Source organism: Telmatherina bonti (genome assembly GCF_933228915.1).
Source record: "Telmatherina bonti genome assembly, chromosome: 21".
Classification (NCBI taxonomy): domain Eukaryota; kingdom Metazoa; phylum Chordata; class Actinopteri; order Atheriniformes; family Telmatherinidae; genus Telmatherina; species Telmatherina bonti.
Genome location: NC_136630.1, coordinates 11,519,395 through 11,626,643, shown reverse-complemented (window position 1 = coordinate 11,626,643; position 107,249 = coordinate 11,519,395). Strand labels below are relative to the sequence as shown.

The following is a 107,249-nucleotide window of genomic DNA, read 5'->3' as shown; positions in this document are numbered from 1 at the left end:
CGCGGTGAGTGTCTGAGAGATTTGTGAATATACTTCCTAACATGCAGGCAGTAGCAGTATGCCACCTAAAATTCTCCTGCGGCATTATGGGAGCTCTACTGAGGAGGTGCTGTTCGTGTAGCCGTTTGCGTGCGCGCGTGCCTGTACTGAGTGTGTTTTGGCTTTAGTCATCACTGCTGTGTGGGATGTGTGGAAGTTAAAAATCTCCTTTTTATTACGCACGAGCCGTTTATGCTTGACGAGAGATTATGTTGGTTTAGTAATTGTGCGTTGTGTCAATGTAGGATGTGTGTGTGTGTATGTGTGTGTGTGTGTGTGTGTGCGCGCGCACAAAATGCTTGAAAAAGAGTAATTTGAGAACAACAGCAGGTTCGGTTTGTGTGTGTGTGCGTGTGTTTATGTGTGATGTGTGTTGACCCTGGTTGATGGTGCCGTCTCTGTTCTCTCTGTAGGTCGCAGGAGAGAGTGATGACGCGGCAGTGAGAGACGCACATACCTCACCCCTGTGCACACACATATTTGCCCACACACACTTTAAGTTCTGCCCTACTAAGACAGGGAGGAGGGGGAGAAAAAACTGCTATGACGGTGTCATTTCTCTCCATTAGCTGTGTGTGAGCCACACGCACACACACACACACTCACACAAAAAAACAAAAAAAACACATGCACATATATTCAAGCTCCATGGGGAGTTGCCTTCATGGGGGATAAGGCCCTATCTAGGGCACAAAGATGGAGTTCATATCCTATTTGTTCCATATCTAACACAGACTCACACACACACACATACACACACACACACACACACACATCTGGAAGCTCATGTCTTAAGTGAAGAATGAAAGACTGAATGGAGAGGAGTCCCTGACCACTGTAGAGACGACACGAACACCAATCCAAGGCGAAAGAAGATGTCCAAACTGTGGTGAGAGGACAGAGGGAGCTGCTAACTGACCCCCCTCCCTCACAGGAGCTTGAACATATCCGAGGCCCCTCCCCTTTTTAAAAAGCGCTACCAAGACAGGAGGGTGCACTTGAGACACCTACAAAGTGTTCCACTAAGTGCCCTACAGTTGTCACCATGAGCTGTAGGCTGGAGGAAATACCCCAGCTCTAGCCTCTATCGCTTCTCGTGTGTGTATGTGTGTGTGTGTGTGTGTGTGTGAGCAGGAGTGTGCATGAGTGTAATGGCGGTTTGTGTTTGGGCAGCAGCCCCTCTGCTCTTCCTGGGGCTGTGCCTTTGCAGTGCAGGGGGCCAAGCCCAGGGGGAGGTCCTGGAGTTTGGGGGCGTATCCAGTCAGTGGGGACGGTTTCCAGTATGGAACGCCTGCTGTGAAAGTGTGCTGAGTTTCAGCCTGCGGACTCACAGCCAGGAGGGCCTGCTGCTCTACCTGGATGATGAGGGGTTTTGCGACTTCCTGGAGCTGCTGCTTCTCCACGGCCACCTTCGCCTGCGCTTCTCCATCTTCTGCGCTGAGCCCGCTGAGTTACAGTCAGGCGTGGCGGTGAGTGATGGACGATGGCACGCGGTGCGTGTCAAGCGGAACTGGAGGAACACCTCGTTGGAAGTGGATGGGCGACTTGAGGGATGGGCGGAAGTGAAGAGTAAGAGAAGAGACATGACAGTGTTTAGTCACACGTACATGGGAGGGGTGACACCAGACCTCCACTCCTCGCCCCTGCGCCTCACCTCTCCTACGGTGCGGGAACACTCTGCCTTCCGTGGCTGGATCACGGCGGTGAGCATCAATGGCTCACTGGTCACGCTGGATGGCTCGGAGGGCGTCACAGTAACAGCTGGCTGCGGGCCGGATCACCAGTGCCAGAATGGAGGGGTGTGCAGTTTAGTCAACGACCAGGCCGTCTGCGACTGCTCCGACACCGGTTACCAAGGCAATGACTGCAGCGAAGGTAAGGCCCTGAAACCACTGCTGACCTGTCATATGCATCCCATCCTTTACATATACATACACCATTTATACTGACAGGCAAAGACATTTATTTATCACTTTGAGTCTAAACACCAACTTCTTTAACAGAAGCATTCTCATTCACACCTCCACAACTCTTTAGTTGGCGAGTATGGACCTGCAGCCTTCACAAACAGTGCAAGACATGCATACTGATTATGTCTGATATTGATTTTTTTATTTTTTATTTTTTTGCCTGCAAATGACTACCACTCCACTATGTTCTCCCAGAATCCAGAAACAAGCCCCGACGTAAGAAGTGCAGTCAGTTTAGTAAAGCTGAAGCTGAGATCTAGAGAACGGCTAATCAGTGTTGCATTCAGTGTGTAAGGCTAGAGATTTTGCAGATCTGGAACAAATACCTGGAAGTCACTGAAAGGCCTAAACTGGTTGGCAAACAGTGAAGGTCTTATTTGGTGTATTTGGCAAAAGACAGCAAACATATAGATCTCATTAAGGTTGTGGTTGCTGACTTGTGTTGAGAAACTAATTGGAAGTGGGCTAAAAGGCTGGAAATCAGAGGTTGTTACATGGCTGACACCTGGCTGTCTGTGTTAATGGATTTGCATTGATTCTAGATGGCCTTCAGAGCTACCATACATAAGGTGCTGAAATGAATGTGTGTTTAGAATCTATCACTTGCCATTAATTTCAATGGCTTTCAAGCTTATTAAGATGCTCTGTTTATGTCTGTGTGATTATTATGTGTTATTGTTTCAGTGCTTTTATGCATTATGAAAAAAAAAGTGTCCTTTCAGAAGCACTTCATAAATATGACAGTGTGACTGCAAACAGTTTTCAATATGTTGATGAAAAACAAAAAAAAATAAATATATATATATATGTTTTTATATTAAAACACCGCAAGAACATCATGCATTGATACTGCCAAACAAGCCTTTTGGTTAGTACGAGTGCCAATACACAGGGCAGTGTAATGACAGCCATTACAAAAGCAAAGCAGCTGCTTAATGAACTGAGCTACCTTGTTATGGCTAACACTGCAAATACTTTCATTTCCCCAGCTAGCTTGTGTGTCGTCAGATTTGCTTGAGTACATTCAGAGCAAATCTGCATTCTTAATCAATAGCTCTCTAAACTACAGCACACCGAAGACGCTTTTCAGCTTTGCCTTAGGGATTGATTTTTTTTTTTTTTTTTAAAGACACAAATGCATCTTCCAAAACAGCAGAGTGTCCTTGCTGTGGCCACTGTTCGGTATCGACCTGACCTTATCACCCCACCAACTTCCCACAGCACCCCTGTCAGCATTGCACATACCTCTAGCCACCCACCGCATCACTCCCTAGCATTTAGTGGACAGTAGGATGGCCTGGGTTGCCATGGAGACAGGACTAATAGGAAGACCTCATGCTAGGAGTGTCTCTTCATCCTCATTCTCCAATCCAACCCCCACCTTAGCACCAACCTCTTCCTTTGCTTGCTACCTGCAGCTCGTCCTCAGCCGTGCAGATCCACTGCTTTGCACATCTGCGGTGGTGGGTGTGATTGTAGCGTGCATGTTTGATGTAAAACGTGTCACATTTTACCAAGCAGTTTGGGAGGTGTGCTTTCTGGTGCATTCACGTGTGACGAAATAATTAATCCAGTGAGAGAGAATTAATAAGTCAAACTGCAACAATGAGTCAATTAGTTGTTTTTATAGGAAATTAGTCTGCAGCCGATTGATTATTACCAGTGCTTTCTTTCCATGGAAGAGAAAAGCTAATTAAATACTACTAACAGCATTTTTAAATGTAACGATCTGATGCATTTTGACCACATACAACAGCAAAATGAATATATTTTTTGGGTGGGTGATAATGGAAAATATGACAAGCTATTCAATGTTCCCACCAGGGGTAATTTTTTCACTCATTAAAATATTAGATTTGTGTCTTTTAATTACAAACACAGATTATTGTTGTTTAAGCAAGTTGTAAAGCCAAAGTGCCAGACATTTGCTTCTGCCAGCTTCTGAAATTTGAGGGTTTGTTGCACTTTCGTAAACATTTTTTTTTAATTGTTTTTTTTTTCATTATTTGGGACATTTCATTTGTGGTAAAATATATGACAGACAGATCCATATTAAGCTTATTGTCACTGTTTGCAGTCACAGCAGTTTCCGTGGCATGTTAGTTATTCCATAAATTACTAGTTAAGCTCTTTGCGGAGCCTTAGCGCTGCTCTGAGAATCACTGTAGTGTGATTCAAGCCTGACCAATGCAGTGTGCTGTTTTGCGGCTGTTAAGAGCCCAGTAGGAGACACGAACCACAGTGACACACACATAGTTGGCTAAACATATGCAACACAAACGCTGACACATATGGAGGAGCACTTTCATGAGGTGTATGGGTTCTAGCACCACCACTAGTCACCATCACTGAGGTACCTGACAGCAGTGCAGCTCTATAGGCTAAATGGGTGATGCAGTAATTTTACATAAAGGCTCTCGCCAGTTGCAGTGTCGACTTTGCGCTGGCACTTGTCACTCAGCAAAAGGCTGCTCATACCTTTGAAGTGGAATTTTATATTCCAAGAGATGGACTCACATTTGAGACGGGAGTTTTGTGCAAAATGTGCTTCAGTCATATTCATCTCTTGGCAATAGTGTCTCATAAAATGGATACTGCTAGGAGGACTTCCTGGAGGGCAGTGCACAGGATGAGCGAAACTGTATTTGGAAGTGTGGAAAATCATATAGCTTTTCTAGGATAATATGATGTTTGATGTGATATTTTCATCTTTAACATGACAGTTTGGTGTAAAAGGGTGCTTTTTTTTGGTTTGAATGATAGTGTTAAGCTATAGACTGTCTTTTTGAGTGTTGGTTTGGTATTTCAGACTAGTATTCCACTGCAAAAAATGAAATCTAAGTAAGATTAAAAATCTTAAATTGAGTACAAATATGCTTATTCTTTTAAAGGTAAGGTAATTCTTAGTTTTTATGCCAAAGAATTCCTCTTGTTTTAAGAGGTTTTTTTTTACTTGTTTTAGGAAGTCTTGACAAGCCAAATTTTCTTGTTCTGTTGGCAGATAATTTATCTTATTTTAAGCAACGTTTACCTAATTTTTGTTTTTTTCTTGTTTTTTAAGGCTGAGTTTTAGCAGTGTCCTTCATGTCTTTGAAATATCTCATATTTGAATTTCTGGGTTCAGTAACAAAAGGAAATAGATATTTGCTTTCTGGAAGCAAAAATTGCATCAACTCTGGAGCATTAGCTCAGGAAACAGAATTTATGTGCTCTTCCACTGAACCAGCAGCTTTTTACAGCCATTTAACAAAAAGATAAACCATGCACAAAAGAGTGCAACATCTTCAGAGTATTTCCAGTTCTTCCCTCAGACCTCTCTAATTCATATAACACATTTTCTTTCAACAGAAACACAGAGAGCTCAAAGGAGAACACTAAGCAGATTATGTGTTTTTTCCTGGATGGCTTTTAATTGTTTGGACAGTTGTTCTGTGGTTAGATTTTTTTTTTTTTTACTATTTTATTCTTTTTTTTGTTGTTGTTTATTTGGATCTGGTATTATGCACTGTTGTTCATTAAGATGTGAGATATCTTTAACAACAGGACCCCAGGCTGATTTAATATCCATAGCTTGACCAGCATGACAACAGTATGCTAAAAGTAAACCTCAAAGGTGCCAATTGATTAAGATAAAGTGGCAAGCAAGGAGAGGAAAGATTAAACAGTTTGAGTAAAGTAAATATGTTAACAGTATTTACTGTACACTAATGTAAAGTCTTAATTTTGCTGCATTGGAAGGCCATGATTGGCTGCTTGGAAATCTGTACATTTATCATTTGCAAGTGTATGAATCCAGGCTGTCAGTCAGATTTGAGAGTTTATTTTTCTCTTCCTACCTTGAGATTACTGTGTTATTTTGAGCTTAGTAACCTTACTGAAGCTGCACAATAAAGCTGTGAGATAAAATTATAACCCTCTGCAAATCAGAGGGGGAGCCGTTATGAATCTTTAATACTGAATGAATATGCTCTGCTAGATGAAAAAAAAAGGAAGAATGGCTTCTTAAGTTCGCATTTGAGGCAAGAAAAAAGCAATTTGGCTGTAGCAGTGCTTGTTACCGTTCACGTTTACACTTGCACAATATCTTCAAGGCTCTCTAGTGATCCAGTTTTATTTGTGGTCCCATTTTTGCTGATTTGTGGCAAGCTTAGGAACCTTTATGAAGCTATATAATGCTGTTATTTACCATTTTTATCCCTGAAAGGATGCAGTATATCACAAAATTCTCCCCTGTGTGCAAGAAGAGCTATTTATGAGGTCGTTGTTCCATAGTACATCAATATGTCAGTTTTGGATATATTTAATAATTTGAGACATTTAGAATTCAGTTCTAGAAAGTGTAGATAGTCCAAGCAGACTTGTGCGTAAATATAATGACTGTTTGAGGCATTTTGGCCCTGCAGTGAGGGCAGAGTGAACCTAGCTTGTTAGGCCTGGCCTGGCTTGCATTGTCCTTGAGGGCAAATCACTGTTAGCATGCTAATGACTCCACCTGTTTCTGCCACGCCACTAGCACAAGGGCAGAGGCAAGGAAACACTCAGATGTGCACACAGATCAAAATACATCCACCACCACACACACTTCCCTAACTACACGAACATACACAAACACACTCAGAACCAGCACTGAATCATGCATGCCCCATTGTCCTCCTGCACTGCTAATCCATCCCTACATGTTTACCCTGCTATTTCACATCATTACTACTGCCATAGTCAATGTTAGTGTGTGTGTGGAAAGCAGAAAGTGTGTGAGAGATTGTGAGAGGGAATGTGTATTTTTGTGTGCGTGTATGTGTATGTGTGTGTGTGTGTGTGTGTTTGTTGCATGCTATCTGTCGGGGTGCTCTGGGGAGAAGAAGCAGCTACGAGGTAAGTTCTGGGGTAAACGGCTCTTGAATCCAAATCTACAGGTAGGAATGTATATCAACGCCAACCAACCCACCCCTCCCCACCCCCACCTCTCCTTCCCTCCACCTTCTGTACCTAAGAGCGTGGGTGTTTGCGAGCTTAACATGTGTATTTGTAATCACGTGGAGTAGAGAACCTCTTAAATGCGGCTGTGTGCATATATGTCTAGACAAACCTCAGTTTTGGCTACCAGAGCAGCATGGTATCCATTGTGACGTTTGTATTGACTTGCATGTACGCTACCACGGTAACCCGGATGGGTGTGCATGTACAGTAAGTAGCCATGGTGACCCTTTAGGGCTGAGCATGCATGTTAATGAATGTCTGTCTCTCTCTCTCTTCGCCTGGCTGCAACACCTTTCCAGAGCACAGCTACACCCCAGGTAGGTTGTACTATCTATCTATCTATCTATCTATCTATCTATCTATCTATCTATCTATCTATCTATCTATCTATCTATCTATCTATCTATCTATCTATCTATCTATCTATCTATCTATCTATCTATCTATCTATCTAACAATCTAGCTATGTCCTTTGAGTTTCTCATAATTGTTTTTTGGTGAAACAAGACTTTTTTTCATCTTGCTTCCCTTCTTCCTCTCATTCTGGAACACATTCAGATACGAAACACTTTCTTGATTTTCCTTTTCCATCTTTTCCATGTCAGTCGTGTTCTGCATTCTCTTCTCTCTGGCCTTTAACATACATGTTCTTCTATGAAAATACAGTAGGACTAAATGACCAGGGTGCAAGTTAGCCAGGTTAAGTATATGTTGGTCTGTGTGGGTATATAAAGGTTGTTTGCTGACACCTGGTAAGTACTACATCCTTTGTGCAATCATCTGAAGTGGCTCTTGCCTCAAGGTTACATAGACATAGACACGTAAATACTGTAAGATATGACCTACTTCATGACTGTGGGCAAAGGTCTGTGTGCGTACCTGTTTGTGCGTAGGATCGATGCCTAGGATAAGTAAGTGCCTTTAAAGAGAGTTTTTGTACAATTTAGATGACTCATGAGCACACACAGAATCCCTCACCAACATAAAGGACTTTAGCCTTCACCAGCATGTCACTAACAAAGTCCCGCATCACAAAAACTGCATTGATGCACACAGACACGCACACACACTTCACGCCCCATGATCCTTTGCTGTGCTGACTGTGCTCTTGTCTTCCTTTAAGGTCTGGCACACCTGATGATTGGCGACCAAGGTATGGCCTCTTCTTACCTCACTTCCTGTTGTCCTCTGCTATACCATCATCCCTTACCTCTTCTTCACACCCTCACACTTAAAACTCCTTGTATCCCTACCCCCACCTCATCAACACCTGGTGCGGAAGGAAGTTGTCTCTCTAGGCACAGAACTAAGGTCAGTTTTTTTTTTATTTCTGAAAATTTCTCTTTGGTCAAATTAAAATTGAAATGAAGACGAAAATTTCCGAATTTGAGATGAAACTTTAAAAATCTTCTAAAAATTTGATTTAAGAAGGCAGAGATAAACCTGAGAGCAACTTCTGCTGGGGTAAATGTCATGGCTGCTGATATGGGAGGGTTTAATGGGGCAGGTGTTGATGGCTGCTGCTTGACGCCTGCTTGGCTGGAATCGACTCGGTGGGGTTCCAGGTCATGGTAATGGAGCTAAAGGGGCCATGTGAACAGCTGACTATTGAATGGTTTGTTGTTTTTTTTTTATTCTTTCACTTCATTCCATTGTTCTCTCATCTGTATGTTGGAGTTGATTATGGAAATGTGAGTATTGAGCGCGAGTGTGTATCTGAGTGTATTTGCATGTTTGCTTTTAAATCAGGGTTGAATCAGTGGCTGTAGCAGTCTTTACTGCGACACTCATCCCCACACCTCCACAGGCTGCTCATCAGCTTCAAGCATGTTTACAGTCACCGGTGCTCACATAGGCTGCTGATTATACGTTGTTGAGTGCATGTGACTCGGAAAAAGTGTTCCTGCAGCATATAAAAGGAATGCTGATATCCAAGTATTTTTTTGTTTTGTTTTGTTTTTTTATCAAAGAGCCCAAAAGCAAGTGGTGCCACTGGTCTGCTTGTGGAAAAAAGTTGTTTGATAATGAAACCTCACAGTGCTACCTGTCTCCTCTTGCCCTCTCCCCCACCCTTTCCCTTCTCTGCCCCTTGCTCCTCTTTCTTTATGTTTTGGACACCACCCTCTGTGATTTTAGGAAAGCTCAGAGGTACCCACCTTGATTTACTTATGTGTTCGGCTATTGGGCTGTTTTGGTATTAAGATGAATGAGGTGACAGGCGAGTGTTTTTATAGTCGTGTTGACATGTAGCGCTGGTCAACAACAAATTTTTATTTGCAATACATTTGGAAAAAAAGAGGGGAAAAAAAATGGAAATTTTTGGGAAGGTAAGGTGTTGCTGCATGTGTGTGCGAGCGTGTGAGTGTGTGTGTGCCTGCATGCATGCAAGTGAAATGAAGCTCAAGCCTGCCGTGCTTTTGAAAAAGTCTGAAGGTAGGTGCTGCCCAACTGGTCGGCTCTGCATGACGGTGATGAATACACTGATTGGGGCGCAGGAATGCGGGCAAGACGGCGACGGGCTATTGTGCTCTTTGATTTGGTGATAGAAGACATGATGACGGCCGTCTCCTATTGAGACCAAGCCGCCGTGTATTCGGTAAAATGTGCTGTAAAATAATATATAACAGCTGATGGATGGACATATCTTGCAGTGACCAGAGCTGAATTCTCCAGCTTTCTATCACGCGAGATGCTTTGAATACAAGTAAATGCCTATTGGGGTATTTTATTAAGTGAAATAAGGTCCTATCACTCGTTTCTGCTTTGAAAATGTTTGCTATGATGGCGTGTGAATCCTTTACTTCAAAACTGCAGATGTTTTCCGCATTATTAAACACAGTATTCAGTGTATTTGTGTAGAGAGGATGACCCTACTAAAGAATATTTGGATGGCAAAAGGCTAAAAGAATAACTGCTTTGTTTTTGTTTGGGTTTTTTTTTTTTTTTTATCTTTGAAGTTGCTTTCAGTAACCGTACACATGAAAAAGCCTTGTGTGTATTCTGTGAGTGTGTTTTTGCTCTGCATACTGAGATGTAAAGACTGTCAAATGGTGCAGATGAAGCCTAGCTTAGGTTAGCTCAGCGTAAAGAGGCTTTTTTGAGGAGCCCGCAAAGCTGAAATGAGTTTCTTTGAGGGGGCGGATTGGGTGTGGGGAAGGGTGTCTTGGAAAGATATATAGTGCACGCATGTGTATGTGTACGTCTGTGCATGTGTGTGTGTGTGTGTGTGTGTGTGTGTGTGTGTGTGTGTGTGTGTGGGCTGGAGAAATTGAGAAAAAAAGGCAGTGCCTGTGAGAGAAAAGCTAAAGAAATGAATGATACAGGGTGGAGTGAGGGAAAGAGGAAGCGAGGGAGAGATAAAGAGAGTCGTCTTCTTGTCCTGTGATGTAGAGTAACCGCCTGTATCTGCAAAGCGACAGCAGTGCTCCTGTCTGCCCTCCTAGTCCAGCCGTTCTCCAAGGGACATCAGCCCTGATGGGGTGCAGTGGACCTTTCCCCTCCTCCATAAAACACAGTTATCATTCTTTCTGGAAATGATACCCACAGATCACTAATCACTTTGAGTGGGTGAAAATACATGAATTGTGGAAGGAAGAAAGAAAAGAGGGAGCCAAATTGGATTTTCATAAGTATCGAGCAGCAAAAGGAAGAGGGGGAAATGGATTTTTTTTTTTTTTTTTTCCTTTTTGAAAAAGTATTGAGCTGCAATAATCTGGATGGAAAATGTGCTTAAAGCCAAGTAGCAGATTTTGCCCTTTTCTTTTCTCTCTGCTTGGCCGAGAAAATGCCGTGAAGGGTTCTGAGTGAATGAGAGTTTGCAGACTCTGAATGGGTATGAGCAACGGTTCTTGGGTGTAATTGGTAGCCACGCTTGTTTATGATATTTATAGGATCTTTTAGCTTTGAGGCAAGATTTCCACTCGCCCCAAGGCTAAAAGGGTCCACAGTAATTGTTTGTCTGCGTGTCGAAGTGTTCGAGATATCACTCCAACAATCTATGCACAACTTAGACAAGTGGTCAGTCTCGCTTGAAGTGACCTTTAAAGATGTGTGTACGTGAAAGGACGGACAAACAGACAAACACACTCATGCACAATAACCTTTAGAGAGTGCCCGCTGAGTAGGTGAGTTAGAATGTGTTCCGTGTAAATATGCATGAGTAAGGCTGCCTGCACGTATTCTTCACGGTCAGTGGATGAAGGCAGGAGAGGGAGCGAGGTGCCTGCATGTTGGTGTGTGTACGTCGTGTGCAAGTGCACGAGTGCGTGTTCAGGGGAGGTGGATTGCGAGGCATCGTTTGTGACTCATAAAGAGTCGGCAATCAAAAGCAGCTCTTTTTAACACACTGTCTTATGGAAAAACACACAAATGGTTGTGCACTACATGGACACGTTACAAACACACACAGATGATCAGGGTCACAGTCTTTGTAATTCTCTTGGTATTCTATCTTTAAGTTTTTTGTCCCACTACCTCCCATTGCTCTCTGCTGGACATATGTATGATAGCAGTTTTTCTCCCAAAGACACAAAATAGCACACACAAACACAGCAGACGAGCTCCATGCTGACTCCACCATATGTGGAGTTGGGAGTGGTAGCAGATGCCAAGACAAGAGGAACCAGTCAGTACTAGCAAAGTACAGCATGTCTTCTACCTCTTTTTTTTACCACTGTGCAACAGTCCAAATAATAAATCAAACAGGGACTAATTGCAAAAGTGATAAACTGATTGTTGATAGTTTAATTATACTTTTATCAACAAGCTTCCACATTAATCTGTTGTTTAATCTTCACTGAAATGATGCCCTCACTTTTGGAAAGTCGATGCACTTCTGATGCTGCATCATGGAAAGATTATAATGTTAAATATACGTTTTTCTGTGCTTTAATAGTGTGAGGGGAAAAAATGTCAGAGTGATGTTTTCATCTCACTTTGCCACTTATATTCAGTCAGTAAACTATACATTCTGTTTTACCACACAGCCATCACATTTATGAATGCCATTTTCACACTTCATAGCCACTAAGGGTCAGGAAAAGGTAAAAGAAGCGAGAAGTTCCACATGTTAAGTTTTGGTTTTACAAATTAAACAAAATGTATGTTGTTAATCTCAGAGGGAAATTGCAAATGCTGTGATTTTTGCAAGTGAAATTGAAGGTACTTATCCTGTGTACTGGACCTTGACTCCCTACATGTAAAGTAAAATTAATAAATTACCTCTAATAAAAGAAGTTAAGAATACCACTCATCTTACCCCTTTAATAAATAAATAAATTCTCCTGCTTTGGTTGGTTAGCTCCAATGGCCTGATCAGGTTATGCCCAGTATTTATTTCAGCACTGATTAAAAAAAAGAAGAAAAAAGAAGCATTTAATTGGATAGAAACAAGATATATTCCTGTAGAAAAGAAAAAAAAACTTTTGTTTTTCTTCAAATAATAACTACAACACTACTTTTCCTTCTTTGTTGCAGCAAATTGAGTTTTAGGTAAATGTTAAGGTACCATATTATGCAAGTTTAATGATCTAAAAACAAAATATCATTCGTATTATTTGACTAATCATTTGACTTCAGTGGCAAGTTGCTTTCCTTGTTCTTAAAATGAATAAATAAGCAAAGAATAAGCAAGAAAGTGAGAAAAAAGTTCAAATAAATAACTATAGATGCAAAGCTAAAGAAAAATTGTTGTTGTATATTATACATATGTTACTCTAATTTTGTGCTTGAATGTAAATCCAGATGGTCTCTGGGCCTTTCCCAGGACAATTTAAACCTTTATTTCAATTACAGAAACATTATCTATATATAATACACTTGCATATTGCCCAAATTTCTGTGTCTGGCAGTAAAGTCTGCTCAATGAGATTAAAGTTTACTATATTGCCTAATTGTTAGTGGAAGATATCTGTCAAATCTTAGCAGCTGTTATTGTAATGGTTACATAATTTCACAATACGGGCAAATGAGCAATGTCCAACTAGAGAAAAGAGAGACACTTGGTGTGAAGAGGCAAGTGTCCAGTGATTGGCTGCCTGCCTTACTGACTGGCATGAACTTTGGTTCCCGATGGCCACATCTTGAGTTGCTGAAAAAAAAAAGTGCCCTCTCTGGCCATCAGCAGTTAAAAAGCAATTGCAGCAAAGTTTTTACTGCAAAATGTACAATTTTCCTGCATATACTTTCAGATCTAATGGGACTAATTCTGCCTCCTCTCTTCTCTACTAACACCCATTACAATACAACGCTCATTAATGCTTAACACCCATGCAGTTTTTGTAATGAAAGTCACAACGCCACATACAGAGCTCTACACCCACATTATCAGGGAGATGCACAGTTATTGAATTCAGTATGGGAGATGTGTTGCATTCCCACTGGTAAATGTATACTTTTACTGGTAATTGTATGCAATTACCATCCTGTTAGCAAGCGTACACTTTAATTCTTTTAACCTTCACTGCAGTGCTAATAGGGAACACGGAAAGCTGATGCACCCGGTAATCGCCTAAAAATAAAGACATCAAACAGACTCCCCATTTTCAGAGGATGAAGGAAAAAGATAGAGCGGAGACTGGCTGTGAGTATGCGAGAAAGGGAAGGTGGGAAGAGGATAGGGTACATAAGTGTAGGAAAGTGATGGTGAGGAAAGATAGGAGCGCATTCAGGAAGTGGGAAAAGAGAGGTGGAAAGAGAAGGTCGGAGATGCAGAGGGAGACAGGGAGGAAGATAAGACTGCAGCGTTTCTCAGCAGGACCACTGCATATCTCCTTGGGCTCCTCTACTCATCACAGTCTCTCATCAGCCAGGACGGTTTTCATCTGTGTTGCAAACACAGCATCCAACACAAGCACGTGCACACATGTACACACAAAACACAAGTGCACTGCTTCTTTTTTTGGAATGAAAAAAAGAAGTCTGCTTGGTGCTCCAATTGTCTCTTACCTGCTCTAGCAGTTTCCATTGTGTCTGGGCGGGTGCTGAGTGGAGCGGCCCAATTGGCGATTCACTTCAGTACCCCATCTGGCATTTGAGATTCATTTCTTTGCTGTTTGCCAAAACAAGAACAAACACATGAGCAAGGAGACACACACTCACAGGAATTACACACACTCATTTACTTGGGATACTTGTCTGGCATTTCTAACTGAAATAGCCACTGCACTCATTATAGACCCATTACGCTACCTTTATGAAAAGAGATGTTTATGCCCTTGTTATTTGTTAACAAGCTGCCGTTAGAGGGTTTTATTAGTTGTGTGCATCTTTGTGTGTATGTGATGTCATTGTATGCGTGCAGATCTGTGTGCATTTGTCATCTGTTGGCATAAATAACTTGCCTAAATGTATTTATTTCCAGTGTGCACATTTTTTCTTCCTCGCCGATCTTTGCTGTGCATTTGTGACATTATATATGCACATTTATTTGTGTGTTCATCTGTGTGTGTCTAAAAGGGATGAAACTGACTCTGATCTTATCCAGCTTAAGACAAATACACTGTTCCGCCTGAAGACATTGTCATGGAAACAAGCTGGTTTCCCTGGGTACCAGAGAGGAGGCCAAATTCAAGCTATGCAGACAGAGACGAGAGGGAAAGAGAGAGATGAACACAGATAAAAGAGACAAGAAATAAAAGATTCAACATAACAGAAGGAAGTGTGTTTCTCGCTGTTTTTATTTGTTTTTTCCTGAAAATGAATGTAAAGGCAATTATACAGTATGTGGTTTAAAACAGTTCTACTCTGCTTGTGTCTCTCGCTTGTGAGATCATGTTTTCTGAATAATCTAAACTTGATTTATCCAACATAAGTCAGGCTTTGGTTTTCAGTGCTGTTAGTTATATATAGTGATATTGGTGTTTCAGAAACAGATGTTAGGACTGGAAATAGCCATATTTTTTACTATTTGTGTAGTGGCAACATAACTTCAACATAATAGAACCATTCCGCACTCCGATCGCACTTACTCTTCATGGTCCTTAAGCAGGACGTTATAAGAAGCTTAAAATAGTCCATTTAACTATAGCATATAAAGACAAAAATATTATTAAAACTATACAAAACCTAGCTAAATTTTCCATAGCAGGTCAAATAATACATTACTTATGTATTTGTATTAATACAAAATATGGTTCCATTATAATGTTATGTACAAAAACATACAAAATAAACATGACACTAACAATTTGTATCAAAGCTAAATAATTTTGTGACTAAAGACAATCATTCTTTTCCACACTGACATATAAATTGATTATTTTTCAGATAGTTGATAAGAGCTGACTGTCACAGTAGCTCATAAAAAAAACAAAAAAACAAATCAGGCATTAAATGGTAACATCTTGTTTTTATAGAAAATCAATCATGAAAATTATTGTTAGTTCCATCACATCAGTCAATAAATCATGTAATCTATTTTATAAAATAGTGTCAAGTCTTACAAGAGTCCGGTCCTGATTATCTATGTACACCTTCGAAAAGCAAAACAGCATTGACGGGTCAGTATCGCTGAACTGGTATTTCTAAACCTTCTATCTCACATTAGGATATGAGTTTCTTCATTTTAACATCAACAACGACAGAAAAAGAAATAAGAGATCAACATTTCAGGCAGCCAATCTGTCACTAGTGTCCTGACAGTAATATCCTCCTCCACAGTATTGCTCCCTTGGCTGTGATGTGATTACCCCATCGGTTTGAAAAGCCAGACGCTGTATATCTCCGAATAGAGATGGAAACGTCAGTCGTTTAGTAAACTTGACTTTTAGTGAATGAATTTTCTCCCTTGAACATAATATAGGAGCTCTGCATATGTTGGAATACATTTACATACATTTCCAACTCCAGTCATCTACATCTGTATACTGTACGAGTGTTTAGTTAATCCACCTGTCTGTTATTAAGAAAGGATGCCTTCATGCTGGATATTTGCTGTGTGTGTGTATTTGGATGTGGCCTGAGAGGAGCTGATAGCAGAACTGCATGGTGGGCTAAAAACGAGGTGCAGGGGAATTGCTGTGTGCTATCACCAGAATGACAGGGCTGCTATGATTGAGCCTTGCTACACTAGGATTTAGATACACCAGCATTTTTCCTCTTCTTCATTCTCTCCAGCCATCCATCCCAGCTCCTCTGCCACTCCCTTTCCTTGTTTCGTCTTTCTGTTCCACTATTTTGCTTCTCCCCTCTTCCATTTTGTGCTCCACATCGCCATCTTTTCTTTTTTTTTTTATTTCTTCTCCTTTCAGATTCCCTGGGTGTCTCTCCCTTCCCTTCTATCCTGCTTCTTTCTACCATGCTCCCTCTATCAGGTGCTGTATAATGAAGGCTCCCCTGATGTGCTCCCAGCCTCCATCCGCCATTTTGATTCAGTACAGCTGTCCATGATAATGTACTGTTCACTCAATCACTCTTTCTCTCTCTTGCCCTCCTTCTCCATCTCTCTTCCTGTCTCTCTCCCTGAAAGACACATGCACACTTTCGCAATTGCTGGAGCCCCCCCTGTAACAGAGGGTTACCATGGAAATGACAAATTAGCATGTGAAATGTTGAGGAGGAGACCCATGAGACGAGAGAAAGCCATAAATGAAACGCACACAATGGCCACATGTGTACAGACACACAAAACATCTGTGTGATATGTATTTGCTCATTGGAGATGTGTTAGAGTTGTAGCTGGTCCCTGGCAGCAACCATCAGACCAGCTATTCCCCCGACAGATGGCTTTATTCATTAAAGATCTAATGCCAGTCATCTTCATCTCTGATTATTTCTACTCCTCTTTAGAGAACATTAAAGCTCATGTCTTCTTACCTTTCTCTCATCCCCATCTTGTTTTGTATTTCTCTTCTTGTCTCGCTTTGAGACTTTTCCACTTTATAATTTACACCGTGGCTGTTTTGTGCAAGCTGTTATCATGTCCTCAAGTTAAAATTCAGAGACTGCCTCAAAGAAAACAGCAGCTGGACTCATCATTCAGCTAACCAAAATCGCCATGCTTTTCAAATTCTGTCAAAATTGTCTGACAAGAACCGTAATCTTCTAACTAAATATTAGTGACCCTTTACCAAAGCAACATTAGGGTCTTTGTTATGCCACCACTCTTTGTTTTTGTTTGGTCATTCCAAACAAAGTGGTCGGTGCTTTCAAATATCACTTAGCTGCAAAATTAGACATTAAAATCAGTAGGCAGCATGCAGCTATTCCCTACACCCAAGGTGAAGACCGTGATGCTGGGTCAGAAATGCATCAACCTCCTATCCTACTGCATTAGTTTAGAAACAGAAGAGCAGGATGCATAAAGGGGTTTCTGGTGCATAAACCTAAACAAGAGCCAGATTAAAATAAAACACCTGAAATAAAAAAAAAAAAACAAAAAAAAAACAAAGTGACCAAAGAAAGTTTCCACAGGTGTATTGAACTGAAATCTTTATCATTTCCACCTTATTATGGTAACCAGAAACCTTTGTGGCCATTTCAGTTGGACATCTTGTTATTGTCTTTATTAATATAGCAAACATACAATATTCATCCAGCCTCATTAATATTCATTATGCAGAAAACAGATCAACAAGTGCACCAGAGGCAGCAAACACCAAGAAAGCAGTTACTCCTGCAAGCTGTCTTACTTGCTTCTGAAATCTTGAGTGTCCTCCCTGGTGTTATGAGAAACCAATGAAAAGAGAAAGAATACATTTTGATTAAGCACAACTGCAATGAAATACATTGTTAGCTGGTGATTTAATTATTCTTTCTAGTAGTTATTTAATCATTTAGTCTGTAAAGTGTCAAATTAAATATTAACAATATCCTAGGTTAAATTAGGAAGAAGCTGAAAACATCTTCAGAGTGCTTGTTTTGTTCAGTTCTTGCTGGCATGAAAAAGAAAAAGAGTCCAAACTAATCATTTTGGAAGCTTAAACCAACTACATGTTTTAGGATGAATTATTCAGACAGAGGGATTATTTGAGTGGGTGTCAGTAAAATCAATTGATTAAGCACTGACTAATCAAATAACTATAACTGCTTTACTGTAAGACCTCCTAGAGATACAATAACCCAGTTTGAGGGACTGCTTTCTCCTTTCCTTTATTCGTTTAGCTAAATCTAATCAAGTGGTATTGTCTGCTTTCTAATTGGCAGCACAAAGGCAAGCTACTGCAGTCAGGCCTTAAATCTAACCACAAACACGAGAAGAACTTACCTCTCATTCTGTTTCCATTTGATTCAATAGTTTCTCTCTTTTCCGCCGTATTTCTTCGTTCGCCGACTCTCTCGCTTTGATCGACAGCGTTTTCCACAGGATGAAGTGTGACATGTGGTGTGTATGTCAGTGTCTGCCTCAGTGTTTACTCTGAGCTAATACTGACTCACTCCATTAATCTGAGCTACAACAGATCCACTCCAACCTGCCCACTCCAGAGCCAACATCTTCCTGTGTGTTTCAAGTGCATCTGTGTGGACCACGCGAGCTCCATACTTGGCCTTCTTTGTGTTTCGTGTCATCCCATATGCATTTTTCTGCCCGGATTCGTGTGTGTAGTCGTGCGAGAGTGTGTGTGATGTAATAGAATGAGCAGTGAGTGTTTGCAGTCCAGAGCTTCCAGATCGATGCGGAGATGCTTTATGTGCTCCTGTCTGCTCTAATGACGTGTCTGTAAATTAGCAACAGAATGGTGGAGCACCACACTGAAACCTAATGGCACCTCTGTAAATTACCGCTTGAATACTGCCGGACGGCTGTGTGTGTTCTCATTGTGAACAGCTTTCCTCCCCACCCCACCCCCACCCCTTTCTCCCCAGCCTCCCCTCTCCTCTCCGGCATCTCATCTACATTTGTCTGCGCGTGTGTCAGTAAATATGTGTGATTGTGTTAACATTTGCGACTGCTCTTTATGTCCATGCACGTTTGTGTGTGCGCGCCGTCGCATGCCCCTCCCTCTTCCTTTGCTCTCTCGCTACTTTCAGTAAAGACTAGCCCGAGGCCGTGAGTTGGTAATAGCGTTTCTGACAGCAATACACCAATATTTACAGAGACCAGCACCCACACACAATCTCATGCACACATAAAGAAGCATGCAGTTGCCTGTGCACGCATGCACTTGCAAATGCTTGAATGCAGAGTTGCACACGCTGTTTTCCTTTTGACGCACACACACACACACACACACACACACACTTAATTAACATGCTGGGAGGGAAGGAATCATACACTAGGGGGAACTCGCACATGCTGGCAAACAACGTGTTGTTTCTCACTCGTATATTGGCATTCACACTTTTTTTAATGCAACAGAAGCAAAGAAAGGCAATTTGCCACAATTGGCCTTTGAATTCTGATATATTCTCACTTTTTCCTTCTCATTATTCTCTGTGTGTTATATTCACTCAAGTGCGGCCGATTCCATTTGAACACTCCTCTCCCTGCCTCTCACTACCTTAATAACCTTCAGTTATTAACTTACACTTCAGTCTATTCATTACGTGGCAATCTTTTCTCCCCTCTGCTCTCCAGCAGTTCCTCACCAAGTGTCTTTCTGCAACTTCACCTGTGTGTTAAACGCTCCTGTGTTCTTTTCGTTAATGCAAGCTGCAAGATGGTGGGTTGTGCCGGAGGCTCCAAGGAGCAGGAAAAAAAAGAGGCCAGCAAGATGCATGGAGAGAAATGGTGGCATGAGGCCAGGAGGGAGGTGTGAGAGATGTAGGGATCACTGTGAGGAGAACGCAAGAGCGGATGTAGAGGAAGGGTGATGCTTCGGTGGGGAGGGGGTGGGTGTGAAGGAGACAGATGATGTCGCCCCTGCTTGTTTACGCCAGTGCAATAGTATGATGGTTTTTTTCATGCAGATGTGTGTAGGTGTGCTTTCTTCTGCCTGTTTGCATATACGAACAGGCACTGATGTGTGAGTAGGTGTTAGAGAGCAGATAAGTATATGTGAGCTTAAAGATGATGGATTGCTAAACCTTGGTCTAGTATCCTTGGGGGTCAAAAAGGGTGTGCAAGGTAAGTTTCTATTGGCCGACTGCCTGTTACTCTGAATTCTAATTGGCTACTCCTGCCCGCTTTGGCTGGTGTGACGCTTACGGGCTGCTGTTCTCCATCTTCATTGTCAGTCTTTGCCATCCTTTTCAGATTCCTCCACCTAACCCCCGCCCCCTTCATCCACTGCTACTGCACATACTTACACTGACACACACATTCTGGCTTTAAATGAACATTGTGAAATAAGCCATGTTGTCAAACAAGACCACATCACTTTAGACTGCCAGCACAGCTGTTCTCTCAAAAGAGAGGATGGCAGGTTTCATAACAAGTTTGGAATGCAACACATTCGCGGCTGTCTCTCTCTCATCCACACTGTTTAATCTCTAACCCACATGACTGATCAAAGCTTGTTTACCCACCACTCTATGGTACGATTAGAGGTATAGAAGGAAGTGTGTCTTCCAAGTGCTGGCATCAGTGAGGCTTTGCTTGACAAGAACATTTTCAGCATCTTTAAAAAAAAAAAAAGAAAGTGTTTTTGTACCACATATCTGAATCAAGTTTAACCAGGACTGGCTGAGATTTGTTTTTACTCTGCCGGCTCTGATGAACACCCACCATTTTCATCTTTCAGCATTTTGTGACGAGCAGTGTGGGAAGAAGTATTTAAGCTTGGATTTGGTGTTAATCATTAAATGGTGTTTAACAGCGTTGTAACATTTCCGCAATTTTCCTCTCCCTGCTTCCTCCCCTTCTTCCCGTCCCTTTCCTTCTCAGCTCGCGAGGAGTACGTTGCCACCTTCAAGGGCTCTGAGTTCTTCTGCTATGACTTATCGCCCAACCCCATCCAATCTAGCAGCGACGAAATCACGCTCTCCTTCAAGACACTGCAGCGCAACGGTCTGATGCTACACACTGGCAAGTCAGCTGACTACGTGAATCTGGCACTAAAGAACGGTGCCGTGTCGCTTGTCATTAACCTCGGCTCCGGGGCTTTCGAGGCCTTGGTGGAGCCTGTCAACGGCAAGTTCAACGACAACGCCTGGCACGACGTCAAGGTCACCCGCAACCTGAGACAGGTAACCAGACAACAGAACGTAGAGGAACGAGCGGCCGAGTAGAGAGAAGGAAAAAAAGGAGAAGGTTTAAAATGACTGAGGGAGGGGCAAAAAGACCGCAAATAGTTGATGCATGAATGGATGGAAATTTAAACGCAAACATTAATTTATTGATTGTTTCAAATCATTTTAAGTGCTGGAAAGTTAAGAAAGAAATGCCAAACACTTGCTTGGTTTAGTTTTTGAAGCTTTGATACTTTTCCCTTTACTTTACCAATTAAAATGAAATGTTTTGACTTTTTAATAACTAAAATTGACATTTTAAATCATCCCTTCTGGCTAGCGTAAATTCTAGCTTTGTTTTTTCCCCCCACTGATGTCCATATCTGCTTGACTTTAATGCTGCCGGCTCTCTAGTTTAGAAACGGAGGCAAGAGTAAACATAATCCAAATGAAATGAGAAACAGTGTCAGCAAATGAATATGTCTGTTAGGTGAAGCTTTGACTTTGTCTAATAGTTTAAGTGTGTTTTTTGACTTTGGTGAACCGCAGTCTGCTGCAGATGTTCCAGAGGCAATGGGCAGCTGCAAAGACTGTAGTCTGCTGCAGGAAACTAATCAATGTAGAAGCTACCGTCAGTGGTCTGTCGTTCAACTGCACTGATGCTGTGGTAGTAAGAAAATTCCTGAGGTTTTGGTCTTAGTTTACAGTTGGTTAACCACCAGACCAGCTCTGCTTTCAGCTCTAGGTGAGTGCTTTTTCAGTCGGGAGTGTGCGTATGACTGAGTGTGTGAATGACTCTGAGAGAGAGAGAGAGAGAGAGAGTGAAATAGAGAACACTGAGGATCACCAGCACTCAGGTGCTTGTAACCTACCTGCGCCCTGCCTCTACCGTTTGCCTGTCTGTACTACTAACTTGACTACTAACTTTACTAACCTGCTAGTGAAACTAACCACCATCCATGGAATGATTCATTCTACTAACCTAACCTGTGCCCTTCTCCTAGAGAAACCACTCCAACCAACCTACTAACCTCACCAGAGGCCTTCTAGCTTTCCTTTTTTTGTTCCCGAAGTTGTTCTGTTCACAGTTTTTTTTTTTGCTTTCCTTTCTCCCCCTCTCCTACAAAGCACTCAGGCATTGGACACGCTATGGTAAACAAACTCCATTGTTCGGTAGATATCATTCTAATTGTTTCTTAGTTTGGGTTTTCCCCGTGTCTATTTCCTTTTGAACCATAGACATGAAAACTAAACCAATAAAAGGATAAATGCGGTTGGTAATCTTTTACGCTTAAAGAGCCCCCGCCCCCCTCTTTGCCAACCACTTTTTTTTCCTGTAAATCCTTCCCCCACTCCTTATCTCTACCGTTTTGGTTTTTTTTGTTTTGTTTTTTTTTTCACCCCATCACTCTGTGACTGACATGTAGGCGTGCACAGATTGGCTCATCCCTCACCTGCACGCAGATGACGAGCCCCACCCTCCCTGCATGGCGTGACTCAGAAACCCTTCCCCTCTCTGATTGGTCCGTAAAGTGGATAGAGAGGTTCCTCCTCCCCCTTCTTTTTTTTTAATCTTCTTTTGATTTTTTTTCGTCCTACACTCTGCCACTGCATGTTCTTCATGGTGCCTCTGAGTCATCCTATCCTTTTTGTCGTGTTTTTCTTTCCTTTTTCTCCACTGCACCCTCTTTGCCAGTGGTTGCATGCAGAGAGATGAACAGGCTGCATGTTTGTATATTTATGTGTGTGGAATGAGCTGTAGACCATCTAACACCTGTGCGTGTGTGTTTGTGTGCGCATCAAATTCTGTATGCCCCTCTATGCAACATCTCATTCAGACTCGCTGATCCAACAAACCCCCCCCAGACCACAAACTTACTAACACCATCATCACAACTCACCCTAACAACACAACATAACATCATCAAAACTACTAACAGCATTGAAGTCATTAACCCTAACCTCAGTAACCCAACACTGCTTGGCCTGACACAAGTGGCACCATGTTGTTTGCCAGTAGTGCAACAACTAACAACTACTAATAACTTAACAGTACTAACACTATATAGCATGAAGATGCCTGCGGAATTTTACTAACACCTGGCTGGGCAGGAATGCCTGGTGATACTAAGCACTGTCAGTGAGAGGGAAATGTATTGTTAGTGGGGAAGTAATCGGCTCACAACCTTTATGGGCAGTTGAACACGGTCAGCAATGTACTGGAGAATATTGTAGTGATAATGTAGTATTAATTGCAACATACATGTGATGTCACGGCGTCTCAGTGACAGCTAAAAGCCCCTGCACAGACCATTACACGGCAGAACGGGCTGATTAAATTATAAGAGCACCAGTGTCACTGAGGTGAAGCATTTAGGAATGCTGTTGTTTGTATTCTAGGAAGTTAATCAAATTGCATTTTCTACTTCAGCTTACAGTATGAGACAGAGGAATAATGTGAAGAACCTAGAATGGTAAGGGGCTTAATCAGGTAACAGACTAGTTTTTTGATTGTTTTTTTTTTTTTTTTTTAACTTCAGGGCTGCACAGACCAGGATGCTTAATGGAGTTAGACTTTGCTGTCATGGCAAACTCAGTCTGAAGGCACACAAGCATATTTTTATTGGTGGCCCTGAAGCTTCATGTTTGGGCTAATCCAAATTAATATCACACAGAATCAAATTTCCATTCTGTACTGTAGAATTACACTTATTTATAGGCTAAAGATAGCAGACTACATAGACTGGACTACTGAGTGTCTTACGAAATGCTGGGAGAATGAGTGATATTGAGTGGCATTCATCAGTGTGCAGCAACCTAGTTTTAATGACATTAATACCAGATACGTCACAAATGCAGCTTCACTTCATAGTCAGCACTGATCCAACTTCACCAAATCTAATTCCCAACAGCAGCACAACTATCCAATTCCCAAAACTAATCAGGCCTTTTCCCAAACAGATTGCAAATACATTGGTAATCCAGACTTTACGGGGGCTAATTTGGCTGGTCAGCGCCTAGCTAGCGCTTAGCGCTGCCTTTGGTGTGAGTATATAGCGTGTCCTTTCCCTGTGCTTTGTTGTGTAGGTGACGATCTCTGTGGATGGCATCCTGACCACAACGGGCTATACACAGGAGGACTACACCATGCTGGGCTCTGATGACTTTTTCTACGTTGGAGGAAGTCCCAGTACGGCCGACCTGCCTGGTTCTCCTGTCAGCAATAACTTCATGGGCTGTCTAAAAGAGGTATGAGGCGTGCTTAGTAATGTGAATGTGCCTGCACATGGAAACCTGACTGTGTTGGACATTGTGAAAGAAAGAACACAATAATCCTGATTGATTGTACAAATATGAGATAACAAACAACTGATTTAGATTTTTGAGAAGATAAAGGATAATATTCTATTAATGCCAAGTGCTGTTCTGACTAATGCTGCACATATTTCTCTTTTCACAAATGCCAACTATCTTTTCCCTGACCCTTTCTCTCTATCGCTTCCCTCCCTTCCATTTCTGTGAGGCATCACACATTGCGTTTTACACACATTTTCTTTTAATGTGCTCCCATACACAGAAATGTTTCCATTTGGCAGACTCACACAAACAGGCCCAGACACACACATCCTCCCCAGCATCAGACAGAATCAGTGATGAGTGTCGTTGAGGGAGTAGATACAGCACTAAGCACTAACATGCTAATTAGCTATGCCACAGAGATGCTCCATCCATCCGCTCTGCTTGAAATGGGCCACAACACTGCAGACGCAAAAAAACTCACATAGCACACTGGCGAGAACACACTAATACACATGCTAGCACTCTATCTTAGCGTGTATGCACGCCATGTGTGCATGTGCGTACCAAAAGCAAATTTGCACAATATTTCTGCTGAAACACAAATAAGCATCCATATAAATACGCGGCTCTTGAATTCACAAACTCCACATCCTTATATCCATTAAATACACACTCTGCCTGAGTTGTTCTTTAACTTGCAGAAATTCACTCAAAGGCATAAACAAACAACCAAACGACCTGACAGATGATGTGCCAAACAGAGAGCTGTCTGTATCAGTGGTGAATGCACTCTGTGTTGCTTCATTAAGAGTGATGGTGTTTAAACAAGGCAGCCACAGTCAAAGTGAACCCTCCATTTACATATTTAATACGGTGATATGATAATCCATGTGAGCAAATTAAGATGTATGCGCTGCATCACACACATGAGCAATCACAGCTAGAACAATTTTCTACATTTGATGTGGCATAGGCACACTCCTCCACGCGTTTGTACTCACAGGCATACACCACCTCGCAGGATTTGTCATCTCCAAGAGTCACCTTCCTTGCTGTACAAACAGACATTAAGCTTCTGACTTTAATAAAAAGTGAAAACAGAGGTGAAAAGCAAAATGTAAAGAACCATTTCTGCTGCTCACAGGTCATATGAGGAGGTCTGGATTCATAAAGCCGAGACTGTGTGAGCTTGTCTGTTTCAGCATCAAAATGCTCGGCACAGGGATGCTCTTTACACTCAAGCTGCTCAGTTTTAAGGCAGACTGTGTCAGGGAAAAGAGGAGCGAAGAAGATAAAGAGAGTAAAAATGATCATAGACGAGGCAGGGTCAACCAGGATGTTTCAAAAGATGTTTGAGTGCCTCGCTCTTAAGGTTGCTGCTTTAGCATAAAAATGAAATGTTAAGTAAAAAAAAAAGGACATTTCCTTTTCAAGAAAAAATAGTCTTGTATAAAAAATCTTTCATTTTTCTTTGTGTTATATTGTTTATGAAATTGAAGAAGAGACAATATCTCTAAGGAAAGAAATAAAAAAGTGGGATATGAGAGATTTTTTTTTTATTCAAAATTGAATTCAGGTTTCTTTTGTCTTTTATCTCCCCTAAAGGTGGTGTACAAGAACAATGATGTACGGTTGGAGCTATCTAGGTTGGCAAAACAGGGAGACCCAAAAATGAAGGTATTCACTTTCAACAGCATGTACAACTTTATTAAACAATGCATTTTACTCTCACACATAGAACACAGACATCCCTTTTTGTATCGCTACTTCCTGTCGGGTCTCAGGAGACTTAAATTGTCAGGATTTTAACCAAATGGGATGATATATTTGCGAGGTAGACACATGGTTCTGCCTTTTACTCAGTTCTCAGCTGGAATCTGGCTTTACAAAGGAATCATTTTGGCTTTGACATTACCTGCAGTGATTAAACAACCAAAAAATTTCAGCGACAGATTCTCCTAACATTTCCTTTTCCTTCGTCTGCCTCAGGTGAGTGGTGTGGTGTCCTTTAAGTGTGAGAGTGTGGAAACGCTGGACCCAGTGACCTTTGACACCCCAGAGTCCTATGTGGCACTAAGCAAGTGGACAGCAAAGAGGGCAGGATCCATCTCATTTGACTTCAGGACCACAGAGCCGAATGGGTTAATACTTTTCAGCCACGGCAAACCCCGACAACAGCAACGCAAGGACCCACGCACCCCTCCAACCATCAAGGTGAAAAATCTGTTTTTATAAAAGCAAATGCAAAATTTAGGGTTTCATCTACAGCTGCATATTAACTACAATTCCACCTGGACTTGTTCATGGGAGGTTTACCAGCGAATCACTCTAATGTGCTGTAGTTAGTACAGTAATACGATTTAATGCACCATACCAGATTATAGCTGGAAGCTAATTCACATCTCTGGTCCCTTGGCAGGTCAGGGCACACACTGCAAACATACATACAAACAAACAAATGCATCTCATGAAAAATAAATAAATTAAAAAATGGTGGAGAGGAAATACAACAGAGGGAAAGAAAACAGAGCAGTGTTGTGTAAATTAACATATCCGAAAGGCATACTTGTCAAATGAAGCAATCCATGAAAATAATAAGTCAGTGAGTGTAAAGCAGTTCATCCTCCAGCAATCTTTTCAACTTGGTTTAGAAAATGCTAATTGAGCTACAAGCCCCCGCATCAACAGGTAAGCCATCCCGTTGATTTGCAACTGTTACGAAGATCACTGATCATCCAAACACAGTCTGGTGAAAAGGTAAAATCTCATAAAGAGGATGTTCCCCTGAATCTGACGGGGAAGTGAATATATACAGAACAATGCAGTAGTGGAGGAGAAAGTTATTTTTAATCATGTTAAGCAAACATATAGATCCATAAATAGTCTGAAATATGAGATAGAGTTAAGAAATGTCTGCAACACAATGTGTCATATATAAAATGATTATAGTGCCGATGAAGATTATGGGTGCATCCAAAGAAAGACGTATCTGATAGACAGAGTCAAGTATCAGGCATACAGTATATTTATGTATGTGTCTGACATATATATGATTTTTTTGTTTGTTTGTTTGTTTGTTAACCCTTTCTGGGGAAAGTGACTATTTTTTATCATATTTCTTTCATGTTAAGCATGAAACTTTTTTTTTTCCTTTTTGTTAATGTAACAACCAAATAAAAGTCTTGGTACATACCAGAAGGACAATTTTAGGTCAAAATTTCTAATTTCAAGGTATTTCATTAACATGTTGCATGAAATTAGGATTTTGACCCTGTATTACATATACAAATTAAAAGATATTTTAAAAGATTTTAATTTAAGCAGTTTTAAGTCCAAAATAGTTATTTTCAAAAGTTCTTTTATATTCCCGAGAGTTCATCTAGAAACAGCCTTCTTATAAGGTTTTACATATATTGTTTCACAATACATTTCTTATAATAGTTTTTTTCCTTAAATAATAATAAAAACAGCAGTACTGTTATTGCCCCTTTAGAAATTAAAAAAAAAAAAAAACATATTTTCATCATTTTACTTGTAACGTTTGCTAAAACAACAATGCAGTAAATGATGCTACATAGTTTGAAGGAATGTTTCTGTTTCCATGGAAAACAAGGAAAATTGCTTAATCATTCAGGACTGAATAACTTATCAATTACTGCAGTGTTTACATATATAAAATGAGCTTCTTATCTGTTTCTTGTTGTAGGCAGTTACATTTCTATCGCCAAGGTTTTTTTTATGTTAATAAACCTCCATTTAAACCCAACTATACTCCACAGAGTTTCATACCACCAACCAGTCTCATACTTCTAAAAAAGTATTAGTATTGTCCCTGTGATGCTCAGAATACTAACACTGTGTCCATTAAACATGCAGGTGGATTTTTTTGCCATTGAGATGCTGGACGGGCACCTGTACCTGCTGCTGGACATGGGCTCAGGAACCACCAAGACAAAAGCCATCGACAGAAAAGTCAATGATGGAGAATGGTATCACGTCGACTTCCAGAGAGACGGGCGGTCAGGTATGCTTACTGCTCTGTCAACCAAAATGGAGGGTGATAAATATTTTGAAACAGTATAGCAAGTTCATCTATAACTATATTGTTTTTACTGAATCTGATTTTAGGGATTTAGTATTGATTATCTTGATGCAATTTATCTACCGGGAAAAAAAAGCCAAATTTGAAGTTTTATTGCCTGATGATGATTTGTGACATGGTATTCAACACCATGACCTGATTTGCTATGAACTCATGCTTTGTGTCAAATATACTCCGGAACATACTTATATAATACTCCTTGTTGCAAACTCCAAAAGTATTTTCATCCGCTTGATACAGGCTGGTGTAATTATTGTTCTAAGGCTGTGTTAATTATAGACTAAACGCCTTTAGTGGAGGCTGCCAGTGCTCTCAGTGGGGGTCTTGTTTGTTTACTGTAACTGCACTAATGCCTAAAAATAAATGTATTAATGATTTATTGGTGACGGAGCATTAGATGTAGCACTTAAACCAGCTGGAGTCGGCAGAAATCTAGAAAAGTAGAAAAAAGAGGGAAAAGGAAAGAAAGTAGCAAACCAACAAACAAACAGGAGAATTTAAGCATAAGACTTTCCACCTGCAGTCGCCCCTTTCTTCTTCCTCACATACCAGCTTAGCTTTGGTTTTTGCATTAATAACACCATCAGCAGGAACCAGAGTGTATGTTCTTGGTTTAGGAGCTTACTCTTTTCCCCATTTATTCTATGTTTAAATCTTGTCTTGGTCCTTCTGCCACTACCTCAGCTGTGGTCTATGAATTCCCCTGGTTGGCCAGAGTATCCCATCATGGGCAACATTTTCCAGTTTCCTTCTCAGACTCCTTGAATTGCAAAATGCTGAACTGCTACATTTTTTTGCCCAATAACTCCAAAGAAAAAATGACTGCCCACCATGCTACCTGATGACCGTGGCCTGTGGAGTTTTAGATTTGAATTGCGTCTGATTATGACAATGATTTGTGGTGGCGATGATGAGGAGTACAGAAAAGGGGAGAAAGGATGATGATGATGACAGTTATTATGATGGCAGTGGTGACATTGACGATTGTTGATGAGAGTGTTCATAATGAAGGTCAAATGATTACGGAGGTTGTTTCGATATGTTCAGGAACAATCTCAGTGAATAGTGTACGAACAGCGTATACAGCTCCGGGAGACAGCGAGATCCTGGACCTGGATGACACTTTGTACCTTGGAGGTCTACCTGAAGATCGCGCTGGACTCATCTTCCCTACAGAAGTAAGTGTGTTAACAAAGGGTGTCTGTAATATTTCATACTATCAATGACATTGGAGCAACAAAAAATAAACAATTATAGTAAATAGTAAATAATAGTGAATGATTAGGGATATCTATTGTTATTAGTAGGATAGTTTTTTAAATAAAACCCTTGAATATTGAAAAATGTTCTGCTTTTGCTGCAATATAATAAAGTCAGCAGAGCATTTACATTTCAAATGAATCAATACTGAAAATGATTTTTAATTTAATTCTTATAAAGTCTTTTTGTCTGCATAACTGTTTCTGGAGTCATTTGATTATAATAAGTTCTTTATTCACATTACTAAGTACGCCTCATACCTCTTCTATTAAATTCTTACTCAATTAAGCGTTTTAGTTACATGAATGTAAAATGTGTGAATATGAAGGAATATCAAAATAAAGTAAATATCTTTAGGTCCGAGAAAATTTCCCTCAGATTTAACCTTTACTTTGGATGGTGTCATTTCTCAAAGATAATGCCCTATCATGTATTTACTTTTCATTATGTCATATTGGCTAGTTTTGAAATATCTGACATGGAAGTTGATGATAAACTAAAATAAACATTTAGTTGTAGCACAAATCAGGAATAATGCATCTATTATAAACAGGTGTATTCCAGAAAAGATCAAATTGAATAAATTGGCAATAGACACATGAGAAAATATGTATATAAGGTTTAGGAATATGAACAGATTTTCATATAAAGATTTTCTCAATACTTAATAAGATTAATACAGAATCAGAATTAGGAACTTCTATTGTCATTGAAATGGCTTATCGAAATTATTCCATTATTATTCCATTATTCCAGTAAAACCCGTCCAAACGGGATCAGGCAGACTCAGGCAGCAGCAAGATGAGCGACGCACCACCACTTCTATTTTTCACACACGACACTGAAACTACGATGTTTCTGTCTTTTATTATTTACATCTGCACAATCCTTCTACCCTCTCTGCTCCAGTTTAACTTACAGCAAACTGCACAATACACAAACTAACTATCTAGCTGGTTAGCATGCTGACTTCAGTACAGATTCCAGCGACTCTACTTTACAATATGATTCAACATCTTTTCTATAACTAATGTTGTTCTTAATTGTGACTTTAAAGAATTATAATGACAAATAAAACAGATTAGTCACCTACTGATCCCAGATTAAACAAACAGGTTTCGTGTGCAATCTAGAAAGTCACCATTTGCAACTCTCAGTATTTCTTTTCATTAATTCAAGCAATAATTCTGTGCTAGCTAATAAAACATGTAAAACTAAATTAACGTAACAACATTTAGCTAATAGCTAAGAATCACGGTACAACACTGCTGCCTTCTTCCTCAGGTTTGGACGGCTCTGCTGAACTATGGTTATGTGGGCTGCATCAGAGACCTGTTCCTGGATGGGCAAAGCAAAGACATTCGGCGGCTAGCTGAGGCCCAGAGAGCGGTGGGGGTGAAGCCCTCATGCTCTAGAGAGTCACCCAAACAGTGCTTATCCAACCCCTGCCAACACAATGGCATCTGCAGAGAGGGCTGGAACCGTTATGTCTGCGACTGCTCTGGGACGGGCTACTTGGGACGGTCCTGTGAGAGAGGTGAGGATGACACTGCAGGAGAGCTGACAGGAAGGGGACTGAAATAAATCTCTTACTGAACTTGTGGCAGATGTAATTTTAATATGCAGGGGTGATAATTACTCATTCTCACAATAGAGATAAGTAAGCTGACTCAAAACAGTCACAAAACGGCAACAATTTGTGAAAATTCACAGAACGTCATGATGTAAAATGCCATCATAATGACAGCCTTGTCCTTTGCTTTTCTTCTTCTTGAGAACAGTGATTAATACCAAAGGAATGAGTGACAGGAGACAGATGATGTGGAAGTCTTAAAGTAAAAAATAACCCCATCAACTATTGAAAATATATTATGATCATCAGTTATATTAGGTCGTAAAAGTTTTATTCATTATACCTCAGAGTTATGCTCTTCCTCCCTAAAAAAAACAAAAAAAGAAACATCCTAACAGATTACATCAGCATGGCAGTGCTTGTTCTGGTCTCTGATGCACTAAAAAGGCTCCCTCATAAAAATTTATGGTAGATAAAAATGTAACTAGAGTCTTACTCAGACAGAAAAAAAAAGAAAAATCTGAAATTGAGTTTGGGTGGGTTTACCCTGCACTGTATCTCTAGCTATAAGGCTGAAAATGACAGACGGCCGGCAGGTGGGCAACAGCTTTGGATAGTTGTAGATGGAAAATGAGGTTAAGAAAAAAAAAATGCTCAGCAACAAAAATAATAATAGTGCTGGGTTTCTATCTTTGGGTGCATCTTCTTTTTTTTTTTTTTTTTTCATTCCAAATTACACATTTTCTGTGTCAGAGGCAGAGCAGTAAAATGCAGACAGGGAAAAGAGAAAAAGAACAAAGGTGAAAAAGAAGAGGTGGGAGGAAGCAGAGCTGCAGACAGGACTATTGGACTGCTATAGATGTAGTGACTGGGAATCGATGAGAGAGGAAATGTGCAGAAAGCAGGGAGCAGAAGCTGTGACTGAGGAGGGTGGATTCACCGAGCTGGAACCGCCATATGACAGCAGGTGAGGAGAAGAGGAGGAATGTGAGATGGGAATAGAAAATCTGACAGAGAGAGAGAGAGAGAGAGAGAGTTACAAGAAAAAGTATGAATTCAGATAGAAAGAGAAATGGCAAGCAGAAAAAAGATTGGCAGAGGGACCGATACAGGCCTGTTGAAAAAGGAGCGAGATGGAGTCAGACAAGAAGAAGAGTAGAAATGTTGTTTGTGTCACAACTGCTGATGCGTCTCAAGTGATGATTGTACTATCATCTAACAGCAGATATATGGCGCGCGCACAGACGCTCGCTACTTTTCTGAACGGTGTTGATATGAAAATGTTTTATTTAAGGGGACAAACATCCGCAGTGCACCCTCTATTTCTTTTTCTTCACTCCGTCTTCCTGTCTACATCTTTCTTCGTCCCTCTCTGTGTGCATTGAGGGGTCACTAACTGGTGGTTCGGTGGATTAAAGGAAGCACAGATGGAGAAGCAGATGGAGAGAGTGATTGGCCATGTTTATGCCTTCTACCTGCGGTTTCTCCATCCCTTTTTCCCTCCTTGTCTTCTCACTCTCTCCTTTGTTCCCCCTCTCTTCTCTTTAATGAACCAATGTGGTCGTCATGCTTTGGCACTGAGATGACTTCTTATTTTCTTGCAGCACGTTTTAAGTTCCATCCTGCTTTCTTTGATGTAAACACTAAGAACTGATATAGACAATAAATTATGTCTAGGCATAACATAACGGCTTATGGTGTTGGTGTACTAACTAATGATGTCAATCAGAAATACCATAATTAGACAGCAGAAGAAGAAAGAAATTGAAGCTTGAAACATGAATGAACAGGTTTACTTTCTTCTTAAAAGGCACCACCAGAACACTTTGGAAAAAAAGGACTTCAGTCTCAGAAAACATGACAACTTGTGGAAAAGATTGTTTACATTAACAGAAGTTCACATTTAATAAAGCAGACATATTTACATGTTCTGATATTTTCATATCTTCAGAAAAGTGTTTTGGACCAACCAGCCAAATATGAAATAGTAAAGTAATTGTTAAGAGTAAAACAAAAATCTGCTCTCAGACACTTTGGGATGCCTCCATCTGGCATATTGATTGACAGATCTCAGATCAGCTCAAATGAAACACACGGAGCAAACAGAGAGAAGTTTGTTTTAAGTGAAGCAAAGTGCTTAGATGTGGAATCTCAAACACAAACTGCAAATATTAAAAATTTCTGCCACCATCCAAACTAAGTACCTAATTTAGTAAATTATAAAACGTACATTTTGATAGAAGATATGTCCTAGCTGCAACGGATTTAACAGATATACATTAGAACAGCAGGAGCACACTAGTGAGGGGAGCAACAGACTCAGACTAGTGGTTGCATTGTTCTATCTGTTAATTCCTGTTGTAAAAAGACTGTAAAAGCACCAAGTGAATAAATAATAGGACAGATGCTGGTGGTAATCCTGAACTCGTTATCACTGCAGCTCTGCACAAAACGAATCCACACAGCAGCCACCGACCAGTTACTCATAAAACTTCATTGTCTCAGTCGGCGTGCTGCCTTTGGGCCCCTGCGACGCACTACTGGGTCTGCTGGTGTGTTGCCAGGTCTGCAGCAGTGCTGCATTTCAGCATTGATGTTTACAAAATGTACTCAATTTTTCCATTTTGTTGTTGGGATTATTTGTGCAACTTCTGGCATCCAGAGAAACTAAACCAGTGTGAAAGGAAGCTGCTAGCCAAAGGCTATTGGTTCTGAGGCCTATTTACAGCAGTTTAGTCTTTTATATATGCAATCCATCCATGTCCTGGATCTGTTATTATAGACCAGTCCTCAAAATCCAAAGCAGAAATCTTAGGATTAAAGAATTAACCCTGGTAAAACACAGCTGAATCATGCAATTGTGACTGGAGTTTCCAAAGGTGTCAACCCACCAAACTCTACTAATGTCTACATATCTGCATGGACTTCACATTACCTTGGAATAATTCTTATAGTTTTGGTGATTTTTGAGAATTTTGCATCAGTAGTAACAAAACTTGCATTCACGTTACTGCACAGAAATGTATTCATTGGAAACAGGCGTCACAGTGATAGTTAAGAATAGCCAGTTTAATTAAGTTCACCTCATATCTATATTTTGGATTTTGGGAGGAAGCCAGAGTGCCTTTGACATATGGTTGTTAAATTTATTGCTATGTGTCCTTAGTTGCCAGGAACTGTTTTAGACATTCGCTGTAAGAGGAAGAAAGGGGCCTTTTCTGTGCCTCAGGGTGCTTTTCTGTATACCCTTGTTCAGTTTCTACTGTAAGGACAAAAAGTGAAAAGTATACTTCCTACAATTGCACTCTGAAAGCATCATGTGTGAGTTTAACTCTGGTTTCGAAGTTAAAAAAACAAGATCATTATCCTAACCGCTTAATCCAATGAAGGGTCGCAGGAAACCTGGAGCCGATCCCAGCAGTCTTTGTGCGAAAAAGCCGACAAGTTGTCAGAGTAAATATTGATTGGCTTCATTTTTCTATTCATCATACCTGTGCGATGTAACTTCATAGAAAAACTCTATTCCTATGTTATTCTTGAAAGCATCTTCAGGCTACTTTAGAGTCAAAATTAGAAGCCTTATAAAGGTCTCAAAGAAAGATGGGATTGGATCTGAGTACCAGAAGTGGGGGGGGGGAAGCATTCAGAGGAAAAGGGTTAGTTGGTTTCTGGGTTTTGATGTTTTTATTTTCTCTTGCACAAAAGAAAAAAAAAAAAGAAAGAAAAATCGCTGGCTTCTTTCTTAACTTGTTCTGTTGCTATGATCCATCTGGCGCATGCTACAGACATCTAACAGTCTGTGGCACCGTCAGTGTATACTCTGCTGTCGTTTTCGTTTTCATTTCCTGACATAAATAGGCCTGCACACTTCCTTCTCACCAACTCGCCATCCTCTGCTTGCCTGGTAGTGAGTCAGGTGCTGTGGTGGAGAAAATCTCGTCAGCTGTCTCCCCTATCAAAAATGCGTGCACGTGTGCGCCCAGGCAGGTGTGTGTGTGTGGCTGTTAGTTATGTTATCTGTGATATAACAGGCCAACCACCTCCTTTTTTTTCCTCAAGTTAATGAGGGTTCATTTGCATTTTAGCCAAGAGCTTTGCTGCCTCTCCCTCCTCCCTTCTCTTTTTTTCTGCTGTCCTTATTTTCTCTCCCCCAGCTCTCACTTTACTAAACCCTCCTCTGTTCACACTTAAATTCACTCGCTTATTCTGAAATGCACACACATACACACACACGCACACATACAAAACACTATCTCTCTTTTCTCTCCTTCTCTGCTCATCAGTATTCATGACGCCTTCTTCCCTTCCTGTTCTCTTGTTTTTTTTTTCTTTTTCCCTCAGCTTCAACAGTCTCACACAGAAACAGGGTGAGGGAGAACGAAAGAAGAATTGTGTGGAAAGATATAGGAAGAAGGGAAGGAGAAACAGCAGATAGACAGCAACACAGTGGCATAGAGAGTGTGTTTAGCTGCGTATGTAATTGGCCAATAAAAGCAGGGTTCTCGGAGGTAAACAGTTTAGTGTACGGGGATCGGCCCCAGCAGGTAGCAGGAGGAAAGATTATGAATATGCAAATGAGTATTCAAAAGACATTAAAGTGGGATCACCTGAGCTTGTTACATTATGACTCCAGGGTCTGGGATGTCAGCGACAGTGGCTAACACACTCACCACCACGCATTCTGATTTAACTGGATAATAGGGCCAGCCAACCAGCTGTGGCTATTTTTGCACCCTCTTCTCTGAGGCGAGAGAGTGATGATGAATTGGGTGGGGGGGGGGGATATTTTGTAGAAGCTGGTTTTGAGTCTCAACATGTCACAGTGGGGGAACAAAGGCGTGTATAACATACTTTGTCATGTTTGAATCCGATTTACTCATTGTCAGAAGCTTTTGTCTTCTCCCACCCCATGAGTTTTTTTTCCCCCTGTCGCTCTTCTTTCGCGTTCATCTTTTCCGCTATTTCTCCCCACTTTTCTTCCAACATCTTACTCCACTCACCTGCCACATCCTCTATCATCCCTTCCTCATCTGTCCTTCTCTGTTTTTCTTGCTCAGATGCAACCATCCTTTCTTACGACGGCAGTAAGTTTATGAAAGTGCAGCTACCTGTGGTGATGCACACCGAGGCGGAGGACGTCTCGCTACGCTTTCGCTCCCAGCGGGCCTACGGTGTTCTCATGGCAACCACATCCCGTAACTCCGCAGATACCCTTCGTCTGGAGCTGGATGGGGGCCGTGTCCGACTCACTGTCAACTTAGGTACACCACAAACACGAGATTGCAGCATCTTAAACGTATTTTAATTACCCGTCAGGGGAATGCAGCTGATTCTGGCCTCTTGGCTATATCTTGCCAAGAAATGTCATTAATTGTTGATTATTGTTTTTCCTTTTCTTCGTAAAATAAACTTGCATTTGCCTTGTAGATTATTTTTCTCTATTTAAAGTATATTGTTCAGGACTGGGGTTTCACTGGCTTTGACTGATACATTTTAGCATTTGTGTGGTTTAGATAGAGCTTATCTGTGAATGTGCAAACACACAAACATACATAGCTGAAGGTTTTTGTGTTGAACAGAGGGTAAAGCCCTAAGCTGCATTCTCTGCTCACTCCCAGCAGACCTGTGCATCCCTAACATCTTCCAAAAAATAAAAAATAAATGCAAAACCTCAAGCACACACACATTATCAGCTCTCTCACTTTTTTTTTTTTTTTTTTTTTTTTTTCATTTTTCAGCCTCACTCGCTCATAGTCCCACATGAATTTCAATACATCTACAAGCTAACACACACATCTTTACAGAGGGGTGCATGTGTTGGTCTCTGGTTGTCTGCAGCCACGTCTTCTCCGTGGTTGACGCCGCATGACACACCCAAAGCATCGTGGTTAAAAGAGGGGCCACATATTGGATGTTTGTGGATCTTCGTGCTCTGGATGGGTGACTCGTCTATTGGGCTGTGTTCGGTGTCATCAGACAAACTGACTCACATGACCCATCTCAGTCTCCCGCTGCGACTGATCGGTGACTGAAAGTGTCACTCAGGCCAGAGCTTACAGTGAGCACACAGATGGCCATCTAATTTTTTTTTTCCAAATTTACTTCAAATTTAAACACTGTTGCAAGAAAGCACATGGTCCTATGAGAGAGGAAAGTGTGTGTTTTCTCATCAGTGTGTGTGTGCACATCTTTGAATAAATACGTGCGGGGTGTGTCGATGTGCGCGTCCCCAGGGCGTGGGAAGTATATCTATGTGTGCAGCATTAACCCTCTGCTCTGCTCTCCCTCCAGACTGTATCAGGATAAACTGTACAGCCAGTAAGTGATCCTCCATCTCACCTAACTCCTCCCCCCCTCCCTCTTCCTTCTCAGTATGTGTGTGCGCTTTAAACATGTCTGACTGTGTTTCCCTGCCTTTACCATATTTGTCCATTTCATCTTAATCTGTGTGACATGTGTCTGTGTGTAGCTATCTATCTGTGTGTGTGTGTGTGTGTGTGTGTGTGTGTTGGACAGGAGAGGTGCACATATGCCCGTTGAGAGTCTGCATGTTCAGGCACACTGCAGGAGAGGCGCGATTTTTTGCTGAGGGCCAGGGTTTTCCAGGTCGGCCATTTTAGCGAAGTAAGATAGACGGAAGAGCGGACGGTGGGGGGGGAATTAAAGAAAGAGAAGCAGAGGATGAGGAGAGAATGTGAGTAGGAGGTGTGCAAGTGAAATTCGGTGTGCAGAGAGGGAAGAGCTGAGGAGGCAAAGCGAGGTTGCAGGTGGAAGAATGCAAATCAGAGCTGCAGGCTAATTACTTCTTCATGCCGGAGACAAAAGCGGCGTTATCCCTCACGATGTCTCTCATTGTCTCACCTTCATCCCAGCGTCTACTGAGTTGCTTTCCTTGCTTCTTCTTAGTTGTTCTTCTTTTAGCTGTACAGAAGAGATTTTTTTTGGGGGGGGGGGGGATAGCGTTTCATTTTGCGCATATGAACGAATGTCTGCGCATTCTGCATTCTTTTCATCGCCCCGTCTGTGTCTGTGTGTTTTCTGGGTACGCTTTGCCGTGTGATGTGTGTGTGTGTGTGTTTTCTGCTCATCCCGCTGTGAGCGGAACTGAATCCCTGATGAAGTTTAATTCCCTCACGTGGAGATCCTCTCTGTCACGACCGCAGAGAGCGCAGGAGAGCGAGTTAGAGGGAGACGAATATTCTGTGACGGCAAAGAGGTGGTGAAATGGACGACTGCAGTTGCCATAGAAACCTTACTAGCCACACAGCGCTGTTGCTATTCTGCATGTCTGCTGGCCAATTTTAGACCGGTTGTCTCAATGAACATTTCAGTAGGCAGCCACTTTTCTGGCACACTGTGCATACAATAAATTATACATATCATATTCAAAGAGGAAGAAAAAAAAATGTATTTAACAGCCAGGCGCCAGTGAAATAGTCCACTCAGCAGCCAAATAAAAGCCTTGGCATTGCAGAAATTTGAGGCTTATCCTTCAAAGACGCCATTTGTTTCTCAGAGCTAATGAAATATGAATCACTTTTAGTAAAGTTAGTTTTTATTAGCCTCCAGAAGAATCCTCAGCAGTTTGTTACTTGGTTTGATGTGTATTTCCACTGCAGCAAACAGCCTTTTTTGTCTTTCTATTTAAGTTTGTCTCCTCCCTGCCTTTTGGTTCAAGCTAACAGAGTGCAGACAGTATGGTTGTTCACCATTAGCCACAACTTCCTGTGCTAGATGCTCTTTTTTAACGCCGACCCGAAATAGGTCCTCGTTTGCCTGTGTTTGTGCCTCTGCCTGCTCCCAGGTTGAGACAGATCACTGCTTCAGTCTCACATCAGTCTGCTCATTCTTTGAGTATTCAGTTACATGTGCAACAACACAGACACACACACACACATGAACTCGCACAAGCATGCACATATTCTCTAGCTTACTCAGTGCTAGGCAGTGATCCATGGTAACAGGATGAGACGCTCATGCCCAAAGCACAGCTGAGTCTCCTCGGGGGAATTCTGTGTCCTCTCTTAATGCACTTTTAGCTTTGCAAACTCGTTGCCCACTCGTGCATTTCACGCTGCCAGATCCATTTTGATTGACCCCTCATATTTGTTTAATTAAGCTTGTGCATCAGCATCTTTCTTCTTCACCTGTGTGTTTGAGTGTATGCGTGTGTGTGTGTGTGTGTGTGTGTGTGTGTGTGTGTGTGTGTGTGTGTGTATGTGCTGGCTCGTGTGCCTCCATGATTGATGTAGACATGCTTGACATTTTCTGCAGCAGAATCTGTTCGGGTCAGTTTACTTCTCACCTCCTTTCTTCCCCAACCTCTCCCCCCACACCCCCATCATTACCTCCTATAGGTCACTGAAAGCAGGCTCGGTCACACTCCTCCAGCCGAAAGCGCTTTGGAGAAGGAAGAGGAATGCGCATGTGTGTGTGTGTTGGGAGGTGGTGGGTGTCGTGTTCAAGGTTGGAGGGGTGCTTGTAAAGAGTAAGAGCAAGGGGACACTGTCAGTCTGTCAAATGTGTGCAGTCAAGTATGGGAAGATATGAGGTGGTAGATGGGCAAGCGAGAGAAAGACATCATGCGAGGACATCACAGCTTCTTTCATTCTGCCGCACATCAGCACCTTGGAGAGCTCTCCATGCGCGCTCCTCTGTGTGTTTAGTGCCACCGTGAGGCTCGTTTCGGCACTGCACTCTGGTGGAAAATGTCAAAGCTTTCACGTTGAAGCACACAAACTTCGATGTGTGTGGAGGTTGGAGGGTTTTTGGGGGGTGCGATCAAGAGAGTGTGAATATTGGAGAATGCGCGTGTGTGGGTTGTAGGTGGTCATCACGGCGGCATGATACGTCCACAGATGGATTGTCTCCGCGTGGGCCCGCTGTGACTCACCGTCTCCATCTTAGGCACCCAAAGCATTCATTTCTGATAATCTTTCTTTGTGTCTTGTGTCACGTCATCTGTCTTTGGGTGTCTCTGCAGAGAGACTTGTCTGTCTGTCTGTGTGTGCGAGTTGACACAAAGGTGTTTGTCTCCCCAGGATATGTATGATTCCTCTCTGGTCCCTTACTGGCATCCATTTTCTCACTTTCTGTCTATACATTTTTTATTCAACCTGCCTGGCTTTCTGTTTCTCCTTTCTTCTGCTGGTTCTGTTGTCCTGTCTCTCTCTACAAATCTATCTCTGTCCACCTCTTTCTGCCGTTATGTTAATGGTACTCTGGGCTATGTGTAGGTAAAGGCCCAGAGACCATCTTTGCTGGGTCAAGCCTGAATGATAATGAGTGGCACACAGTGAGGGTAGTCCGGCGTGGAAAGAGCCTTAAACTCACCGTGGATGACCTGCAGCCTGTTGAAGGTAACTGCAGCAGCCTAGCTTGTAAAATTTTGCCCCCAAATAATGAAATAACAAGGTCTTAATTTTGCATGTTGTGTGACATGTGCTTGTATTTTGTGCAAACACGATTGATGTTTGATTTATTTTACATAAACTGATCAAAAATAAGGTTTTTATTCCTTTTTTTAGACAACAACTGTACCTGTGGAAGTGAGAATAATAATTATTTTATCATAAGGAGCCACTGTGTATGAAATGACATTCATAGTTTTAATGTGAAATTAGCATTAGTGTTTATTTTAGTATGTACCAGTTTCACATGAAACCCATGTGTCCATGGCCCTCACATCTGAAGTTTATCCCCGCCTCCAGGTCAGATGGCGGGCGACCACACCCAGCTGGAATTCCACAACGTGGAGACGGGCATTGTGACGGAGAAGCGGTTCATGCCTGCTGTGCCCTCCAATTTCATCGGCCACCTTCAGGGCCTGACTCTAAACGGCATGCCCTACATTGACCTGTGCAAGAATGGTGACATCGACTACTGCGAGCTTAATGCCGTGATTGGTTACAAGACCATTGTGGCCGACCCCATCACCTTCCGCTCCCGCTCCAGTTTCGTCACGCTGCCCACCCTGCAGGCCTACTACTCCATGCATCTCTTCATGCAGTTCAAGACAACATCCCCTGATGGCCTCATTCTCTTCAACAGAGGAGACGGCACTGACTTCATTGTCATAGAGTTGGTGAAGGGGTGAGTTGGATAGTAAATTCATTCATTCATGTGTCTGTGCTGCAGCATCAAACGATGCAATTACATGAAAAAATATGATCAGTTAAAACAGGAATTTGGACTTTTTTTTTCAGCAGAAATGAATATACATGTTAAATTTTTCCCTTTATTGGGCTTTCTCTTGAGTTTGTCCTTGATAAGCAACAAAAAAAGAAGGGAAAAAGTGTTGACAGGAAGGTGAAAATGGGCTGATAAATGCATAATAAGTAAAATGCACAAGCCAAGCAGCTCTCTTTAATTAAGCTTGTACAAGACAGATAATAATGCCCTGAAGAGTGTGACCCTGTGTTCTTCATCACAAGTACGGTTAATTTGCCTTCTCCCTTCTCACTTGTTTAACCCCGTTTGCTGTTTTCTTCTTCTACCCCCCTCAGCTACCTTCATTACATTTCTGACTTGGGCAACGGAGCACACCTGATCAAGGGCAACTCAAACAGTCCTCTTAATGACAACCACTGGCATAATGTGCACATTTCCCGGGACACTAACAATCTCCACACAGTCAAGATTGACACCAAAGTTACCACACAGACAACGATGGGCGCCAAGAACCTTGACTTAAAGGGTATGAAATAACACCAAAAGAATATGTTAATCTGAAGGTATACAGTAATATGTTCTATCCATAAAATTCTGATAACACACTTGTGCTTCATAAGACCCTTTTACGGACTATAAACGAACAAACGCTCATTAGTCCTGAAATGATTATTAGGTTAAATTTAAAAAAAAAAAGAAGTCTTGCCTTTGGGAATAGACAGAATAAGAACAAACCAGCCACTCTACAACTCGCTAATTAATATCTTTTTCTTTTTTCAATTAGTACAAAAACAAAGTCTCAAACAAATTAACTCTTTCATGAGGGGTGTATGTGCCAGACTATTTCCTGGCCATTAAGCTCGGAGGTGTTTTTTGCTGCCTGTTGAAAGAGCCGGGCTTCCTGCCTCTCCCTTTGTACTAAAATAAGTAACCGTCTTCAGGCAGTAACTGTATATGGCCGTACAGACACTAGTGTGCTGTCTAGTTTATATTGTAACTCTCATTCAAAAAGCAACTGAACATATTTCATGCTGGGAAAAATAATGGGAAACAGCATGAATAATCAATAAATAGCTTCTAATTTTTTAAGCTATCTGCTCCCAAAGAGTCACTGGTACCATATCACTACGAACTGAATAGATTTAGGCTTCATGTTGATTGTGAGATAAACACTTTGAAAGCCATGAGCTCAGATGTGAAAATGTAAAATGTTAATGATTATTTAATAATGCATCAATCATCGGTTCACAAACTGCCTTTCGCTGTGCTGCTGCTCGACAGGTGATCTGTATATTGGGGGTGTTTCCAAAGAGATGTACAGAGAACTGCCTAAGCTTGTCCACTCCCGTGAGGGATTTCAGGGTTGCTTGGCAACAGTCGATCTAAATGGCCGGCTTCCGGACCTTTTGGCAGATTCCTTGGCAACCACGGGACAAGTGGATAGAGGTTGCGAAGGTGAGGCCCAAACAAACCAGTAGCTCTCCTCCGGCCCCCATTTCCTTACTGCTTTTTCTTTCCGTTTTCATTCAAGTCACGCTATCTGTTGTTAGGATAACCCACTAACCCAGCTCTCGGCCTGTCAGATGTAATTTTTTACTCTCCTTCTTTTCATCTTGTCCTCGCTCTTTCTACACATTGTGTTATCTCTCTCTGTTCCACTCTTTCAACAGTTCACAGGCATCTGTGTGCATTAACTAACCATCTAACTTAATTTGCTTGTTTGCTTTTTTGTTGCGCTGACAAAAGTTACATTGATGAAAGCTGACTTGCAAGGTATATCACTTTGTGTGGGCATGTGAGACACGTGTGCGAGAGTGTGGACATGTATGTGTGTGAGTGTTGAAACTACCCAGTGGTGTCCAGTGTTGTGTGGATCCCAGTGATCCAGATTCAAAGGTCAGAGTTGATTTATCCTCTCCGAGCCACCACAGTTATTCCATCACATTGGAGAGATTCCCACCGCTTGACATGAGTTGACCACCGCTCCACTGCCCAGGTTGCCTAGCTGCATGACCTCTAATCCTTCCAAGTGACTCCCAACCTAAACTTCAATACTCCATTGGTGATTCATTTGACACTTTTTCCTCCATGCTTTATGTTAGAACTGCAACAAAGGAGAACTAAGTTTAGAGCTTTGACATTTTCCTCTTGTGCAGTTTTAGCATGAGGCAGAGAGAGAGAGAGGTGGCAGACTGCTGATGACAGAGTATTGAGAAGATGGCCTTTAAACATAACTCTACTTCTTATGTTTGGCTCCTCCTACTGTCCTTTCCCCCCACTCATCTAGCCGCACCACCTGCATGCTCTTCACATTTGGCTCTTTTCACCGAGCATCATTCAGTTTAGGTTTACATTGATGGATAACTTAGCATTTGTTTTAGTGTAAAACTTAAAAATGGGGGCCTATCCACAACATCTTAGTCTCACTAACACTACTAACTATAACATCACAGCACTTCTTTTTCCAATGTTTGAGCTGCAATTGTTTGAAGGAAATGTGGTCTAAGAATAACCGCACTTTCCTGCCAGAATGTTCTAAACTCTCTGGGCTGAAGATAAAAAAAAAACAAAAAAAACTCCAAAATGTGTGTTTTTGCTGTCTTTTCCTAACTCCTGCATCCCTCCACCCCATTATGTCTCTCACTGCAGGTCCTAGCACAACATGTCAAGAAGACTCCTGCTCAAATCAGGGCGTTTGCTTGCAGCAGTGGGAGGGCTTCACCTGTGACTGCAGCATGACATCTTATGCAGGGCCTCTGTGCAATGATGGTGAGTTTCTTCTTTTATTCTCTGACACATGATGAATCCCACTTTTTTTGTCATTTTATTTGGATATATTTTAAGGGGATGTGTATTTACAGGATATGTCCCTTTTTTATTTAATTTAATCTTTGGTGTTTTAGAACTGAAGCAACATTTAAGTGCCTGATCTTTTTCAGAAACTCCATGTCTTGATGTGTTCATTTAAGATTAACATTTATTTTATGCTTGTCCCTAAAAGTCACTAAACCTCAGAAAACATCTAATCACATATCAATGCTTTCATGAAACTCTAGATATAAGACTATTGCTATCAAAGATTTTAATTTAAAATTCTAAAATCACAAAACATCTTTGTGCATTTGTCAGAGCCGCCATGAGAGGGCACTGTTAGCTGTTTCTACAATAGTAGTAAAAAAGAAAAAAAAGAAAAACTCAGCTGGGTTTTAAAATTGGCTCTGTCCCTAGCATTAAATAAAATAATCTCTGTATTTTCTTCTTAAAAACTACCTTACTCTCTGCAGGTTTAGTTAGAACTGAGATGCATAATGGATGTTTTTATCTCTGTGAGTCAAACATTTGTATGAGTTATTTGTATGAGTCACTTCTGCCTGCTGCAGTAGTGTTAACTAATTTGAGATTCAGTTCTTTTATCAGGCTTGTAGGAGGAACAGTCAGAAACATGGAAGGCTCGTCAGAAGTCACATTTTAAAGTTTATTTGCCTTTATGCTCATACTTTAAGAAATATTTTCCAAAAGACAGACAGAGATTGAGCCACACTGACATATTTACAAAATGTCTTTATTTGTATGGCAACAGCTGGGACCACTTACATCTTTGGTCGTGATGGAGGCCGAGTGATTTATACGTGGCCCCCCAATGAACGTCCCAGCACCAGGGCAGATCGACTTGCCCTCGGCTTCAGCACACAGCAGAAACATGCAATCCTACTCCGAGTGGACAGTGCGTCTGGCCTGGGAGACTACCTTCAGCTGCAGATAGTAAGTCTTCACAGCCACTGTTACACAGTAATAAAAAACACACAGGTTTCTTTGTTGTGTGTTTATACACGCTCTCCCTTAAACAAACACACATCAACACATCATCTGTATTAGATCTCTTTACGTTCACACTAGTTCCGCTTCAAAGTCAGCAATGTCTCGTGATTCAATGCAATCAGTCCAACCGAGTTTTATTATTCATGTGTAAACCTGCACAGATGGTTGTTACGCAACCATTTATCCTAGTCATGGTGGGACTTAAATCTATGTTACATTATTGTAATTTAATGAAAGTTAAATATGTCATTTAGCCAAAGCATCACACAAATACATTCCTTCATTCCAAAAAAAAACCAAAAAAAACAACAAAAGCCGAAACATTAAAAATCATCTCATTATGTCTGATTTGTGTACAGTTGCCCTACATACTTATATTTGTGGATTTAATTGGTTCGTTAATTGCATTACTCCTTTCAGCCCCTGATTGTAACAGTAATGGTTTATCCTTCTTATTTGCTCATTATGTGGAAACGGGAACAAACAAAGCAACGGAGCCTCATTCAGTCACGTATTCGTTTGAGTGATTTGATGGCCTCATTAATCAAACATTTCCCAACGAGCACTGATAAACCATCACGTGCTTGCAGTCACTACAGGCACATGGGCAATATTGGTAATTTACAGAAATGTTATACAACGATCAACCAGTTGAGTGTCACATTTGTATGTGTAACAATTGATAGATTATGTTTTCTTTTTCAGTTCTATTTTTTTTATTACTGTATAAAAAAAAATTATGCAAATGGTTGAGTAAGTCACTTGCAGGACTTGATTTTTTTGGCAGTTTATTCCCCATACATACATATGTATATATATATACATATATATGTGTGTGTGTGTGTGTGTGTGTGTGTATATATATGTATACATATAGGGAGCAGTTGTGGCTTAAAAAACAAAACGATTATTGTCTTGGTGGAGTTGAGTGGTCCAACTCCCTTTTCCTGCTCCTCACTTTGTCTCTTTAAAAGAAGCCTAAATCTGATAAAGATGTTCATATCCCTCTTCCTCAGGACAAGGGCAACATTAGGGTGGTGTTTAATGTTGGCACTGATGATATCAACATCGAGGAAAGCTCCAAGTTTGTCAACGATGGGAAGTACCACATAATTCGGTTCACCCGCAGTGGTGGCAATGCAACCCTCCAGCTGGACGACCTGCCGGTCATAGAGCGTTACCCCTCAGGTAGGCCCTGCCCCGCCCACTTAAGCCCAGCCTACTGACTCATCACAGCAATACCTTTTCCTGAGGTAGAGCTAACTACACCTCAGTCCAAATCAACCCACCTCCTCCTGATTGATGAACCACGTCAGTGTTCCTTTCTATGTTTATTTTCAAACACTGAGGTTGAGAAATATAACTACAGCTTTGTTTTATGTTATTGTGTTTGAAATATGTGTGATCTGACATGAAACTTGACTTTTTAAACCATAAAAAGAGATAGTTATTACAATAGCATGTATACTAGTCAGTTATGTTATGGTAGGCCTGTTAAATAGTGTTAAAGGTCATTTCTGAAAATAGTCAATTCAGGTGTCAATGGTTTTTCTCACCATAAAAGAAAATAATAACAGTTGGTGCATTTTTTTGATAAATAGTAATTTAAAACTTGTCATATTTTGAGATAAATGTTTAACTAGAGAGAAAAAATAAGAAAAAGAAAAAAGTGTATTTGTTGAATATAGTCTTTGGTTTCATATTTGTTTGTTTTTTATATATTTAAAGTGGTAATCTTAACACAATGAGACTTTAGGTGGCTAAAATGCTAAATGTCAGTTGTTGTAAGGTGTGTGTGAGGGTTCTTCCTGTATGTAACTCTAAACCCAGTCAGTCATATACGGTATGTGACAGCTGTAACATTATTTCCCTGTGCTCTTGCAGATGTTAACCCCTGAAATGTTTCTTTAAATTAAACCCAATGAACAGAGAGTAAGAGTCCGCTCACTGGAAACGTAGTGAATGCAGCTCCTCTAATGAAGCTTACCTTAACACACTGACATGCTAACAATGAGCAGACCATTACTTTCTTTTCATTGCTGTTCTGTTTGTATCCAGCTCCTGTATCACGTATGGATGTGCGTAATTACTACTGTGTTTTCATCTCTAAATTAAAGGCAACAATGATAACGAGCGCCTGGCCATCGCCAGACAGCGAATCCCCTATCGGCTCGGTCGAGTAGTTGACGAATGGCTACTCGACAAAGGTAAAAACCCTGATTAAAATTCCTTAAAACTTTGAGCTTAAAAATACAATTTGAAGGCAGTTGACTATACTATATTGTGCACCATCAACTAACATCTAAAAATCTAAATCCATAACTAAGTATTTAAAAGTTGGGCAGCTGTAGTGTGTAATACTGTGTAAACTGTAGTGCCTGTGAACGTATCTTGTTAGTGTGTATCTGATAATATCAGGTTAAAGGGACGATGGAGAGATTTAAATGTGAATAAATCAGAAAATAGAAAAAGAAGTATTGATAAAAGATGCTTTATTAAGACTGGTAAATAATTTCTTTTATCATCAAATTGTAAACAATAAAGCATTTACTAAAGATTATATGTTGAAAAAAAATTTGTAATCAAATTAAAGTACATGTAAAGTATGGTGACATGTAAGAATTATGTAAATTTGAAATGACTAATAGAGTTATGCTTTGTGAAAAAAAACAAAAAAACATGTAAAAGTTTTCCTCCTAAACTTCAGCAGAGCTACTTAAATTAGCCTCTAGTCCCTTTAACAGTGAGCAGTGCTAGAGCTTATAAACTGTGCATGCTTTGTAGGGCTGTGACAACAGTTCTCTAGATCTCTGTCTCTCTGTCTGCCTGTCTGTTGCTCCTTCAAATACAATGTTGTGCTGCACAGCCATCACCATAGCAACCATCTGTCAGCCCTGTCTTCTCAGGGCCCTCTGACTCCTCTTATCTACTGCCTTTTTCTCTTCCTTCTGTTCTTTGCCTCTTCATCCTCCTCCTCAACTTCTCAGTCTCTTCACCCCCTCCTCTTCTCTGTTTTCTGTCTTCACTCTTTATCTCCCTCAGTCTGCTCCACGGTTTTCCACGGCTTCGATTTGCTCTGCCATGCTTAATCTATCCCATCCTCTCACCATGCCTTGGGGGTGGTGGATTGTGTAACACTCAAACACTCTTGTGTGTGTATGTATGCCTGTATGTGACCACCGGTATGTGTGTGTGTGTGTGTCTGTGTGTGTGCGACTGTATTCGGGTGTGCTTGTCCACTTTTTTTTTTGGTGCGCATATACTTGCGTAGGTCGCCAGCTGACCATCTTCAACAGCCAGACGACGGTGAGCGTCGGCGGAGGGAAGCAAGCCACGGCCATGTTTCAGGGACAGCTCTCCGGCCTGTATTACAATGGCCTCCGCATCCTCAATATGGCCGCAGAGGGACACCCACACATCAGAGTGGAGGGCAGCGCACGGCTGGTCGGCGACATGCCGTCTTCCTCCATCACCCCGCAGTCAAGTGCTGCAGCTGGAGGCAACCGATCTGACTCTGCTCCCTCCATTAGTGACATCACAACCACCACAGCTACTAACAGGAAGCAGGGTGCAACGCCTCAGGTCAGAACAAAGTCCCAGTCTCAAGCTTTACTTCTGTATGGACAAACCACTAAATGCATACCGTGCGAGGTCATATCTGCTACTTGGATGTAATTCTTCAAATATCTTGAAAACGAAACTCTTATCGCTGCATTGCAACCATCCTTTGGCGTGACAATAGGTAATTAAGAAATAGTAATTTGCTCTGATAAGTTTCTTTTCGAACTCAGTAAGAGGATTAAGATGCTCAGAGCCAACTAATCAAGAGCTGGAGAATAGGAAGATATGTCAGGAGGAGTGGGATTGTTTTATATTCCGCTCAAGGCAAGGCGAGCTGATTCATGTGTCTCACATTTCATATGCTGGAGCAAATTAAAATACATTACTCATGTTAAGTAAGATTGCACCAAACGTAACACAGTGTGGAGACAAAATAACAATGAAAAAGGAGTAAAAAATGGATGAAAATCTGAGTCAAAAGCAGAGGATCACTGCAGAGTTGTTCATATTTTTTTAAAGATTTATAGTCACAAGTATATTAAACAGGCTTTATGAAATTACACCGTCTGCCTCTTAGACTTATAGGACACTCATTCATTCCAACATCATCATTTTTTACCCCAAACTAATTTATCGTCTTAAAGTATTATGTTCATACAGGTTTACTTCTTAACTTATTGGTTGCTAGTTATCATTATAGGAGACGCCCCATACTGCCAGCACTTTGGAGCATTTTGGTCATCTTTCAAGACCTCAGCATATTGAGTTCTATCAATACAGACTACAGATATGGAGGGGCAATTTGGCCCAGTGTGTTTAGAGCACACATCTTAGAAACGTTTTGACAAATACACCCGGCAAAGATTTCTTTTGACTGCTTTTGCCGTCTTTGGCAGTGATCGTTCAGATCCATAAAAATGTCAAAGCAGTGCTTTAAGTGGAATAAAAATAAGTGGTGGTTCTCCCTTCATGACTTGTTGTCAGTTTGTCGTGCAAATATGGGACAAAAACATAGCTGATACTTACATGTAGATCTATAAATTGATCTATAGATTAATAGTTTTATTGCACGGAAATGACAAATAACAAACAGCAAGTTCTAAATCAAACCCACATTTGCCAAATTCAAAGTGCCAGGGAGACACTTTTATGACATTCAAGCGTCATTGCATGGACATTAAAAATAACACTGAAAAGTAAATACATAAACTAAAAGTTCATTCACCCTTTCATGCATGAATAAAAAAAAAAAAAGCAATATTTTTCTATTTTTCTATAGTTTTTTTACCTACAAATATGCAATGATACTTTTTTGTTAATTAGTTATATTTAGTATTTTTTTATTATTTGTTTTAATGTACTCTACAAAGTAGTTATAGAATAACATATAATCATAGTTATATTAGGTAAATCTTCTATAAAATATAGCTGTATCCTTTTCTTTTCCTATTTATTGCAAAGGCAAAGTTGCGTAATTACATTACGTTCAGTTGTAAGTACATGTGGCAATGAGTCAAACAACTTTTATTCAGCTAGATCTAAAACATCATTAGTTCGAGATTAAAGTAAATGAAAATTTCAGGCCACTAGTCTGATACCTTTGGTACATTTTAGTGCTAAAAACACCATAAAAAGCCAACTGAACTTACAGCAAAGGTTCATTTTTTAGCTTTAATGGGTCAGTAATGCTTAAAGTGAAATTTGCTTCCATTTTCTTTCTTTTCCAAAACCACTTATTCAATGTACTGACAAAGACATAATATAATAACTGTAACAACCAAATACCTTGCAGACTACTGTGGAATGGATTCTGTGATTTTGTGATTATAGTGGTTGCAGTATTATTCTGAGAACCTAATAATGGATTTATTTTTTGTGCTCTATAGCAACCCTGTGTTAGACTTGTGTCATTTATTTGTTACAACAAATTCACCCAAATGGATTAGCATATCCCCAACTAAGTGGTCTCTCCAGACTAGATTACAGTGGGATGGATGTTAGTGCTAATGGAGGATGTATTAGCTTTTAGTAAACTGATACAAACAGGACAAAAAGGAAAAGAAAAAAAACCATCATAGCTACTGGGACCTATTTATAGAGGCTCCAACTGCAGAGACGACGCTAATATCAGAGGATACTTTGCAGCAGGATATTTTGCTCTAATGTTCAGATCAGGAAATGATATCAAGCTCTTCTGTGGGCATCTCTGTGTGTGCTGCAGTCCTTCATCTGTTACAAAACCAAGCGCCTGCCGCACTGAAAAAGATTTTTTTTTCTTCCGTGATACAAGTTGCCATGGAAATAGTGAACCCCACTATCTGCAGCTTACTTTCTCTCTCCCATCCAGGTTCCCACAGAGACTTATTCCTCTGTGTATAAACCACCAGCTGTTTCAGACATAAATAATAGAACACTGAGAGCTGTGAGCTAAGCCTCAGGCATCAATAATGGATATGTGAGCTGGATGGATAGAGCTGCAGCATGACACCTGTGTCACAAGGCTTCTTTTCAGACTTCACCACTCAGTCTCTCCCTGCTTATGGGTATGTGAGCTAAATGAACTGATAAGGATCTGGTGGTGAACTAATGCCAGGGCTAAATCTGACATGCAGAGCTGTGCAGGGGAGTCGGCACCACTACATGAGAATTAGGTCAGACACACCATATACTCGATATACTGCAGTGTGTGTGTGTGTATAAGTCAAGTTTTCTCCTAATGACTCCCAAACTGTGATTGTATGTGTGTGTGTGTCTGGTTTAAAAAGAATCTACAGCTTCACTGTTGAGATTGCCTTGTGTTGCCTGGCAACCAACCTGGCCTTAACCAGCACACACAAAGTGCAGAGACAAACGCAGATTTCACACACACACACGCACTCTCACAAACACTCAGGTGGATCAAGAACAATAGGCTTGGATTGCAGCATGTTGCATCACAGGAGGGGCAGGAGGTGATGTCTTACTCAGGTGCTGAAAATAATCGACCAATTTAACGCACACACCTTAAGTTCGGTGTGAAAGTGGATCTGCCTAAGTCGCCCTGCGGGGTTTATTCCTATCATGAGTGCTTTGTGCCGAATGTTTTCAGTGCCACCTCCTGAAGTCCACAGTGAGTTGATGTTTTTTTTTTTTGTGTGTGTGTATGTGTGTTGAAAAGTGGAAGGGATTAATAATGCATGACAGCTGAGCACCAGCTAGGAGAAGAGAGGGAGAGATTGTGTGAGTGTTAATGCTAGAGGCGCGCTCTGAGTCAGAAAAGCTTGAGTTTGGGTTTGATGTTCAGTGTCTATGTTTGTGTGCACATCCATTTATGTGCATGCGTGTACTTGGGTTTGATGCGAAGACTGATAGAAGAAGCCTGATGTGCGATTGGCTATTAGGAATCAGCTGACCCAGACACTTCCACTAGCTCTTTGAATAATTTTTTTTTGCTCTCCTCTTCTATTGTTTTTGCTTTTTTTTCACCTTCCCTCTTTGTCTCTTGCTTGCTTCACATCTTTGTCTCCATCTTCTCTTCCTGAGCCACTCTCCTACCCTCTTCCCTGCTCACTTTCTTCTTTCCTTTCTTCTCACTTTCCCTTCTCTCTCTCTGCCTCCATATCTTTCCATATTTACTCGTTACCCCCCCCCCCCTCTTCTCTTCTGCTGTCCTCCCTCCCTCCCTCCCTCCCTGTCTGTGGTTGAGCTCCAGTGATAGGCTGTTAATGCAGGCGTTGTATGAGTCTATCTCACCATCTGCAGTAGTGGAGCTAGCTCCTCTCCTCCTGTCAGGATCTCTTCATCAGCCTTCCAACTTCAACCTGATATGGTGCATGCCCGTGTGTGTGTGTGTGCAGATGTGTTTCCACCAGAAAGAGCCCAATGGAGCATGCTAGGTTACTTTAGAGTTTGTGTGTGCACGTATGTGTGATTTCCAGTTGTGAAAGTGGAAGAGAAGCTGTTGAATCTTCTGCAGGAGTGTTTGAGGACATAGAGCAGCCACCATGTGTGAACTAGGCAGTCAGGGAGGCATGGACGGTCGTTGGCATTGTTCGGCTGCTCAGGTAGAGATTTTGCTCTTTCAGCATGCAGTTGTTCTTGATCGTTGTCTTGTGTCCGTTTCAGACGAAATGTTGTCCATCTTCGTCTATTATTGTGTCAGCATGTTCTGTTGCTAGACTACGAAAAGATGGGGGACCAAGGGGGGGAGGTGCAGGAGGGGGGTAAGATGGAGAGGCGGAAGTTCTTTGGGTTTACATTTGTCGGGCATATCTTTAAACTTCTGTGGATTATTGATTTGGTTTTTATTGAATTCTGCATGTCTCTAGTTGTCTTTGTGTTCATTGTGTCCTATTTGGTAGCCGGATCAATACATTAATTTACACCATCCCTTTTGAGCGGGGCGGTCAGCTGATGAAGTGATGTCACAAACAGAGGAGGGACCAGGTAAAATTTACTCGCCTGTTTTTGTTTAAGTCCAAATCTGGATTCAAAACAGGCACTTTTGGAGGTGGACATAGGTGTCTTTGGATCAATAATCAAGCACGGTGGCTTGACATTGATCGGTGACAGATGTCACGGGTGATGTGTTTCCCTTTGGCTGATTGGTATGTGTGCTATTTGGATCCTGGCAGAAGCACAGAGGTTTATTGACTGGCTGCATTCCAGAGGCTAAGCTCACTCTAGCGGCATTTGACAGCCCAGTGGGCAGAACTGATTGGAAAGGCAGTGGAGGGAGGAGACAGAGTCAAGCACTGATGACCTAATGTATGTTTCAGGCCGACCTAAACCAGTCTAAGGACTTGTAAGGACCAGCACCACACCTTACAAGGCCAGTGCAGGCTTTTACAGATGAATAAACTAATGGGCCACTCTTCCATTGCTCGTGCTACCTGTGCTTCTACAAAGGAGACACAGTGAGGAAGCAGAGAAAGCTGTTTTTACTGGATTTCTACTTCTGGAAATTTCCTCTAAAACATCTTTGACCACTTAGCACTTTGACTGGGCTGCAATTCTCCTTCATTTTGGGTGTAATCTGCTTCTCGAGTGCTTCTCTTTTGCCGCTCTCTCTCCTCTTCTTCGTTCCGTGGGTTACTAACATCCACTGCAATGCATCACAATCCAATTTTAATTTAGTGCTGGTACTGAGAGCCCAGTGTGGTTAAAACGCACACATGCACACACTAAAATTTCCCATGCCAAAGCATTGAGACGGCTTTAACAGGAGTTCATGAATATGCAGCGCACATTAGCACAGTGTTAAGTAAAGACTGCAGCACTTTCTTGTTCTCCTCCTATCCAGTGTTCTTTTCTTTTTCTTTTCTCCCCAACCACTTCCTTGCAAAATTCCTTTTATCCATCCATCCATCTTTCAGCTGCTCCCTTTTTTTCAATCCTTTCCTCACACTCTGGCTGGAGCGGCAAATCAATGCACAGGTCCCCGTTGAGGGTGCACACTCCCTGTTTTTTATTCCCCATCATTTTTAACAGCCTGAACTTAGCGTTGCCATGGCAACAGGAGGAGCAGGAATGAATAGGGAAAAAGGGCGCCTTTTCCACTGAGATAGAGCAATGCACAGACACCGGGCTTTGTTAAGATATTAGTTGGCTGATGTTTTTTTGTTGTCTCGTTTCTCATTTTTTTCAGGATGCGGTGATTTAATCTAAACATGAATGCTCAATTGGACTCTTTATAAAAAAGTGGACAGGGAGATAGAAAGGTTGGAGGAGAAAAAATAGGGAGGGATGACAGAATGGAGGGTAACTGGTTGCCCTCTGTGGATAAACAGTCATTGTTTTTTTCCCTTCCTGTTTCTTTCTTCTACTCTTATTAATATTGGCCGCCTGCCATTGCTGGGGGCTGCAAAAGTGTTTATGGCAAACTAGATAACGGGTGGGCGATGGATTGATGCTGTGTGCTCACACATGTAGAAAATAAATAGAATTTACACGGAGCCCAGGCTTCTTCTTTGTCACCGTGCTTATTTGCATTGCTTGTTTATTTCTATTCTGTCTCTGTGCAGTCAGCAGACGACCTGCTGGTGGCGTCAGCTGAGTGTCCAAGTGATGACGAAGATATTGACCCCTGTGACCCCAGCTCAGGTGAGTACCATCCACAAATACATGTCACCTTGCCTTTCTGAGCTTGTTTTTCATGTTTTCTTCATGTGCAGCAATACTCAGTTTTCCCCTTGGTCGCTTACTGCTATTAATTTTTCATTTCACTTCAAGCACATCTTCTTCATCTTTTCCTTTGTTTTTGTATCTTCTCCCATCCTTTATCTTTGTCTCTTGTCAGCTTTCATCATTTCTTTCCCTTCTGAGCCTTTCATACAATTCACTGCCAGATTTGTCTTCATTTGATCTAAAAAAAAGAGAAAAAAAAAGACCTAAAGAATTCATGTGTAAATTGCACATTGCAGCCTTAACATACAATTGTTTATGCCATAAAATGTCAGAAATGTGGTATATGTACCTATGCCCTGGCCCTCCTCTTAACACTTTGCCACACCATTTGTTTGCATATTATGAGATAATATGAAAACAACTTTGGCTCTAAGCTGCAGCTTGCCAGGATGTGCCATTATGCAAAAACATGTCAAATAATTCATCATGATGATGCATTTTGTCTTCTTGCTTTTCCACCCACCACCCTCACGTGTAATTCAAATTAATAATGTATGAAATGATCTGTACTTGGGGCATCACATTCCCCCCATCTCTCCCCCTTCCACAGCCCGCCCTCCTCTGCCAGATCCTAAAGGGTTCCCAGGTCCATCTGAGGTGGTGCGAGAGAGCAGCAGTACCACAGGCATGGTGGTAGGCATCGTGGCAGCTGCCGCCCTCTGCATCCTCATTCTCCTCTATGCCATGTATAAGTATCGCAACCGCGACGAAGGCTCCTACCATGTGGATGAGAGCCGCAATTACATCAGCAACTCTGCCACACAGCCCAACGGCAGCGCCAAGGACAAGCCTCTGGGGATCGCCAAGATCTCTAAGAACAAGAAGAACAAAGACAAGGAGTACTATGTCTGAAACAGAAGACTTCTGAGACACAGACATATACGCATACACCTTTATATATAATGGTATATGTACATAAATAGATATATTCTCCAAAAAAGAAAAAAAATACACTCATACACAGACAAAGACATCCTGATGTTAATGTTTACTCTCAAATAATCACACCTGCACACACGCTAGCAAGCACAAACATACAAACAAAAAAAGCCCACATGCATACATTTAAGCACAAACATACACAGACTGGCCTGAGGGCATTAGCCCTTACTGTACAGTATTTACCAATGAACAGAGCCTCTAAGAGAGGCTTGTTTTATGAGCATAAATACCATTGCAAATGATTTAGAAAGCACCAGTTCAGCTCTAACACTTCTCTGCCACAGTAGGACCTCGATATTTGGACAGACAGAGGTCAAGAAAGACTTAAAGTGAAGCCCATGGCAGACTGAGTGTGTTGAGTAGGAAGCAGCACACCAGAACAAAGATGATGTAAAAGCACTAAGACAAGCACTAAGTGTCTCTTCCAAGCTTTTTGGCCTTCCTCCCTGTTAGCAGATGGGACTTGATGAAGCACAGAGGATGCTGAGGAAACAAGCACACCGATGGTTCAAGTCTGTCCCCTGAGCAACAGGACAGGAATTCATTGTGTAGCCATAGAGACAGTGAGTTATGAGTGAACAGGCAGAGGCAGAGCTATTGCCCATTAATATGGGCTGTGGTTGTTATGCTGCAGAGCTGATGTTTTTTACGGCACCCTGTAAATCACAAAGGTGGAATCAGTGGAAACTGAAAGATATTTTCCTGGACAGGATACTTGAGACTTCAGATGCTACCTATGGACACCATGCTTGACTGCAGTGTGACAGATGCATACATCCAGTACACATGCACACAAAAAGATAAAACAGTCTATACTTGCAGGCAAACATTTCCCTGCAATGCTGAAGACACACAATATCTTCATTACTGACTCTGAAGACTAAATGAGAAGACAAAGGTGAATATGATCATTATGATAATTGTTATGGCAATGATAATGATGAATATGAAGAACTTTTGGGCAGTATAGACTCTTGGGAAGGGAGGGGGGTGGGATCTTATTGCACGTGAATTATCTTACTCCGTGTGATTTATACCGCGTTAAAACTCAAGAGGTTACACCGTGATACAACACCATCATAAAACTTACCACCTTGGCTTGAAGTATTCCTAAAACCGCACTTCAAATGGTTTCCAGCGATGGTTTTCAACAATTATTTCAATCTCTGAATCACCTCTCAGTTCAAATCTTTATTGACAAAAATTGTGACCATCTCGAGTGTGCTGCATGCCTGAGTCTCTGAGCTGTCCCGTGGAGTGCTGGTGTGTCCTACTGAGTCCAGAGGTGGTGAGTTTTCTTTCTGTTGGGGAAGGAGGAGGGTGCTGCAGGTTGCGACGAAACACCCGGAAGTGTGCGCCTAGCAACAGGCAAATGTCCTGTTTTCACGCCTGATGTCTTGTAGGCCACACCCACTTATACCTGCTCCAACCTACAACCTTTTTCTTTTTTTTAATTTGCAAAAACCAGCAGAAGAAAATGATCAAAAACAGAACATAGTAAATGTTACCATGTGTTGCTAATAGATAGAAAAGACCACTTCTTGATGCCATTGGCTAAAAGACAACTTCAGTTGCTTTAATTACATTGACTCGCCCCGTTCTCTTTCTCTTTGCATCCATGCTATCCATGCTGTTGGTTAACTGATTTATAAATTAATCAATACTCCTGACATGACCAATACAGGGCAGTGAGATTGGTTTCCTGTGGAATGATGTGTAATTATTTCTTCATGGACTTTTTGCAGTGTGTGAATTCTCTGCAGCTCATGAATTGTAGCCCCATAAAATAACACTACGAATAGTGCCATGACATGAGCAAGCCCCTCGAGTTCTTCCAACGATGTAACTAATCAGGTGGATGCATGCAACATGGACCAGGGCGAGGAGCGTCAGGAAAACGGACATTGAGATGTGTGAGATTTCAGTATATTGTCAAAATTAACATTTTCCCTTGTTCCATCCGTCCTTAACCGGCCTTTTTGATCTCCCTCCCCTTGTTTTCTTGTTCTCCCGTCTCTGTTCCTCCATGTCTACCACTTTCTTTTCCCTCTATCTCTGTTGTGTTGCCATCTGAAACAAAAGGACGTGTCTCAACCAATGGGATTCTACATCTTGGTGTTCATTAACCATGTTTATTTTCTATATGTACAATTTTTCTACAGTATTTACTTTTATTTTTATTGTTACGGTTCTTTGATGAACATAAAGTGGAAATTTATTATGAAAAATAGTTTTGAAGATTAATGAGTAAATAAAACATTACCCAAGTGAGCCTGGAGTGCATTTGTGTTGCTCCCTCCCAGTCCCACCTATTTTCTTCCCACCAGTTATCTGTCATCTGTTGCCACATTACCCTCTGCCATAAGAATACATAAAGTTACTGTCCAGGTTGGACTGCAGCCATCTCTGGATAAATCTTAGATCAGCATAAAGACCGGACCCATATTCACAACTTTAAGCGTTAGATAATTAATGAATAAGAACTGTTTTACCTTCTATGATAACTAGCAGTGGACCATTATTTGAAAGGTGCAATATCTGGGTAATTATCCCTTTGAGCCCTATGCCCATTTTAATCCTCCGCTTCAAAATTGACTGCACATAATGAAATGAGTATATCTCTGTTACAACAATGTCTACTTGAATACTTTTAATTATAGTAAAGGGGGATTTATTCAAATGAGCAATTGTCACATCTCTTACTGATGACAAATTAATTAAGATGGCAGATAGCAAAAGTAAGAATAAAAGATTTACAGCTCGCTGACAAAATTAAAACACTTTAGGATTAATATGAATATTTCTTTGGAATGATGCACTTGTAACCATGAATCTCCATTCAAATCATAGTAGAATGCATTCATATTATCTATGCAAAAACCACCTCTGATCATCAAAGAACTAGTTAAAATGGTTTTTAAAGACAGTTTAAGTGAGGTCCCCAAATTTACCATTTTAGCACAGTTTGGCCATCTGTTCTGCAAAGGTTCTCATAATGTACTTTAAAAAACAACAAAGTTGACCAAGTGCTACAACTTGCAACATAACATTTTAATAAAAAATATATAAATAGAACATTAAGTACATAAAAATGTGAAAACAAAAAAAAACAAAAAACAATTAAAAAAACAAAACAATTAAAATGAACTAAAATGGGATCAAACTGTCGACATATCATGTTGTGCCAAAGGCAAAAGTGAAAAAGTGATTCTTAAGATGAGATTTAAAAGCAGATATAGGAGGCATGCTTAATATGAAAAGCCAGATCTGTAACAAGGGTCAGTAGGGAACCTCTGAGCTTCTGACTAGCCTTGGGCGCACTAAGGGGGAGTCGGTCTGCCAACCAGTAAGACCAGGAAAGGTGGCGGCGCTTAGAAAGTTACAGTGGGGCTACACCATTCAAAGATTTACATGCAAATAAAAGCTACAAAAAAAGAAGATAAAACCAGGGTGATGTGTTCATACTTCATCAGTCAAGAAAGCAAAGACCAGCTCATGTAAAATTAATGTCCGCTGCAGTTATCCGGCTGAGTTGTCACAAAGGCATAGATTAATGTTTGAAAATGCCTTCATGATAGAAAGGGCTTGACTTTGGCTTGAATTAAGGAATGAAACTGAACCAGAAATCAGTCAAAAGCTGGTGAGATGTGTTAGTAAATGAAAACATTGCTGTAAGATGCAGCCATACAGAGCAAGTTGTCATGATGTGTGTTTTGTATTTTTAGTTTTGGTTTTTGTTTTGTAGTTTAGCCAATAAGTTCATTCACCACACCTGTGTCTTGTTTGGTTTTCCTGCATTTATACCCCTTGGTTTCTGTTCTCATTGCTGGTCCATTGTGTTTGCTTGTGTTTCCATTAGGTTCATGTGTTCTCTTTAGTGTTCTGCAATTAAAACTCCCTGATTTTGAATCTCTGGCTCACAGCTCCACATTTGGGTCCTTACCACCTCCACCACCTATCCTGGCACAAGTTCACAACTTTTTGTCAGAGATATTTATGCAGCAAACAAAAATGTTTTTAAACTAAATAAGAAAGGACATTTTGTTTGGATTTTTCCTCCCCTTTATGAGCACCTGCTGGAATAGGCTCCAGCTTCCCTGCGACCCTTAATTGAAACAATTGGCTAAGAAAATGGATGGATGGAAAAACAGTAAAACAAAGACACAAACTATACTCCAATGTGCTGCAGCTCATCAGGCACTTAGTTTTCCTCCCCTTTATGAACACCTGCTGGTGTAACAGTGGAAAGTCTGATCAGTCACTTTGACAATGAGGTATAATTTGTAAGGATTATACTTCTGAAGAAAGAGGAATACAGCTTACTGTGTGGATAGTGCTCCCTAAAACGTTTTAAAATCCTCTGTTAGGGGAGAGTTCCCTGTTTTCCTGTTGGTATCCACTGTACTTTGAAGTTTCCTGGTGGACTGAATTATTCCATTCTCACACAGTACTACAGAAAAAAACACCACATATTGTCCATTTTTACACTTTATTTGTGTTACACAGTCAGGGACCTCAGTAGCATCCCATTCCTCAACCAGATGTTGTTTATGGTCAACCATTGTGATTGTGTTGGTCTCTCTAGCACCACCCATGCATTCAGCTTTGCTGGTCATTCCATAGAAGTGTAATCCTTATAAATCATGCCTTGTTGTGTAGGTGACCAATGAACCTTTCAGCAATAAATAATGCAACACCATTTGGTGTTATTAAATGGGCTAAATAACTGACGTAACACACATGTTCCTACTTTTGGTGTAAGTTTATTTACACCTACAAGAGGCTGCATAATCCCCCACATCCCATCCTTCGCTTTTCACCTTTTGTCTCATCAAAATATGAAACCTTTTTCTTGCAACTTGTGCTCTGTGTAACTGGGACTATAGTCATATAAATACTCCCTTGCACACACCAAACAAGGCTTTGAAGTATGAGTCAGTGCAATAAATGGTGTGGGTCTCTGCAGAGTTACTGTTTGCCGGATGAAAGATCCCTGAGACTGCAGAACTGAGCCTGCGTCCTCAGGTGAGAACAGCTACAAGAGCTTGCTATTCCAACAAACACCCCCTAAGTTTCTCTGTCTGGTTCTGTTGGCTTTTGTTTCTCTTGAACTTTTTCTTTTTCGCCCTCATTGAACAGTCTGTGCTCAACAAAAGGTTTGTGTTAAGCTGTAGCCATCTGTTGCTTTGCTGTCCTTGACCACTGCTAGACAGCCGGGAGATAAAAAGATAAACCTGCAGAGTTTCTGGAGAGAAAATACTAAACAAATTCAGAGCTCATCTGAGCTCATTTCACAATAACAAAAGCCTGCAGAATTTACATGAAAAAGACTATATATCTGTGACACATTGTTGTATTTGAACTTCTTTAACGCCTCTCATTTAGACTGAGAAGCTAGCATCCAGACCAGATCAGAACAGAGCCAGTTTCTTTACACTCCTTTGACATCAGCTGTGTCACAGAATGCAAATTTCAGATTTATTTAATAGTATGATCACAATGCTCCAGTCAGAGCCGGTCTGAACCTTTATGGGGGCTTAAGCAGAATTTAATTTGGGGGATCCCTCACCACCTCAGCAGTGCTGAGACTCAACCATTATTCGTGCCTGACCATTTCATACACTCTAAATGCAATACACCATAGACTGTATATGAAGAGACGGACGGAGCCTCTGTGACGTCACCCATAGGTTTCTAAAGAGCTGAATTGAAGCTCGGTGGGCAGTTCCTGCCGTCACCATGTTGGCAGCGTCATGCGCCTCGTCTCGCCCGGAAAATACAAATATGGGCAAAGAGGTGGAGCTGAGAGGGGGCTGTGAGCGTCATGGTGGATGAATCACATCGAGCGAAATCTGAGCTTCCTGTAGCTGAAAACTAACCGAGCTAACCCCAAGATAACGGGAGCTAACCAGATAACGGATGTAAGCGGGCTAAAGCTAAGTTACGTTGTTAACCAGCTAAAAACCACGGTTGTTCTACGTTCTTCTTACTTGAAGCCAGAGATTGGTACCTGTCAATCAAAAGGACACGCCCCTAAATTTGCAGAACTTCGAGATTAAATTACTTTAAAACGGGCGAGTTCGAAAAAAATTCACTCCCCCCACAGTTGTCATGAAGGTAAACCTGATCTATAAACCGAAAATGGATTTTTGAACCAGGCTGTAAACATGTTTATTTCTGCCGTGAAGTTGGTCTTTTTAACATGGGAGTCTATGGGGATTTGCTCTGTTTGGATGAAGGATGAAGGGGAACTGCAGTTTTATGCACTTCTGCATAGGCTTCACTTTTAACCGCCGGAGGTTGCCACTTGCAATACACTTATTCTTTTGCATTATTTGTAGTTGGCTTTTATCATACCAGTAAGGTTTTCAACCTGGGGTAACAAATTCAGAATAATAATTTGGTATTAATTTACACTTCAAATCAATTCAAATCAAACTTTATTTGTGTAGCACTTTTCATACAAAAGCATATCAAAGTGCTTAACATTAGAAAATTAAAAACAGTTTCACATTACACATGAATACATGAATGTGGCATGCTGAACTTGTATTTTAAAGTAACAGGAAACATCAAGAGACATTTAGAATGAAAAAGTTAATTAGCTTCATTAGTATAAAACATGCAGTCCTTTACCACAAAATAGCTTAAAGACATACTGTCTAACTTTTGGCCACTATAGGGGCTCCAAACTTGTAACTTCCAACAGGCCACACAAAGCACAAACTTTCCATAAAAAATTTATTTAAATGATAGTTTTCCACATTGAATCAAGCAGTAACTTTGGCACAATTAATTGCAATAACTTATTGTTATGAAAACACATTACTCCTTAGTATTAGAAAGTAGAAGCCCTGTCCAGCAGCTCCTTTCAGCCAGTCAATAAACCACGTGAATTTAATTAGCTCTGCTCCACTGCAAGGTGGATGGCCATATTAGTACAAATACTTGTTCTAAATGCATCAGTAGATCCAAAAACTTGGCAGGACTTCTACTTTATTTTTACTTCTACTTCTATTTTATACACCTCTGCTCCTCTGCTAATGGGACAGTAGCCCTGCCTCCTACTGAAAAGTATATGAAAATCATAAAACTAAACTAGGTCAGCTACTGATCGTTTTGTTATTTCTTTGATATTTATGCAAACCAGCACAACTTGCACAAAATGTTCAGGAAGTAATGTTAGCTTTTGTCTGCAGGTGATTAGTTTTGACTAGCCGCATTTAGCTTCTACTAAACAGCAAAATAACTGTGATGGACTGGCGACCTGTCCAGGGTGTACCCCGCCCTCACTCGATGATTGCTGGGATAGGCTCCAGCTTCCCTGCGACCCTTAATTGAAACAATCAGCTAAGAAAATGGATGGATGGAAAAACAGTAAAACAAAGACACACACTATACTACAATGTGCTGCAGCTCATCAGGCACTTAGTTGCCATTGTTTTGAATGAACGTTGGCTGACAGATGTGAAAAAGTTCATCACATTCTGATACGTTTGCACAACTGGCAAAATAGCTTCCAATGTAATAATACTGAGACAAACAAAGAGTGGGTTTTGCATACATAATTTTCTTCCATCAGACACCAACGGGTGAGCTTTTTGCCAAGGTCGACTCGACTTTTCCTCTGGAGCGATCCCTTTCCTGCGTTCTCTTTCTAGCAGACACCGTTTTCCCCTTTTGACTTCCTTCAGTCATGACAGCCCTCTGTGTTTATAGAGAGGGAGCCATAAAGCAAAGATGCTCCATGTCATATGATTCCCTGCAAAGTGGATCTGCTCCTGCAAAGTTGCAATGTCTGGTTTCTGAAGAGGGCAGCCTCATTGGTGCGCCAACACACGTCAAGCACTGTATGTTGAACCCAGAAATCATCCATTATTACTCAGATAAGGCTATTGTTTGAGTCAAAGGTTATGCGGTATCCCTTTAAAAACAACTGATAATTTGTGTTTTATTTGTTACGTGAGTGAACTTTAAAGATTTCAGAACACCCTGCTGTCTAAACTAATATGAATGCACTGTATGATCGAGGCAGTCGGACAGGAATGGATGAAATTGGTATTATTTGCCACTTTGTTAAAATAAAGACAAATTAACCACATAGCAATAACCATAATCTGCCACTTAGTTTGTTGATGATTCAGCTCTGGTTATGAATATATCAGTATACAAAATTAGTTTAGTTAAATCAGAAATGAGCAAATAACCTGAAGCAGGATTTTGGTTGATGTAACCACTTTGCACAAAGAAAATGAAACCATAATATTTTTCAGCAAAGGATCTGACAAAATGTTTGAATGAACCAAATAATATTTTAGTTTTATAGTTTCTTTTATGTCATTATTCATTTTATGTCATTACAAGCCAGACAGGTTTCTGAATTTTAAAATGTATTCAAGGTTGCGAAAGTAAGGAAGGACTGAAAGGTTATTTCAACAAATTCATGCAGGGAGTTAGTTGGATGTCAGCCTGCTCACCTGTCAAATCGCACAGAGTGCCCGGGGAAAGCTCATTAATATTCACAAGGAAAGTGCTACCGGACTGGTTGGTGAATTAGGCATGAGGAGTCAGATTAGTTTGGATAAGAATATCAGGGCAAGTCAGTAAGGGGAAGATTGGGCTTGTCATGACTTTACCATCCAGCATAGCAAACAAAGAAAAGAAGAGAAACCTGCCAGTAGGAGTTTTGGTCCCTTTAATCATCCTTTTACTTTATTAACTTATAATGACTTGCTCAGCGTGACTTTGGGACATCCGATTTAGCTTATTCTGGTTTTTAATGCCAGTAGTTCTGGGCTTAGCCACAGTTCAGCTATTGTTTGGTGCCTTTAGAGAAAGACTGTCTCTTCTTTTCTTCAGGCAATCTCATAAGTCTAAGTAGTCATCTTATGTGGATTTGACCAACCAGTTTGGTTATTGTACAGATTTCAACAATAAAAGCTTATTTCTAACATGAACGTTGTTTCCCCCGTGAAAATCAAATGTCAGATGACTCTAAAGCGCAATCATAATGTCATTGACATCATATTACGGTGTGTGTGAACCAAAGGAAAACAAACTTGAAAGGCGTGTTACCTCCTAATTCAAAGTATCTTAACTTTTAGCATCTGCAGGGATATCTGCTCAGTTTTATCATGAGCCCGAGGTTTACCTGGAAAAGTTGCAAGTGGAATTTAGAGCTGGTGTTAACTGTGGTGGAAACAGCTCTGCCAGAGAGCTGCTGGTTCTGGGGGTTAAGAACTGAATTGGGAAGGAGAAACAAAACCAGTCTTTGCTGGAAAGAAGCCTCATTAATAGTGAAGTCTTATGAAACCATCGTGACTATGGATTTGGCATAGTTCACATTACTAGCCTGAAGTGATTCAAATGTGAGTGTTATCCTGCTGATGTGACTCACACACTGTTGACATTTCAGTGAGGTTTTTAAATGTTAAACAGACAATAGTTATATAGCACTTTTCCAATCTTACTTCACCACTCAAAGCTCTCCATTGCCACATTTATCTAAGCACATTCAGTCACCACTCCTATACATTTATACTAAGTGCTATATCTATGATGCTCTCTTTATACCCTGATGGGCTCTTCATCCTGAGCTACAGCCATCCTTTACTCTGGTTTACACACTGGCCAAACAATGGACAAGTGGCAGGACAGTTAGTTTGATGCTGTGACTGAGGTCCTTGTTAGAAACGTGGAGACTGAAACTGGGAAACTGCTGCCTGGTAAGAGCTGGGAGAGGAATAAAGGAACGTCAACTGGCTTATATGATACTATACTATTTGTATAGAATCATTATTCATTATATTATATAAGACTGAGTCATACGTTTGGAATTTTCTAAAGTGGCAGATCATCAGTACAACTTATTTTTAGACATTTGTGGAGTCATTCAAAGATTCAGAAGGTGTTTCGATATTCTGAATAATAAAGCTCGACCATCTGTTTCACAGTCAAAATATTTTTGCGGAGAGTCTATTTTTGTGCCTTCCCTGGTTTTGATAAAAGAAGGGGGGAGTTGAGGCAAAACCGGACAATGTTTTCCCGTCCTCCTTTCCCAGGTGAACAGTCACCGATACATTTAATCTGCAAATTCACGTAAACACACCCATATACATACATTCCATGAGTGTTCCTCAGTTCTTCTTCATTTTCACTCCTTTAGCATTTGTTACATTGTCTGTTCTAGCTTGCTCGTTCTTTCCTTCTGCTTCCTTTTAGCTTTGCGTATAATCAAGCATCTGTGGGAGAAAGACACAGTGTGCGGTTGTGCGTGTATGCGTCTGTGTGTGCACATCGTGTCAAGAGCTCAAGGCTACATTTTATTCCCTGCTTTGGAATAAATCACAGTTTCTTTCCACCAAATGAAATATACTGTGCAATACAACACACATATATCTAAACATATTCTTACAACAGACAACATATGTGGATGGGAAAGGCAGGATGATTGAAAAGGAGTCAGTTTCAATTTAAAAATAAAATAAAAGACTTTTGTGCGAGTCCCTGTTGTTGGTAAGGTGAATGCTGAGTGTCCTTGCAAGCAGGCTGCAAACGTCATATGTATTGGAAGAGAATATTATGTCCACTGCTATCAAACTGTGCTCATCATTCAATACAAATATGAGACAAGAGACAAAACAGTTACACCTGGACTCAATGAAAGAGACAGAAAGGGATTACACTCCTCACAAAAAAAATGTGCAAGGTTATTAGACAAGTTAGCTGAATTAAACATGTTTTTCTAACCAGCACAGCTTATACAGCCATTAACATCCATCTTTATCTCCATCAATCAGCTTTTCCGTCAACTTCCAAACTGGTGCATACTATTTTATTTCTCCAGTGAGGATGCAATGTTAGCAAATTGTATAGTTCAACCTATACGTCTTGGCAGTGTATTAAAGTAATTTAGGGGTTAAAAAAAAAAAAAAAAAAAAGAGTATGGAGGAAAATACAGGAGGTCATAACTTTAAAATTAAACTCTTATTTCTCTGAGATTAAAGCAATAAATTTATGAGACAACCCTGACAGATATGAGAGGAAAAAAAAGTTTTATTTTCTCCAGAGTATAAATCAACCTCATAATATGATGCTACGGTAAAACGGGAATGCTAGAGTACTGTTCAGCATAGTACACATGTGCACAAGCCTCTTTCCAGCTCCTGTCTTTAGCAGTGACAGACCCAAGACAGTTCCTGAATTCACCACCGCTATTTGTGAGTTACACGACACTGCAATGAAAGAAGCAGTAAAGAAATGCAGTTTCACTGAACTGTAAATTCAGATGCACACTGGAGTCGTGGAGAAAAGGAAATATGTTTTACTCCAGTGGTCTCAGTTCTAGAGTCATGAACAGAATTAATAAATAGAAAAAAAAAACTGTTAACTGCACGCAGAGCAGAGAATTTATGCATCACATGCATCTGCTACATCCTCCGACTAGAAAACCCAACCTGTGCAAACATTAGAATTGATACGTTTTTTTATAGCACCACAAGCTGCCTGACTAGCTCAAAGAGTCTTGATTATGAGAAATAAAGCTTGCATGCAGTCATTTCTTTATGAGCTTGTGCTCTGGCTGCTAGAGGTACACTGGACCATTTTGGAGCTAATAAAACATTGATGAATACCTGCTGCTACAAGCTCTGTGAAAAGTACTGATTGGCTTGAATTAGCAGGTCTTTCCTAATTTTAAAATGAATAATCAGACATGTGCACAGTCTAGATTTGAGTAATGGTCAGTAAAATTTCTTTACTTTTCGTTTCTAAAATAATGTGGTAAGCTGTACATCTATTTTGTTCACCCATAAATATTCTAAATTATCCTTTTTTCAAATCTTTAGACATAAAACTACTGCATTAATACAAACTGGGTGTGGTTATTGAATTTTTTTTTATAAGAATTCAAACATCTCTTGATCATCTGTGACGTTTTTTTTTTTTTGTTTGTTTGTTTGTTTGTTTTTTTGGACATAACACCTCCAAGTTTTTGCTTATTTGTTAGTTTTTGTTAAGCTACAGTTGTGCTCATATGTATTCATCCCTTTCATTAAAGAAAAGGCTGAATTTACAACAGTCACTCAAATAATTGGAGACTGAAACAAAAGGAAAAATAACTAAAAATTTGCAAAAATATAATTTAGTAATATAAGACACTGTTTTTTCATTTAATTGAATTGAAGAAAGAAAAAAAAACAAACAAACAAATTGGTCCTGGACAAATTAGAGCCCTTTTCTATTGAACAGTGGGACAAAATACCTGTCAACATGAGCAGAAGTCTGACTGAGAGGAATAGAAAACACCTGACTGTAGCAGAAACATTAAAGGATAGTTCAACAAAATATTAGTTTATGAGTTATGTAATAAATTATCTTATTTGTTAGCTTTAAAAAAATATATTTATGTTGAACCAGAATTAGAAAATAATGTAATGATTTTCATAAAATTTTTATTTATTATTGCTTCAGTCAATTTTAGCTTATTTTACAGTCAGCTGTTTTTTTCCTTCTTTAATGAAAGGACTTGAATAAATATGAGCACAACTGTGACTTAACCCAAATACACTGCAGCATATTTCTATTGTCAATGAGCTAAAAATCCCGCACATGCTAATGCTAACAGACATTCACAGGCACCAAAATACGCCTCAGTGAAAATATTCAGACTTTGTACTTTATTTACCTTTTTCTATTTGGTATGTCTGTGGTAGCTATGATTTAGTTTTTATTAATAAAAAAATTTAATTATTACAACAAAGATTTAAAGAAAAAGTAGGCGATGATAACCTTGATCTACTGGCATTGGTTTAATGAATATTGCTATTATTTTTTATTATTCCCTTCATTTTCCTTCTTACCTTCTTTCTTTGAAGATTCATTAATTCGTTCATTCATTCCTTCATTTATTCATTCTTTCTTTCTCTCTTTCTTTCTTTCTTTCTTTCTTTCTTTCATTCATTCATTCATCTGAAAAAAATGTAACTCCAGCACTAATAATAAGTCACCAGTGTGATGATTTTTAAAGCTTGTTTTGATAAGAATTTCTTTGAACTGTACTATTTTTTTGCAGGTAAGGTACCAGTTTTTCAGTGGTTGCTTCTTGGTGTGATTTGATTTTCAAAAGCTACGAGCAGCCGTGTGGAAACTGGTTTTTGGGCGAACTGGAGTGCCAAGGCAATTTGCAGAAAGATTTCAGTTCAATGCTCTACTGTGATGACTTTTAGACTGTAAAAACACACATGCACGCAATCCAGAAGACGCCTCCCACATCCTCATACACCCTTGAAGCCTTTCACACGCCCCCAACATTCATGAATGCATAAAAACACCAAAACACCTCACATTCCCTTTTTTATCTTGTCTGGTAAAGAATCCTGGCTGGATAAACGGACGAAGTAGCAAAACTATCACAGCAATTTTAGGGCTTCAGTGGAGGAGCTGCATAATCGCACAAGTGGGTAAAACACACCAAAGAAGAAGAAAAACTGGGACTTTTAAAAAAGAAGTCAAACTTTCGGACCAAGGCATAGTGAAAAGATAATGATGGTGATGATGATGATACACATAATGCTGATATCTCTGGTTGTAAATGTGGGAACAGCTTCCTTACTTGGCTCCAAAATGGACCTTAAACGTGGATTTGACAGACTGCTGGGTTCATGCTATAAGGTTGGATTTGGAGTCACAACAATTCCCTCCAACATCTCCAACAACACCCAGTGCCTGTAAGTACAAACACACGGGCTCTCACAGAAACATGGGGATGTAAACACAGTTACTTTCTAGAGGAAAGGCAGTGTTGCAGCTGTTGTCGTTTTTACATTTCAGGTGCTTGTTCCCCCTCCCAAATCCTCCCAAATTCCTCAAATTTTTATGCAATTTAAGACATTCTGGGGTTTAACTTTGGATATATATGGAAAATGGGAAAAAGAAAACAAAAAACAGGGGGGTTGAAAGAGCTGTTGCCTCACATTAATCTATTTGAAAGCATTTATATCTGACTCTTCCTTTAATGGAATAAGAAGAAGAAGAAGAATCCTTTAATGGACTAAACAGTTAGGATAATGAATGAATGGTCATTTAAAATGCATCTAATTTGACAATAATGATACTAAAATTGCTATATTTCTTGCTGTGGACATCCAATAAAATCAGTTCTCGGGCTTAACCTGGATTTACTAAAGAGCTATCAAACCTGAATTATTTGAACCTACGACATTGACACTTTTAGACTCTAGAGAAAGCTTACATACTAGTTTCCCAATACAGAACATGAACAATCCAAACCCCATTTTAAATAGTTCTCTTAGTTTGATAATCTAGTTTGAGTTGTTTATCTCAAACTGAGTTAGCAAAGGTAAAGAGTAAAGAGTAAAATCCTAAATAGATCTAATTATGAAGACATTTAGGTCTGTACTTCAAAAACACATCTCAAACTGCTGAGCATTTATGTTCTTACACTCTTTCACATTCAAAGGGTATGCAATGTTTACAAAATCCCATCCTGTGAGCATGCATATTCACTGAGATTTTCCTCTCTACTCCTCACTCATCTGCTCTTGGCTAAAATGTGCACTGAGCTTCCTATTGCTGGTTTTATTAAACATTTATTAACTCGGGGAGTGTATGCAAAGCATGCCTGCTCTTTCTCACTGTTTTGGAGCAGCCACAGGTCAAAGACATCCTCTAGAGTTGCTTGGTTTTTTTTTTGTTTGTTTATTTGTTTAAATTCAGTACTTAAGTATTTGCTGTGTGGGTTTCCTGCATTCACATTCATGCCACAGTTTCCAATGCATTTATGAGCATGTTTTATCTGTCAGTATAGAATATGGTGTGAAACTGGTGTGAGGAGACAGAACTTTGCATGTTTAGTTTGTGTCCTCACAATATACTGGTGTCTTCCAGTGGTTTTTGTGGAATTAATGCCCAAATGTCAACAATATTTAGCTTTAGAACCAGCTGCAGAACAGAAGCTAAAAAATTAGATTTCTAATAAGTCTTAACTTCACTTCTCAAAAAGTTGGAACTCTGTATGAAATGTAAACAAAAACAGAATGCAGCGGAGCTTATCTTGAATTTAACAGCAGCTGGTTTAAAGAATGTTGACTAACATGTATCGTCCAGTCTGCCTTGAAAACAGTCCCAGAACATCTGGGAACTGAGGGGACTAGGGGTTGGAACTTCAAGAGAGGAATGCCATTCCTGCTTGATAAACAGTACATACTGAATTGCCTCTCTTGTTCAGATCCCTGCCCTTGGCATGCATGGGCTACCGAGTGGTAGTAGAAACGGAAAATGACCTTTAAATAGGAAGATACTCCCTGCAGAATCAGAACCAGGAAGGTTTCATTAAGCACCATCACACGAGGCCTTGGGTACACGCTGAGAAAGAGAAGGCACAAGTTAATAACAGTACGAACATACATTTATATGGGATCATTTATTGTATGTTGAGAAAATGAAGTTTGTTTTCTTGAGATAATAAGATGATGTAGGGGGAGACTAAACAGGAAGTGGTTACTGTCTTACACCTGATTCACTGATCACAAAAGACCCCAAGACAGCTAGGGAGGGGCTACAGTCATGGTGTTATGTGTAAGTCTGTATATGAGTAGTTGCTTAATCATAATACTGTAACATGTCACAATTTCAGCCTTTGTCAGACTTGATGAAGTCTGATAAAGTAAAGTAAAGTAAAGTCGGATGTACTGATCAGCAATGTCCTGACAGTAGCTTGTCTGTTGCCTGTTTGACTGTGCAGTGCGGTACTGAAGCATCCCAGCAGAGAACAACACTGTACTGGAATGCCCCTTGGACCCACCTGTTTAGTTATGGGGAAACAAAAAGATAATGGCTGAGCTCTCTTTTAATTTGAAGGACAGTCTCCCCCTCCCCATCACCCCACACCCTTCTGAGAACTGATATCCCACAAGCTCCTACAGCAACAGACTTCTGCATCCAAAGCGTGAAGAAGTTGTTGTGGGACTTTGACTCCTGCAGCATTTAGAATAGAAACCAAACCTGCTTCCAGCAGACAATAAACACACTCAATAAAATCCAGTTTATTAATGTACATACTTCATTTTCTTGTGTTTTATATTTCTTATATATATAACAAGTAGGTTTCCAGGAGGAACCTAGGTGTAGTCCCCCCCATACTTTTTCCAGGCTTCCTCTAAGTTGCAAGGAGTATGTCTGACTCAATTCTCTAAATTGTTGCTAGAAGTGAGTGTGAGCCTGAATGAATGTTTGTTTTTCTGTGTTGGTTCTGTGATGGACTAAGAACTGATCGAACCCCTCCCAATCCTGCATTTGAATGATTCGTTTTCTCAAGATAACAAATTCTGTTTTCTCAAGATAACAAAATAAATTGTCTCATTATCATGAGAAAACTGTTTATAAAAGTCATGTGGTCACTCTTGATTTCCATATCTGAATAAAATGCAGTGAAACAGAGTAGAATTCTATACCTACCTGTTTGTTGTTTTTTTTGTTGTTGTTGTTTTTTTTTATTATTATTAGCTGGAGAATAACAGCATGCTAACTTCAGGCACACAGATACAACAATAAAAAGAAAAATAATTATATAAACATTAATGTTTGCATTATATTACACTTAAGGTCTACTTTTGTGAACATGAAGGTCTCCAGGTGTGTGTGTGTGTGTGTTACCAGCTCCACTGGTACTATCGTAACCTTCACATCATCAGAGGTACTAGTTATTTAACAAAGCACTGGAAATAAGCTGTAAATTATCTTACCTGTGTGGTCTGGAAGATGTAGTATCTGTGATTTTTTAAAGAGGAAAATAAAATTGAATTTTGAATTATCATAACACAAAAGGGCATTCCTCTGTTTCTGAATCCATGCAGTGATTTTCAGAATCAGAATATCGCATGTGTTCATGCAATGCTGCCTCAGAGCCTTTAAATTACAGCGATTTGATCAGATTTTTGGTGGTATCTCATGTAGAAAAGTCTTCAGATTCTGTCAAACTTGTGTATTGAACGTCTTTGCAGGTTTAAGCTATAAAACTTGATTCTGTGTTGCGTCTCAGCTTAAAGACAGAAATTTTTGCAAAAAGGCTGCACATCTTTACTTCTGGAAACTTTTTTATTAAACTCCATCGTATTGTTAACTTGACGCCAATTATTTTAGAAGCTGCGATGTGGATCACTTTCTTTCCCAACGTTTTATTTCCCTCATCACTTCTTCATTGCTGCCATTAAATTCAAGATGAGCTTATAATTGTCATGAAATAGTAAAATGTTTCACTCTCAACATTGGATACAATTTCACATTTCTGCTGGGGATGAATGATAGCTTTATGAGATTTGCACATAAGCATTTTCTAATTTTTTTTTTTTTTTTTTTTTTTTTTTTTACATTTTATACTTCATCCCACCAACCAAGATAATTTCACACAACAGAATCTTTACTTTCATGTCTCACTGAACAACGAGCCGAAGGATGGAGAGCTACAGTTGGACACCTTCCAAATAACGCCAAGCTAAATCTATTGTGTGTCTTATTGATTCAAAAGTTTCAAGGTGTCACTCTGACCAATTACAAGTGTTTCACAAATTGGCACAGAGCAGAAAAGGACAAAACACATTGTCAAGGAACCTCAAGACAGAGAAAAGAAGGAACTGTAATCAGAAAAAAAAAAGTTAAAATCACCACTTTACACCTGGAGACACATGAAAAGTTAAGATGTTCATAATCATACTAGTAGAAGCAACACATAGAAATACTGCAGCTCACACAGTTACAAACCAAGGACAGGCTTTATGCCAAAAGTAGCAATTATTCTCAGGAGATGCGCATCAAGCTCCCAGGCATAAATGTGTGTGTTCCCATCCCTTCAGCTCTGCTCAAAGGTCAAGGCTCAGGAGCAGCTGGGATATTTGCAAGTATGTGGCAGTAGATCGCCATGTCAGATGATCTACAACCATCAGTTGCTAAATGTTTGAGATGCTCCACGCACATTATTTGCACAATTTATATCTAGCTCGGAAAGAAAATTTCCGTCAGTGACTAGCTCTTTAATTATTGTCACGCAAACATGAAAAGCCTAAAGTATCCCACCTATATCCCTGACATACAGAAAAATGGCTTTGCTAATTATCCTCCACAATGTAAATCCCTGTGATCAGTGTGTTACTAAGAGCTGATGTGAGTGGCTGTATCTGTACCAACAGGCAAGTTAAGCAAACACAGATGAGAGAGATTCAGCAGCATGCCTTCATCCACCTCCAACATCTCAGGAAAATGTAAGTGTGTCTGTTTCTCATCTGCATTGTTTGATCATGAGGAACTGCAAAAGTCAAAACACTCCGATCTTTTACACAAAGAAAAAGATTATTCACAATATTATTACATGTCTACATGCTTATGTGAAAATTTAACATTTCTATTTAAATGTTTTCACTTGCAGAAAATGAAAAAAGTGGGCATGTTTTTTAAGTGATTAAATTATGATGTATAATCTAAATCCACATTTTGCTTCAGAAAGCAGTATATTTGGCTTGCAAGCCATTTTTTGCACCTATATAATAATAAAAAGGGTATTTATTAATTATTAGTATGAATCACTGACATTTTAAGTCCATGATTTAAATTTAGAGATCAAATTCGGTGTTATAAAGCACAAACTTCCACAAAAAAGGACTGTGTAAAAATAAAAAAGGGTAATGCAGTGATTTGCCTTGTTAAAGGGAAGAAAAACTCAACTTCCTTCTATGGACCAATAATCTTCATAATCTCTCTCCTTGTGCCCTGCATATATAGGTTGCACCATGTTCTCCAAATCTTCTTTTGACATTACAGATAAAAAGTGCTAAAAATTTTTGTAGTATCGTGTCGAGCTGTGTTGAATCTCCTCTTCTCATCTACAGGATCTGTTTGTTTGCATGTCCAAGCTTTTATTAATTGTTTGGTTTTAGTGTTTAACATTTCCAACTTTACCTGATTATTCCAGGAAATTGAGTTGCAATCAGGTTTTGGAGATTACTAATCTGAATTGCATTTTCTTTTCCTACTTTCACACAAAAAAAATTTTTTTTAAAAAAGTCCAGTTTTACCATGCTGGATCTCACTGTGCAAGGCCCTTGTTTTGTTTTTTCTTTTGTCTTGTTAGCCTCCCTGCTCCTTGTGCAGTAAATGCTGTTTTATGATGACAAACAAGTCACAATTTATTTGTGACTAATGCTTCCACTTTATTTTGATACCAACATTTAATCTTTTCTTCCATCTCTGCCTCTTTTCCAACCTCAGTACTATAGTGAGGAATGACATGCTGCAGAGCATTGGTACATCTACCTTTGCCAATCTTGCTCATCTTACTGACATGTGAGTATACAGATTTCTAAAAACCCACTGCACAAGCTGTGTTTTCTCCTACACGCCTGTGTGTTTAGTCTTTCATATGAAGCAAGAGGAGCTGCAAACTCTGAGAAGGCTGATTATGCAGATAGCTGAGGAGAAAGCTTGGGAGACATGCACGCACCTATTAAGCATAAATGAAACCCTGACAGCTTCAATTCTAAACTTATGTCATCATGTGTTTCTCTTAGCTTCATATCTGAAAATGTTGCTTTGGAGAGTATAAAAGCTTTTGCTTTCTCTGATCTACCACAGCTTATTGAAATGTAAGTATGCCTTTCAGGATGGTTGCAGTGATGAATCAATGTAAACGTAATATTATACATGAGTGTGTCATTGAATGTGTTTCTTTCAGAGAGATAACCAAGTCGAAACACCTGAGCTTCATCCACCCAGACGCTTTCAGGAACATCTTGAGCCTACGACGTTTGTGAGTACTCACTGAGAGTGTAGCAGAGATAGACACCGTCTGCTTCAGTTTATGTTTTCAAGTTAATTGTGAGTGCAAAATAGGTTATGGATGACAGGCCTACTTATCATGCCCCACACAACCAGATGCATGATTTTTTTAACTAGGACTAATTCCCTTGATTCAAAATCAAGCTTCAGTCTTCATCCAAAAAGAAATGTTTTAATACGTTTCTTTTTCCTCCAAAGTTTGTTACACTAACATCCCCCGCCGTGTTACCTTTATGCTTCGCAATTGTTTCTATCTGTAAAAACAATCTCAGCGTAACCATTTATAAGTAACAGTGCATTGCCGAAATCCCTCAGGAACCGTACCAGCAGTGCCGCTGTAGGACTTGCCCCAATTGTAAGAACTGGGGCACAAAAACTCAGCAATATAAAAAGTAGAAATAAAAAAGCATGTTTTTGAGCAATTACAGTTCAAACAAGAACACCTGATAAGTGAACAAAACACGTGTGAAAAGTCTTTGTTTCAGTCTGTATTAGAAAGCAAGGCCAAGTTAGTTCCGCTGTTTATTACTTAAAGTATTAAATGAATAAACTTTCACTAAGATTAAATTCCTTTTCCATCTATTATCCATCATTAACTCATCTAAAATATTAATAAAGGGACTGATAGACTATGTTGGCAGGGATTTCCTAGGAAGCTGAACTTATTCTTTTCAGGTGTTTTTTTTTTTATTGTAATGCTTGAGAAACCTGAACTTTTTGCCCCTGCAGTGTGACAAAATACATGGCTTGTCACCTCTTTACCTCTTTTTTTCAGCTTTTATGACTCAACAATCCCATGTTTATAGGAGGTTTGTGAGTGACCACCTGATCCGTCTGAAATGTTTGTCATGATTTACCTTAAAAACAGGCACCTTCATAGTATCCAACACACATGGCTTAGTAGGATATGAGTTCCAACAAAGTTTTCAGCAAGAAAATGCTGAGTGATTAAATAAAAAAATAGTTTATAGGAATACCGCTTCAATGTGTTGCACAAAATTCTCCCAGAAGAAATGTTTCAATAGTTTTTTTAGGCAAAAGAAAGTCAGACCAGTAAGTCAAAATAAAGCAGTAACCTGGTAACCGGATAACCAGAAGATATATACAAGAAGACAAGAACCTTGGAGTTCAGCTGGACAACAAACTGGACTGGAAATGCAACACTGAATACATCTACAAGAAAGGTCAGAGCAAACTCTACTTCTTAAGGAAGCTGAGATCTTTGATTGTCTGCACCAAGATGTCGCATATCTTCTATAAGTCTGTTGTGGAGAGTGCAGTCAGCTTTGCAGCCATCTGCTGGGGTAGTATCATCAGAACCAGAGACTTGAAGAGAATCAACAAACTGATCAAGAAAGCTGGTTCTGTGCTTGGAGTAACTCTGGAGCCGCTGAAGCTGATTGTCTAAAGAAGAATGCTGCACAAGCTGATGAAGATGATGGAGGATTCTTCACACCCTCTCCACAACACAGTGAAGAAACAACAAAGTGTGTTTCTTCTTCAGGGCTGCTGCCTGCAGCCATCAGCCTCTAGAACAAGACCTCCTGTAATTAACAATTATCTACGACAATATTGAATTTCCCTTTGGGGATCAAGTTAGGAAAGTATTTTCATTCACTTCATTCACATATTTATATATATAAATATATATATATATATATATATATATATATATATATATATATATATAGTTCTCCCTTGAGGCCTTGGTTCTTCTCCAGTTTCCCATGCTCCTTTTTCATGATACTTCCATCATTGGGGATGGATTCATCTATCACTACGGCTTTCCTCTGCTGTTTATCCATGATCACTATGTCCGGTTGGTTGGCCACCACCATTTTATCCGTCTGGATCTTGAAGTCCCAGAGGATCTTAGCCCTCTCTTTCTCCACCACCTTGTGGGGAGTTTCACACTGGGACTTAGGGGTCTCCAGTCCATATTCTGCACAGATATTCCTGTACACTATGCCAGTTATTTGGTTATGGCGCTCCATGTATTCTTTGCCTGCCAGTATCTTACACCCTGCTGTGAGGTGCTGGATTGTTTCCTTTGCATAGTCTGCACCTGGGATCCTGCCTGTTATAGTAGATCTGGGCCTCGATCGCTCTGGTGCTCAGGGCCTGTGCTGCTATGATCAGTGCTCTGTGCTGTCCTTTAGTCCAGCCACTTCAGTGATCTGCCGGTGGCACATCCCATGCAGGGGCTTCCCCTCCCATGATGGTTCTTCCATCTCGTGTGGTTATATATAAATATATACATTAATGAAATAAATAAAAAAAACTTTAATCCCCAAAGGGAAATTCAATATTTGAAGTAGATAACTGTTAATTACAGGACGCCTTGTTCTAGAGGCTGATGGCTGCAGGCAGGAATGATCTTCTGCATCTTTCAGTCTTACAGCAGACCTAAAGAAGCCTCTCACTGAACACAGTTTGTTGTTTCTCCACTATGTTGTGATCTATTTATACTCTAAAGTTTAAAGTCTGCTAATGTGTCAGCAAAGCACCTAAAAATGATAACAAACATTGTTAAAAGTTTGATTTGAAGTATTATGTAAGCCACAAATATAGATCGTTTTCCTTTTAGAGTAAAGTTCCTTTTTGACTGATTGCTCTGAGCATCTCAGGCACCTTTATGAGACTGACATTTAATATTTTCTATTTAATCTCCCAACTGAAACACTCGCATAGATTGTTAAAGTCAGTTATTACCTTTCCTTTTATAGACAGCAGGAAGGAAATATGACTTGTTTAAACATTTTCCACATCAGAGTATAAAATAATCCTCAACTTTTTCCTTTGACAAGCTCCAATAAGCACATCAATGTGTCCCTGGCATGAGTTCAAGACCTACATATGACAGCTGTTTGTTTTTTGTTGTTTGTTTTTTTTATTTCTGAGTTATTTCCAGTTAATAACCCAAGTAAAACCATTTTACCATTTCCTTGTGGGACAAAAATAAAAAGCTATCAGCTTTATGAAGGCCATATGGTTGCATGTTTTGGTTACATTTATATACAAAACATTACAGTAGACGTGTGTCACTTCCTGGTTGGGTTCAGCCAAAACCATTAAGCTTTGGAGAAAGATGATGGTTAGGGCTAAAACTGCATTCTTAACCAGTTCTGAGCTTTGCAAACTTTGGTTTTTATAATAAATGTTTGAAATCTTAGTTCAAAATTCCCAAATAAAATAAATAAAAATAATCATTTTTAACAATGCAGTCTTCATGATTACTTTCAGGACCACAAACAGTTTCTGAGCCAATTCTTGTTTCTCATTGTGTTAATATGATGCTAAATGTCTCATTTTCTCCCTCTGATATTCAAGCTTCGTGAGAATTTGTTGAGGAATTTCTGCAGTGAATGCTACGTTGTGTGTGATTTTATGACTGCAGTCATTCTTTCAGAAGTTCCAGTATAAATGTAGTAACATTTGTTGGCTGAATCTTTACATCACAGGACCATCTCCAACACTGGCCTGAGAATATTTCCAAACCTCGCCAAGATCCGCTCTTTGGCCCAACGCTTTCTGCTGTAGGTGTCAGCACACAATGAAAGTAAACCAAAAGCATGCACAGAAACACTCCCACACACCATGACTCCTACATGAACCTAGATTTGTTGGCACACTGGATTAAGTTTGCTCAAAAGAAATCACATATCAAACACAAACACATATGCAGTTAAAACCTACACATAGAGGAATCCGTTGAGATTTGTCTGTTTAAAGCAAACCGTCTTTACCGCTGTTTATATTCAAACTGTCATCTGACATCTGTGTTTTCTTTTTCTTTACATGAAAGTGGTTTTGACAGAGATTCTCAGTTACATATAATTTGTATTTGCACTTGTCCCTGCTAGAGTTTTTCTGTAAAACATGATTTCTCTTTTTTCATATCCTGTTTCTTCATTAATTATGTTTTTCTTTTGTTTAATATTTGTTCCGATTAGAGACCTACATGACAACATCTACTTAGAGGCTGTCCCTGCCAATGCCTTCAGAGGCCTCTGTACTCACACTATTGAAGAGATGTGAGTGATTCATCCTTTGTTTTTGTTTTTTTTTGTTGTTGTTTGTTTGTTTGTTTTTCAAAAATATACCTCCATTATCCAAATCCGAACATTATGCACAATAATACATTTGTTTATTTATCTTCTTTATCTGCCTTTACCTCTTTTGGACTGTCTAATGCTCACATCATCTTACATTTTCCCTTTGTCTCCATCTCAGCAGCAGTTCACAAATCCAGTTAAAATTCATGAATTGAGTCAAGTTCAAATAGAAAAATCTATTTTATGCTCTATGCACACGCCATTACTTGTTAGTCTTGTGTAGATTATGTGAAATTAAATCAGTGTTGGCTCATGTCTTCAGCTTGGTGGTAGCTGTTCTTTGGTAAAAGAAAAAAAAACATCTTCTCCTGTTAAAGGTTTTAGGATGATAAAAGAAAAAAAGTCCCAAGGATGACAATGAAGTCATGGAGCAAAACCCTTTTATATCAGGCATAAATCCTCCCATTAACATTTCACTTTGCATCCTTGAAGGCCCTCAGACTTATTACTTTGAGGAGGATGAGTCTTGATGTTTTTTCAACAGAGAAGAGAAGAAATGACTAAAATATACTTTTGATATGTTGGCAATTCCATGCTTTTATATCGGATATTTGTGGACCTTTTTATTTTTGTAACTTTTATATTAATATTTAAATTTTATAGTAATATAGAACATGATAAAACTGGATTTAAAAAAAGAAACACTATAATAACACCAAGCTTACTTCACCTTTTTGCTTTGTTTTCACACAATGCACAGATGACTGTGGGATCATGATAATGTTATCATGCCTCACACTCCCAGTACATCAGTCAACATGTACACCACACACCAGTGCAGGGTTAAAGACACCAATGTTGCCTTAAATCCAACTGCTCCCCCAAGGGCTTCTCTAGACAATCAAATTATAACAAATATTCAATGTAAAATGGCCTCAACCTGGAGATGCCCAAGTCCAAGTGAATGCAACATATTATATACTTCTATATGTTCTACAACAACCACGTTTTTAACTATAATTTAGCATTTATGCAACGTTATCTTATAAACGGCCTATGTGGGTGACATTATCAGTCTGTTCAGATTGTTCATATCTTATGAAAAGGATATAAAAGGCATAAAACACCAACAGCGACTACAGTCATGAAATGTAGGATCATCCTAAATAAACAATTGTTGAATAAAATAATATAATTAGCTGTTTGTTTTTACAAATGTTGCTTCACTTGCTAGATGACCACTTAACCTGTTTTAATCAGTCCAATAATTTCTGAAATCTAGACTCTTTGTGAATGTTTACATGGGTTTACTATATAACAATAATCCAATGACAGATATATAAACAAACACAAAAAAGATGTGTTCAGTGCATGTGATATTCATGATATGATTTTACAGGGTTTGTTTTTATTTTTGGTATTTACTTAAAGCAATAGTTCAATATGTCTGGATTAGGTTTTTCAAATGGAAAAATTGAATTTTCCTGTTTGCACAATGAAGATGAGGCTTTGCTTAACTTAGCAACTGCACTGGAAACTTCTTACAGGGTAACAAAATCCTCCTATTGGCACCTTCAGAGCTCACTAATTACTGTACCACTCATTCAGTCTGGACAAAAATCAAAAGTGTAAAAACGACACCTTGTGGTTTCACACGAATAAAGTATCTGACTTCTCTTAATTGTTGCTGGGCAACCAGTGAGAACCCAGGAAGTTACTGCAACTGGCCGATAAATAGTCTGGCACATAAACCTCAGAAAAACTCATTTCTGAAAGCCTTACAAAAACAATATAATGCTTTAATTAAACCACAAAGGTTTTAACAATTCAGACGGAGCCAGACCAGCTGGTTCTTTTTGCTTCCAGCTTTTGCTCCTTGTTAAGCTTTTGGGCTGCTGGATACAACCTCAAGCATGCAGGAGAAGGGCAGCAATATCGTCGCAAAAAAGTAAATAAGCCCATTGTAATGTCAAATTGTAAAGTAATATCTCATATACAGGGCTTTACTGACTAAGCACCCCCAGTCTTATGTCCCTAACCCTAACAAAATCACTGCAAACTGATGATATATTAAAAAAGGAAAAAGACATATGTTGACAACAAAATTATCTCCATAGTTTGTGTTTGCATTGTGTTTTTGCTTTTTTGTTATTTTTCTTTCACCCTTTGCTGCTTAGTGGGATTAGTGTGGCACATGTTATTGCTTTACATAGAGCTCTGACGCTGACTACAGTACGTCATCCATACTACCAAATATAAGAATATCAATGAGGAAACATAAACAGATGACTAATACTGTGAAAATAATTGTTTAACAAAAGGCCTGTGTATTTGCTCAGCTTTAGTTAGTGGGAACAAAAGAAGTGCAAACACACAGTTTGGCGTCAGCAGCTCTGACGAGTTTACTTTTGGGAATGATGAGTGCTGGAGCCACGTGACTGTCATTTGGCTTCATTTTCTGATGACAGACGGCTCACCAGAAATGGCATCAAGGAGGTGGCAAGTGGCGCCTTCAACGGAACAAAGATGTACAGATTGTGAGTCACAGACAGACGCAGAAGATTTGCAAAAATTATAATCATCCTACATATTTTATTTCTCTCTTGCTGCTTCTCTTATAGGCTCCTCGGAGGCAACAAACAGCTTACTCACATCAGTCCCAGTGCCTTCGTGGGTTCCAGTGAGTTGGTGGTACTGTAAGCATGACATCCAACATTATCTCGTGCCTACATGATTCACCCTCATCATCTTTAATTGAACTCAGAATGCAGGAAAACACAAAAAAAATCTGCAATGTGTGGGAAAAAGTCTCAAAAACTTTGTAGACTTAAGTTAAATATTAATGCTCGATTAAATAAGAAACAGCTCAGTCTTTGAAGCGAGAATCAAACGAAAGTGTTTATTTTTACTATTTCAGTTGTAATTGCTTGTTTATTATCAATTTTTTCATTTACATATTAATTTTCTAAAGCTTCCCAACAGAAACTAGACATTACTGTGCAAATTTCCTGAGCCAGAACTGGTTTTTACAAATCAAGTTTGAAAACCTTTTAGGGAAACTTAATGCAACACTCCAGGATACACCAGATTGTGGACTTGTAACACTAGTCTTATGAGATATGCAAAGTTTCCAGCTAATGTTTCTTTAGGAATCACCTCACTGCAGCATAAATACTATATTAAAAGTCTTTCAAACAATTATCTTTGGATTATTCCCTAAAAGCAACAAAACAAATATGAAAGGCTAGTTGTTTTTATATTAAAATTCTCTTTATTGTTTAGTTATCTGTTGTAACACAACACTGATTCATCCTCTGAGTTTGTTTCCTTTACCATAATTGATTTTTCATGGTTCAATGTTGGTTTAACATAAAATAACATATTCCATTGAAAATGGTGAGATACAAGGACTGAATTCAAAATTAAAAAAGTAGCCAAAGTTTTAAAAAGTAAAAAAGATTTTAGAAAGAAAGTCATAAAACCCAATAACCTGATGTTCAGGACCTCTTAAAAAGATTACATTTAAATCTGATCACTCTGAAACAAAATATGAGGAAAGCTGTCAAACATTTACGTAGCATTATATTTTTACGAGTCACCTTTAAATATAAAATAATCTTACAAAGAGCAATCATCATTTTTAAAAAAAACTTGTTTCCAAAAAAAAAGCTGGGATACTTTATGTTATGCTAATAAAAATTGGATTCAGTTGCTTTCTAAGGCTGTAAATCAGATATTCTTTATGGAAAAAAGAGCAAAAAGATCAAATGAATATTGTGTTAGATGAAAAACTGGTGAACGTTATTGTTGTTTTCTCTAATGCACGCTCATTTTTTTTTATTCAAAGTCAGAAATATGATGATGAAAAAGCTGAAACAAGGGAAGATTTACACTGTCTTTTCTTTTTGTAACAGTGCTCAGAAGATACACTGCTGTATCTCTGAAACTGAGATGCTCTTCTATTGTGATTCGTATGCTCAACAGTTTCAGGCCTCTTATGTCATATTGTTTTTTGTTTTTTCTTTGTATTCTGTATTTGTTTACTTGCTACGCACCATCCCAACTATTCTGGAAACAAGGCCATAAGTCAAATTAGTGCAAAATGAAAAAAGGAGTGTTGGAAATTAAAATGACTCCTGCTAAATCCTCTTGCCTCTATTTCCTCTGCAGGGACATCTCTCATACAGCTATCAGTTCTCTGCCAGCCTCCATCCTTGGTGGTCTCAGAAAGCTGCTTGCAGAGTCTGCCTATCAGCTGAAAGAACTTCCTCCATTGCAGCACTTTCCCAAGCTGCGCTCTGCCAATCTGACATACCCATCACACTGCTGCCCCTTTAAAGATGTGCCCAGAAACGTGTATGCATGTCTTGCAAAACACAGCATGTTGCAGTTACAATAATACATTCAAGCCAGTTGAATCACTAGCCCTGTGTTAATACTGTAATGTATGTTCACCTGTGTGATGCTGTGTGATAGATCATATCGGCACCCACTCTGTGACCACCCAAAGGCAAAGGATATGACTCTGTTTTTCAAGGAGCACTGTTCCAACTTCACCTGCAGCCCAGAAACTGACGAATTCAACCCCTGTGAGGATATCATGTCCCCTGTCCCCTTGAGGGTCCTCATCTGGATCATCTCTGTTCTCGCTCTTCTGGGCAACGCAGTGGTTCTCCTTGTACTCTTAGGTAGGAAAAACCCTATGTCAAGTTTTTTTTTTGCCAATTGTGGATGACGTTTTGCTACATGTGCTGCATGTGATTGTTCAGTTTGTGCATCTCACATGTGCTGCTTTCAAGCATGCAAAAAAAACCTACATATCTCAGTGTTTTGATCCGTTTGTTTTTTTTTCTTTGCATTTTTTACCCTTTAATCTGTTTCACAGAAGATGCTGCTTTTAAAGCATATTACTAGTTACTGCAGTCATTTTACATTTCCACCACTGTGAGGCAGGCAGCCGCTCCAAGCTGACAGTGCCCCGTTTCCTCATGTGCCACCTGGCCTTTGCTGACCTCTGCATGGGCATCTACTTGGTTGTCATAGCAACTGTAGACATGCTCACACATGGCCGGTACTACAACTATGCCATTGACTGGCAGACGAGCCTCGGCTGTAACGCGGCAGGCTTTTTCACGGTACGTATGTGCAGATAGACTTGACTGCGTGCATTAATGAAGAGACTCATCAATATCCATGTTTGAATAAATTAGCATGTCGTTTACAGGTGTTTGCCAGTGAGCTGTCAGTGTTCACATTAACAGCCATCGCCGTGGAGCGCTGGCACACCATCACACATGCTCTGCGGCTTGACCGCAAGATTCGCCTGAGGCACGCTTGTATCATGATGACAGCAGGCTGGATCTTTTCCTCTTTGGCTGCATTTCTGCCCACTGCTGGGGTCAGCAGTTACAGCAAAGTGTGTACTTTATTAAATTACATTTACTCTTTCTGTACTTTTCAAATCATTCATGTAGATCATTCTGTACATATTGGAAAAACAAAACTATAAAAATTAAAAACTGCAACAAATTTATTTTCATCTGTGAGCAACAGATTTTAATGATTAATTGTTTTGTAAAACTCCAGAAGAAAGAAGGAAAAAAATGTTAGTTAGACCAAGACCTATTCTCAGAAACATAATAGTAATTGTATTATAATTAATAATGACCTAAATATGACTTAAAAACAACAAATAGATACAAAATAAGTAATGAAACATTAAATGATCAGAAGAGATACAAAATCCCCAAAAAGATACCAAACAACCTAAATTCCAAATAAACAATAGAAGACAAAAGTTAATCCAAATAAGACTAAATTGACATATATGCAAAAAAAATAATAAAAATACAAATAAATTGACAACAGAAAGACACAAAATTAACTAAAGCAGTGTTTCTCAATCCTGGTCCTCAGGACACACCGTCCTACATGTTGGAGGGGTAACCTACTTTAACACACCTGGATGAAAGGAATGGCTTGTTAACAGGCTTGCAGGTGTGTTGGAGTAGAAACACATCTAAAACATGTAGGGCAGTGGGTCCTGAGGACCTGAATTGAGAAACACTGAGCTAAGTCATGCATAAATAATGAAAAGGAAATAAATAAGACCAAAAAAAAAATAAAGAGAGCTTATGCAAAACATCTGCAAGTTGCGAAATTCTTTCAGTCTGGTGGGGATGAGAATGTTACCATTGGTGTCTGTTCTCAGGTCCCATTCTTTCATCATCTTTTCTCTGTTGCACTTTATTTCCACTGTTCCCAATCGAAATTGTGGGTTTTAGGATGCACATCTTAAATAGTGATCACTGGCAGAGACTCCAGCTTCTCAGCCCCTCTTTATTAGACTAAGCGACATAAAGAATGAATCAATAAATATTTAATTATGATAACAAAGCTCTCAGCTTTATCTTCTATAGGCCCATATAGTGTATATTCTATAGCCCAGGATATAGCCTAATATGAACTTTTAGATCAATCTAAGCCTCTGATCAATATGTTTGAATATTTCTCCTCATGCAGGTGAGCATCTGCCTGCCGATGGATGTGGAGTCTCTGGTGTCCCAGGTCTATGTGGTTTCCTTACTTCTTCTCAACATCCTGGCCTTCTTCTGTGTGTGCAGCTGCTACCTCAGCATCTATTTGACTTACCGCAAGCCCTCCTCTCCACCGGCCCACGCTGACACTCGCGTTGCTCAGCGCATGGCCGTCCTCATCTTCACCGACTTCATCTGCATGGCTCCGATCTCTTTCTTTGCCATCTCAGCTGCCCTGAAGCTCCCTCTTATTACTGTATCAGACTCCAAACTCCTGTTGGTCCTTTTCTACCCCATCAACTCATGCTCCAACCCCTTCCTGTATGCCTTCTTCACTCGCACCTTCCGACGGGACTTCTTTCTCCTTGCGGCTCGTTTTGGCCTGTTTAAGACTCGGGCACACATTTATCGAACCGAGACTTCCTCCTGTCAGCAGCCAACATGGACTTCTCCAAAGAGCAGCCGTGTGATGTACTCTTTGGCAAATACTCTAAGTCTAGATGGGAAGCAAGAGTGCTGACTGTCATCCAGAAATTTATAGACGTTTCCTACAGCGTCCTATTTTTCCAAAAGTATGAGGACATTGTGGCAGTCTGGAATGGAAAAACACCTGAGAGTTAAAGAAATGAAACAGTTTGCTTGGTCACACTCGTAGATGTGCTTGAAACGACTGCTAAATTCTGTTTTAGTCCATCACTTGTGATTTAGAGAAGTTAGTCTTCATCTATATATCTAGTGTATTACTACTGTAGATTTACATGGACAATATAACATTTCAGCCACAGTCTTTTGGATTACTTGAGTGTTTCCCTTCTGATAAGCAACAACACAAAGCAACCTTTGTCTAATGGTCATTTTAGATCACATATCCCCTGTAAAATACTATTAAATGCATACAAACTATAGCAATTCACTTACAAACACAGCAACTGTAGATAATTGAGAAATGGGTCATAAAGGTGTCCCAGATATCCTTATGTTTGTTGTAACATGTTTGAAGTGCCAGATGGGCATATATTCCGCCAACAGTTTGTAAGTAGGAGAGCAGAAAAAGTTGTAAAACTGATGACTTCATCCGTCCGCTTGTGCAACAAACGACATGCAGTTGGTATCCCAAGATAATGCAACAAATTAAAGTGGAACAAACAGTTTGACAAAGATTTTACATGTGGGATATCACTGTGTGTACACCAAGAATTCAGCATTTATTTATTGTTCAATGGTGTGACTGAATGATATTCATTAAAAAGAACACTACAGGGGCTTGCTGATTAATAATCTCCTCATACACTCAGTCTGCTGAAGCTTTTTGTGTCTGTATTTCCCCTCCTACTCAGCGGTGTCCCCATTTTCCTGAATGAAGGCTCTGCAATCATCTTTAAAATATCATTTTGCTTGTTTGCTTTGCACAAAACATGTTATTGGTTGTTTTTTTTACATTGTTTATAAAGATTTTTGCTAAACTCCCTGCCTGTGGGTATTTATTAGAACTCTCTCAAACATGCACACGTGCAATGGATGTTTTTATCTAGCAGTGCTGTCCTTCGGCTCATCCAAAGCGTTCAAGGACATTGTGACCCTACCAACTTCTGTTCTATGTAGCAAGGTGGGTGGGTAGGTGTAGGAGGACAGAATACACAGCTGCTCATTCAACTTATTACAGGAGGATGGATACAACAGCAAGATAAGATGCAAATACACTCAGCAGAAAACCAGAGTTTCAAGGCTGCAGCTGCAAGCAGGAATCTGAGCCTCTCATTGATATGGATGCACTGCCTCCTACATGCTAATATCTGGATGCATTTTTACATTTGAACCATCAGGTGATGCTAATGACTCAAGATTTATTACCATGTTGCCTCATCCATGGTCCACAGTCACCATACATTTGCTGGGGGGAAAAAATAATAATATTAATAATAATAATAATAATAATAATAATAATAATTATATATATATATATATATATATATATATATATATATATATATATATATATATATATATATATATATATATATCAAACTACATTTAGGTTTACATCATTTTATCTATAAATGCAACAAAATTAACTAGCTTTCCAGGAGCAGATTCAGTATTGTTTTGGACATACACTGATTAATGGAATAACCATTTTTGTTGATCGTCTTCAAAAGAAAGAAATAAAGAAAGAAGTTTTACAATTTGACATATTCTCAAATTCAAACACATCCATAAAAAGAAGAAAAACTCGGTTCTGTCTTGAAGGGTTCGGTTCGCTGCTTCATCGCATCATTTGCGGTTAGATACTGTCCCCTGCTGGTCACTTAAAAGATTACACCATTCAAAAAGTCCTTTTGTACAAAAACAAGTCTCATAGGGACTTTTACTACTCTTTTGTTTTTTAAATTGCGGATCAATTAATCATTTTAATAACATTTTTTAACGAACTGGGGATATTTGTAGACTAATAATGCAACAATAATAAAAACAAAACCCCACTTCCTTACTAATACGTCCATAATGTGTTGTACATTGAATTAAAGCAAAAAAGAGGCTTTAAATCAAATAAAGCCTTAAATTATTATTTTTTTAGCCCTCGTTTACTAATGTGACTGTTTATGCTGAGATGCATGTGATCATATCTTGAAATAAAATGTTCTGTTAAGTGGTTTCCGTTTTTGAAATATGAATTACAAAACTTTTACTTTTACAAAACAATGGGAAATTGTAAATAATCCCTCGTTGCGTAAAAATAAATTGCAAATAAAATATATTTTATTTATTTTATTTAAAAGCAATAAAAGCATGATTCATCTTTAAATTATTTTTAAATAATAATAAACAATTTTAAGGCTATTCTAAAGGTGACATTATGTCACAAAATTGATCTCTAACCCTTACACATTATACAATGAGAGCTTAAGTTGCAAAACGTACAAACTTATGACTGGAGAGCCCTTTGATCTGCGTTGGTCAGATCGCCGCTTGACCGATTCCCAACCCTAACATATAGGTTTGTTAACTAGTTTAATATGGAGCTTCTGATTGGTCATTGTAAGAGACAAATATAAAACACCTTATTTGATTGGTCAAGTTCACATTCTGTTATTTTTTTCTCGCGATTGTTTCCCGTGTGGGTTAATGGCTCCTCCTGCTACAGACAGAGACGGAGCTGGCACCGAGCATTGAAGCTGGGGGGAGCTGTGACACCACGGAAAGAAAAAAAAAACGCAATTACACTCCACATACCATTGCTTTTTTTGTTCGCAATTGTTTGGGGGTTAACTGAGAAAAAGATTGTCTGGGTGGCAGTTTGGGTCGACGGATAAATTTAGCATCGGGCGGTCGAGGATAGCGGTCTATATTTCGACAACCAACTCCCCAGATGAACTCCGTCAGAGCCACCAACAGGAGACCCAGGCGAGTGTCGAGGCCGCGCCCGGTACAACCCGAACGGAACAACGGGGACAGAGGTAAGCCAGGCCACGGTCAGCTTATGGTTTCATACTAAGCTGTAAAAGTCTTTACGTAACCATGATTTTCCTCTGACTTGCTCGGCTGCGCTACAGGCGGCGGGTTTATCAGGAAAACCCGAGGCTTCTCGCTCTGTGGCTCGGGCCAGGCCGCGCTTTGTTTGGCTTGAGTGATCGGGGCTAGCTAGCTTACGAGGTTAAGAGGAGGTTGGGGGTTGTCTGCGTTTAACGTAATGCGTATGTAGCTACACGGTCATCATTTGTGGTTCATATTCCTCAGCTGAAGGGGGAAAAAAGGATCGACTTCACAAGCACTAATCACAAGCTTAGTGTTTGCTCGGCCGCTGCATTCCCAGCTGTCACAACCCTTTATGAAGGTGTAAATCTGAGGACTGCCATTTTTGGGGTGTAACGTTAACAAAAACATTAGCAGGCAATGCTAACTAGCTTCCTCGGCTTCAAGAGGCCACAGAGATCAGCTGTGATAGATGATACTGTGTGATTTGTAGGAATTCACTGGGATCATTTGTATGTGCTTTTGGTCTGTTGTGTGAAAACCAAGCTTGTTATCAGATTGAGCAAACATGCCCGTCTTCACTGCCGGCGCCTGCTAGCCGTGGCTTGATTTGTTTACACCGCGGATTTGCCAGCTACGCAGTTCAGTTTTTAGACATTAGCCGCACGTCTAATCGACTTCATTTGCGGCCCACTAATTTGACAGCGGCACAAAAGACGAGTGTGGTCCTGTCCGGTTAAGACGCAAATGCACACTGGCTGGTATTTATTAGGAGCCACCAAACTTGAAACAAAAAAATGCGTCTTAGCTGCAGAGAGCGCATCTGCCTTTATCAATCACCAACCTTTGTCTGCCTTACCAACTATAACCCTGGCTGTGGTCTGCGCAGTTGTCACATTGCATGCAAGCTTAATGTAGAAACCTCTGTCAGCAATGTATGCTGCATTTCCTGCACGTTTTTGTTGTGCAAAAGCTTCCACACAATGTAGATTATTTAGGCTTATTAGATAAATGGTTAATGTTTTTGTTTGTTTGTTTTATGTTTTGTTTAAATTATGGTCCTGCTTTATTTTGCAGCTTTGATTATGTAATTGTAATTATAGACTGTGGATTAATGATAAGACATCACTTGATTTTTGTGTTTAGATGAGGAGGCTCCTGCAGCAGAAATGGCTATTGAAGAGTCCGGTCCAGGTGCTCAGAACAGTCCCTATCTGCTCCGACGCAAGACCCTGCTTCCCAAGAGAACCGCAGCTGCCTCTGCCACCGCCTCTGCCTGCCCCAGCAAGGGCCCAATGGAGGTTAGGCTATAGCTCTGTCTTGCATGTTATGGGAAATTGACTGCAGTTTGAGGGTCTACATCACAGGTTGGAGACTGCCAACACACAGGATTAAAAGAGAAATGCTAATTTGGTTTATTTTCCTCTAAAATGACAATAAGATTTTGACAGATCATTGAGCTTCTCTGTCGAGTGCTTGGATCTTGGCTTGATGTTTATATCCTGCTTGCTTTTTGTTTTAGGGAGCTTCCACTTCATCAACAGAGGCCTTTGGCCATCGAGCCAAGCGGGCACGAGTGTCCGGTAAGAGCCACGACCTGCCAGGTGTGTGTTAATACTTTGCAGCTGCATAAGCAGAGTGTTTTATGTTTTAAGATTAGGTTTTAGGATTTTGTTGTTTTTTGGGGGTGGTGCAAGGGGTTGAACATTATGGGGGGTTTTTTGTTAGTATGTGTAAAGAAGCAGTACTCATTGAGCTTGAAAGGATAAGATTTTCTTCCCACTGATATTCTGTGTATTTGTGTATTTTTAGCAGCCCCAGCAGAACAATATCTGCAGCAGAAGCTTCCAGATGAGGTTGTTTTGAAGATTTTCTCTTACTTATTGGAGCAAGACCTTTGCCAAGCAGCTTGTGTCTGCAAGAGATTCAGCCAGCTAGCAAACGACCCCATCCTATGGTGGGTGCTGCTGAAGACATGAACTCAGTTTTGACCTTACCTTTGCATGTTATTGTCATTAGAACACAGACAGCTAAGATTGATTTTTATATGTGTCTCATGATATTTTAGGAAACGGCTATACATGGAGGTGTTTGAGTATACTCGTCCCATGATGCATCCCGAGCCTGGTAGGTTCTATCAGGTCAGTCCTGAGGAGCATGAACACCCAAATCCCTGGAAGGAAAGCTTTCAGCAGCTGGTAAGTTAGTCTGCATTATCATAATAATCATTTATTTATGCTTTTGGTGTGTGTGTTTTAACTTCTTTACATATTTTGCAATAACGAAAGGACAGTTTTGCTATGCTTTATATGTCCTAGAAAGTTAAGATAATTTGGCCTGTTTTAGCACATAAGAAATGAAGTAAATATTTGGATATTTGCTTTTTAAATGTCTATTTATTTTTAAAAAAAAAAAAAAAAAAAAAAACTATTAAAAGTTGTGCTTAACTAAGCCATTATGAACATTTCAAAGTAAAACCTAGCATGTGGTGTAGTTATGACTCATTTTTGTCACAAGTACATATATAATCCTACTAATTTCCCTTTACAGCCTCAGTTTTACTGTTCATGTAAAATGAAACTGAGTCTAAGTGCCTTTTCAGTTTCAATATCATTTATTTGTGGTTATTTTGAAGCACTCTTTTAATCCTTTGTATTTTCTATTTAAGGAAATTGTTGTGACAAGTTTGCTTGAAAGCTTCTCCCCCCATTTATTTAATGTAATATGTAATCTTATAACTCTAATGTTTTGTAACAAATTATTACATGGACCTGAAACTGTCTAACTGTAAATGTTATATATGTTACTGCAGAGTTGGGGTGCCTGTTTGATTGTAGTTGAACATTTAGTAGAAATTAAACATTGAATGCACTTGTAAATTAGTTTTTGAAGGCGTCTTCCTTCTTGGTATCAGCTAATGTTTATGTTGGGGTAGTTAAGGATCCATTATAGCTGTGTCTATCACAAAAAATTTATATTGTTTTTGATAATTATGTTCTTGAGCCACATCATCTGTTGTGGTCAGTTTGCGATTCAGCTATATGTTGTTGTTACGTGCTCAACTTTTGCTTGTGAACGACAGTCATTGTAACTGCAAAAGGTGGTGTACTTTGACCACGTCACCTTCTTGGGGAGCAAATATACTACCTGCAATGTTCTTTTTGAAAAGCTTCACTTTAACATTTAACTTTAAAAGCTAAACTTTTTTGCTCTGCTACAAAGGGCAGTCTGTTAAATAAAAACCATGTAAGCCAACATGTACTTATCTTGGTGTTTTCTGTGTTGTAGTATAAAGGTGCGCATGTGAAGCCAGGTTTTGCCGAGCATTTCTACAGTAACCCCAGCAGATACAAAGGAAGGGAGAATATGCTGGTAAGTTAAAAGCCTGCAGCTGAAGAGAAAAGCTTTCTTATGTGTATTTTGGCATTCTATAGCTTATATATTTACTTGCAGACTTGAGGGCTAAATTGCCCTCTTTATTTTAAGTACATGTATGTTCAACCTGTTTTTTATGTTTGTTTTTTTGTTTTGTTTTGTTTTTTTTTTTTCCCCCTCTCAGTATTACGATACCATTGAGGATGCTCTGGGTGGGGTACAAGAGGCCCACTTTGACGGTCTCATCTTTGTTCATTCTGGCATCTATACAGATGAGTGGATTTATATAGAGTCTCCCATCACTATGATTGGTGCAGGTAAGTATGTTGTCTTCACTGAGAGGTGCTGAAGATGTGATGCTTCTGCCACATGCAGTCTGTACTTCTCCTAAAACTGGGATACACCATCAGTTGTGTGTATTTCCGTGTAAACGAGTGGTCTTTTTTTTTCCTCTTCAGCTCCTGGAAAAGTAGCAGACAAGGTGGTGATAGAAAATACGAGAGACTCTACATTTGTTTTCATGGAGGGCTCAGAAGATGCATATGTGGGATATATGACCATCAAGGTAAATGTATACCTCGTATTTCCATGTTTTTCTTACAAACTTGGGGGGGTTGACGGCTTGATATAAAAGCAGATGGTATAATTTTGAACTTTATTTTTTATCTGCACCTTTAAGATTTAAAGGCTAACCCATTTATTGTGAAAAAAGAACGTTTATGTCCGTATGCTTTTGATGGCTTTCATCGTGTGGTGATGCGGCATAAAGTATCTTCATTCCACTTCATATTCTGTTATAAGCTTGAGGTATTAGTGGCAATAATACCCCTTTTGTTTTTTTTGTTTTGTTTTTTTTTTGAGACAGAAGTCCAATGTGGAAGTGGTGGGTCGACAGACGGGTTGTCAGTAATCATGTTGTGCATCTGACCTCCATGGCTTTTCTCTCCTCAGTTTAATCCAGATGATAAATCGGCACAGCACCATAACGCTCACCACTGTCTGGAGATCACGGTCAACTGCAGCCCTAACATTGACCACTGTATCATCCGCTCCACATGCACAGGTAATAACATGCTACTCTTGTTTCAAAAAGACAGAAGGGGAAAAAAAAAGTGCTTCTTGAAGCTTCAGCTTGGCAAAAGTTACTCCTGGTGGACTGCTGCACCATTTTAACATGGTATCATACAGCTCTTTGTGTTTTTCTGCTGTTTCTGTTGAAGCTGAAGTTGATGAGTATTTTCACTCTGCCCCAAAGTAAGAAGCTAAAGCATTTGGTTTTTGTGAAGTTGTTTTTTCCCCACTTAGTTTCAATTGCATTAACTTCTATAGTTGACAGATTGATTATTTTATGAGGAAAATTTGCATTTTTGGAAAATCATAAAGATCTGTCCCAGTTGTATGCATTTTAATGTAACACGAGACCGAAACCTGCTTGTATCTATTGTCTGATTAAAGGCACGTACCATTAAATGTCACTGGCATTTAAAATCCATGAGCTGTATATCTTAGTTATTTATATGCTGCTCTTGTCACTTATTCCCGTATTGGTCCTTAGTAGTGCTGGACTGTCACAGGGTGGACCACGTCTCTTTTGTTTCCTCTGACACATCTGATACATCTGCATGTTACTGTCAAAGTGATTTTTTTTTTTTTTTTGAAACAATGAAAAGTTAAATAACTTAAGTGTCTTATTGAGGAAACAAATAGTGACTGGTCATATAATTTCACTGACAATAGAAGGGCTTTGAGATTGTAGTTTTTCTTTGCTCCAAGTTATTTATTAATGTCCAAAAGACTGAATGATCCTCTCGAACTCTTGGAAATTTAAGTTGCTGTAGTCTGTAATGTGCTTTGCCCTCTTTTTAACTGGATTGAAGGTTGGACATCGCTTGCTTGGTGTTTCTCTGGTTTACAGGAGTTACAATCCGGGGGTCTTTTATCCTTTTTTTAGATAGAAAAGTAAAATGTTTTAAATATTTGTAGTACTTCAAATATAGTGTATATTAGTTCAGCTACATAGAAGCTAAAGTGCTTCTGTGTGCTATGTTTTTTATGTAGAGGATGCTGGTTGACTTTCTAGGTTAGCCATCTTGTGTACTTTACACACTGTCTGGGCTCTTCTTTTCTGCTTTTTTTAAGTTTCTCAGTATCAGCGGTACACAACTTGACCCACCTTTACCCACCCCCTAATATGAATGTTTTCTTGCATTCGAGTGTGTATTATATAGTAGCAAGAAGAAGTTGACACTCTGGGATAATTGCTTGTTGTTTTATTAAATAAATTCTATATTTTTAGAGATGGATAACATGAAAAAAAAGCTCCTTCTTTCAACATATAAGTAATGACCTAACTGTTCATCAAGGCAAACTGTCTTGCAAGCAGATTTTTCAGGACTGTTGAAGCCACTACTGAATGAACACAATTTGCAACCCAGATAGAGTTGATGGATTTATAATTTTTTTTAAAAAACGGAGCTCCTGCAGGAGACTCTGACCCCAAACACACAAGTAAATCATCAGGATGGCTGAACAAGAAAATTCATGTCTTGGAATGACAAGAGTTCAGTCTTTCACCCACCTGAGATGCTGAGCAATGAAAATTCAACACATCCTACAATTATTTTAAACAGTTCCATTCTTATAATTGTTTTTATTGTCTCATAAGTAGCTCCTCAAAACGAGGTTGCTTGCTAAATGAGGTTATACAAGTTATTGTATTCAGCATTAAAATGACTTATAAATACACATTTTATGTCTTATTTAGTCAAACTGTGATTGTTTATTTTCTGAGTAGTTAGTTTAGATTATTTATGGACAGTTAATGCTTCACAGCTGTGACAATATGCACCCCTGTCTGTTTTTTTTTTTTTTTTTTTTCCTTCAAATGTTGTTTTGTTTTTCCTACAAATTAATGTTGTGCGACCCCTCCTCTTTTATTGTGTTTAGTGGGTTCGGCTGTGTGTGTGAGCGGACAAGGGGCCTGTCCAACCATCAAACACTGCAACATCAGCGACTGTGAGAACGTAGGACTGTACATTACGGACCATGCACAGGTAATGATTATTATATTCCTTGCTTTAAATCAACAAATGGTCATATATTCGCCAATACCTTTGATCACCCTGTTTTGTTTCAGGGCATTTATGAAGACAATGAAATCAGCAACAATGCGCTAGCAGGAATTTGGGTGAAAAATCATGGTAATCCCATCATTAGACGTAACCACATTCACCACGGACGCGATGTTGGAGTGTTCACATTTGACCATGGCATGGTAAATGATATCTGCTATGATTTGGCTTTTTGTGGAAGAAACATCACAGACCACTTAAGCAGTGTTTTCTGTGTTTCAGGGTTACTTTGAGAACTGCAACATCCACAGAAATCGCATAGCAGGCTTTGAGGTGAAGGCATACGCCAACCCCACAGTTGTGCGCTGTGAGATCCACCACGGCCAAACAGGAGGCATCTATGTCCACGAGAAGGGGCGGGGCCAGTTTATAGAGAACAAAATTTATGCCAATAACTTTGCCGGTGTGTGGATCACGTCCAACAGTGACCCGACGATACGGTAAAAACACAGCCTTCACGGTATCTGTAGTCATTCTGAAGTTAATCTTTGGACAGTTCACCTCATTTTTCCCTCTTGAATTCAGGGGAAATGCTATTTTCAACGGTAACCAAGGAGGGGTCTACATATTTGGAGACGGGCGAGGTTTGATAGAGAGCAACGACATCTATGGAAACGCCTTGGCTGGAATCCAGATCCGAACCAATAGCTGCCCCATTGTGCGGCACAACAAAATCCATGACGGTCAGCATGGAGGCATCTATGTGGTAAATACATTCTTTCATTAAGTAGCAGCAGAGTGGCAGTTTTATGATAACTTCTCAGTGTTTGATCAAAGGTTAAAATCTTAACGTTGGAGGTTTTTTGACAGCTGATCCTGCTTTGTGTTCCAGCACGAGAAAGGCCAGGGTGTAATCGAGGAAAATGAGGTTTACAGCAACACGTTGGCTGGAGTCTGGGTGACCACAGGCAGCACTCCTGTTCTCCGCAAGAACCGCATCCACAGCGGCAAGCAGGTATTATAATCTGTTCTGTTGCTGACGGGATTTCAGAAAAGTGAATTAATCTAAACTGGCTCAAATTTCATAACTGCTACAACATGTGTAATAAACCGGATCTTACCAGAGCCGCAGTCCAGCAGGTTTTCCATGTGATGCCTGCTCCAACACACTTGACACAAATACATTCAAAATCTGCTTGATTGCTGCTTTCATTGGACCAAATTAGGTAACTGTGCTAGAAAAACATTTAAGTTGCTGTGCATCATCACTAAAAGGCTGCACAATAAATCAGTGTCCATACAGAGTTGCCGTACTCGTTTGACACACATTTGTGCTTCTATCTGCAGCATAAATAAAGTAGGATCCATGTTTTTTTTTCTGGATTAGATGATACATATAGCAGCCATTGTGCAATAATGCTTGAAATTTTAACGTTTTTTCATTTTAGAAAATGTTTTACACCTGACAGGCTTTTTGTTATTTTAAACTTTCACCAAATATTGTTGTCAAGCTGCTGTGAACTACTTTGCCCTTGAATTGGACCGAGCCCATATTCTGAACCGTCAGCAGCAGCAGGTGCCGGCAGTGAGGAGACTAGCACTGAACAAACACCCCCTCAAAAGTAGCTAAAAAATGTCACACGGGTTTATTTTTCTTTGCTTCTCTTTTAAATAAGTTGCTAAAAGGATAGGAAAAGTTGTAAAGTAAATTTATATTTCTAAATATTAATTGTGATCAAAACCTTTTTCATTTCTTAATTCTCTTCCTTTAGGTTGGTGTGTATTTCTATGACAATGGACATGGTGTGTTGGAAGACAATGACATCTACAACCACATGTACTCGGGTGTACAAATAAGGTAATAATTCACCTGTCAGAAAGGTAATGAGTAAAGCAGCTTAGTTTTTATGTACTTTGCTCGTATTTCTGTGCTTGCATATTTGAAATCTTTATTTTAAGGTTTGACGTGTACAAATTCATGTTTTATTTTCAAACATGACAACATCGTTTTTATTTTTCACAGAACTGGGAGCAACCCAAAGATAAGGCGCAACAAGATCTGGGGAGGCCAGAATGGAGGGATTTTAGTCTACAACTCAGGTATGTATCTGTAACTCCATTATTCTCCTATACAATGTGGGTTTTTTTAAGTTTTATTTATTTTGATGTTTTATTTTACAGGTCTGGGCTTTATCGAGGACAATGAGATCTTTGACAATGCCATGGCTGGAGTGTGGATCAAAACAGACAGCAATCCCACACTGAGAAGAAACAAAATTCATGATGGCAGAGATGGAGGCATCTGCATTTTCAACGGAGGCAGAGGTACTTATCATGATTTTACATCTTCATTAAGGCTAATTATGGAACAAGCTGCGACCGGTTTCACAAAGCACTTAAATATTTCCCCCGTCTTCAGCGTAGTCATAGACTTTCCATAAGGTTTCTGAAAGAGGGGAAATGAAATAAAGGAATATATCATGTTGTATGTTTTTATGATGACAAAATGTCTGCAGTTACTAAAGATCAGGTATCACCAACTTTGGGTCTTTTAAGTCACTGCCCTGCAGGTTTTAGGTTTTTCCCTGCTACAACACCCCTGAAATAAAGGAGATGAATCTCAAGCTAGGGATGCACCGATACCAGTAGCTGTATCGGCTCAATACCAAGTGTGTGTACTCGTACTTGGTATTAAAAATGTACCGATACCACAACCGATACCCAATACCACACGCGTCAAGCTAGCACAGGTGTGTTTGATGACATGCTTCTGACATGTTTTAAAAGAAATAAATGCCTTGAATGTTAAAATGTGACATTTTTTGTTCCACTAAAAGCGAGATCTTTGTTTCAAAACCACACATTTATAGTTGTATTCAGGTAAAATGAGCCAAATCAAATTAAAACTTGTTGAAATTGTTAGATCTGTAATGTTGTTATATTTATATTGGTGAGGTAACTTCAGAAAGGATGGGTAACTTATTACAACCTAATTAAATCTTACAAAGTTATAACAGCAATAATAACCATAGTCACAATAATGTTCACATAAACAGATTTGGTATCGGCAAAAATCTGTATCAGCAGATATTCAAGTTTCAGATATCAGTATGGGATCAGAACTCCCAAAAAGTGGATCGGTGCATCCCTATCTCAAACAGCTTGTGAAGCTCTAAACCAGCCTCACGATGTCCACATTATTTGTCAGGTATGTTGCAGCAGGGTAACATCTAAAGCCTGCAGGACTTGAGCCCAAATGGTCAGTGATTCCTGCTATAGATCTTGTTTTATTGTACTCACACTCAAACTGTTGCTATTTGAGCTTTTTCCACTCAGGCAGGAAACACAAAGATGAGTTTTATAAAATGACTGAATATAATAAAAGGGGAGAAAAAAGCTGTTGGATTCAAACTAACTGGACTTTGAATGTTAAAATTCAAGCATTAGAAAAACAAACGTGCCATTATGCACATCACTGTTTGTCAACGAAGGTTAGCTTACCTTCTTATCTCGTCTTTCGTAGACTCTGATGACAAGCAAACAGGGTGATAGACTGGATGATGCAACACACTCATTTATGGATATATCAGTCATCATTAACTTAGTGGAAAGATTTAAAAATTGTAGGAGCATCTTTGAAATGTCAGAAAGAGCACGGCAAACTTGCACTGAGTCATCTGACTGAAAACTGTCAAAACTAAACAGAAACTGCACATGGGTTAAATCTATAGTACAAAATCACTTGTGACTTTCCTTAAACATCTTGTTACGTTCTCAAGCATGTTGACCTGCTAATCTGATTCAGATGTGCTGAAGCAGGAAACATCCTAAACCTGCAGGACAGCAGCCATCAAGGACCAACTTTGGACACCCCCGTTTTATTTCAGACTGCAGTTAGGGGCAGAGATGATTGTAGCTCAGGATCTATGGCTTCTCTTTTGTTGGATAGTTACTATTTCAACCCAGAATTTTCCTAAAATACTTGTGAAAGCATTCATAGGCAAAATACTGAATCCTGCCTCTCAATGTGGGCCATACTTGTGAACTGCTGAAAGCCAAATAAATGCTACCTAAAGGAACCTTAAAGTGTTTTTTTCTTTATCCAGGCTGCTAAGGTCTTTGGGGTCTCTACATTATTTTAGAGAGATTTTAAAGAAAAGTAATGTGAAATATTTTAAGGAAATGTTCAGAACATGGTTGTTTTTGTATATTTTGGAATCCTTTACTTTGGCTGCAACAAAAATCTTAACTTCTGGTACTTTGTGTGGCTGTTTCTCTCCAGGTCTGAGTTTGTTAAACAAACCTCTTGAACGCAGGTGTCAAACTCCAGTCCTCAAGGACCGGTATCCTGCATGGTTTTGTTGTCTCCATGCTCCAACACACCTGACTTAAATTAATACACAGGTTGACAAGAAGCAGCTGGCTCCATTTGATTTGAATCAGATGTGTTGGTAGAGAGGAACAACAAAAACCTGCTGGATACCGGATACTTACCGGTCCTTGAGGACTGGAGTTTGACACCTCTGCAAGTTTTGAATTTAGTCAATTTAGCTCGCTACCTAACTTGACATGTGTGAATGTACTTAGAGTATTTCTACCTGAATGTTTCTGTCCTGTCATTCCAGTACATATCCTCTATCGCCAATTATATCATTTTATTCCCTGTAGGTTTGCTGGAAGAGAATGACATCTTCCGAAATGCCCAAGCCGGTGTGCTGATCAGCACCAACAGTCATCCAATACTTCGCAAGAATCGCATTTTTGATGGCTTTGCAGCAGGTTGGTTTGACAAACACAGATTTCCTCTCAACTTTTCTCCCTTTGCAAACGGCACGTTTCTCATTTCCTTATCTAGGCATAGAAATCACCAACCATGCCACTGCAACACTGGAGGGCAACCAGATCTTCAACAACCGCTTTGGAGGTCTGTTTCTGGCCTCTGGAGTTAACGTCACTATGAAAGGTTAGTAACTGCTTTGTGACATTTAAAGGTTGGACCAGTCTGGTTGTTATATTTCTGCTCAATGACCACCCTCATTTTCTATTTCTGCACTTTCAGATAACAAGATTCAGAATAACCAGGATGCAATTGAGAAGGCAGTGAGCAGAGGGCAGTGTCTCTACAAGATCTCTAGTTACACCAGTTACCCCATGCACGACTTCTACAGGTCAGCTTTTATACACCTAAGTAGAGCTAAATAAGAATTTGTGCCAGCTTGGTGCTGCGGTTGTGTCGAGATATTGATTCTCTGCTACTTCTTGGAGCTGTCTGTCAAATACTGCACTGGTCAAATGTATAGACACATGCACATTTGAGTGTGCATGTCTAAGCTTCCTGCTGGGATTATGTGTAAAGTCGAAGCTACTTCTTTTGTTGTTGTATTTCTAACCTCTTATTTAAGAGATGCATACAACCATATTTCCATAGTATCTGTTCCCAGAATCCTCCTGTTTGTAATGTCAGGTGTGCAAACAGACAGAAGTGTTATTATAGATGGTGTTTTGTTGACTGACAAAATGTGAAGTTGTGATTTTTTTTTTTTTTTTTTTTTTTTTAAATTTTTTGTAAATGATCAAACTTACCCAACTTATGTAGGCATATATTCTAATTGTATTTATTGGCTGTTGATTTTCTATTTGTCTCTGTCATGTTTCATTTCTTTACCCATTCTTATTAAAGTCAATTCCTTTGTCTCTCCAGGTGTCACACCTGTAATACAACAGATAGGAACGCCATCTGTGTTAACTGCATCAAAAAATGCCACCAAGGACATGATGTAGAATTTATACGGCATGATCGGTAAGATCGCTGTCTTTTCTTTACTTGTTCTGTTTTAACCCATAAGAACCCAGCGTGACATAAATGATACATACAGTTTCAGACATTTGGCATTACTTAATGGTACAAACTTTGCTCAAAATCCTGTGTTTGTGTTTTGTCTGTTTGTGGACACCAGTAAGCAGAAGCTTGCACTCTAAAAATTTGACATACCACATGTTAATAAATGTTAAATATCCCTAAAAATGTTTGTACTTTTTTTTTAAATGACCTTATCTAAAACAAATTTCTTTTTCTTTTTTTTTTTCTTTTTTTTTTTTTAAATTTATTTAAATAATGGTTAGGTTCTTTAAGGGGTAATCCAGATCTTGTTTGTACCGTTTTAACATGCTTGCTCCAAAGCTTTGATATAAGTTCAGTTTATAATCTCTGGTATTTCTGCTCCAGGTTTTTCTGTGACTGCGGAGCAGGAACGTTGTCCAACCCGTGCACGCTGGCTGGAGAGCCCACACATGACACAGACACTTTGTATGACTCCGCGCCGCCCATCGAGTCCAACACGCTCCAACACAATTGAAGAACATCTGGTTGAGTTAACACCCTCACATAAGCATACAAACACATTACATTGCACACAGCCTTACACACACAGTCACATTCACACATCCACTTGCAGCCATAAGGACCCAGAGAGACTCTCATTGCGGCGCTCTCAGACGGGCTCAACGTGGAAGAGGCTGCAGGGGAAGCAACTTCCCACCGCTGCAGCCTGAAATGCCGCAGCAGAGGGAGCAGCTGAGCTGAGGGTAGACTGACAGAACAGCCACAAGAGATTCCTCATTGGACCATTTCTTACTGCAGTCTATAAACAAAGAAGATGGGAAGAAAAGGGGTTGTGCTGAGAGGCGGTAGAGGTCAGTTGATAGCACTTTGAGTGTGAACTCCACCCCGAATAATCCTCAGCTCCAGGCCTTCCTGTTCTTCTTCTTGTTCTCAAGTACTGCTGTCAGAGACTTCCTGCTTCCTCACAACTGCCCTCCCGATTGGCTGGCTGGGTAGTTGTAACTAGGCGACAGATGGGTGGATGTTGTTCTGTGTGTGAATAAAAAGCAAGATTGTGTGAGTGTGATGGAGCACTTGGGCTTTTTTTTTTTGTTGTTGTTTTTTTTGTTTGTTTTTGTTTGTTTTTTTTAAATATGTTCTGATCAATGGATTTTATTTCAATGCTTTCTCATGTAGTTTTGTATTTTCAAGCAAAAAGCTGACTGTATTTGAATGTCTTTTATTTTATTATATATTATTATAATTATTATTTTTCTTTGGTTAGCGTCCCTCTTCCCGACTCGTCAAACTGCAGAAACTCCCAATGTCCCAGTGGTGAAATTCTTTCTGTGAAAGAGAATCTCATTTAAACACTATAAACCCTCTCCAGTGTGTTAGTTTAAATGGCAGGTGGAGTTGCTCCACACTTGTATAAAGAGGTGTGTGTAAATGTGTGTCATGTACAGTGCAAGTTCTGCGTGTGTGTGTGTGTGTGTGTTTATAAGTTGATTCAGTCAGTGTTTTGTGGAGAGGGTTTCAGTAGGAGGCGTCCAAGCTCCTTTTGAACTGGAACCGAAGAGTCAGTCTGCAGTCCCCCCCCCCCACCCCCCCCCCCCCCATCCTCCCCCTGTCTCCCACTTTGTGTATCGTGGTGACTGTGGCTCCTCATGCAGCCTGAATTGTATGCATGTACCATAACATCTAGACTTAATATATTGTGAAGTATTCAATAACCATTATGTAGATGCTAGTTGGAATTGAAAAAGGGGTATACTTTCTTAGAAAGACAAAAAAAGAAAACAGGAAACTGGCCATTTCTAAGAAAATAAAACTTTATTAGATCAAAGATGTCTTTGTTTGAATTTCCTTTTATCAACAAGTGTTTGATTCTGAAAGAGGACACTGCTGAAGAAGAACTCATCTGACTCGTCACGATTGTACCGATCTTCTACACTTCATTTGATGGTCATGAAAAGCCCTCAGGAGGGAAAAAAAATCAAAAGCAGCTGCTTGATTGTGGTTTTATGAAAATTTTTCCAGATTTCACTTAATTATCCAATTGAAATGTAAGACATAACTGGGAGGTCAGAAGTTGTTGGGTGGGATGATTGATGGCTGGGTTTCATGCACAGAACAAAAACAAGGATGAAGATCACAAAGTAGCTGAAACGGCGTATTGAGGTGTGACTAGAATGTTCAGATGATCGTGTTTTAGGATTTTGACAAAGGATTGTGGAGAAGTAAATTGTCTGCAAAGACAAATAAGCTGTTGACTGGGAGAGAAACAACAGCAACAGAAATTTTGTTTCAATGTTTTTTTTTCTTATAGTGAACGTTATGAAGGGGGGTTACTGCTTCGGCCATCACACGGCCAAAAATCACCATTTATATGGAAAATTTTCCACTGCAGGAATTACTGAATTTATTTGAAAATAAAGGTAAAATGCAGGGGTGGCAGTGTTGGAGGAGGGGGGTTTCTCTCAGCATCAGTAAAGCATTATTACATCCTAGTAAGATTTACAGTGTTCATAAACCATTTTTTAATCACAATTAATCATATATATATATATATATATTTAAAGAATTGGCTGAAACTTTGAATTGAGTCAAAGTAAGTTTGTATGATATAAATTCAAGTGAGTTGTCCAATTTAAAACAAACAAAAACAGCCATCAGGCCAAAAGGGGTATGAAGACCACTATAATGAGAAACAACCTGTGCATTCATTGCTAAAGATGTGAGTTTTTCTTGAAGTTTGGCTGCCTTGATACATTTTAGACATAAGAGTGGGGTTTTCAGAAGGTTTTATAGGCTGAAGCTCCTCAATACTAGTCATGGTGATTCCCATCTTGTAACCTCATTATGTTGCCATTAGCTCTGCCTATTCCCAGTAATTCAGAAACTTTAAAAAAAAAAAAAAAAAGACCACAAATAGAAAAATAATTTGGTCGTCTTGCTGAAAAGGCCATCTGTCTCTGTAAGGTCACGCAATCGCCACAATCTTCTATTTAACTTCGTTGGAGATTAAAATGAGGCCTAAAAGGGTTGAAAAAAGAGATAAAGTAGACAAAAATTACATAGACTATTTCTGCATTAAGTTTGGTCATTCATAATGGGAACAAACACATGCTGCGCATCCTCATCTACTTGTGCATGAAACCCCAGTTAGTATAACTGTATGAAAATACCTGAGCTTCACTTTCAGTGCTGCAAGGAATTTTGGAACAAGATGCACATTTGAACAATGTTTGTCATAGTTATCACTCATATTATCAGGTTATTTCACTCAAAGGTTTAACTGGACCTGATAAAAGGGATGGTTCTGGTTGCATAATGAGATCCTTCTCAGCAGCAGTAATGAATGTAGCCAAACTCACATTTACAAGGAAAATGCACTGCACTGAGCCTGGACTACTGTGACGACTTCCGGATAATATTCTGACTGTCTTTTAGCAATGCAGATTTGAGTCAAACAAAACATCTGGAGACATGGATGAAAAGGAGAACTGTTTCCCATCCAGGTCTAACAGAGTTTTACTGGATCACCTAGGGAAAGTAGCATAAAGTGTCCAAATGCAGGTGTGTCAAGTCTGTCACGACTAAAAAATAGTCAAAATTAGGTCAGATTGGTGGGAAAAAAAATGTGGGTATGGTTTCCCAATGTGATGTACTTACGGAACCAAATGATTTATGTTCTGTGCATGCAGTCATCAGTGCTCTTCAGGGGATAATGTAAATTACACACAGTAAAACTCGTGGTCTAATTTGATCATGAACCAACAGAAGCGACATTGTAGAACATAAGCTTGACACAAGGTAGTGCAAAAACATGGATGAAATGACATTTAGTGACCAGATCATTGTGGTGAACCTTCAGACATGCCTACCCTAAACGTGTGTTATGTGGTGTTGCGCTTCTGAGAAACCTAGATCAGCTGAATCTACGCTCATGTTGAAGCAGGTCTGCATCACCACAATAAAGTGTGTCCAATACACATTACCGGTACCTTTAAGATTCAACTCATTTTGAAGAATTTAACATGTTCAGAAATGAGAAATCCTTGATCGGGTGCTTTCTTCATATAGCAACCCCCATTGTTTAACTATCTGAAAAACCAACCAGATTTTCCATTCATGCAATTTTAGGCGTTTTGATCCCTTGTAGTCGCTCCAAATTGTAGGTAGCTTTGAGACAGAAATCCACAGCTCGACTGTCATCCTGATACCTTAAGGTGATGGATGGAGTGTTTGGAAAAGCCCACATCTGTTCATACAGGGGGTTGCTTCAAACTGCATGTCAACACTAGAGCCGAGCCAGGAGGTCCTGGAAACTGTAAAACTCCTAAAACAGCTTTACAACCACTTTTAAAACATCTTTTTTTAATTTTTTATTTTAAGAACTTTGCCAATTCAGTAAGTGTTGACTACTAATACACATACATATATATATATATATATATATATATATATATATGTATTTTGCCTAACAGAGTAAGACAGCAAGCTCTGAAGGTCCATACAGCCATTCTGCCAAAGCATCAGACATCTTCAGCAACATGAAGAGATGAAAGATAACCATCTCCTGCAGTTGAGGCCTTAAATGTTCAAGTGCAATGACCACTTTTATGCAGAACCCTCAAGCTCTGTTTAGTGAACATTAAAACTTAGCATGGTGGTGGGAGAATCATTATGCATTGGAGGGCAGTTGGACTCACCATCAAGAGGGCTTGTTTTTTGTTTAGTTTAATTTTTGATTTAGTTGATTTTTTTTTCCTGCTGTAGCTGCTGCAGTTTTTTTTTTGTTTGTTTTTTTAATTGTTTCTAGTACATTGTATCCTTTCATTTCATGTGTGGCAGGGTCCAGAAAACTGATGTGTCAAAATTAGGGATGGATAAATTACTACTTTATTATCTGCCAGTCATGATACTGTATATTTGAAATTTTTAAAATATCCCAGTACCACTGTGCTAATTTAAAACATGGCATTTATTTTCACTTGAGAGTTTTAGGCAAATAAATTTAAAAAAGGTGTGTAAAACAACCACAGCATATTCCATTCATATCCTGTGTATCACATGATTTTACTGGTCAATCAGATGACCAGTAATGACGATGTTTGTAATATTTCACTGGTTTAATACAGACTCTTC

General features: G+C 39.7%; 3 protein-coding genes across 5 annotated transcripts; all 3 read left to right on the top strand.

The window, feature by feature from the left end:
- Positions 1 to 1,181: 1,181 nt before the first annotated feature.
- nrxn1a (neurexin 1a) lies at positions 1,182 to 55,834 on the top strand (the record flags this gene model as incomplete). The annotated part of the gene is made up of 25 exons (XM_079261357.1): positions 1,182 to 1,914; positions 7,286 to 7,303; positions 8,110 to 8,139; positions 20,749 to 21,050; positions 22,161 to 22,184; positions 24,120 to 24,281; positions 25,938 to 26,009; positions 26,322 to 26,546; positions 28,209 to 28,356; positions 29,482 to 29,612; positions 30,979 to 31,231; positions 36,325 to 36,528; positions 37,559 to 37,585; positions 40,504 to 40,626; positions 40,978 to 41,359; positions 41,773 to 41,963; positions 42,719 to 42,892; positions 43,184 to 43,210; positions 44,087 to 44,206; positions 45,018 to 45,199; positions 46,273 to 46,444; positions 47,374 to 47,463; positions 48,528 to 48,838; positions 54,826 to 54,898; positions 55,533 to 55,834. 25 exons carry the CDS (start codon positions 1,182 to 1,184, stop codon positions 55,832 to 55,834), a joined length of 4,476 nt encoding a protein of 1,491 aa, XP_079117483.1.
- Positions 55,835 to 69,547: 13,713 nt separating this feature from the next.
- On the top strand, positions 69,548 to 86,880 carry fshr (follicle stimulating hormone receptor; the record flags this gene model as incomplete). The annotated part of the gene is made up of 13 exons (XM_079261195.1): positions 69,548 to 69,651; positions 74,128 to 74,199; positions 75,502 to 75,576; positions 75,666 to 75,740; positions 79,231 to 79,305; positions 79,723 to 79,803; positions 82,293 to 82,361; positions 82,446 to 82,520; positions 83,995 to 84,180; positions 84,301 to 84,512; positions 84,778 to 84,959; positions 85,049 to 85,240; positions 86,347 to 86,880. The coding sequence occupies 13 exons, from the start codon at positions 69,548 to 69,550 to the stop codon at positions 86,878 to 86,880; spliced, it is 1,932 nt and encodes a 643-aa protein (XP_079117321.1).
- Positions 86,881 to 89,529: 2,649 nt separating this feature from the next.
- Positions 89,530 to 103,885, top strand: fbxo11b (F-box protein 11b). 3 transcript variants are annotated; one of them, XM_079260493.1, is made up of 22 exons: positions 89,530 to 89,815; positions 90,978 to 91,132; positions 91,354 to 91,414; positions 91,644 to 91,788; positions 91,900 to 92,029; positions 93,120 to 93,203; positions 93,391 to 93,523; positions 93,665 to 93,771; positions 94,158 to 94,269; positions 96,153 to 96,259; positions 96,343 to 96,480; positions 96,560 to 96,777; positions 96,863 to 97,043; positions 97,170 to 97,292; positions 98,050 to 98,135; positions 98,301 to 98,377; positions 98,459 to 98,602; positions 100,946 to 101,056; positions 101,133 to 101,240; positions 101,337 to 101,445; positions 101,979 to 102,077; positions 102,504 to 103,885. In XM_079260493.1, exons 1-22 carry the CDS (start codon positions 89,728 to 89,730, stop codon positions 102,631 to 102,633), a joined length of 2,646 nt encoding a protein of 881 aa, XP_079116619.1. In that variant the 5' UTR covers positions 89,530 to 89,727; the 3' UTR covers positions 102,634 to 103,885. The 3 variants fall into 3 exon arrangements, with proteins under 3 accessions (XP_079116619.1, XP_079116618.1, XP_079116617.1); XM_079260492.1 differs by having other exon boundaries at positions 91,354 to 91,435; positions 91,647 to 91,788; XM_079260491.1 differs by having other exon boundaries at positions 91,354 to 91,435.
- The last annotated feature ends 3,364 nt before the right edge of the window (positions 103,886 to 107,249 follow it).

Excerpts from the sequence above, each read along its gene's own strand:
- fbxo11b (XM_079260491.1), top strand. The coding sequence starts at position 89,728 with ATGAACTCCGTCAGAGCCACCAACAGGAGACCCAGGCGAGTGTCGAGG. Across the intron at positions 89,816-90,977 it reads ACGGAACAACGGGGACAGAG|ATGAGGAGGCTCCTGCAGCA; the intron begins GTAAGCCAGGCC and ends TTTTGTGTTTAG. Across the intron at positions 98,603-100,945 it reads CATTTTCAACGGAGGCAGAG|GTTTGCTGGAAGAGAATGAC; the intron begins GTACTTATCATG and ends TATTCCCTGTAG.